This window comes from Chlamydotis macqueenii, chromosome 3, assembly GCF_036417535.1.
Source record: "Chlamydotis macqueenii isolate bChlMac1 chromosome 3, bChlMac1.mat, whole genome shotgun sequence".
NCBI classification, from domain to species: Eukaryota; Metazoa; Chordata; class Aves; order Otidiformes; family Otididae; genus Chlamydotis; species Chlamydotis macqueenii.
In genome coordinates this window covers 114,087,381-114,230,375 of record NC_141558.1, presented here as the reverse complement: position 1 = coordinate 114,230,375, position 142,995 = coordinate 114,087,381, and the positions used below count along the sequence as shown (strand labels likewise).

General features: G+C 44.7%; 3 protein-coding genes and 1 long non-coding RNA gene across 8 annotated transcripts; 3 read left to right on the top strand and 1 right to left on the bottom strand.

Moving 5' to 3' along the window:
- Window positions 1–9,875: 9,875 nt before the first annotated feature.
- LOC147601441 (maestro heat-like repeat-containing protein family member 7) lies at window positions 9,876–23,764 on the top strand. The gene is made up of 9 exons (XM_086744668.1): window positions 9,876–9,962; window positions 10,168–10,344; window positions 10,945–11,100; window positions 11,269–11,370; window positions 11,676–11,778; window positions 12,097–12,156; window positions 12,244–12,356; window positions 14,731–14,820; window positions 23,600–23,764. Exons 1-9 carry the CDS (start codon window positions 9,909–9,911, stop codon window positions 23,762–23,764), a joined length of 1,020 nt encoding a protein of 339 aa, XP_086600794.1. The 5' UTR covers window positions 9,876–9,908.
- A 1,274-nt stretch (window positions 23,765–25,038) lies between these two features.
- Window positions 25,039–26,682, top strand: LOC147601440 (uncharacterized). Its single transcript, XR_015258259.1, has 2 exons — window positions 25,039–25,157; window positions 25,881–26,682. It is a non-coding gene; the product is annotated as an uncharacterized LOC147601440 (long non-coding RNA).
- A 17,169-nt stretch (window positions 26,683–43,851) lies between these two features.
- Window positions 43,852–70,189, top strand: UGP2 (UDP-glucose pyrophosphorylase 2). Of its 2 annotated transcripts, none has more exons than XM_086743491.1 (10): window positions 43,852–43,961; window positions 50,310–50,437; window positions 50,984–51,091; window positions 63,169–63,354; window positions 64,765–64,898; window positions 65,573–65,870; window positions 66,951–67,148; window positions 67,336–67,578; window positions 68,057–68,161; window positions 69,105–70,189. In XM_086743491.1, the coding sequence occupies exons 2-10, from the start codon at window positions 50,324–50,326 to the stop codon at window positions 69,210–69,212; spliced, it is 1,494 nt and encodes a 497-aa protein (XP_086599617.1). In that variant the 5' UTR covers window positions 43,852–43,961; window positions 50,310–50,323; the 3' UTR covers window positions 69,213–70,189. The 2 variants fall into 2 exon arrangements, with proteins under 2 accessions (XP_086599617.1, XP_010117430.1); XM_010119128.2 differs by lacking the exon at window positions 43,852–43,961 and adding an exon at window positions 44,325–44,595.
- Window position 70,190: 1 nt separating this feature from the next.
- On the bottom strand, window positions 70,191–124,056 carry VPS54 (VPS54 subunit of GARP complex). Of its 4 annotated transcripts, none has more exons than XM_086743487.1 (24): window positions 123,927–124,056; window positions 123,333–123,442; window positions 112,571–112,732; window positions 111,504–111,745; window positions 108,633–108,711; window positions 105,632–105,666; window positions 104,161–104,292; window positions 101,130–101,515; window positions 98,113–98,239; window positions 96,997–97,104; window positions 93,697–93,752; window positions 91,769–91,865; window positions 90,943–91,280; window positions 88,847–88,976; window positions 88,236–88,417; window positions 87,269–87,381; window positions 86,432–86,495; window positions 84,533–84,638; window positions 81,114–81,201; window positions 79,394–79,515; window positions 79,203–79,283; window positions 74,507–74,614; window positions 73,506–73,600; window positions 70,191–71,498 (listed from the first exon to the last, which is right to left on the bottom strand). In XM_086743487.1, exons 3-24 carry the CDS (start codon window positions 112,704–112,706, stop codon window positions 71,393–71,395), a joined length of 2,931 nt encoding a protein of 976 aa, XP_086599613.1. In that variant the 5' UTR covers window positions 112,707–112,732; window positions 123,333–123,442; window positions 123,927–124,056; the 3' UTR covers window positions 70,191–71,392. The 4 variants fall into 4 exon arrangements, with proteins under 4 accessions (XP_086599613.1, XP_086599614.1, XP_086599615.1 ...); XM_086743488.1 differs by lacking the exon at window positions 105,632–105,666 and having other exon boundaries at window positions 111,504–111,548; window positions 111,640–111,745; XM_086743489.1 differs by lacking the exons at window positions 105,632–105,666; window positions 112,571–112,732; window positions 123,333–123,442; window positions 123,927–124,056 and adding an exon at window positions 110,919–110,991 and having other exon boundaries at window positions 111,504–111,548; window positions 111,640–111,727.
- Between the last annotated feature and the right edge of the window lie 18,939 nt (window positions 124,057–142,995).

The following is a 142,995-nucleotide window of genomic DNA, read 5'->3' as shown; positions in this document are numbered from 1 at the left end:
AGGATGCCTGACTGAAGAGAGCACAGTGTGAGCCGCTTACGCCAGCGGGCTTGAATGCAAACCCCAGAGGTAAACTTGCTGTTCAGCAGTTAAAAAGAGGATGTGTCACTTCCTCGGCACCATGAACATGGGCACACTGTGCTAATTCCCACTTAGATCTCCAGTTCTGGGGGAAAAAAAAGTCCACTTTCTCAAAGGCAGGTTCTTCCGAAAAGAGCTTCCTGAAGCTAAACTCAGAGGGAGTCCAAAAAGGTGAAGAGCCAAGAAAGATGGGGAAGAATGAGGCTTATTTCTCAGCAAAGAGGTTGCAGGAGAGAATTAACCCCTCAAAGGATCTCTATGCTTTCTAAGTTAAAAACCAAAACTTCCTAAAAGGCAGTGTGTTAACATTTCTTTCTGATATTAAAAGGGAGATTGACTCCAAACTAAACATAAGCCATGATGGGTATGGCTGTGTTGTGCATGCATCGCACAGGGACATGGGGATGTGTGTTAGCAATGCCTGTCGCTCCCAGATGAACCGAGGATGGAGAAGGGCAGCATACATGAGACGAGTGAAAATACAGAGGTCTACTGGGCTGAAAACCCAGGGAAGACAGCTCAGTAGGAGCCAGAGGTGAGAGTCTGAAAAGTTTCTACTTTATCCGTCAGAAGGTGCTCATCTCATGGGTACATGCGTATCCCAGTGATTTCTGTGTACTTGAGGCGAGGGTCCCAAGAGGGGAGCACATCTTTGCCACTTCATAGGGAAAGATAAGGAAGGCAGCTTTGGATGATGGGATTTTGCCACGTCCAAATTTTGCCAGCGGGCCTTTCATGTGTTTCATGACTGAAAAAGGGCAGATTGTTTCCTAAAATAGTTTAACCTGACAGACGTGTCACCGCCCAGCTGTTTGCAGACTTGGAGTTCAAGAGCAGCAGCTCGATTTGACAAGAGCTTCCCAGCGTGGGCTTGTTATCAGTCAGAGGAGGAAAAAATAGACCTGGCAACGTCCTGCCTTCACGCTGCACGGACATCAGGCAGGACGACATCTGACTTCAGAGCACCCTGGGTACATTAAATAGCACTCTGGTGCTGCTCTGGCTGGGAAGTCACATCCAGCTTTTGGGACAATTATCTAATTAAGACTTGTTATTCTTTGTCAGGAGCTCCCTTTCTTATTCTCTGTTTTTATCACTCTCTCTAGACCATCATTGGCCAACAATCATGACGCATCTTCAGCCTGCAAATGACATTGCTAGTGCCAATGTAGCTTTACCTGGGACGTCTGTTAGTGGAGAAGCAATTGCCGCTTCCTGGGATGGCTGTCTCACCACGGGAGGCAAACAGGAAGCAAAGAGTGGGAAGGACAACTCCAAGGGCTGTGGGTCTTTGTGCAGGTTGTTCCTAAGCAGGAAAACCTTGGAGAAATGGAGAATCGTGGAGAGGCTTTAGTTTCCACTCTCCTCTGGTCTGGCATGTCCCCTTCTCTCTGCACTTAGTGATTATCAGGAGCAAGAAGATTTGGAGAGGCTTTCTTCATCTTGAGCTGTCAAGTGTGCACATCAGGGTTGTCCTATGTAACTCCTCCTTTGGAAGAGGGCAGTGTATGTATCCCTGATGGGATTTTACTATAAGAATAACCTGATATTTATCCCAGGACACTGCCAAGTGACGTATTTTTCACATGAATCCTTGAGCTGAATGACAAATGGTGCTTCTGGCTCAGCTTAGTGAGTGGGACCGCAGCAGAGACAGCTTTCTGCAGCTGTCTGGGTGCCTGGGTGCTTTTTGGCATCAATTGTTTTCAATGCCAAGACAGCCTTAAATCGTAAATAAACAGATAAATTAAAAAAAAAAAAATTACTTTACAACGCAAGTTTTTTTCAGAGCCTCCAGGTGGAGCTAGTGGAGAGGGAGTCACACTGGGAGGATTTTTTTCCCCTCAGCTGGTGAGCCTGGAGAATTTAAATGACTTGACCAAGAGAAAACTGACAAATCTTCTTCCAATTCTGCAGCTACAAGGCTAGGGGCCCAGAAAATTCTTGGAGAGGAGGGGGACGGTATCAGCTAGCCCTCGTCCCCACTGGGGTGGACACCTGCCTCCACCTAAGGGAGGACATGTCTACATGAAAAGTAGAGGAGAATAAACTCCAGACACGTTTGGTAAGACAATTGGCGCTACCCCTGCTGGTGACCCTCTCTTCCATTCCCATGCAGGAACAGCACTTGAGATCAAGTTATAAATTCAGGAAATGAGATCTACTGCCAGCTTGGCAGGAGACATCCTGGCCAATGGCAGCCACATAACCCATTTTTGCCCCTTGGCTTCTTTTGGTTGATATTTGCAAAATGAGTTAAGCATGGAGGATGCTATTAAGGGCAGGGTCAGAGTTTCCTTCCAAGCACTTTGGAGAAGACAGGGTGGCTGTGCACCAGTTGACATTGGCATGGGAGGCGAGCAAAGCAGGAAAGCTCAACCAGCTCTTCATCAACGAGCAAACCACAAAACAAGTAATCCTGACCTATTAATTTCTCCTCTCCCAACCAGTGAAGTTAAATGCAGGTGAGGGTGGCTATGCTACTTTTGTGGGCTTTTAAGGCAAAATCTTAAAAGGCTAGCAATGCTCCTGGTTGTGAAATACCTTATCACAAGAAAGCCAAATGCTGTTTGGTAACATCTCTTTAGTGTGGACGGGTGGTGGTGCCAGTGTTGATGCTTGCAGAGCCGAGCACTCTGCTCCACGATAAACATCTGCCTCCACTGAGAAACAGCCAAAGCCTCCCTCAAAGCTCTGCCTTCCTGTGGGCAGACGAAGGAGATGAGCCACATGGAGACTGACCAGAGGCCACCTCTGTGGGTTTTGGGCTCCTGGACATTGCAGAGTGGAAATACCTGGAGGATGGGGGGAGCCTGCCAGAGCATGACCAGCCATTCCCATTTCTCTCTGCAAGGCCACAGGAGATGAGGTTGGCTTTTTTTTTGGCAAGTGCTGGGCAATTCATCTGCGTGTTGCACAAGTAGAGAAATAATTAATACAGGCTCCATGTAAACCATACTTCTTTCGAGCTGCATTGCTGCAAAACTGGATGTGGGATAAATTAAGTTTCTCTTTAGTACTCAGGCTAGTAACCGTAAAATCTGAGGAACCGTTCGGTCTCAGCTGCTACAAACCAACTCCCCATAACTGAATGCCTGGGAGCACTTCCCCAGTGTCATCCCAGCCTCCTCCTGTGGGGCTGAACTGCTTTTAATGGGAATCACTGGTCCTGGCTGGTAAGAGGGGGCAGTGGCCAAGTGCTGCTGTTTGAGGGCATGGTGGAGCACCTGAAAGTTTTGGGGTTTCTAACTCTGCCGCTTACAGTTTCCTTAGGAAGGCTTCTGTCACATATGCATCCTGTATTTATTCTGATTTAAACCCTGTATCTGATGTCCATACAGAATCCATCTGAAATTTATGTGCTCCCTACAGCAAATCCATGTGAATACCAAGACAAAAAAAAAAAAAAATTAGGATCTTATTCTGCCAGATTATCACAAATTTCCTGAAGGGGAAAGAGCCCTGTAGCAATATTTTTGAATTTTTGCATGAGTTTTCTATTACAAAAATACAACAAGGCTTTGTCATCTTGCTTGTCAGCAGCCGGTTGTTCACTCAAATGTGTAACCCGAGCGTGTTTGTTTCTATTTCTGTCTCTCCATTTCTGTCCAGCACAGTGTCTGTGGGTACCTTCCCAGCACTCCTGCCGTTGTGTGCTGTGCCGTGAAGAGGACATTGTCCTTCTGTAGAACAGAACCGACGTCTGCCTCTGCTGTCTTTCCACCTACAGTGGGACCTTTACAAAATGCCATCCCTTCCTTCCTTTTCTATATCCTCCTTTCCCACGGTGGGGCAAAAGAAGGAAGCTTGTTTCACCATCTCCCAGGCACACGTGCCGTGAAGCTGAATTAGCTGAGCTGCTCCAGTTTACGCCTGCCAGCAGAATTTAGGCAAGCTTGTTGCCACCATTGCAGGGACACTGATGCTTAAAGGTCTCCAAGGGTTTGACAGCTGATCCGTGAGTAAATGGACCACATTATACTTCTCCTGGTGATCAGCATCACACTGGGCACAGCAGGTGAGGGTTAAATAGAGGTCTGAGGTACCAAACACAGGATGGTGGGGCTGGATGATGATATCTGAGGGTGTTTTGCCACTCCTGTCCTTGCCCTGCCAATCTGCCTGCTTTCGCAGCCATGGCTAGTGCTGAGGCCAGGCTGGTGGGCTAAGCTTTGCCCCTTCAGATCTTATCCCCTCTCTTTTCATGTTTCCTGCTTGGGTTGGAGATTCCCACTCTGGCCAATTAAGGAAGGTTTGTACTAAAATGCAGACCGTGAACTGCAGTGGCCGACGTGTAAACGGAGCTGGCCGCCCTTGAAGGAGGTGTGGGACAGACACCAAAACCCTTCAGGGCTTCCTGGGCTCAGCTGTCAGTGCTGGGAGAGCTTTGGGTGTACACTAATTGCTGAATAATCAATTACCTGCTCATTTCTTCCTCCCACTCTGGCTCCTTGGGCTGCCTACCAGCAACACTGCTGGGATTGTCTGGTGAAAATAAGATGTGCAAGCGCATGAGCAGACGTGTGTGTATGTATAAGTATCTGTGCATCAGATGAGTTTCAGCAGCATCCAAGCAAGATCATCACTGTGAGTCCTGTCTGATGGAGCTGGTTCGTAGTTGCCTGAAAGAACATTTTCACCGCAACTGCAGCACGCAAAGTTTCCCCTATTTTCTAGTCTGTAGCATCTTGTAATGAATGAGAAGCACCTACTCACCTGCAAATAGTGGTAGAAGTCCACACATTTTGCTCACATTCAGCTTTTCCACTTGGGAAAATAAAAAATGTTGCACAAAGTATCACTTGCTGGGGTTGCCTTTGTCTCTCCTCTTGGGAGGGGAATGCTTTCCTGGTGTGCCATTAGTGTGTTTGCTGTGAGGAGCTGGCTGTCCACTGGGCCTCCTTCTGCTGAGAAGATTTGATTTCATTTGCAGCCCCTTGGGAAAGCAGCACATCAGGACGGCTGTTTCAAGGCTTTCTTGTCTCCCTCCACAGCCTCCCATCCCTTTGCTCTCAATCAGATTCCCAAAGTCTCGCTCTCAGAGTTTTGTTTGCTTTAATAGCAGGGTGCTGTCTCTCTGTTTGTCTTTCAGTCATCCCACACACACTCCTGGCTCTGTTTCTACACTCCTTACCACATACGTGGGTCTGGCACTCAGGTCTTCTGCATTGTACATCAGTGCAGTTATCTGAGTCAACAAAGACCAAGTTTCTCCCCTTAGATCCTTGCTGGCTCACTTGGGTTGTGTCACTCCTTGCTCTTTGCTTCCGAGTAATCTTGAGGGCTTTGCCACTTGAACAGTGTCTCTCTGGCCAGCGTGCCTAGATCCAGGTCCTTCCACATTTCCTTCACTTTCTAGGTGACACATTCTCTTGTGAGAAGGTGGGCTTATAAGAAAAAAACTGCACCCCTCTTTTGGTTCCTCCATCCCTCTTCAGATTCCCTGCTTTCAGCTGGTGAGCAGTAGGTCAGAAGAAATCATGTCCTCTACTGATCCCATGGAGGTTTCTTATCTTGCTGGCAATTTTTGGCAACTTTGCAGGGCTGCGAGGGGCCCTAACGGTCTGCAGGACATGGGAGGAAGGACCATCGTGGTTTCCAGCTGTGTGTCTGTGCTGATGTGGTGCACATGTCACTCTGTTCGAATGTGCATGGAGACAGTTATACAAGCACCGTGATGATTTATTTAACCAAGCTAGAAATGCTGGAAGTTGCTTTGAGTGGAGAAGACACGGGTTGGATGTGATGGAAAAATGCTTGAAATCTATGGTTTTCAGCCGCACCATGCTGTTGACCTCCAGGTCCTCACAGTGGGTGTACCTCTACCACAAAAGCATCGTGCTCATGATGACAGCTGAAAAGCCAATTTGCTTGAAGAGTTTCTAGGCACAAAACAGGAGGAAAACAGGAAAGCACCCAGATGCTGAGGTCGGATAGCAAGCACCTCCACCACTGGGGTGCACGGGGAGCACAGTACCGCATGGTCCAGCCATGGTGAAACACCTGCCCTCTCTGCAGTGGTGATACACCGGCATGAGTGTGTTGCCACCTGGTCTCTGCACTGAACATGGTGATCTGTCTTGTTGTCATGCCCACAACGAAAGTGTCAAAAAGCAAGGGTAGCACGGGGAGGTGGTGAGGCCCAAGCAGACAAGCTCCTTGTCCTTTTGCCATCAATGGTATCTGCTGGAGGTTGTCTTCACTGAGCAGAAAAGACACAAGGTGCTTTACAGCATGGGAGGGTAGCTAGTCCTCATCACACCCTGCTTTTGCCTTTTTTGAGCCTTTCTTGCTGCGAGGCCACCTGGTCACTTTGGTGAGGAGGTCATTTCTGGATGTTCCTGTAGAAGCACTCAGTGAAATTATTTATGCATTACAAACATGCATAAGAACCAAAGTAAACAATGACAGAAATAGTTGCTATTTTTCTATTTGGATGTCCATGTGTCCAGGCAGTGTCTAAGTCTGTAGCTGAAGCAAAATCTGCAAGGAGGGAGAGCTCTTTTATTATACACACTGATGCATTTGGAAAAGTCAGACTCTGTTAGGCATGCAGGTCTTCACAGAATGAAGAAATTTTTGCTATTTCCAAATAAATAACTTGCTTTAATTAAAAACAAAGTACATCTTTGTGGAAGAAACAACAAGAACAGAAAGATGTTGAGGTTGTGCAGAGGGAAAGCAACCTCCACTGCAAAGGCTGAGTTTACACGTACATCACCTGGCTGGGCCACCTCCTTGACTAGCGCTGATGCTCTTGACTTGTACAACAGATCAACTGTGGACGTGTGGGTGGACCACTCTGGTCCTCATCATCAGAAGGTTAGTCTATGATCATGATGGTTCCTTGGATGATCACAGACTGCACTTCTAGTTGACTCAGGCCAAGGTCCATCAGACACCTGGGATCTGCCTTGGACCTATCTGTCCTCTCTGAAGCCAGTGAGGAGCTTCATACTGTGCCTATCTTGATCATGTAATGTTATGCCCATGAGAAAAATGCCTGTGAAGGCTTTGTGGTTAAAGAGGTTTTGTGCAGGGAGCAGAGACATCTCATAAAAACAACGTGTGGTCCCAGATGACTAGTGTCTCTCATACTAAAGAAAGCAGCGAGAAGAGTCTGAGGGATTGTCCACTCTTGAGTTGACGGTCCACACCTTTGCTCGAGAGCAGAGGAAGCCGCCATGGACTGTGCGAGTCCAGCTCAGGAGCTGAGCCGCGCTGCTTGTGCTGGAGCGGGTGTCTGCTGCCAGGGCTCACCAGCAGCTTCTCTCCTCTCGCCCCAGATGCTTCTGTTCTTCATGGACTGCGAGAGACCAGAGGTGCGGGAGAGGGCCGTGGAGAGGATTAGGAAGCTGGGCCATTTGCTGGCCAACTGTTCCTCACTGGAGGTAAGGACCAGGCACCTGCCAGTCAGACCGTCTTCCGTGCCCGCACAGCGGTGCAGCCTGCAGCTCCCAGGTGCCCGCAAGGCAAGCCTGGGCACAGGTTTGGGTGCTCCGCCTCCTCTGCGCTGAAGCGGGGGTCTTGCTCCCTCCGTTCCCCACGGGCTTCTCTCCCCAGCCCCCTCTCTGCCAGGAGCCAGCTCTGCCCCCCAGGCCAGTGTCGCACGAGAACGCCCAAGGAGCGTGGTGCAAGCGCAGGCCCGGCAGCTCTCCCTGCGTGGGGCTGCCGCCCAGCTAGCTGCTTTGGGAGCTGGGCCCGTGGGGCCCTGCAAAGCTCTGACGCGCCTGCACCCAGCTCTGAGCACACTCTTGGCTTCCGGGCTCTGACCTCAGCAATTCTGCTCTTCTGCCTCCCTTGCCCAGGCTGCTCAAGATGAGGACAGATGTGCCTCCTACGGAGACATCCAGATTCCAGTCCTCGGACAGCTGCTGGGACACCTCCTCCTGCTTTCCTGCCAGGAAGGAAAGACCAGCCGTCTCGCTTTGGAGGCTCTTTGTTCCCTCCTCGTGTTCAAGCGTCAGCAACAATGTAAGAGAAGCTGTGGCAGCAGCATCCCTGTGCACACTGACATCACCCGAGACGTCTGCTTCTCTTCCTGGCCATTGCCACGGACTGCTCTTGCGCTTGCTGGAGGCACCACCACGTCACCAGCACTGCCTCTCCTCTGCTCCCGACCCACACGCTCTCTCCCACACTGCTCATCGTCCCGTGGAGCTGAGCTGCTCCTTCAGCCAGGAGGCAGCCCCAATCCACGTCTTCCCCATCTCTCCTGAAGAGCTTGTAGCCCTGCCTCGCAACGCGCCCGCCACGCGGGCCGCCCCTCCTGTCATGGCACCATTATTCCAACCATGCTTTAATTGTGGGACTCCTGCAGAGCTCTAGGTCCTTGGAGTTTCCCAGGCTAGGAGCCTTCGCATAGGTACACTGGAGGCAGGTCAACCTTCAGTTTACACCGCTATCCAGCACCTCCTCCGCGACTGTGGATCATAACCTGTCTCCTCAGCCGTTCCTAGTTCCAAGCTCTTTTCCGGATTTGGGAAGCTTGCTGCCTAAGCTGCTGTGTCTTGCCGACTCTTCTGTCTTTGCCCTGCTCTTTAGGCACGACACTGCCAGAGGATCGTGCACAGCTCCAAAGGGACTGGGAAGCTGAGATCACCTCCTTGTGCTCTTCACCCGACGCCAGGCACATTACCAAGGTAGTGAGCTTCCCCCTTGCTGGAACACTTCTCCGTGGCATCAGCACGGCACTCGTGTGAGCAAAGGCACCCAGACTGGAGGTGGCATGTCTTCACTCCCTGCCTCCCACCCACAGGCCTTTGGAAAATACCTCCAGCCCGAAGAGAGGGCAGACATCGTCCTCACAATCATTGAGGCCATGAGAGACTACAGCACCTTTGACAGGGAGCTGGCCGGCAGCATGATGGATGTGGTTACGGGAGACCCTGACTTCTGGCTGACGGATGTAAGTGGCCGCTGGCTGGATTGCCCTGCCCTTGAGCCCTGTCAGGCCTTCTTGCTTCCTCCCTCCCTCCCTCCCTCCCCAACCCAGCTGTCTCGGGCACCAGAAGGCACCTGAAGGCAGCAGAGAGGGATGGGAAGGGCAGCTGAGGAAATGGCTGCACCCCAGTGGCAGCACCATCCTCACCTGTGTCCCCTCCAGGTGCCAAAGATCCTGAGCTGCATCCACAGAAACCTGACAGGCATCAGCACGGCACCAGCCCGGCAGAGCGTGGAGTCGCTGCTCCTCCTGATGGCTAACAGGGACCCTGGGGAGGCAGTCAGGACCATGCTGGAGATGCGAGGAGACAGGTGCTGGCCCTGACAAGCCCCCTGAGGGCTTGTTCCCTGTGGGCAGAGAGGCCCGGGGACTCTCTGGCTGACAGCCCCACCGGGAACACCACCACCTCAGCCCTCTCCTGCTGCCCGGGGCGTCCCAACCCAGGAGCAGGGTCTGCGTCCCGCCCGGCTGTCCCAGGCCATGCTGCTGTGGCCGAGGCAGCCTGGCTGACAGAGCGCTCTGGCTTGCAGCACTGCCCGGGCCATGTGGGAGCTCATGTTCTCCACACCCCAGACGCTGGATAACATCTTGAAGGAGCTGTTCATCCAACTCCAGCACGCCCAGAACAGCCTCTTTGACACTTCCTCAGAGCAAACCTGCCTCCTTTGCTTGGCTGTGAGTTACCAGAAAAAGCCTTGGTGCCCTTTGTCCTCACTTGACGCTGGGAACCAGGAGCTGCACGCTGTGGGGAGCCTCAGCGGCTCTGCTGGCCGCTGACTTTCTGCCGGGGTTCTTTCAGCTGCTGGCCTCCGATGATTTGGAAGGCCAGGACTTGCAGACAATGCACAAAGTCTGGAGGTTTCTGAGGCATTCCAGGCTGGGGATGATCTCACTGGTGCTCACAGGCGTCATCACATTGTCGGAGAGAGCTGACATGGTGAGCAGGGCGTCATCAAGGGGAGCCATGTTGGCAGCCGGGGGCTGGGGCAGGGGGTGAGGCGGTGGTTGGCCTTGCCTGGCAGTCAGGCAGTGGGGTGACTGCTCCAAAGGCCCTCCCTGCCGCGGTGGGGCCTGGTGACAGCCTGGGGAACTTTCCAGGCACAGACGTGTTCACAGGAATGGTGACTCTCTTTTTCACACAGGCAAGAAGAATTCAGGTCATCCTGCCAGACATGCTGGAGGTTCTGCAGGATGCCCATGAAGATATCAAGAGGAAGGCCCTGGTGGTCTTCCAAAATGTGATGGGTCAGCTGAAGAAGGAGGAGGCCAGCCGCATCGCTTTGCAGCTGGCGGAGAAGCTCCTGCCCCTCTTTGACCACGTAAGGCTGATGCGGGAGCCTGAGCCCCAGAGAGGGGCACGGGGCAATGACAGCTGCCCTGCAGCCCAGCCCTGCGGGCAGCACTCCAAGCAGGGTCTCCTTCTCCTTTCTGCCCCTGGCTTTTGTGGGATGGCTTCTGGGTTCTGCAGCCCAGCCCAGCTTCTCCCTCACAGCTGCCCCCAGAGCCCCCAGGGCTCCCCGAGCTGCGCTGCCGGGCAGGACACCACATGTTGTCCGCAGACACCGCGGCAAAGGGGCTGAGGCTGAGCCAGCGGTGCATGCCGCGGAGGTATTGCCCAGGACCTCCTCCTGAGCCCGGCTGCGGGGAGCTCTTCCCTAGCATGGCTGGTGCAGCTGCTGGGGAACGCTGGGTGGCTGGGGGGAGCACGTGGAGGCACAGCCGCTGCCTGAGGGAACTCTCTTGAGAGGCCTTTCACGGGCCAGGGGCCATTCAGCCGCAGCTGCAGGTTTGGCGCACAATTCCAGCGTGCAGAAGCCGACCCCAAAGCATCTCCCCTCACATCAGCCATGCTAACGCTTCTCCTCACCGTGGGCAGAGCGCTCGTGTTGCTGAAGTGCTACTGTGCTTCTCCCTCCCAGGAGTTCATGCAGCTGAGAGAGCTCTCCATCAGCCTCTTTGGAAAGCTCATGCAGATTGTGCTGAGGAAGAACAGGAGACAGATGAAGACGACAGCACGAATGGGCCTGCTCCCACTCTTCTTTCACATGCGTGACCAAGTGCAGAGCGTGGCCAAGGTACAGATTTCCAAGCTACGCAGAGATGAGATCCCCAGGTGTTTTAGCCAGGGTACGGCCCAGCTTCCTAAGGGCGGGATCAGCCCAGGAACAAAGCCAAGGGGAGGGGGACAGCAGGTCTCCTTCCCCAGGCCATGGTGCCATCTCGCAGCTTCTGCTGCTCTGCAGGTCTCCAGGGAAGCCCTCCTTGCTGCAGCAGAGCTGCTCAAGTGGCAGGAGCTCAGACAGCTGCTGCAGACCCAGCAGACGTGGAGGATTGGAGAGTGCTTGGTGAGCACAACCCCCAAGCCCCTGGGCCCAGGCTGCACGAGGGCTGCCCCCCGCGTCTGGGCTGCGGGCTCTGCAGCTGTGCGTCGCCTGCCTGGCTCCAGCCCGGAGTCCACAGCCTGCAGCCACATCCTTGATCCCTGTCCTGAAGAGCAGAGGCCCCAGGGGCTCTTCTCCGGGCTCCTCTCCCCTCCCTGCAAAACGCGGGATGGAGGGGTCTCAGCAATGCTTGGGGGTGCGGGAGGAGGCACTGCTGTGGCCGAGTGGGGAGGGGCCGTGACATGCCCGTACCCTTGCGCTCTCTGCAGCTGGCGCGGGACAGGAGCAGGGCTGAAGACTACTGTCGTCAGAGCCTGCCGTACCTGAAGGACACTCAGGCCAGCTTGCGGGAGACGGCCGTCAGGTTCTTGGGTGAGCCACTGCCCCCGGGGTGCCTCTTTTGGCAGCCTGGCCCCAGTCCCTGCTGCTGCACTGGCAGCAAGGAGCAGCCCTGTGTCTGCCAGAGCCCCGGCGGCCCCGTGCAGCCCCTTGGCCTCCCTCTCCCAGCCCTGCCCACGCAGGTGGGCTTGGTGGCCGCCTTGCTCGCTCCAGGCCCCCTTGGGTAGTGGTCTTCCCTGGGGTCAGCCCTGACGAGGGGGAGGAGGCCGTGCAGCCCAGCTGGCAGGGCTGGGGACTGTGCTGCGGGGAGCACGCTGGGGAGCGGGAGCTCTGACGAAATTCTGTGCCTAGGGCTTGCCGCTCGCACCCTGAGGGACCAAAGCCGGGAGAAGGTGTCGGAGATCTGCAGGGGTGAGTAGAGAGCACGGTCTGGAGGGGATGCCTGGGGGTCTCTGCAGACGCAGGGGTTCATCTCAGCTCTGTGTCTCTCTGTCGCAGCCCTTCACACCTTGAAGAATGACAGTGAAATCTCCGTCTTTTCCCTGGCAACTCAGACCATCCTCATCCTGAGCTCCCAAAGCGTGCAGCAAACATCAGGACGCACTCCGCAAGTGCTCTGCTGCTGGCGCTGCTAAGCCGGGCAGTGCTGCCTCTTTCTCAGAAGAGAAATCAAACTTCTGAATAAAACTGGAAGAAGCAGCCCAAACCCACGGTGTCCTTCCAATGCGTAGCGCCCTGAGCGTGCTGAGCAGACAGTGTCATTCCTGGCCTCTCCCGCTGCCTGCAGCACAGCTTCCCTCTGAGCACACCCTGGCCCCAGGCTTGGTTTCCAAGTTTACCCCTTGCTGAGGTTTTCCCCTGATGAAGCTGTGTTTGTTCGTCCCCTGGGGAGGCCTTTTCCTTAGCGAGGCAGAGGGCAAAGGGGAAATGGCAGCCTCCATGAGGATTGCCCGGAGAGCTGCCCGATGCCCAGGTTTTCCAGCAGCCCATGGCAGAGACTAGAGTGATCCAAAGACAGCTACGGCGCGAAGAGAGGGCTCCTGTGCTTGGGCTGTGCGTGAGAGCCCTCCACCGGCCCCAGTGAAGGCCAACGGAGCCCCTGCAGAAAAGAGGAAAAGTAAAATGAAACTTCTTCCACAGGGTTTCTCCTCTGAGGATTTGGAAGCTCCCAGAAATGGAGATGCTTTTCTCACTGGTTTTCTTCTCCGTCCGGTTTGTGACCAGTCACATCCTAAGCAGGATGCTCAGATATCAGATTGTCCTGTTGCAACAAGATGATATTGAATTGAAAACAACTACGACAATAAATCCTGCTGCCTTTTTAAAATCGGTAACAGAAGAGTGAGCCTATACCTGACCCAGAATTCGAGATATTGACTGACGGAAGCAGCTTCATGCAAGGTGGAAAAAGATTGGCTGGATATGCAAAAGCAATGACAAACTCAGTTATTGATGCAAGGCCGCTTCCGGCGAATACCTTGGCACAAAAGCCTGAACTGAGAGCCCTCACAGAAGCCCCACAATGGGCAGAAGAAAAAAAGTGAATATACAGACTGATTCTAAGTATGCTCTTGGAATAGTGCATGCTCATGGAGCCACATGGAAAGAGAGAAGAACGCGACAGCACAAAGAACATCCATCAAACACCGAGAAGAAATTTTGCAATTGCTTCAAGTGGTGCAGAAACTGAAAGAAGTTGCAATAATGCATTGCAGAGCCCAGCAATTTGAGAATTCCCCCGTGACCACTGGAAATAGATTAGCCGATCAAGCGGCTAAGGAGGTAGCAGAAAAAGGCATCACAGCAATACTAGCAGTTAAAGAAATGAGATTGGAACTACAAACCCCAAATTACAGTAAGGTTGATGTGGAATTAGCTAAATCACTTAGTTCAAGACGAAAAATCAGATGAAAAAGGATGGATGATTACTGCTAAAAATCAAGTTGTGGTCTCAGCACAGTTGATGCTCAGGATAACTGAAGAAAAACAGAGAAACTCATTGGGGAATAGAGGTAATGATGAGTGATTTAAGGAGACAGGTGATTAGTGCCTGGAGGACAAAGTTAGTAAAATCAGTACTAGAAAGGTGTGGGATTTGTTTAAAGAATAACCCTACAAATATGAAATGAGCACCCCCAGGAACCACATAGAGAGGAAACTCGCCTGGAGATTATTGGCAGATTGATTTTTCAGAATTGTCACAACAAAATGGGTTTAGGTATCGATTGGTACCAGTAGATATGGCCAAAGGCTTTTCCCTGTTGCACCAAGAAGGCAAGAGAGGTGGCTAAAAATCTGTTGAAAGAAATAATACCATGGTTTGGAGTCCCCAAAGCAATGTCATCAGACAGAGGTCCTCATTTTGTAACTGAGATTATTCAACTAGTGAGTAAAATTCTGGGAATTCAATGGGATTTACACACTCCTTGGAGGCCACAATCTCGTGGACAAGACTTAAGAGACAGAGGAGGCAAATCTGTCAGGGAACATCTTTAAAATGGCCTCATGTTCTTCCTTTAGCGCTTTTCAGAATCGAGATTCAACCCAGATCTAAGACTAAAGTTAGTCCATAGGAGTTCATGTGTAGACTCCCACCCTTGTTCAAAAGCTGACTGTTCCTGGGGATAATGAAATGAAATTGTATTTGATATCCCTCAGAAGAACTCCAAATGCTTTAAAAAGATAGGTAACTGTCACACAGGCTCTTTCTTTAGATTCCCCAGTTCACCGTTTTCAACCAGGAGATCCCAGGTATCTGAAAACCTGCAACTCAGAACCTCTTCAACAAGAATGGAAAGACCCATATCAGGTGCTTCTAGACCTACAGCCCTTAAATTTGAAGGTATTGATTCTTGGATTCATTATCCAAGAGTCAAGGAAGCACCATCTCCAGAACAGAAACAAGGGACTTCTAAAGAAATAGGATCTTTAGAGTTAACACTCTCATTGTTAATAAATGATACAAACTCTTTGTCTTCCTTGCAGACCCTGTGTGCCATGGACGAGATGCTGGAGGCATTGGTGCTCAGTGCTCCCGCCTACAGAGTCAACAAGGAGCTGCCAAATATCTTTGAGGTTTGGCACGTGCAAAGAGCAAGGCTGTTCCTCACCCTGCACAGCATGACAAACGCACTGGAAATGAACAGCACATCACCTCTCTCCAGTATAAAAAAAAAACAGGTTTTCTTTCCTGTACGTCATCCCAGCCTTTTCTTCATACTCTGCATGAAAACATCAAGTCTTGCACAGGTCTTCACCCTGATCGTATCATACCCCTGCCCACCGCCAGCCAGCAGCAAACACTTGTGCCATTGCTATCGGGTATTTTACAGAGACAGGACATTGCTGCAGAACATGGCTCCCGTTGCTGCTACCATCTCAGGAAATTGAGAGTCTGCTGTTAGGAGCAGGACCTTTCTGTGTTAGAGGCCAGCTTTTTTTTCACAAACACGTGGCAGGCACAGCTCCGGGAGAGGAGAATGTCTATAGACACACACAGGCATCACTGGTGCCTCCTGTAAACCCTTGAAGAAAAGGAATGTGTTTTGCAGGAAAAGTATCAAGGGCTGTTCTTCCAGAAGGATGAAATGAGCACTGGGACAGCTTCAAGCTGAGCAGGACTTTTAAACACATGCAGCAAGGGGAAAAGAAAGCAAAAATAACATTTTCCCCCCAGTGACCAATAGTCAAGTGTTGTAGTAATTAACTTCAAGTTTCCATCAGTGAAGAGTCCACATCCTGGTCTGGTTTTGATTCTCTCTGGCCTAAGTGTCCATTTCTCAAAGATATGTGTTTTAAAACCTCAGGAATTTGAAAATAATAGATTCATGGCCTTGTTATCCAGCACTGGGCCCATTTGCCATGTAGCTGTAGAATCACCCATGTTGGAAGGGACCTTAGGAGGTCCCTTGCCTGAACTCAGCTCAGAGCAAGCCTGACAGCAAGATCAGACCAGGTTACTCAAGGCTTTATCCTGTCAGGTCTTGAAACCAAGGATGGACACTGGAAAGCCTTTCTCGGCAACCTGCTCTGGTACTTAACCTCATTGTGATTTTTTTTTCCTCTAATACCTAGTGAGAAACTCCTGTCTTTCAATTAATGTTTGTAATCTCTCATCTGCTATGCACCAGTGTGAAGAGCTTGCCTCTGCTTCTCAGCAACCTCCTTGTAGGTGTTGGGAGACCACATTTAGGCTTCCCTGAAGCCTTCTCTTCTCCAAGCTGAACAAGCCTCAGACCATCTCATCCATCGTATACACCATCTTGGTGGTCTCCTCTGAGCTCTTTCCAGTTTATCGACATTGCTGTTGTACTGGGTGCACCCAAACTGGATGCAGTATCCAGGTATGGGCTAATGAGTGCCAAGTAAAGGGGAATCATTGCTTCCTCAATCTACTGACTGTTGGTTTGATCTAAAAGTGATGAATACTTGGGGAGACCAAATTTCTCATGCAACATTTTGGGTTTTGTCTGAAACAGGCACTAGCTGCTAAAAAAATCATTAGAAGTATTTGATGGAAAATACTTTCAATATTTTCTGTATTTGATGGAAATTATAGATTAGACTTGTCCCCTTTTGCTACCACCTCCAAATTTGACTTCATGATTCACCTCCCAGCTGGCACAATGGCAGTTAAAATATTTTGCAGAGATTATCATGCCAATGAAGAGGTGCGGTTTCCCTAAGCCAGCCACCACCACCCTAGCCAAAGGTGCCACTTGAGCCACGAGATGTCCCCACAGGGCAGCTGCAGGGGCTTGGGGACGACTTGGAGGGAAGCCACAGGAGAAGACACAACCCTGCAGTGCTGGGCATGAAGATCTGCCTCTTGATATTTCATACTTCCTTTTGTTTTTTTAAATGGTGAATGTTTACTTTTTGGTTTATGGCAGAAACAGTGCTCCCCTTTCAATTGGAGAGAAAAAGACCTACTCTTTCCCAGTTTCTCTAACTGGACTAGGTGCAACGTTGGTGCAGGAGAAATCAGAAGTGCCGTTTACCTTGTCCTCCCCTGTTCCAACTGCCCTGGTGTCCCAGGGTGCCTGCCAGGTAGAGGCAGAGAAGCGATACAGAGAAATGATGCTTCTTGGCCAAACACTAACTTCACAAAAGTAATCATTTTGTTGCAGAAATTTTCCATCCTAGTTGCTAGTCTTTTGATGCAGAGAGTAAAAGGGTGGTGTAAGGCTATTTAACTCCTCATGAAGATTACAGCAAATAAGCCTTGAGAGTATCAGTTCTTGCTGCTGTATTTCTACAGGGTAAGATTAGGAGAAGTTCCCTTTATGTCAAGGCCAGGTTGGATGGGGCTTTGAGAGACCTGGTCTACTGGAAGGTGTCCCTGCCATGGCAGGAGGGTTGGAACTAGATGATCTTTAAAGTCCCATCCAACCCAAACCATTCTATGATTCTGTGATTCTATGGTTGTGTCCCAAAATATTTAGGAGTCTGGGTATTCTCCTGAGCAGTTCAAATCCTCTTAGGCAAATAGGACAGCAGAAGCAATAGCTCTTTGTGAAGCTCTGAGCTATTTTATAGACACAACTGAAAGCACTACCGTGATGTGAAACTACCCTTTCCCTCTTCACCTGAGCGCAGAAACAAAAAAGCTTCATTTTGGGTCACAGAGAAACCTTTGAAAAACCCCAGAGATTTCATTTTGGTGAGTGAGGGAAAAAAAGGTGACTCAGAGTTTCTACATTTACATTTCTACACTTCTACACTTCATTATCAGGTCTTCCACCCTTTCTGCTATTCATTGAATGAGGCTGTTATTCTAAAATATAATATAGGGTTGTCTGATGTTGATGCTCTTCAGCACTGATTGTTTTCTCTTCCAGACTACAGAAGTCAAAAGAAGGAAAGACCTGACCAAAAAATATCTCCTGAAGGGTCTCTCCAAACCTACAAGCTAGCTGCCTTGAGACATGCCTCAGAGTAACCCACACTGAAAGTCCTTGGTCTTTCAACCAGATCTTTTAACGTGGTTAATGACCTTGCCATGTGATGAGTGGGAAGTAACCTCTTTTCTTGGGTTTTGGCATGAAAATTGATGACCATGTGTTCAGTGAATGCAAGCAGCTGGACAGTGTACACACGGTAATTGCCTTCCCGTGTCGGCTGTAGGGAGGGCAGGGGGACTCCACAGCCGAAGGGTTACTGCAGCTCCCATTCCAAATCCCAGGCTGTCTTGCTGTAAGCTATCAATGACACCATCAAAACTCTAGGAGCTGACACTTGTCCCTCTTGAAACACCCAAGAAATACCCTTCGTTGACACATCCATCAACACAGATGATCTTGGAAAAGCTGCTTGAATTCTGTGGGGGAAAAAAAGTCAGAAATATTGCCTAGAAAGTTTACCTTACTATGTGTCTGCAGTCCCAGGCACAAATACAGGCTGGGCAGAGAATTGACAGCAGCCTGAGAAGAAGGACTTGGGTGTGCTAGTGGACAAGAAGCTCAACATGAGCTGACAATGCACACTTGCAGTCCAGCAAGCCAACCGCATCCTGGGCTGCATCAAAAGAAGCGTGGCCAGCAGGTCGAGGGAGGTGATTCTTCCCCTCTCTCTGCTCTGGTGAGACCCCACCTGGAGTACTGTGTCCAGCTCTGGAGCCTCCAACATAAGAAGGACATGGACCAGTTGGAAAGGGTCCAGAGGAGGGCCACAGAGATGATCACAGATCTGAAACACCTCTCCTATGAGGACAAGCTGACTTGGGGCTGGTCAGCTTGGAGAAGAGGAGGCTCCAGGGACACCTTAGAGTGGCCTTCCAGGACCTAATGAGGGCTTACAGGAAAGATGGGGAGAAACTCTTTAGCAGGGCCTGTTGCAATAGGACAAGGGGTAATGGTTTTAAAATAGAGGGAAGCAGATTCAGATTAGATATTGGGAAATTTTTTTTTACGCTGAGGGTGACGGAACACTGGAACAGGTTGCCCAGAGAGGTAGTGGATGTCCCATCCCTGGAAACATTCAAGGCCAGGTTGGACAGGGCTCTGAGCAACCTGATCTGGTTAGAGATGTCCCTGCTCCTTGCAGGGGGGTTGGACTAGATGGCCTTTAAAGGTCTCTTCCAACCCTAACTATTCTATGATTCTATGATCAAAAATACCAATCATGAAATCCCCAAATACTTCATCAGTGAGGTAAGGGCTGCCATGTTCTGGACCCTCATTGCACACATCGTGGCCTTTCTCAATGTCATGAGCCATCTGGTTTCTGGTAGGTAATTCTTCCTGTCCACAAAGGAGGTGATGAGGCCCACACCTACCTAGGGGTAAAATTGCTCTTGGCAATGGGAGTGATACCTGAGCAAATAAATTGTTGCCTGACTCACAGTGCACCTACGTGGTGCTCCTCCACCCATGACGTGGGCAGCACTGCTGGGCTGCAGAGGCAGGAGGGAAAGGTCAGGGAAGTGACTGCAGAAGAGCCATTCATCCATATGTTGTGCCATATATCCTCCGGCACAACAGTTAGACAAACGGAAGAGTGGTAAAAGAAGTAATAAAGCATTGCTCAAAGTTTACCTCACTTTTTTTTTTTCCCCTCTGGAAATGTAAACTTTAGAGTCCATCATGGCACAAAGGGGCTCCTGGATATTTTTTTAAGCAGGTTGAACTGAAAAAGGTCAAGAAACACAGTTTCAGTGACCTCAAACTGAAAAGAAAAGCCACAGAGATGCAATCTGATCAAAGCCGTCTTGTGGTTTCACAACCACTTCGATAAAAGCAAGGCCAGGCACAAAATCAATGCTGCTTCTCACCCTTATTTTCAGTCCATTATATGCTATTGATAGCACCAGATATTTTTCATCATGACAAGTTTTTCGTTCAGGAGCTTCATCTTAAGATATCTTTTGCCTGTCCAGTAGGTAAACACTGTACTGTCCAGACGACTTATCTGTAATGAGATCCCTCATTTTCAGTTTTAGCATCCTTCCTTTTCTTTTTGCATCATGTGCCATTATCTTCCCTTTACTTCAGACGAAAGATCTGTTCTTTTTTTTTTCCATTTTAGAATGGATTGCGAATAATCTCTCTCTTTTTTTTTTTTTTTTGGTGTGCTTAGTAACAAAAATAGCTTTTCTGGTTTTTTTTTTGCTCTCAATAGACGGTGTGTTTTTGACTCTAGCATAGGTTAACCTACTTTTGGAAAGAGAAGTGAAGGGAGAACTTCCAGTACCTAAAGCGGGCTTATAAGAAAGATGGGGAGAAACTCTTTAGCAGGGCCTGTTGCAATAGGACAAAGAGTAACAATTTTAAACCAGAAGGAGATAGATTCAGACTGGACATCAGGAAAAAAATTTTACACTGAGGGTGGCGGAACACTGGCACAGGTTGCCCAGAGAGGTGGTGGATGCCCCGTCCCTGGAAACATTCAAGGCCAGGTTGGATGGGGCTCTGAGCAACCTGATCTGGTTAGAGATGTCCCTGCTCCTTGCAGGGGGGTTGGACTAGAAGGCCTTTAAAGGTCCCTTCCAACTCAAACTATTCTATGATTCTAAGATAGTCAGGAACAGTGATTAGCAGTATGAATTTCAAGACAGGAGAAAATGAGCAGATGAGTCAAAGGAACCAGTAGTCTGAAGCTAACAAAACCAGTGGCTGAACCCTAAATAGAGAGGACATAAAAAGGAAACATGTGACTCTGGTAGAAAGACAACCTGGCCGGGAGGACAACGAAGTCACCTCAATTTAGGAGGAGCTGATTAAGTGGAAATGAGAGGGCTGGGAAGAGAGCCAGGCTAGTCTGAGGGACAATCACAAAAGCTACTGAGTATGGGAGAAGGGGAATATGGGCAGAATGAGAGAATTTAGGGCAATGAAGAAGGAAGGATGAATTAGCCCTGCGGTAAGGAGAAAGCAGTCGAGGACATGAGACAGAAGGTGCAGGTGGGAGGTGGAAGTAGGACAGAGACGAGGTTGGCGTGTGGAGATGTTGGGTGGATGGTATCCATCTTACGACTTGACCCACTGCTTGGGCAGGTGTGAGATGAGTGGCGGCACCGATACGCCTTGCGTGTCTTGGGAGGCAGCTGGCAGGCCACCAACCTCCAGCAAAGGCCACAAGAAGACAGCTGCGAGAGCATGTGGCAGAAGCGTCTGTGAGGCATGGGGCCTCTGCTGTGTTTGCTTTGGCGTTGGTGAAGCAAACGAGATTAACTGGAAAAAAAGGCAGAGTACAGACGGCAGCCAGCGTGGCTGGGGAGGCATGGGGGGTGAGTTACTTGCCCCACTGGAGTCACAGTGTGGGAACAGAGACTGAGGGAAAAATATTGCTCCAGCAACTCTGATTGTTACTGCCATGAAGAAGTCTGGGCAAAAGCTAGCAATTGAGGTTGTAGGAAAGGCTTAGGAGGAAATCATGCAGGTCAAAAATCAAGACAGAGGCAGTGAGAGCCGGAGAGCCTGTGCTTGGAAATGACCCTGGGTGCAGGGCTTACAAAAGATTTCAAAAAATGAGAGGATGCTCCTCTCATCACCACCGAGACAACTCTTATGGTTCAGTCAAGAGCACGTGGGGTCTGTAGGGCTCCTGTCCCCATCCCCACCCAGATCTTGCCCCAGTGGGACCCCTCTCTGAACCTACAGGGATCCAGCACGGCTCAAGGTGAGGGTCTGGAGAGGCAGAGGACAGTCATTTCTTCCATTTCTGGGCACAGTTTCAACAGTCAGCCAGCTGTAACTAACGGCCAGTTTCATCCGGGTGTGCAGCGGTGCCAGAGGCGAGCAGCAGCCAGCCGGCTCCTTCTCTGAGGAGCGGATGCATGGTGTGTCCTGTGGCAACCCCTGGAGCTGTGGCTTGCTTGGAAATTCAGACGAAACCCCCACCCGCAGCAAAAAGACCGCGCAAGGACAGGCAAGAGTCCAAGCCAGAGAAAAGAGCACCAGGCTACCCATGCTGCTCCCACACCATTTTCTACCAGTGCTTTTCTAAGACAGCTCATGTCCTTCAACACCTTGGAGCAATCAGGACACGCGTCACCTTTTCTCCTGGCTCTGCTGTGCAACTGGGTACGCAAAAGCAAAAGGTTGTGATATTTTTCAGGCCACTGTCATTTAAACAGTTTCACCTGAGCCCATGAGCTGGCCTGCCAGAAGTCTGGAAAGCGGGCGGCTCCCAGGGCACCACGTTTCCCAAAAACGCATGCTCGTTATGTCAAATGGAGGCAGCACTTTGGTACTTAGACTTAAAGGCTTTTCTTCCGTTCATGCCGGTTTGACGGAATCAATATCATAAAGATTAATTGTTTGGCCAAACTACTGTTTCCCTTTCAGACTCTCTGGGCTGAACACATTTGTGTTAGCTTTTGTACACAAGCACAGGTTTTTCAGAGATTTATTATATTTATGTGAGGGGTGGGGGGGCAAATCATTAATCCACACTGTAGCCACCTCTGCCTAGCTGGGCCACAGAAGATATGATGGGGCTGAGAGGTGAATTTGCACAATCCTGTTCTGTTTGTTCTCTCTCAGTAAATAGTTTAACATCCTACCTGTGTAGCTGTGTAATCGCCACTAAATTTGAGCTCTTGAAGTGGTCATCAATTTTCAACAGAGCACAGAAATATAAAGAGGACAGAAAGGCCTTTGCTATGATTGCATCCAGTATCTATCACTGCTGCACATTGTCAGTGCAGCCCTCCCTCTTTAAGTATTTCTTTCTCCTCTGTTTTTTATGACTTGATTCCAAATTCGCTTCATTTCAGAAGTGGCTGTCTCACAGGTGGTCCAAGATTTTCTTTGCTACACATAAAACTGCAAGGGATGCGTTGGTGAAGCACATTGTAAGTGCTGTAAGGGAAACCATGCCAGCCAGGGGAACAGGAATGGTTTGGGTTCTATCTCCCTGGAGAATTTGATTCAAAGACACATAAAAACTTCTCCTAGGCAGTTGTAGAGCAGAGAGAAAAGAAGAACTGTAATTAAAAAAAGCATACAAATCAATCTCAAAGTGTTGAATCAGAGCTGGAAGGATAGATTCGATGTTCTTATGTTATTTATGTAGCTATTCACCCTACCCAAAATGGGAGTATGGCATCAGCTTAACTGCAGGCTTTATTCACTACCAGTACTGTGCATAATAACTGAGCTCCCACGTTGCTCAGCTTACCATAACCACCGCATTCCTGGGAGAAAGAGCTGGCATTGGCTCTAGAGCAAAGTGGAGGCACTGCAATAAATGTTAATATTTAATCACCTGGAGTTTGCCAGCCCTCTGGCACATGCAATGGCAGAGGTTGGAGCCCGGGAGAAAGTCCTCCACTCACAGTGCGCACACACTGCTCTGCTCATACCAAGGACAAAACCTTAAAACTATCAAAGTCCTTTTGATAAGATGAACCGAGTCAACCCTAGGCGCTGTTGTCACAAAAAAAAAAAAAAGCATTTTAAAAGTGCATTTCTCTTTTTCTGCAATAGCCCCACTTGGTATTGAGCTGGACTCAAAGACAAACCAAAGATTTTCCTGGTTACAAAGAGCAGAAAACCTACTATCTTAACTACCTAATGTATTTCTAAAGCAATATTTAAGCTGCTTTGTCTTTATTTCATCTGGCCTTTCACTCTACATGGCTGCCAGGTGATGGGCAGACGTGGTCATCCGTGGCCGTCTGGGAAAAGCGGATCAGCTCGGGCTGAGCCGGCCTTGGTTTCCAGCGCTGGCACTTGCCCAGCCCTCATCAGCTCTCACCTTCAGAGGAGAAGTGCCACCAAGTCACGGGTCTTGTCTGCTGGCACTCCAGCCAAAAATACTGTGCCTGACTTTTGAGGATTTAGAGAAGGAGGGGTGGAAGATGTCTTGTTAGAAGGCAGAGGGTATTTTTATCACTTGTTCCTTTTTCAAGGAAGCTGTTGAACCAGCTAGGATACACGACGAGATAAAAATGAGGAGATCTGAGACGCTTCGACAACTACAGGCTAATGAGCTCCAGGTCATGGGAGCTATCACACTCCTACAAGGGGGCTGCCAAAGCCAGTGTCAGATTCAGTGTAAAGGCATGTCTGGATGAAAGCGGCAATGAAGTCTGTGTTTCAAGCTTACTGTCCAGGAACAAGCCACTCCACAGCGTGGGACACAAGCAGTTGCATCCTGGGTTGTTTCTTTTAGAGGATTTAGGCTGTTTTGCTAGGTTTCATTGTGCAAATAGCTGCTGGAGTTTCTTAAAGGGCTTTTTCAAGAAGATGGTGAATTGGCAAACAATTTTATTGTTCCACTTTCCCGGCAAAGCTCCCGTCTTTTCTGCTTTGCCTCTACCAACATGTGAGCATCTTTCAAGGTCTCGGTGTCTAACAACACACACAGCCACAGCTGCTTCCCCTTATCCCTTTTGCTCCATTTGAGAAAGTAATGTCAGAAAATGGTTTCTCTTCCAGCATTAGCTCTGGAAGCCCACCCTGGCAGGGCAGCTTTGCATGTCTGTCTCGCCCAGGAGCCAGTGATTAGCAGGTGTTCCATTAGAGCTGCTTACGTGGGCTCAGCCGCACTGGCTCAGTCCTATTTTTAGCCAGGGCTGAGTTCACTGCCAGGGCTGCGGGGCTGTGTGAAGTGATGGACATACTATGGGCCATCAACCCCTGAGGGGCACCGGTTTCCTACAAATCCTTGTGATCCCCCAGAAGTCACTAAACCGCGTAAGCACAAGCAAATGCAGCCTTAGGACCTCAAATTACTGCTTTTGGCCCTCCCGCAAAATCCCCGTGCTTTGCCTTAGGTGGTACCAGGAGATGTTTGGATTTGCTCCCTGGTAGGTGGAAGGGCTCTGCCAACCCATCTGAGGCTCCTGCACACAGCCTGGTTGTCCTCACACCTGCATGACCATGGAGAAGTGCTCAGAGGCAACAACTAGCCCATCTAGGATGGGTGCAAGCCAGAGCAGGTTCAGAGCTGTCGGCATCCATCGGGATGTTACGTGGGCATCCATCTGGGGCATATCTTATTTTGGGAGAGATGGCAGGGCTTGCTGCCGCATCTCCTGGGAGTCGAGTAAAAGTCATGCCCACAAACAAGGATCTATTTTAATCACAGCCCTGACAACTGTCCGTCCTCTACGGGGGTTTGAAATGTCATCTTAAAGACAGGGGGCTTGGTACATGCTGTACAGCTTAATGAAAAAAGTCACGTGGAGCCTCGTGGATAGAAGTTTGCTAAGGAAAATTAAACACCAGTCACGCTCCAACCGGGTTTTGCATCACTATATTGCCCATACTAAATTCGTTTTTCATGTGATGGTAGTGGAAGGCCAAATTGTGTCTTTGCATGCCCAAACACACGTGCTGTCATTGAACTGGGTCCCAGGACACCATGGATGGGTTCACTTACCTCTGAGGGAATTCCTGCTCCTCAGTAGCAGAGCATAGTTCTTCAATACAAGCTGGACATGCCCCTCTGAGGAGCAAATTTAGGTCAGTGTCTCTTGCAGTCTTCTCTGGGTGCGTCCAAATCTGGCCAGGCTTAGCCTCCTAATTTCCCACAGAAAGGGCAAATCTCTCAGTGGGTCTCATCATAGTCTGGATTTACAAGCCAGTCTTGGAAAAAAAAAATATATTTAACAGGAAAAATTCCTGGTAGAATCATTGGTAGGAAACATACAATTCAGAGAGTCAAAGAAGAGTTTTACAATGACAGCATTTTAAAACTTAAATTCCTTTTGGTGTTCACAGGGTTTTTCCTTGTGTTATGCCATTTAACACTTAGATGGCAAATGCTTACTGACAGAATTAATTATAAAGGATTCACTTTTACAGCAGGACATAAGTTCAGTCCTAGGAGTTGCTCATATGAGTAAAGTTGCCTGCTTATACCCTCCTAATTGGAGGATTAGGAAATGAAATCTATTTAACCGAATATCACCGGCTATCTGATTTTCATTTCTCAAGTAAGACATCACAAAAAGTTGACAACAACTGCTGAATATCAAAAGAATAATTTATGGCAAGAATTAGTAACATATATTTAGCATCTGCTCCCAAGAAAATATTTGAGGAACAGACAACTGGATAAGAAACGAGGACAGGGGCCGCACATAAGCATAGTGCTTCTTAAGGACCGATGGCAATAGATGCTTTGTCTCCTGTACTAGGAAAATGTACTGGTATTTTATTGCCATGTTTATTATTTAACTGCAGGACGACTCACAGCCACTGAAAATATTCCGCTGAAGTCCTAGCATGCTGCTGAGTCCAACAAGGATGCATTTTTAAGGGGAAAAAAGCACAGAATTAGCTTCTCCTCCCCATCTGAATTGGGTACAAGAAGACCAAAGCCGGTGGACCAGTGGGACCAGGATGAGGTGACCCTCCCCCATCTCTCTCCACTGCAGTGAGCGATGAAAAGTGCACTCAGCGTGTGCTACCATCAATACAAGGATTGTAATATGACTTTCCCTCCCTTCCCGAGGTCCGTCTGCAGCCTTCCCAGCACAGAGCTGCCTTTTCTACAGCCTCTGCTATTTTCGGTGCCTTTTAACCATCTTGCCATGTGACCAGCTCTGCCTCAAAATGCCACAGGGGGCACGGCCAGTGTCTGCTCCAGGAGAGCAAAATGGGAGCACTGGATCGACCTGGAAGACACAGAAAGCCCCGTGTGAGAAATTGCAAACCATTACCTTACTGCAGGCTTGAGAAAAGGTGCAGAGAAGTTCAGCTAGCCAGAACCCCCCAAAACACAGACGGGAAAGATTTAATGGGAGCAATGCACTGCCAAATTCCTCCCTAGCCAGCATCCCTCCTCCCCAGCCCCATTTTTCTAACAACAGGGCATTAACCTCCCTTCCCACCAAGCATTACTGCCTTGCCTGGCATTTAGCTCTTAAGCATCTCGTGCCCCTGTAAAGGCTGCAGTCCCTTGTGTGCACCCTGAGCTAATTTATATTTGCTGTTTATGCTGGCACATTAATTTGCTTAGCAACCATAAATATTTTTTTCTGTGCTGGTTTACTATTATTTACGTGCATTCACAGTAGCAGCTCTGCTATACACTGGGTTTATCAGGGCAGCGTTTTCCTTGGTTTTCCTCCACACTGGCTCCTTGGTGGCGGCTCAGCCGGGTGCTGGTGCACTTGTGGGAGCAGATGCAAACGTACAACGCCAAGCCACCTGTAAGCTCAGCACCCTGTTTGCAGTAACGAGCTATTTGTCTCTAAAATATCAGGCAGGCAGGAGGAGTTTGTTTGGCTGTAAATATCTGCTCTGGGCTGTAGCCCAGGTAAAAGGGTTTCTTGGAGGCATCCTGCTGGCATCCCACTGGCTCCTGGTGCGTATGAGATGTGTGACCCAATTCCCCTTGAAGCTTTGCCAATGAGACAGGGAGAAAAAAGCCTCCTTTCTCACTCTGCTTCTGCTCCACCTTGGCACTTGCAGGTGGGTATTTTTACAGCATGTTTCTCTCTCCATGGCAGTTCTGGTCAGGTCTGCCTTTCTCTTTAGGTGCCCCCACCAAAGGCAGAGAAGACCTTTTCTGCATGCAAGATGCCCACTCTGCTCAAGCACCTCTTTGCCCATCGCAGAGCTGGAAGTGGTGCTGGGGAATGGTTTGGGACAGGGCTGGCTGGCTTGGCCAAAACTGTTGGGGATGTCTATGCTAACAATTTACCCACAGAGGGGACCAAGATCCCACACTTGGTGATCCTGGCCACCTGTGCAGTGCACATGCTAGTGTAAAACCAAGCTGGGAATCCAGGGTAGAAGGTTTTTGACCTCCTTGGATTTTAGGTCCAAACTGGGCTGACGGAGCGGTTTCTCCTGCAAACACATTTTCTTGGCAAGGGAGCTGGCAGCCTACATCTCCTCCCCTTAGGAAACATGAAGCTGGTGGAATATTTCTGTAGCTCTTTTTCTTAAGGCTTTTGTTAGATACAGCTTCGCAATCATCCTGTCCGAGCTGGGAACATGCATTTGAGATGGGTTTTGGCACTGTGGGCCAACTGGCAAAGAACACATTATATCCACACTCTTAAACTCTCTTACCCCTGACTGTGTTAAAGCTGCCTCAGAAGAATGTCACCAGCCAAGTGTGGACTGGGACATAAAGGTTGGGATGAAGTCATTGGGGATCCATGTCCTGTGCTGTTGATAAAATCACAGCAGCACTGCAAGATTTACAGCAGTGGCAGATACAGCCCTGGTATTTTAAACTCTGTTTCCAACATGGCTGGCGTTGAAAGCAAAGCACACTGCTGCTCATAAAGCAGAGGAGCAGATCTACTGAGCTGAGGTCCATCTTGCTAGTGACAGCCTTTGTAGCAAAGCTACAGCGTGTCTGGAAGCACCTCCTGAGCTGCTCATGGTCCAAAATGCTCCTCTTGCATCTGGGACAAGGGATGGGTTCAGGACTCTCCTCCTTCTGCTGGTCCAGAGGAAGCAGAGAGGGAAGAGGTGTTGCAGCTGAAAAGGCAGGAGCTACCTAGGGGAGACAGAGAAGGAAAATGAGGTGGGGAAAAACGTCATGGCAGAAGATAGCGGTTGGGGAAAAAGCAGAGGAAGACTGGGAAATGTCTGCAGAGGGAAGTCCTAGAAGGAAAAGTGAGGAAAGAATGAGAGAAAGTAGGAAACTGCGTGCCACTGAAATGATTGCAGGAAGGTCTGTCAATGTGCACTTTTTTATACCAGCTGGGATCCAAAAGTGTTTTGAGCTCCAGCTGTGCCAGTCCTTTGCCCTACTCTGCCTCTCTGCATCCTGACACAGCATCTCTTCTGGATCAGACATTTAGGCAGCAGGAAGGTTTTAGGACATGAAGAAATCTTTACATCTTTTTATTTGTTTTAATATGAGATCACAGAGCCATGCAGAAATGATTTTTTCTTTAAATCAGACAATGCTTTTATAAATACATGTTTGTTTATATACAAGCATCTTTTTCCCATGCAGAAACAAGTTGCTTCTCAGTTCTTCATCCTACTTAACCCATAATTTCTCCTAAAAGAGCCATGGCAGCAACCCAAGCTCTAGTTTTGTTGACGGAGGGATCCAGGCTGATCCCATTCCCTCCACTAACCCAAGAGGTATGGGGCTGCCACCATTATCCCACAGCTCGTACCTGTTCCCCAGCAAAACCTCCCATGGCAGGAGAAAGATCCTTCTGAAGATCTCTAATCTGCCAACAAGCAAAGGTGGCTGCAGAGGTTTTCTGCACTCCTCCTTTCTCAAAGCTGCCTGGGCTGAAGGAGATGGAGTCCTGGTTTCCACCACCCAGGGTCGAGCTGTTCCCCCTGATAACACTGGCTAGGCATACTGGTTTGTCTGGATTTTCATGTTCTTTTACGTATCACAGGTTACCATCATACAGCAGTGCTGCCTCTGCATATGAGAGGGCTGATCTGCCCTGGGAAGTGAGTGGGAGGGAACCTGTAGTATTTTGGCTTCTCCACATAAACTCCCGTGCACACCCTGATGCTGGTACCTGGGACCTTGTGGTGCCTATGGTGAATAGAGGTGTCACTCCTGTGAGCTCAAGCGCATGAGCAACATCCTTTCCTCTCTGCCCCGCAGGCTTGAGGAGCTGCTGGGCTTGGATGGAGTGCACTTGCCTGCAAAATGCTTTTCCTGAATTATTTTACTCACAGGGAAACCTAAACTCTTGGCTGTGCCTATTTGCTGACTCAAAACCATGACAGATGATGCTGTAATCCAAATGTCACCGCGGCAGTAACCTTAAACTGGGTGACTGGGTTGCAGGTCTCATGACTATTGTCATATTTTTGGAACTCTACTTAGCCCAGAGATAAGACTTCCCTTTGCAACTTTCTTCTTCTGCCAAGATTATTGCTGTACATGCGCTGTCCTCTGCCCTGGAGCACACCGCCATCGGCTTCTGCGGGGACGCTATGGGTGGGCACAGAGCAGCTCTTGTGCTGCTGGGGCTGGCGTGGTGCTCTCCGTTTTGGGGAGGGTGGTTCTTCCTCAGCTGGTGGAAGCACTGGCACCTTGTCCCAAAATGGTCACCTCCAGGCCATGAGACCATAATGCGTCCCAGGCATTGTCGGTTCAAAAGCTGATCTGTGGACAGTGAGCTGATATCTATTGGTATTGGGCTGCATCAAAAGAAGCATGGCCAGCAGGTCGAGGGAGGTGATTCTGCCTCTCTACTCTGCTCTCATGAGACCTCACCTGCAGTCCTACATCCAGCTATGGAGCCCCCAGCATAAGAAGGACATGGACCAGTTGGAGAGGGTCCAGAGGAGGGCCGCGAAGACGATCTGAGGGCTGGAGCACCTCTCCAGCTGAGGACAGGCTGAGAGAGCTGGGGCTGTTCAGCCTGGAGAAGAGGAGGCTCCGGGGAGACCCTAGAGTGGCCTACCAGTACCTAAAGGGGGCCTACAGGAAAGACGAGGAGAAACTCTTTAGCAGGGCCTGTTGCAATAGGACAAGAGATAATGGTTTTAAAATAGAGGGAGGTAGATTCAGACTGGACATCAGGAAAAAAAAATTTACAATGAGGGTGGTGGAACACTGGAACAGGTTGCCCAGAGAGGTGGTGGATGCCTCATCCCTGGAAACATTCAAGGCCAGGCTGGACGGGGCTCTGGGCAACCTTATCTAGTTGGGGATGTCCCTGCTTCTTGCAGGGGGTGTTGGACTAGATGACCTTTAAAGGTCCCTTCCAGCCCAAACCATTCTATGATTCTATTGCTTTCAGTTATTTTAAAACAACATAGGAAGCTCTTTTCCTTTCTCTTTATCACTCATATGGAAAAGTTGAGCTCTTCTTTGAGTTTGTATCGAGTTTAAAATACACCTGAAGTTTAGGGTGAGTCCATCCATGGAAGTGCTGGCAGAATTGACCCAGAGGGGAAGTTTACTGACTTGTTAAGGTCTTAAGATATCCCGAGAGGAACCCACAAATGGACTCTGCAAGGTTTTGTTCTGCTTTTATTGGATCAATATCGGTCAGCTCTTCAGGTAGTTGCCTGAATATTTATTTTTAAAAATTTTATTTGTTGTGAAAGACCTGTCTCTCTGTGACCAGAACGATGCTTTCATCTCACCTGGGGGCAGATGGGGCTTTTGAGAGTCCCATCAGCCTCGGTTGCCGGTGGTCTGTGATGTGTGCCAGTCCCTCCAAATGCAGATGGGCTCACCCCATTTGCTCTAAGAGCACTTTACATCATCCCAGGGTATTTTAAGGCCAGGTCAGTGTAAAGTGGCTTTTGTATTAAGGACTATTAGGCCCAGCGATTTTATAATTCCACTTATTGCAATCCTCATAATCAGCTTGAAGTCTCTAATTAGCTGCAGTAATGACTCAGCCCTGTAGACAAAGCTTGAAGGCAAAGGGTGACATGCTAGAGTTGCTTTTTTATCTGGGAAAGGCCGAGACATATTGTGCCTTTTTTTTTTTTTTAAGAAGAGCGGAGCAGCTAAGAAACGTACCTTCTCCACAGGTTTCATTAACAGCATTAAAAAGCCATTTGATATGTTCAAAAGCCATATCCACCTCTCTTCTGATCAGATTGGGAGACTCTCTAAATCATCTTTAAAAGATCCAATTGCCGAGTGGTTGGGCTTTCTGAAGGCCATCTGTTACGTGACCCTTTGAGACACACCAGGTGAGGTCTCATTTTGCTGAGGATTGTGGTTTTCTCCAGGGAATCATGATGCCTGCTGCCCAGCAGGTGATCCAAGCTCCCTGCCCAGCTGAATCCAGCTCCGGGCTGGTCCATGGAGAAGTGGCTTGGGAAGGAAAATATGCCCATCCTGGGCAAATTTAATTAAAACCTGACAAGAGAGAGGAGGAAGTTCTTGACAACGAGGATTATGAAATTTGAAGGGAAGGCTGCTTTGGCAGCTCTCGTTGAGTGAATAGCTGCTGGAGTTGCTTGAGTCCCCATAAATGGCTATAATTTGCTTTTCAACAGCTTCTACTAATGGTTTTGCAGAAGTATCTCATTAAAGTTTATGGGAGTTTCCAATCTTCCAGGCCTCTAAAAGAGGCAAAAGTCACTCTATGCCTTCAGCTCAACTCACAAGCTGATCTCACAAACTTCTGCCTCCAGGAAAAAAGTCCTGTGCTTATTTCTTGACAAGCTGTTGCTTTCCCAGCTGTTTGGCTTTTGTGAAATCTCTCAATTCACATTGCTATAATAACTACAGTCCTCATGGGAGACGCCTAAAAGAGGGACCTCATCTGAAGTGGAGCTCGGGCTGGTGCTCCAGTAGCTCTGCAGGTTGCTTTGTCCAGCTCTTGATTTGCCATGCCGCCTTTCAGGACCTCTCTCCCTCAGGGGTAAGCTCTCTGTGGATCCTGGCAGGGCTGGGGACCAAAGCACCCTGCTGCATTCTCCTGTAGTCAGAGCCAGCAAAGGGTGACGAGGTGATGAGGCAGGGTGGTGGCTCTGCAGGTAGAGGCAGGGTTTGGCCATGGCTGCTCCAGGCTCGGCAGGAACAGCACCGAGTAAAAATGGCACATCCTCTGGAGAGGCAGCACCTGCCAGTTAAATCTCTTGCATGTCCATGTGGCTTTCTAGTCTTGATTTTTCAGCCTATTTCCCTTCAAATGAAAAAATGCCTTTTTAAAAAAAAAAAAAAAAACAACAACTTTTTTTCAGTCCAAATCTTCCTGAAGGGGCAGAATGGCAAGCCCTGCCGTAAAGCCCAGTGTGGCGATGCATGGACACAAGATCCCAAAGATCAGGCTAGCTTGCTCGTACTATGCCTATAGCCCGTATAGAGCACTCTCAGCTGCTGCCTGGCCCAGTGCTGGGCCAAATCTGTGAGGCTGACAAAGACGACAGCATCGTCCCCTCACCATTAACACAGGAATGTGGCCCAGAACGTTCACCATTGCAGTAAATCAACTTGTTGCTTTCCTTATTCGAGGCTTCCAGCTGGCAACCCCGCAAACCCCGTGGTTTGCCCTTCCTAATGAATTGGTTTCCAAGCTTTTTTTACTGAAAGCTGCAGGATTTGGCTCCTCTGTGCAATCTGTATTCAGTGAGAGCCTCTCGCTCCTGCCTGCTCCTCGCTGCCCTGCAATGTGGCAGTCTGGTCGCAGTCTCTCTGGAGCCTGGTCTTGGTGGAATGTGAGGTCATTTCCCACAGCTCCAGATAAAATTCAGGGACCCAGAAGGGAGAAACTGCTTGGGTTGTAAAGCTAGTCCTCCACCAGCACAGCCAAACTCCAGTAAAAGCTTCCTCACTCGAGCAGAGGACATTTATTGCCCTTGGTAAGCCTGTAAAATATTTCTGGTTGTTCCCGGATTTATCTGGCAAAGTTATGTAGTAGGAGATTAAACTCGCTCATGTTTCACCACAAGGCTTAAGGAAACCAGGGAAAAAAAAAATTGCTCTCGGACAGATCAGGTGTGGTCAAGATGGGAAGCCTGGCTTCAAAGCAGCTGCTTTCATATGATCAGGGCCCAACTGCAGAACAGCAAATGTTGTTGGCTTTTAGCAGCCTTTGATGGGGTAAAATACAGCTCTTGGAGCACATCGCATTACATGCTCTGAGTAATAAGCACAGCCCAAAGCAGAGGAGACACCCAAGGTCTCCTCTCCTTCAGTAGCTCTGGCTCCCTCGGATGCCCGGTATAAGGTTGTTCGCTCAGGCTGCTCACTGGCCCCATGTTTTCCAGAAGTCACGTTCAGAGACCTGGTTTCCAGTCCTGCCCTCTATTACTGAAGTCCTGAGCCATGATGCTTAGCAATCATTGATTTCACTTACCTTGACAAGGGGCTTTTTGGGGCAAGGAATACTTTTTCCAGGCGTCTTGTGTGCCTACACCAGAAGAGGTTTAGATTGGATATTAGGAAAAATTCTTCCCTGAAAGCGTTGTCAACCATTGGAACAGGCTGCCCAGGGAGGTGGTGGAGTCACCGTTCCTGGAGGTATTTAAAAGACGTGTAGATGTGGCTCTTAGGGACATGGTTTAGTGGTGGACTTGGTAGTGTTCAGTTAACAGTTGGACTTGATGGTCTTTTCCAATCTAAATGATTTTATGATTCTACCCCAATAGCAAATTGATCAGGATTGGAAATTTTAGGAGTCTCCATGAAAATGTACCAGGGACAGAAATGTCTAGTTTATGTTTGTGATGTTTCATTCTTCACACCTGCAATCAAAGCACAATTTCACTGCTGAGTAAGAAGCTTAGCCAAGACACTGCAAATAGAGCCTCTGTAAGGACTTCCTCATGGATGCCCACTCCCTAATTTGGGCCACAGACATGTGGATGGCTTTGGAAAGGATACTTGCAATGCTTCCTACAAGCTGCCAGAGGTCTGCTGCAGCCAGATGAGGAAGATCTGCCTGAAACAGGCTTCCTCCACCAAGGAGGACGCAGACTGGAGCACAAACCTAATCTGCGCCTGGCTGTGTTCTAGTGCCTCTTACTCACACACTACACTAGGCAGCAAATCCCTCAGGAGTCTCGTGGAAAACCAAAATATGTATGCACTGGGATCATCCACTTCTGCTGAAGAAAACATCACCGTGTGGCAAATGATTAATGGGAGAAATATCGCACCGCTCCCCTCTCAGCCTCCTCCAGCAGTGCTGATGCCCTCCCAGACATGACGTTGCTCGGCAAACGGAGCACAGATGTGGTCTCCTCCCTTGCTGCCCAGCATGCAGGCAGCCCAGACAAGCAGGGGAGGGACTCACAAGCCTTGGAATCACTATTTCCAATCAAAAAATGGAAAATCCCTTCTCTGGGGAGGTGCCATCATGTCTTGTCAAGATGTTTCGAGGTGCAACTACGTCTCGGTCTCACCCATTTTTGCTGGAGACCTCCTGTATGGCTTTGGTTCAGAGAAGAGACTCCCTCTGGGGCGTGAAGCTGCTCACTGGCCCCTCTGCCGTCCTTTTCTCCGCCGATCCTGTGTCCCACCAGGAGGGACCACAGTTGCCCTCAGGAAGCCTTTAGGACCTCATTGAAGGCATGGGTTGTACTTCAGTAAGCATCTCCTTGAAAATCACATAGACTAAACCACAGTAAATGTGATTTATAATCAACAGACAGATTTATCATCCAACGGATTTATCATCCAACATTTAAAGAACACTACTGCAGGCAAATTTTAACCCACTCCACCCTGAGCTTGGGTGGAAAGGACAGCTGCTGATGGTGCTGCAGGACGATTTGTGCTGCCACCAGCAAAACCTGAGCAGCTGTGACGTCATCCAAAGGCATCTGAGACTTCACGTTTGCCACCAAAATGAGATTATGGTGGCCATATGCAGTGTGGGCACTAGAAATAAATTGTTTGCTGACTTTTTGTCTGGCTTCTCCATGACTATTTAGTACCGTGAAGAAAACATTTTAGCAGGGGTTGCAGCTGAAGTCTTTTGTTCCTCTGTAGCTAAGGGATGCAAACATGTCCTTAATTAAAAGGATTTACTAAGTGCTCTTTCTAGGGAGAGTCTGTGAAACAGGACTGTTTCAGTGGAAACAGAGCAGGGAAGTTTTGTGTGGAGCATGTGAGGACTAAAGGGATGACATCCACTGATTTCCATCAGAAAAGTGGCAAAAGGCCAGGGCAGGCTCTGTGGGGAGTCACTGTCCCACCACAAAAATACTCGTGAGCATGTCTGAGGGGCTCCGGGGAGCCTGCCTGGCGATGGACAACTTGGCTAAAAATGTAAGACATGGAAGAGATGAGAAACATGCTCACTTGTAGCAAGAAATACATGATCTTCTCCTTTCTATTGTAGACTTCATATTCAGAAAAGGCACCCAAACCAAGTAAATCTAAAATTAAAAAAAAACCAAACCAAAACAAAAGCCATAAGACAATGATAACAATGCTATTGCTTGAAATGGGTTAGCAGCTGGCATTTCTTGCCTTCCTCCTGCATCTCCTTAAATATAAGCACCCGAAGGGACATTGGGGACCCAAAGGGACCGCACGTCCTTGCAGATTTCTCCCATCCTCATTGAGCCATGGCTCCAGGCTTCAGGCCGTCCTGACTTTTGGTCCCGCAAGAGCCTGCCAAATCTCCGTGAGGACGCCTCATTCCTCTGCTATGAAATTACTGCAGCGTGACCTCACAAAGGTGGTATTTACACCACGTGTTATGTCTATGAGAAGCAGCTGTGGAGTGGCGTTCAGCTGCCGGGAAGCCTCATGTTGCTGATGAAGTTTAGAGATGCAGCAGCTTTGGTCGTGTCTTTCCGTCAGATCTTCCCGATCCTGTCACCCCAACCCACAGCCCACTAATACAAAGCAAACCCATGGGTCCAGGGTTTCCCAGCTGGCTCCATCAAATGCAGCACTGGACACGGCACAGCTAAAAATGTGGAGTTCACCACTGGCCCTCTGGGCTGCTCCATCCTCTGGGTGCTTGGCAGCACCACTGCCATGAGATACGCTTCCTTCAGTCACACCACAGGGGCCTAGGAAACTTACCAGGTGGCCTGGATAAATTATTTCATGCTTGAGCATGGGTGATAATTTGGTTCCTTACCCCAACCGTGGTGTCTATACTCCTGCACCTGCCAAGGAAGGAGGGTGGTGATCTGTCAGTGGCTTGGCACAATCTCTGCAAGAAATTAAATGCAAATGGATTTATTTCATGCATTTCAGGAGAAAAGGGGTCACTTGGACACACTGGGGCTGGTCTTCTGGTTGGTTTTGCAGCGTTGCAGGATTAGGAGTTGGCTGAAGAGCACCATTCGCTCTCTGGGACAAACTCTATCATGCTGCTGCTCATGGGCTTGTGAGGACAGGCTTCGTTTTTCCTCAGAAACCAGCTGCTTAGCTAAGAATGAAAAAAAAAAAAAAAACAAACAAAAAAACCCTGTGCAGATCTGGGGAAAAAAGATCACCTCTCTGTAAGGGACATTTGGTGGGAAGCCAGTTGTGCAGAGCCAGGACTGGTGCAGAAGCCCAGGGCACGGACCCACGTATGCTGGAGGGCAGGGCTGCTGCGCAAGTTTGGGCTGCTAGACAAACACATTGCTAAAAGGTGCGAGTAGGTCCTGCCCGTGTACTTCTTTTCCTTATTTAACTTGAGGATTATTGTGTGGGTTACAAAACCTGGCAGCAGTTAGAAGGAGGCTAAGATCTTGTTCTGTTTTATTTTGTTTTTTCCTCTTTGGACTTGACAGCGTGTGGTTAATACGGTATTTCAGATGGAAGAAATAGATACAGAGGTGGTTGTTAAGTATAGAGCCAAATTATTTTTTTGTGATAGGTGGGGATAGGAGGTGAATGTTTTTAGCATAGGTAAATTTACTGGTTTAATTAGTGCTTAAATTTCCCTGTGATTAAGGATTATCCTTCTCTTTCACCTCAAGCCTCTGCTTCTGTCCAACTCCATAAGAATACTGTGTGTTCCCCTTCTCATTCAGATTCTAATGTTGCCTTAAATTAAACTTACCTTTAAAACAAATACCAAAAACTTCACTGCAACTTCATTGCATGAAGCAATGTATTTACTCTAGTTAGGCATGTATCTCTTGATATACTTATCTCAAGTATATGTATCTCGCTTCCTGTTGTCATAATCTGGGATTTTATATTAAAATGTGTCAGTAGTTTCAGTAACTCCCGCATGAAGAAGAACAGGAGAGATCCAGAGAGGAGAACAGACAACTTCAGCCCTAGGAACGGTCCAGCAGGAACCTCACAAAGCCCAGCAAAGGCAAATGCCATAGCAGAGATGGAGACGGAGCCAAGGTCCTCTCAGAGGTTGCACAGGGGAAGGATGAGGGGTAATGGGCACAAAGTAGATGATGAGAAATGCCAGTTGGATATGAGGAAAAAACATCTTCTCCATGAGAGTGATCCAGCACTAGAGCCCAGCAAGGCTGTGGGATCTCTGTTCTGGGAGATGCAAACCTTGGCCTTCAGCAACCTGATCTAGCAGGGGTTGGAGGAGGAAACTTCGAGGTCCAAGCTCCAGAGGCCCCCACCAGCCTCTGTTCTTCTGCAATCCATGACTCATCAGGAAAACCCCATGGTCTACTGGTGGAGAAACTGTAGAGTTATAATCACTCCTTTAGTCTTGTCCTTAAGCAACATGTTTGCTTTTTCATTGCCAGGTTCACCATGCCCCAGTGCATGTCCATTCTTTCTGCAGGTCGAACATTTAAGACCTAATTACTTGCCAGTCAAACATCTCTTCATGTTCCGCTTGGCCAGGTGGACCAAGAGAGGACTGGGTAACCTTCTCTCTCCCCTTGCCTCCAGCTGCTGGTCAGTCAACAAAATCCTCCTGAGATGTTTCACCAAACCCACAGGAGTCACCAGCAGGGCTAGTCCTAGTCCTCTGGGCTAGGACTTTAATCAAAGTTTCTATGCTGACCTGACTGAGTCAATGGGCCTTGGGCTGGGTCAGGCCACCTGAGGCTCCAGGGTGAGCTGTGCTTGGTAGCACAGCTGTGTAATTTCCCACCCTGGAAATTACAGGTGCTGAGGTTTGTGCTCCTTGATGTACTTCCTGTGCCCCTGGAGTGTGTCTGCTGGTGTGGAGGGAAGAAGCTACAGCCATCAAGTGTGGACACAGGGTGAGGAGGTTGCTGCCTCCTCCGCTTCTCCCCATCCTGATGCTTGAAGGGTTCATGACATATCTGTTTAGCTTCCCTGATGGTTGCATCTCTCTTGCTGGCATGGAAATACCAACAGGCCAGCCTTGGTGCCTCTTGACATTGCCTTCTGGGCCACCTGGCTTCACTAACAACCCCAGAGCAGGACATTTTGGTGTTAGCATCCCTAGCTAACTTCAACAGGGCAGCTAGGGATCATTGGAGAGACTCACCATTCAGTGGCTCAGCCCCATCCCTTACAGACAGAAAGTGATACTCTCACTTCCAGACCTACAGTCCCTGCAGAGCCAACATGAGGTCCACACATCAGGGTCCACCATGCCCCTGGTTGCAGGGGACTTGCCTGATTGTAAGCACAGACACAGGGAGGTGGGTGAGCCTGGCACGGCACTGTGAGGCTCTCCCCACCTGGGATCTCTGGGTGGGCACACAGCTGTCCAACCACAGCCACCTAGTCTGAGCTAGGTCCTGGGTCCAGCCTTGGGGAAAATGGAGAAGAGTCTCACCCCGCCGTGGCCGTAACGAGCTGTTACAAGCTCTCATCTCTCCAGCGCTTGGCTTCCAGCCCTGAAGGGAAGAGCACCATGCCAAGAGTTCCTATGGCTGTGTCCAATGGAGCGAGCTGACACCTTATTTGCCCTTAATTACAGCGGTGAGAATGAGCCCAGGGGCAAATGTAAAAGAGTGACGACTGGGTGGCGATAAGGACAAGGCTCTTCTGTCGTTTGCCATAAGGGCTTGTCCTAAGGGCTTTATTTCCTATGAAAAATCAGCAGCGACTTCCAGTCCATGGACAAGCAGCTCACAGGACAGGACATACAGAAACGCTGCCTTCCTCTCTGCCGCCCCATCTCCGGACCAGAAATGTCTGGAGACAGCCTTGCATCGGGAGCGACATGCATGCCGTTTGCATGCCAACGTGCCACAAGGCGCCGGGTTATGCAAAGTTACTGCAAGAAGGGAGTCAAAAATAGAGGCTGAATTATTCCAGAGCTTTTGTCCGGCCTATTTTTGGATCAAAGAACCCCCATTACCTTGTGACGCCTGAGCAGCTCCAGCCGTTCCCACCACCGCTGAACCCTCCCCAAACCAGGAGGCCGTGCCTCTGCTGCCTCTGTTGTGTTCCCGGGTTGCTACGTTACAAAAACACTTGTAAAGAGTGCTGCAGCTCCGAGCGGGAGCACCCCGAACCTCCGGACAGCCCCTGTTGAGGTTGTTAATGGGGGATTTCTAGGTGTGACTGGGCTCGTTTCCAATCCAGTGGCCTTCCACTCTTGCCCCAAAGGTGTGCTGCAATTCCTTGCTTTAAGCATGTAAAAGAGAGAGAGAAAACCATAGGATTTACAAAAAAAAAAAAATATTTTTAATTTTACTATTTAATTGTATTTCATTTTCCTTTATTTTTTTTTAAAAATTGGAAGAGCCCACATAATGATCAGCTGAAGCACCTCAACAGTTTGCCTGGGATGCTCAGCCCTGCTAACCAGGGGGGGGGGCTGCTCACACAGCCCTCGCTCAACTCCACCTTGTTCAATGCTGGAGCAGCCTTATGCCGCTGGCCACAGATTGTAGTTTTTTATACATTTTAAACAGTTAGGAAAGACTTCAGAAGAACGTAGTCGCAGGTTTCTGCACCCCGTGTCAGAGTCCTGAGGTATCATGGACCAGTGCCCGAGAACGATATTTTTTTAAATGATGCAACTTGAAAGTTTTGATCTGTTTGGGGCTATTAAATTTGTTAATGCAACTCTTTACATCCTCCTGGGCTTACGCCTGAGCGTGCGTTCTTTTAACTTGGCTGCCCCCCAGGCCAGGAGAGGCAGCTGAAGTGCAAACTGGAGTGGGACCGCTGGCGCTAGCTGATGAACCTCTTCTTGTTGTGAAATATTGCGACTGGGTGTTGGCCACAGGAAACGAGTCTCCGGAGCAACCCAGGAATCCGTCAGGCGGCTGTTTGCATGTGTTGGACAAACAGGAGTGCCCCACGCGCCCCAGCCAAGGGGGCTGAGAGGTGGATTGTTACTGTTTCCCAGCCACTCACTGTCTCTTCCCGCCAAACCTCTAATTTAAAATTAAATTAAATATATTACTATATATAATTATATATACTATACATTTTATTGAATTTTAGATGTTAAGTATTTACATATGTGCATTATAGGTATATTTATATAATATAAAGTTATTAAATATATAAATATATAATGATATATAGTAATAGCTATTTATATGATAAAGATATAAATATATGTTTATATTAAAAATATATACACACATCTTTGGGGATCCATGTGTGTTGCATGTCTGCTTTGCTTGGTGCCGTGACTCATCTCCTGGGATTATATGTATATAATATAAATATACATATATAAATTCCTGAATTTATATATGTATATTTATATTATAGCTAAATAAGTAAATATATATTTATATAATATAGAAAATACATCATATATATTATATATATATGTTTTTTTTTTAATATACACACACATACTTATTCAGAAATATTAAACTGTGTTTTTATTAAGACCCAGGGGAAACAAAACTGAGAGTAGACCATTTCAGGAGAAGGACAGATCCATAAAACAAGGAAAAATATTAAATGCTGCAACCTTCACCCCTCTTTTCTCTGTCTCAGGTGCACAACAGGTCCTGCCAGGGTGGCCAGGACTTTCTCTCGTCAGAGCTAAGCCCTTGGGTTGCTCCTGCTGTACCCTTACACCATGAATCAGGCTCAAGCCCTTGCCCTGAAATGGCCTGGGGGGGAGGCGTTCCTGCGGAAAAGCTTAACAGAGAAATGGCTGTAAAGCATCTGTGTTACAACTTATATTATTTGGAGAACAAAAAAAAAAAAACAAACCAGAATAAAATAAAATCGGGGTTTTGTATTATTCTCTAGTCAGTAAATTAAAACGTTCACACCTTGGCTTTCCCAGCGCCTCCCAGCCACGTTTCCCTGGCATTTGCGGTGTATCTTTTCCCCCATAAACGCCCACGTTGACATTAGCTGCAGATCCTGCTCAGCTCGGGCAAGCCAGGTAATTGGCAATAAATGAAGCTGCTGAAAAACAGTCAGAGGATAGAGGAAAAATAAATGCCCTCGGTGGGAAACTTAACAGGGAGACCTAAGAAAGAAATAAATGAGAAGAAGGGATGATGGCGGGTATTCAGAAAGGCATCTTCACCTCCCCTTGCCACCACCCGCTTGTGTGCCTGCCATAGTTCAGCCCCGATCAGGACCAGACTACGCAGTCTCTCTCTCACTTCCCCGCTCCCCACCCCCCCTCCAGTGGGACAGAAGTGAGAATTGGTAAACAAAAAAAAACAGCAAAAACAAGTGGGTTCAGACAGAACAAAAAAATTAAGAGTAATAACAGAAGAAAACAAAACAGTAATGGAATACAAATACAGTATAACGGCTTACAACAAATCTCCACACCTAGTTTCTTCCAAGTAGCAGGAGGATCCCTTCAGCACCCTCCTCACTTATATACTGAGCATGCTGTCAGATGGGATGGAACAGCCCTTTGGCTAATTTGGGTAAATTAACCCCAGCTGTTAGCTAATTAGTTAACTATCCCAGCTGGGTGCCCCAGCCATAGGGGCCACCAGCTCCAGTTCTTCACCCAGCTCAGGTGAATATTAACTCTATCCTAGCCAGAACCAGGACAGTGCCAGAAAAGAGCCCATCCAAAAGGTGACTGTCCCAGCCAAAAACCACCGGCACTGAGCCAAAAGCAGGATAGTGAGAAGGGCCGGAGTAAGGGGGGGATGGGACCAGCTCTCCTGGCAGCATCACGTATTGGCATTGGCTTCTTGGGTGATGAAACCACTATTAATTTATTTATTTATTTTATTTATGAGGTGTACTTAAGAAGTGTTTTAGTTATGAGGCAAAAAAAAAACCCAAACAGGCAGCAATTTGGGTTCAGTGCCTTTTTCTCATTGCTGCTTACTCTTACGTGTGCAAAGAAGTCCAGCTCGACGTTCCTGGAAGATGCTGAACCCCCTGGGTAAGGCGGTGACATCAGCCACAGTGAGACCAAAAGCTTATTTTTTAATTCGAGCCATTTCAACCTCCTGTTGTCAGCATTGCTACGGCCACTTAACCCAAAAGTCAGCGCAGACAGGCTGCCAGTACATTGCTCCCTGCACATCCCTGGTTGGTGTGTGCTGGAGCAGTGGCTGTATGCATCAGCTTGCACACATACTGCAAGAAAAACCTCTTGCATTTTAATCTAACTCTTGAGCAACTAAGTTTTTAAAAATAAGGCCAGGCACATGTGCTTTGCATCCTCTCCTCCATCAATCCTTCAGCTGATGCTTGCCAAAGGAATCGGGAAGAATTGCTGGGGGCAGGGAGACAGAGAGACCTTACCAGCCCCTCAGCTTCATTTCCTTCATCTACCTAAAGTGATGCTGTCAGAGCTCTGGGCACCCAGAGATTTAGCAAAATTTGCTGTTTTCGGGTGGGTTGATTCTGGTTACCTCCATCCTAAGTGACAAGGTGACCTGACCAACACCATCAATACTCAGCCTTGATTTTCCCCTCACTTCCATAAAACTCAGTGGAGGGAGGGTTTTCTCCTGGTTCCACTACAGTGAGTCACGTGACTGAAATTAGTTTTATTGCAGGGAGATAAAAAGTTATACCTGTTTGTTACCCTGTAAGTTAGGCCTGTGATTATCCTTGTAAAAGAATGGCTGTAGAAGAGTTGTTTCAGGACTATCTGGAGACCACCCAGTCTGCATTTTCGGCTTGCAGGTGTTGGACGCGGGATCATAGCCAAGCTGTAGGAACGGAGCACCAGGTTCAAAGCAAAGCATTCTCACTAACAGTGCACGGACAGGAGTGAGGCTTCTCTTGCATTTAAGGTAACGGCAAGCTCCCACCGATGGCTGGAGAGAAAGATCAGGATTTCTGCTGGTGGGACCTTCCCCGGTGCGGAGAAAGCAAAGGGATGCTCCCAGGTGAAGTGGATCGGGATAGAAAATTCATGGAGTGCTTTAGGTCTCTGCATTTTTGGTTTTCTTTAAAGCCAAGAGGTAGAAATGGGCCGATCCAGATGGGACCCCAAATCGATCCGAGCCCTGAGAGTTGCCTGTTTTCCTCCAACTCTCCAGGGACCCTCAAGGCCCTGGCTGAGCCTCGCTGCCCACAGTCAGGAGGGATGAGGCCCTCCCTACGCGTTTCGGGCAAGGCTGCCCGTGTCTCCCACCCACCTCTTAAAACCGGGGTCCAGCAGCGCCCCGCCAACTCCCAGGCTCCGTGGGGCTGTCGGCCCTCAGGGGAGCAGGGGGGCGGATCAGGAAGGGCTTTTGGAGCAGAGGTCCCGCGCTCCGTCGGAGAGACCCCGCACCCTGCGTGGGGGCTGAATTTGCCCGGGAGGAGGGGGTGGGGGGGGCCGCCGCCATCGCACCCCTGTACGCGCCCCCGGACAAGCGCAGGCCCGCAGCCCAAGCGCATGCGCACCCGCGCGGCCTGCCCGCCACCTGCGGGGCGGGGCGCCCGGCCCCCCCCACTTCCGCCGCACGCCGCGAGGGGCCCGCCGGGAAGGCGCCGGGACCCCGCCTCCGCCGGAGGGGGAGGGAACGCGGGGGGGGGGAGGGTGTGGGGGGGAGTGGGCGGGGGCGCGCGCGCGGCGCGCGGGTCTCCGCGCCGCCGCCCCGCCCCTCCTCCCCACCCCGCCCCCCGCCGCCTGCGGTGCCGGTAGCGACGAGGTGGGTACGGGACCGCCGACTCCCCTCCCCCTCCCCAATCTCCTCACCGGGGTGGTGGGGGCGGCCGCGGCGAAGCCCCTCACGGCCTCCCCCCGCACCCCTCCGCCGCTTGAGGGAGAGGCGGGGCCGCCCTCAGGCCTAACGGTCGCGCCGGCCCGGCCTCTCCCGTCCCGTCCCGTCCCGTCCGGGAGCGGGGAGGAGCCGTGCGGGGAGCCCCGGGGAGGCAGGCAGGCGGGCGGGCGGTCGGGCGGCCCAGCCCGGCGGGGAGGGGAGAGGGGGGGAGGTGTTGGGGGTGGTGAAACCCGGGGCGCGGCGGGTCCGCCTCTTTCATTGATGAAATTTAAATTCCTCGGGGTTTGCCTCCCGCCCGCCGGCCCGGGAGGGACTGCTCGGCTGAGGGGCCAGCGCGGCGGGCGGGCTGCTCCCAGCGGGACCGGCACCGGCACCGGCACCGCGGCCGGGACCACCTGGACCGCCGCCTCTCCCGCTTCCCCGCCGCCCCCCGCGGGCGCTAGCGCCGGCAGCCTGCCCTCCCCACCCTTGGGGTAAAAATACCCCAACCCAACTCAGTTTATGTTTGTGAGAGCAAAGTGTTTATTTCATTAAAGAGCGAAAATGTCGTCTTTTGTGAAAGGTAAGCTGACGTGCTTTGTAATTTTTTCTTTCTGACTCTTCAGATCTCTGCTTTTTTTTTTTTTTTCCTTTTTAAAATTTTCCCTCCCCTCCTTTCCAGCAGCCCGGTAGAGTGCAGGCAGTGGTAGGTGCAGCAGAGCAGCCGAGTTGCGATGAGCGAAGGCTTCCTCAAAAGTGTTTTTGTGATTTGGCACGGGGGCCTCCACCGGTGCTGCTCGCCTCGGGTCGCTTGCCTCCGTGGATGCGTGGCTGTCGGGCACACGCTGAAACCGGGCAGTTGTAGCGGCAGGGCTCCTGTCCACGACAGCTGGACAAGGCAGGATCTGGAGTATACCGGAGGATCTTGCAGCTCTCCCCTTTTCGCTAAGATCTCTGTTAAAGTTGGGGGAGAAAGAGCACTGAGGTTGAGTGTCTACACTTTTTTTTCAGAGGCTTGAGTGTATTTTGTCATTTTCTAATCCCGGTAGGCTCTGGCGCTCTCCTTGACTCTCTGCGTGTGCGAGTGTGTGTGTACGTGGTCTGAGTTTCAGATTCCTTTATTGTGAAACAGCCAACCAGCCCACAAGAGGTCATTTCAGGAAGAAAAATGATTTTGGTGCATTGCTGTGGCAGTTTTCTTTTCCTCCTCTCTGATATTCCTAATGGTGCGTGTGTGCTTTTTGTAATTAAATTGGTGCCTGTAGGTTTCCTTAACATAAATCCACGCAGACCTATCAACAAATGTAGCTGCCTGTAGAAAGCACACGAGTAGGTCTTGTGCCATACAAACTTGGACGTTGCAGGCAACCGAGGGCCTTCGCGGGCTTTAGGAAATCGCTGTTGCTCACCCAGTGGATGTCTAGGACTGTGCAACACTTGCTGTGTAAGTGCATCAGCTGTCTGCAAACGTCTCGTGGCACCTGGGCAAAACGCAGGGAGCTGAAGGGGGGAAAGGTTATGGCCGTACCGCTCAACCGGCCGCTCTGGAAGTTATCAAGATAAACTCCTTCTTGCTGTGAAATACATTACGAAAATAGGTTCTGAATTGTTCTTTTGAAATAGAATTGGCTTATCTCAGCCTACTGCTGAAGGTAGCCATCTTGCAGGCAAGTGATATTACTTGTGAAACTGAAAGCTGGAGAAACCTATGTAAAGATCGTAACCAGTTTGTAAAATATGACCAAGGATTTGAGAATCCGAAAAGCTTTTAAAAAAGTAACCGCCATTTAAGTGCTCTTTTATCACGCCAGTAGTACTAGAACGTGTTGCCAGAGTCAAGTGATATTTTTAGCATGAGGATCAGCTGCTAGACTGAGAAATCCAGCTGTGTCTGACCGTAACACCTAAACTCTTGGAGGACACAGCTGGCAAAAGCAGCTTCCTAGGTTGCAAACTTCTGAGTTAGCTCAGGCTAACGTGCTCATCCGTTAAGGAGAGAGAGACCGTATACATTTCACTTCATGTATGCCTCAGTCCAATGTGTGTTGACAAATTTTGCCTCTAGTAGTAGGAAAAGAAAAATGTTTGTAAAGGCTGAGTGGGTATGTTCAGTTCTAAAAATCAAACAAAGTAATATTTATTAGCATTGTGCATTATAGTGTGGGTATTTAAAGATACTTTTGTCCTTGTCAGGGATAAAAATTGCCTTGAACTTTCAACAGAGTTGCTGGAAGTTAAGGCATTCACTCTGTACCCTCAGCACAGAGCTCAAGGATAGCGCATTTAAAGTTCAGCTGCACGTTTTAACTCACTAGCCACTCTTCTTGATCTTTACGCAAGTACTCTGGCTCCAGGGAGACCTAAATAATTTTCTGCTGTAGGTCTTTCTGTATACTTACTTGGATGGCAAAAGTAACTACGACTTATAATCCTCAGCCCAAGAGATTCCCAGTATTTTCATAGGAGAAGGGACTTCTTGCTTGACTTGCCCCACGACTCTCTCCTGTGCTGGATCCTTGTATACTGAGACCAAGGCAGTGAAGTTCTCTTCTGAGTGAATTAGTGAACAAAAATAATAAATCTTAATGCATGCTCTGCTTTTAGTGTAGAATAAGAGGGAGGGATGGCAGAAAGGAAATAGGTGCAAGCCTCTAAGTAAGAGGTCACCGCTGTTCTGTTCTTGAGCAACCTGATCTGGTTGGGGATGTCCCTGCTCCTTGCAGGGGGGTTGGACTAGATGACCTTTGAAGGTCCCTTCCAACTCAAACCATTCTATGATTCTCCGGAGGACATCTATCCCTTATTTTGTTTCTGATAGTGTACAAAGACTGCCTTTTTATTAGCTGGATGTGATTTATCATGTTTCATTTTTTCATATGTCAGCTGTAAAGTTACGTATCGTAAACTTGCAAATACTCTGCCATATGCTCTAGCTCATGCTGTGAGGGCAGGGGGCAGGTTAGCAGTGAGAGCAGAGCACAAAAGCGTGCTAGAAATAACAGTGGGGGCAGGAGGGTTTGCGTGAAACTCTCCACGTGTCAAACACCATCACAAACTTGATTAAAGAGCGGTCCTTTCTCTACTACTTGAGGGAGCGCTTTCTACTGAAGCCGTTACAATAAGATATCCTGGGTGGTCATTTGTGCGAAGCCTGCTGTTTTCTGAAGCCTCAACTATTTAGTCATGCTCTTGCGTTCTGTGCTAATTTCCTGCGTGGGCTGGTCCCCTGAGAGTCTTCCACTACCTTATCCCAGCCTTTTTCTTCCTTCAGATGAGTGTTCAAGAACACTGATCCCATTAAAGTGGGCTCAGGCTGAAATCTGAGGCATTGGTTGCAAAATATCTTGGAAGAGGCATTTCTTTTTAAAGATAATTTGGGAGTTTATGGCTACATGTACCCTTGGAAATATTTTTCTGCAATTATCCAGCACCCTGGCCTCCCATGTGATTTTTTAGAGTCACAATAACTACTTTTCATTATAGCTTAGGAAATTTTACTTGCCTATAGGAAATAACTGCTTTCAGATATGCAGTTGCGCTAGCCTTTCTATTTCCTCATTGCTGCTAGGGTGAAAAGGGAAATCAGCGTTCACCCAGGCTGTTAGATTTAACAGTAGCTTCTGTTAAAAGGCTGCGGTTGTCTTTCTATTAGCAGTAGGCTGAGGTGCATAAATACCAGGTTCTTCCCAAAATCTCTGAGAGGTGGGAACACAGGAACAACTAGTACTGAATTTGTTTGTTTGGAGCGGGTGCACTGATGCTGCTGTTGTGGTCTTGCTTTGGGAGGCCTTTAGGGAGTGCTGTAGATCCCCATCCAGTCCAAATCCTGGTGGACGTCTCTTAAGAGAAGTGCTTAAAAGCCTCTGCCTTGCAATGGCATGTTAAAAGCAGAAAAGCTTTGAGTTGCTATTTCTCTTGGCTGCTTGGTTACGATATTCAAATTCTTACATAAGCAGACTAGACACTTCTCCTGCACCAGGCAAACACATGTTTTTATGGACTCCAGCCATGTCCTTCCTCTCTCTTTCCCCATAATAATAATAACAATACTAATACCACTAATAATGCTCTCCCCAAGTAACTGTGCACTGGTGTGTTGAATCTGGAGGAGACCACATGGTTGCAGTAGTTGTTAAATGGTCAACGTAAAGCCCAAATATTCTCTGGTGCCAGGGGAGGATGCTGGTAGCTTTGGGGGTCTGGGTTTCAGTAAGAAATGTCCCAGCTATCTGGCTGGTCTGCACACTTGGCACTTGGTATCAGGAAGAAGCAACAGGTTTGCTTTGCGTCTCTGCGACGACATTGGTGATGAAATGCGTTTAGCATTTGCTCATTAAGTTGTGGAGAATTTATAGTATTATAAAAAAAAAAAACAAAAAAAACCAAAAAAAACCCAAAAAACCAAAAACAATCAACAACCAAGGACATTGTCACACATTTATAGTGCCTTTTTCTTTTGATTTGCTTGGGATGTTACTTGATCTCTAAATGCATTTATCTGGCTAATATGAGTGAACAAGATTTTCCTAGTGGCATGGCAGCGTGGGAAGGCTGCTAGCTGGCTCTGCCGTAGCCTTAATGTGTTTAACAGCACGAATGGCAGTCTCTGTTGAATACTTGATATTTGCAGAGTTTCTTCTGAGATGTGTTGCATCATAATGGGAGGCTCACATATTTTACGGGCTGATGAACTGTGAGAAATGGCCACTGTTGTTGCTGTAACAGGAGTCCTGCATTACAACATGTTGAAGGGAGGATTACAAACATAGGAAAGTATTGCCTCGCAGTTGTTTCTCTGGAAGTTTAAAGAGTGTTTCAGTACACATCAACCCAAAATGTATGAATGAAGAGGCCGTACTTGTAGCAGTTCGGTGTGAAAGTATTAAGCTGGTATAGACCTCCTTTCTGTAGGAGGATGTGCTTCCTAACGAAGAGCTGTCCGTGTTTTTACACAGCTAACCTGGAAAGATACGCCTAACAGGCTTTCAGCTTTTACCTGGTTCTACTACTAAATGAAGCATTTGATTAAAAAAAGAATCCATTGTTCATTGTACTGTTCATCTTGAGCTGGCATTTCCCCTGTGTTGCACCACACATAGTATGTGCACTGCAGCACTTGTCTGTCTTTTTTTTTTTTTTTTTTTTTTTTTTTCTCTCCTCCCCTACCTGCAAAACAGTGCAGTCAGGAAAATGGCTTCTGTGGGCTTCAAAGCAAGGATTAGATACTGTCACTGAGTTGGAGGCCATGGAATACTTTGCTTAAAAAAATAAAATAAAATAAAAATTGTATTAAAATGAACTGCCTCTGGCTTTCTTAAACATTCTCAATAGAACAGCCTTTTAATGCATCTTCTAAATAAGTAAACTTTAAACTCAGGTTCCTCTTCTAACAATATTTTCTGGCAGTATCACTGCTCAACTTGCAAAGTTTCCTCTTGTCCCTTTTTGCACTAGTATTCAGGGTGTTTCTGAAATCCAGCTATATTTGGCAATACATCACTCTCTGTGTTACAGAGAAGTGATTACTCAAGGGATTTGGCAGAAATTAAATTAACTGAGGTCTTTAGAGAACATACTCAGAATGTCTTTTGAGAATGCACTGGCTTCAAATGCTTTCTGTTAGAAAATAAAGTCATATCTCTCGTTCCTCTCTGCAATGTGGACTGTATAGACATTTTTTTATTTGCACAAAAGCAAAACAAATGCTGAAGTGATAGACAGACTAATTTTCTAGGTTGCTTAGTAACTGTAATGCATGCTGTAGTGTGAAAATACTAATACGATAAAGTAAGGGACTATTTACTGGAACAAACTGAAGATCGTGTGGAAGTGCACAATCTAAATAATTAAAGCATGTGTTTTTATTTGCTTGTGTGAACAGAAGGATACCCTCCATCGTAATGTTCTATGTGAAAGAATTTTTTAGTGAAAAGCTTTTTCCACACTTTTATGTGCTAAAGCATGTTGATGTGGTAGGATATGAATTCTTTGGCTCTCTGGCAAAAAAAAAGTGTACTGCTGTGGATTTTTGGATGGTTCTTGAGATGGATCGTTGGTCTTTTGGGACGTTTTGGAGTTTTGAGAGAAGGGTTGTTTTTCTGTGGCCTCAATTTAAGGTCTGTTCTCCAAGTTACTAAGAACAAAAACTTTAGATTCCTGGATTGCTAGCACAGTAATAAAATGAGACTAGACTATGAGACTTCATTAATTTTTAAAAGAAAATTGAAGGCTATTTGTAGTCTAAATGAGCTAGTTTTCTTCTTTTTCCTTTAACCCATGTTTTTATTTTTATTTAAGATTTCAGCAAAGCAATGTCTCAAGCTGGCACTTCACAGTTTCAGGAAGTCATTCGGCAAGAGCTGGAGTATTCAATGAAAGTAGAACTTGATAAGATACTTGCCACCGCATCTTCAAATGAGCTAGAGGTAAGGAGCATGATGTGGGCACAACTCAAAGCATGAGAAATTAGATGTAGGAAATTGAGGCAAATATTATACAGGGAGACAAATCACAGAATAGCACGATCCTTCTTTTTAGGACATGCTCTGATCCTGTGTGGAAGAGTAGCCTGGATACAGTGTCAGCAGGAGACTTTCAGTTCCATGTACACCGGGCGACAGAGTTATTATTAAGTGTTTAATCATCTTTAGTTATTAAAGGTTCTATGTAATCTTGAATGGATTACAGAAAGGGAGGGTAAAGCTCTTGTCCTAAAGATTGAGCCCAATTCTAGTGGTTACGGTTTTGACTAAAGACTTGTCTTCTAGGTATACAGGTTGGTTTTGTACCTTGAGTTTTAGTGGAGTTTTGGTACCTTTTAGAATTTTACTTAAATTTTAGCATATCTCTACTTCAGTGCTGATAAAATTACTTTTGTGAACAGATTGTACATCAAGTTTGTAGAAATGCTTCCATGACTGAATAGGTATGCATTAAATACCAGCATTAACTGATGCATTTCTTCTTTGTAGCACACTAAAAAGGACCTGGAAGGATTTAAGAAGCTGTTTCATAGATTCCTACAAGAAAAGGGACCATCTGTGGACTGGGGGAAGATTCAGAGACCTCCAGAAGATTCTGTGAGTTGCAATGAAGTGGCAGTCTGTAGGGAACATAAAACTGATAATTGCTACTTGTAGCAAGTGATGTAGTCTCCTGTAGAATGGATACAACTGCCGTGGTTCTGTAAAATTACATAGGGCAACACTTTGGGTTCTAACTGGAAAAGAATTATTTATTGACATATGTTGTATGTGTTCCCAAACATCAGGTCCTTCTTAACATATGCATCAAGTTTTTTGGTGTTATTTTTTTTAGCTGTTCTTTGAGCAGAACAAAACGGGACAGATGCCGTTTGATACTGTCTCTGGAGTAAATGGTAACTTGTGGTAGGGAGGACCTAGGTAGGACCCTTGTTGTTCCCCTTTCCCTCCTGCCTGTGAAAGAAGGTTGTACGTCTCGGATGAGATCGTTTCCAGCAATCCATTCTGCTAAATAATTTGAAAGGGATATATGGCAAGTGGGCTGGGTTACATAGCTCATTTAGCAACTTCTGCAATCCACAGCAGCTCAGTAAAAGCAAAGAATCTGAAACAAGTAGTTGATTGTGGAGTTTTTGAGTGTAATTTTCTAATGTCAGCTATGTTGTTATAACTTATAACCTGCCATTTGAGCTGCTGCTGAAAATGCACTAGATGGTTTTTTTTGTTGTTTTTTTTTTTTTTTCAGCACGGTTTAGTACTGAAATAAACACTTCCTATTAAACCTAGTCTTGTTTTATTGATTCATAGCCCTAGGCTATCTTTTGGCTCTTGCATAACTAACAGTGTAGCTGTGCTACGAATTCTTGCTTTTCTCAGCATAGAGATCTTGGCATATTGCAGGATTTCTGTATCCTCACACGTTTGTGGTTTCTCTTAGCCTCTCTGTGGCGATTCAATTGAGGCTCTGTTTGCAACTGAAAGGCGGGCTGTCCCATTACTTCCAGAAGAGATGCAGTGCTGCTCTCTAAAGTGTTGAAGAGTGATGCTGTTTTAGAGAAAGTCTAGGGTTTTTCCAAGGTTGAGTGTTTTCTTTTAACTTCCAAAAACATGTGATGTCTCTCTTCTCTACTGTAACACTGAATGAAGTGTTGCTTTGGGGAGAAAAAATCCATCTTTAATAAAGAGGCCGAGGTGAGAAATTTGACTTCTAGATAATACGATTTACAAGGAAGGGTGAAGAAAGAGGGGTTGCTTTTAGTCTAGAGGGGGTGAGACTCTGGGAGTGATAAGTCTTTTAAATATGTATGTAAAAAAGTAGTTGCAACAATGAAAGGAATAAACTGTTCTGTGTCAAGGTAAGGCCTGGGATTAAATGATAGCAATTTGATGCGAGTGAATGGGCTGCTTTGTGGAGAGGGAGAGCTATTGTCTATTTTTAAAATTTTGCACACTTTCAGCAGAAAAATTTTCAATTTCTGTAAAGGACTGAAAATTACCAGGTAGGACATTGAGAGCAAATGTCAAACAGGAGGGTTATGATAAGACACTGAAATAGACTGATGGGGGATTCCCAGGCAAGGCAAAAGGCAAGCTGTTTAAAAAAAAAAAAAACAAAAAAAAAACAACCAAAAAAAAAGCTAGACAAAGATCTAACTTAAGGTCACGGAGAGCTAGATTAGAAAGAGTATTTCTCTTCTTCCTTATGGCCTGCACTGCCTCATTCTCGTCTGTGTCACTTAGCTATGTAGCAACTTGTGACCAAAAAGGAAAAAAACAAACCCAAAATGGTAAGACTCCTGGAAAATTGGGTCACTTCGGCTTAGGTGAGGTGCGTGCACGATCTTGGAGGAAATTTGCTTCCTAGCACAAACTCCAAATCAAATAGTCATACCTGCTAAATGTCATAAATGAAAGCTAGGGAAAAATACCTGCAAACAAACATCCTTCCATGCCTTCTTCACTTCATAATAAATATCTCTTGTTTTAGGATTCCTTGGATAAGTTGATAAGTTGGAAGGAAACACTCAACCTCAAATGTTGAAGTCAAGAGACTTCCTGATCTGACAGGATGCAAGTTGAGTGCTCTTAGAAACTGAGAGCAAACTTAACATTCTAGAGTATTTTTTCTTTTCTTTTTTTTTTTTTTTCCTGACCATGAGAGTTTAATTTTCCATATGCAGATTTTCTCTGAGTGCTTTTGTTCAACACTAGTTGAGTTTTTTTTCTTTTCCCAACTATAAAAACTCGTAGTGCGCTCTCCTCCTGGTCTTGTTAGGACAGCACAGAGGATGGTACACACAAGACTCATTTGGAAAGTGCTGTATAATTGCCTGTTTGGACAGCCTTGCTTTGTGAGGTGGTGGAGTGCTTGGCTGCTTTTGAGAATCTTGCACTACAAGTATCATGGCCTAGAAAGCAGTGACCTGCTCTGCCCAGTGTGAATTTGTTTGCCTGTGATTGTTCTGGAGAATTGGTTTGCTGCTTGGTCGGTCCAAAGCACTGAGAATTCTGGCACGTGTCATCTCCAGCTGATACCTAGTAGAGCTCAATCTGTTTAGGTATACGTATTCATGCGTGTATGTCTGCATATGTATACATACAGACATACACACGTGTGTGTGTGTGTATATATAAAATAAAAGCACCCAAACGCTGTGCCAAAGTTGATTGTGGTTTTTCTTCCTAACAGCTTAAAGAAGTTCATTAATAGTTTACTGCATTTATAGGCTTTTTCTTTTAAGTTTCCATTTTGTGTAAGGTGCTTCTGAGTTTTAGGTTAGGTGGGAAAGGTGGTTCAGGCTTTTGCCCAGTGCCATGGGACTGTGCTCTGCAGGAGCAGAATTTCTGATCCGACTTCTGTGGGTCATCTAATGTGCTATCCTTTGTACTTGTTCACTGAATGTAGTTTTCTCATCTTTTCTTGAAGCATCCACTGACAATAAAGGCCCCTGTCAGTAAATTGAAACGGAAATTATTGTCTTGTAATATTCCTCCATTTTTCTCAGCAATGGGAGATTCCATCCCTGACCTCCATGTTTTCAGTGTAACAACTAGTTCCGATGGGCAAGCAAATTGTAAGCTCCAGACAATGCCAACAGAAGATTGAAAACATTATATTGGTAAACTTCTAATTTGTCTTTTCCTTCCAGATGCTTTGCTTCCATGTATCCAAAGGCTTACAATGATAGCTGGCATAGTTAGAACCTGTTACTCTTACAGTCTTCCGAGAAGAAAGTATACTTAGAGTGCTGGTGAATGAGGAGATGAGGTAAAGAATGTGGACATGGCAAGTGTAATCTAATCCTGTTGCTGTAGGTTGCAGTGATCTGTTTGTTTGAGTTGGAAGCAATAGCAAAGTCTCGCTGGGAGGCCTCTGAATGAACTGCAGTGATTGAGTTAACCTCAAAAGACCAATGCAAAACCTCATATAGGATGTAGGGAGAGCATCTGAAGCAATGTGAGTGAGAAAGGAGCTTGGCTGTTAGAGGTTTTGTTTCCCCAGTGGTCAGATTCTTGTCTGCAGCTCAAGTTGTCATCTCAACAAACTATATCATGAAGGAAAATGAATGTCGTGCTCTTACTCAAAAGCAAAATGTTTTCCTAATATTTGACTCTGGAAACAGGTTTTAGAGTTCACGTGGTGCTGTTTCTAAAACTGTTACTTGGTGCTGAGTGAGTATTTCCTTGTTGTTCCATAAGCACATACTGACTAATATGGGTGTATTGCTTTCCAGTCTACCCATGGCAACAGCCCTGATATTCATTTTCTCTGTCTCTGACAAACTCTTCCAAACCTCCTTGCAGTAGGGAGTGTGCTTGTGAAATCTGTTATTCGAACTCCCAACATTGCCTCATGCTAACTGTTCTGAAAATCACTGCTGTGGCATTACCTGCAAAACCAAAAGAAGCTAGATATGTCGCCTTAGAATAATCCCAAACCACAGGTTTGAGACATGTCTCAAGTGAGAAACACTGTAGCGAGGCATCTGTGAGCCATGTCATTCCTGCCCGTTTTTGTTCCTGAAGTATTTCCCCATCAGCACTTCTCAAGTTCACTGTTCTGAACCTTTAGAGCAAGAATTGTTTTTTGTTACTGTGCAGTACTTCTTATGCTTGTGTATATGTTCATAGGTGATGAGGTAGTTCTGCATATTCGTGCCTACACATCACTGGAACTGCTACATGATAGCACTGGCATGCAGCAGTCCTGATGCTGCAGGGATCCTGTTTGAATTTGAGTTCTTGACATTTGTTTTTCTCTGAATTAAAGACCCTTCAGGATCCAGGGTTTCATTGCCAAGTTGTCATTTCCAATGCCTGTGCCAGAAGAAACCGAAACGTTTAGTGAGGCTGAGTTATAAATTTTGTTTTGTAGCTGATGCAACATCCAATGAACTAAATCCTTGATGGAGGGCCTGGATGGAACTGTTAACTTCATCAGGATTTTACTCTGAGCTTTCTGCATAAGCTAGTTTCAGGCATGAAAGTGAAGGCATAAAAGGGTGGTTGGCAGTTTAGCAAAAGCAGAAGATTTTAAGGCAGGCTGGCCCTGAACTGACTGGCAGGCTTTCTTCTTTTTGGAGAGCTATATTGTGAGTGATGCAAGAAGAACATAACGAGGCTTGCAAGTTGAAATAATTTTTTTGGCTCTTCAGGCAGTGTCTGAACATCGTGGGTATGACTTGCATCCCACCCAGCTAAAGCTCATTCTAAATGGTCTAATATGGAGTGGTATTGACCTTAGAGTGGATGGGACGTGATGGCAGGGAGTGAAGATCTAGTCACATTTCTTTCTCAAACTGCCTACCACTGAGTGTGAATCTCTGTAGATCCTGCTGGTAGTGAATCGTTCCTTAAGCTTTCTGATGTACCTTCAGTGCATTAAAATCCCTGTTTATCATCTCTTCATTAATGAGAAGGACGGTTGTTTTTCAAGGTGTCTACCCAGCCTGAACACCCTCTCTGTGGTTGACAGAACACAAGAAGATTCTGCTTTTTGCACACCTCTGTTCCTGAGAAGTTCTAGGAACTTCAGAATGATGTTCCTGTGTATGTCCTCTGTGAAATGGCAGTACTGTGTGATTGGGGGGGTGAGGGGGGCAATCTTATATTGTAGCTACCCTGACCCTTGAGTAACTAATTTCAGTATTGACCTTTGGTAGGTAAGGTCTGTGGGTACGGGGTTTGTAAGGATCAGTGTAGTTACAGGGTCAAAAAAGCACTTAGTAGTTTGGGCAACAGTCTCTTCAGATAAGAACTGAGAGAATGCGTGCATGTTTGTTAATTCCTCTCAGTGCGCACTTGGAATTGGATATCTGCCATCAGTTCCTACGTTTGTGATCTCTCGTGCTGTATCAGCTGTCCCTGCCTTTCTGACAAATCCGTGCTGGTAACCTTCAGGATCTTTTACCTTCTGTAGTTTGTTCAGATGCATCCTGCAACACTGAAATGCTGTATCCATGTCGTGCCTCTCTCATTTATTCTACATATTTCCTTTTGAAAATACAGCAGAATAAATGAACTGTGGATAGAATAAACTAACGATGAACAGATGGTATTCCTGAACGGATATGCATTTGAAATAAGAGAGGGATTGCACTACATCAAAAAGCTCCAGCTCTGTTTAATTTTTGGGTATTAACATTCTGCAAACATGCTTATATCAAAGATCCTTGGATAGTATCTGGAAGATTGCTGAAGGATTTTCTTGTGTGTAGTCTTCTTCTTAATGGAAAGGAAGGAAAGGGATGCATGAGATGCAGAGGACTTTGAGTTCTCCTGAATGAAAATAATTTTATGTCAAGCTTATAGAATATGCCTCTGTTATTCTTGTCTAGCATGGCTGTAGCTATTGTAAGGTAGCGCTTAAGGTTTACATTCTCTTTGTAAGAGCTTGTCATGACTGATGAAAATGGTGAGTTTCCAGTTGAACCTGGAATAGTGCAGTTCTTTGTATCCTTCCTTTCTCCGTCTTCCCCCTGCTTCCACTTGGCAATAAATCTCAGATGAAAAAAGTCCTGTTCTGTTAAAGGTTCCTTTGACTTGTTCTGTCCTCTGGATCTGCAATGAGTAGACGGCCAGATCTGACATGCAACCTGTTGCCACAGCTCAGCTTGAAGGTGTGGTTTTCATCCAGGCTTTACTGGCCTCCATGACCTTCAGATTCTCTCCCTCGCACCTGCTGAATTCCCAGTAGCCTCAGGAAATGTTGGTGGCAGTCAGTGAGCATGCGTGGTGGTGTAGTGCCAATGCAGCAACCATGCTGCTCTGGACTGCTGGAGGGAATGATCTGTGGGAACAGATGAAGTGATCTTCTTTGCCACACGGTCCGGTTCGGGAGTGCTGAAGTCTTCACACAGGAAGTGTGGTGGATGCTGTTTTAATAGATGAGTTTCTGATAGATGCAGGCAGTGCTGCTGACCTAACTTTGTTTTGTGTTATTTCAGTCATGCTGATGTGCTCTGTTGCATGAACAGACACATCTGGGGATGCTAAGGCATCACTGATGCAAGACCAATCTATCATGTGCTGCTTTTTGGTTACAGAACTACTTGCTGATAACTAATTGCTAGAGCTGTTGTTGCTGCTGTCTTTGCACAGTGTTTTGCTTAAGTCAGTTGCTTCTGTTTTATGGAGGGCATACCGTGCAGGAACTTTGGGTTTATTGGTGACAGGCTCCATAAACCTCCAGTGTTTAGTGATATTTTCAGGTCAGCTGTAGCTGATTTGCAGTCCCTTGGGGCATGATTACATGAGTGATAAAGTTTTTATTTGTTTGCCATGAAGATTGCCATGCAAGCTTCCATTTGAGCAGACTCCATAACCTGGCCTTTTTGTCCAACGAAGGAAAGATACTTTATAATGTGTATAATCTGATTTCTCACTTCCTCATACCCATACTTTTGTGGTTGTTATTTACTGTCATCTCGTAATATTTTCAAGAAAGCCTTCTCTTGTTCAAAGAGTGTGCTTGTGTCTGTACACACAGCACATGTGTATATGGCAAGACCTGTATATATATATATATATATGTTCTGTTTGTTTTCTTTTTTCTTCCCCCCCCCCCAATACGAGTCTCCTAGTTCTCTGCATCTCCCTTCCTGGAAGAAATGAGCTTGTCAGCTAAGTTATAAATAAAACAACTCCACAAACTGAAAGCTTTCTCTGTCTTAATTTAGCTGAATAACTCTATTGCCAGTCAGAAGTTTCCTGATGAAGGGCTGTAGTGTTCCTCTAACATAAAGTGCTTGTGTGGGCAATTTGAGACCGTCCTTTTTGAGATCATGTGAGTATTTAGGAAGTGGCTTCGACACAATGTTTATCTAGGTTGCTACGGCTGGCCCAACTTAGTAACCTTCTCATCCTGGAATTCTTTCAACAGTTGTTTCTGCGTGTGGCAGAATTATGTTGGAAACCAAGATAGATGCAAGTGGCAAGTATTAGTAGCTTAGTAACCTTTGGATGATGTGAACACAGCTCAGGGCTGTGGAGAGCAAGCTTCACTGGCAGAGGAAAAAGAACAGTATTTGGGAATGCCTGGAGAAATGTGGGCTCCTGCTGTTCCTACATGGAGAAGAGCTGTGAGGGATATTTCCTTCAGACCTCACAGGTGGATAGGTCCAGTTTCTCACCTTGCAGCTAGGCTTCCTTATTAAGCTGCTGTTGTTGATTTGACTTTTCCAGTTGTCCATCTCCCACCACTTCTGGTAGGGGAGAAGGAAGAGCACAAGTAGAAATAGTGTAACCATTAGTAGATTAGTCCTAATTCTGTTTCCTCTTCACCCCTTTAAGGAGCAGGAAACATCAAGGCCAGTGTGTTGTGCATCTTTGATCTGGAGAATGTGCAACTTCAAAACCAAGCAAATCGGCAGCCACTGGTTTGTTTCAAGATGTCTTACATCTTCCCTGTGTAACGTTACTTCATATGAGTGCAGATGTTGCTGATTATTTACTAAAAGTCTGAGTACAGTTAAACTTTTAAACAATATTTTCAGGGTTGTTTAGACTTTATGAATGAATCTTCTGCATTAAGAAGAGGCACAACAACAGATTGCTGCCTAGACACCCACCGAACTCATTTTGTAGCTCTCCCAGAATGCTGAGCTCCCAACTTTACAGGCACAAACCCAAATAAATAAAAAGAAAACCAACAAACGTGAAGAGCCTTGCCTCAAAGAGGGCAGATGCTGCTGGAGGAGCTCGTGGTTAGGAACTGGTGCTTGCTCCCCCGGGTGCCACACTGTGGTGCAGGGCAGGCTTGGCATGGGGCAGACCTGGGTGTAGGGCCGGATCCCACCACAGCCCTCCTGGGAGCTGCTGCCAGACTGATCCCTTCTAGGAAGGCTAGGCATTTGGGCTGCACCGTGATAGGGCTTTTATCCCAGGGCTTAGTCACACCTGAACTGCTCTGGAGCCGTGTTTGGCTGCTCCCAGTTTTGCTTATCCTGGGTTACGCATCTTTTAAGCCTTTGCTAAAGCAGACTGAGGAGATGCTTCCAGAATGCTATTGTTAAATTTAAAATGTGAAGAGGAGTGTTTTGATAAGGTGTACCGGTTTGACGTTTGTGTTACTGGGCATCGCTGTTATCTTCTGCAAAGTCTCATGCCCAAGCCCAGTGGTAGAGTTTTGTACTGGAAAACTGACAGTTTGCTTGGTGTGTTATTTCCTGTTATTTCAGGTCTGGTTTAGGCTCTTTTGCCCCTCTGCACTGGGACTCCATTCATTTCTAGCTGTCACCTTATCTTCCACCTTCTTCCCTCTTATCAAACTCAGCTGTCTCTTTCTTTACTTATTTCAACTTTCTGTCATCTTTGGATGATGCAGTTGAGCAGAATTTATAACCTGGAGGCAGGAGGCTGCAGTTTGGGGTAGAAAAGGGAGAACGGGAAAACACTGCAGCTGGCCAGAAGTCGTAACCAGCAAATCTGAGAGCCATGGAGAGAAAAAAGTAAGGCAAAAATGGATGAGAATTTCCATTCTGATCACAAAATTTCATAGCCTGCCTCTGTTTCTTAGTATATGGCGCAATCCTGTTATCTATAGGCACTGTGTGACTAACTGAAGATACGTTTGTGATTAGAACAGTTGTTTAATTTCTTGATACTGCTAGATAAAGAACCTTTTTGCCTAAAATGAATGTTGTCACACCCTTGCATGAGAAAGCTCCAATGGGAAGACTTTACCGTATTGCTTCCCTAGCAAAGCGGTCCCACTGAGATACCTTTCAGTAACATATTTGGTCTATAATGGGAATTTGCCTAAATTATTCGTAATGAGTTGTGAAGTTATTTAAGCCACGCAGTCAAAGCTGTCAGCCTTTTTAATGAAGGGATCTTGGAGAGCTGTTAACCAGATAGTTAACAGGGAAGGAGACTCTTTTTAGTTCTCAGTTCAAGGTAGCAGAAATCCAGCGGAATCATTTTGATTTAGTATACTTTTAATGTGGGTCATCTGAGGAATGCATTATGGTCTAAGTGCTGTGTTTTATTTCATAATCTTATGATACAAAGTCAAAACTGACACGCTGTCTGTCAAAATGCTGGGACCTCCTGAAACCTTGTTTGAAAACTCTCTCTCTTGGATGTGTGAATCAAATTGTGGTGACATACGTAAATTTCTAGGGATCAAAGTTCTGGTTGTCTGAAGGTTAGCATTCAAGTTAAAGCCTTGGCTGGCAAATTTCCACTCCCTTGTCCTTTATTGATCCATGCTGATTTTAGTGACAAATCTGTGTGCTTGTCAATGATTAAAATGGCTTGTTGTTTCTGTGGCTAGCATTCTTTGCAGATTAAATGGGAAATAACATGCCAACATCACCTGCTTTGTTTAATCAGTTCATTTCTTTCTCTAAGGAGAACTTACTATTAGCAGATGACTGCAGCAGTGATTGTGTTACTGCTTGCTGCCTGAGCCATGATAACTCCATGTTTACCTTCTAGTCTGCTGAAAGAGGGAAATAAAAACTGTTAAACAACCATGTCTGCAACTGTGACTTAGCTGGAAAGTGGTAGCTTAAATACATAAGATTTTCCTTGTAATTCTTACTCATACAAGCTAAATTGTATTTATCTTGAATGTGACGATAACTTTACACTTAGGATAGTCTGTGTGTTACTCCTAAAGCCCCTGACCTGTCTCAGGGTGTTTTGGCATAGGGAACTTCTACTGCAATTGAAAACATGAGAAGTACAGTGAAGTCTGACCTTACTTGGTAGATAGGAGTGCAAGAACTTGGTTAAGAGCATGCAGACAGAAACATTTCTATCTTTAATGTGTTGGTTAAATCTTAGTATAGAGTCACAAGCAAGTCTGGATATTACCTCTTCTCCTGGGAGTGGTATAGTGTGGGCATACCTGTACTCCCAGTACCTGCTAGAAACAAGCAGCAAAGTTCCTGGCATTTTTGCAGAATGTAGCTTTAAAAAAAATTGCATTAAAATAAAGTAATTACTAGGCTTACTCGTCGAGCCTCATTACCTTATAGCTTTGTTTTGATGGGTAGATATCACAAAACTATCAAAATTTGTCTTGTTCCCCAGTAACACTGCCCACTGAGACAAAAATTAAGTCACAACATTGACATATATTTTTCATGTTCAACAGCTAGAGTGTTTCAACAAGGAATCTGTTGCTATTCTGGCATTTAATGTTTTCATATTAGTTAAAAATATTTTAGCGAGAAAGTAGGGCTTTCAAATTAAGTTAATTGTGTGCTTTTTTGGAGTACGTATCTTACACATTGGGAAATTTTTCTATACGGAATGAGTTAAGCAGTTGCATCAAGATGTTCCTCCTGGGCCAGTTTCCACTGTTTGAGTAATGAGAGTTTAGTTAGTCATTATGCTGTAACTTACGGAGTGAGCTTATCTTTAAATATGTACCATAAGCGTTCCAGATCCTGAGTAAGGCAGAATTTCCCTAATGTGAGTGATCTGCTCTAAGCTGACGCCTGTGGTGTACTGGAATGCTGAAATTGCGCAAACTCTCCTCTCTACCCCGGCACATCTGAGGAAGAAATACGACTCTTGTTCCAGCGCAATGTGAATTTCCATTTGAACCCCAGCCTGACTTGCCCAAAGCAAACAGAGTTCTGAAAACTACTCTGTATGTATTTGGTTTTGGAAATCAGCTGTGGATCTTACGCACACCTTATCAGAACTAAAATCATTTTCTTGCTGCTAGAATACACACAGCACTGAAACACCAAGGCTTTTCTTCAAAAGAAAATCTCTAGAAGGGCAGGCTAAAGGATAATTGTATTGATTTTGCTCTAACAGTTTTGGCATGATACTTATCGTTGCATTGTTACCTCTGTTTCTTTGACTTAGGTGCTTTGGATTAGGACACAAGCAATGCCTAATGCAAGGCATGCTGTCATAACAAGCCTGATTTTGCTCTCCATCGCTAGCCCCAAATGTAGCCCGTACTCTGTTTTTAAACCTGTAGGATATAGCTGTCAGCAAGGTAGAAGACTTTCTGCAAGGTGAAAACAGCATCCTGGAAACAGCAGGATAAGAACTAGGAACTCTTCCACTTTGTAGCACACTGTTGGGAGAGATGAATTATTATATTGGACTGGATAAATTGGAATAAAAATTGGTTTAGTCTGAGTCAAAGAACCATCCTTTTGCCAAGAAGCTTCTGACAGCTTCAGTGCAAAGTATATTAAAAAAAATATGTGGGTTTAAGCTGCTCAGGGAAGAAAAGTTTTATGTCCTGCATGTAGGGCATGTGTTCTTAAATATTGGTCTGGGAGGAAGGAGAGCATCTTACTTGCGAAGTGGGTTAGATGGCTGCAAGGAGACCCCTCTCTGCCTGCAAGGCAAGAGGAAGATGGTAAGTGGCATAACTGGCCTGACTTCTTCCTCACTATTAAGTTTGCTCTGCCTGGAAGAGCAGACAGACATCTTTTAATCTGAGTGAAGCTAATTGTGACTGGTGTCATGAAGTCTGTAGAACTTCTCAAGAGGTTATTGTAGTAACAAATCAGGTTGGTTGTATTGTAGCAAGTCGGGTTATGGTAGACACATCTTGCAAATATTCTTTAGTGTCATAAATCATATAAGTAAATGTGGATATTATTGCCAAATTTTAAGCTTTGAAAATTTTTAGGAGAAAGCAATTTCCTTCCAAATGTCTGACTTCTGGGGTTTTTATTTGTTTGTCTTTACAGATCCAGCCCTATGAGAAGATAAAGGCCAGAGGACTGCCAGATAACATTGCTTCTGTCTTGAACAAGCTGGTGGTGGTGAAGCTAAATGGCGGCTTGGGCACAAGCATGGGTTGCAAAGGCCCAAAAAGTCTTATCGGGGTGCGGAATGAGAACACCTTCTTGGATCTGACAGTTCAGCAGATTGAGGTAACTTTTCATGGGCTTTTCTTTCTGTGTTGGAGGAAACAAGACACACTGAGCTTGAGTACGTTTGGCAGTGGAGCCTTGTCAGAAGGAAGAGGAGAGGGTAATGAGGTCTGGTCACAGTGCTAGCTGTGAAGTGGAGAATTGCTTTGGAAAGAGTAGGCATGAAAGGGATGGAGCAATCTGAGATTGAGCTCTGTCCACTCCACAAATTAGTACAAGTGTAATTCAGCCTGTGCACACCAACCCAGGCAGTGATGTGTCCAGAACTACAGACAATCCCAGTTGCAGAGCTGGCCTGGCATGGCTAACTCCTGGGCTTGTTTCTGACTCCTCCAGGTGCAAGTCTAAGTTTAGCTTTCTAAAAGCTTTTTTATGTGCATTAGAACAAAGCTCTTCACAGCAGCTCTGAGTTCCTTGTCGAATTAAAACTCTCATGCTGAAGTGATTGCTGGCATTTTTGTCTGAAGAAAGAAAAGTAAAAGAAAATAACAGCTGTTGGTGTTGAGAGAGGACATTTCAGGTTACGTTTTTAATGCAGAATATTCCCCTTAGAGCAGATAATTAAGACAGTCATTAGTGTAGGAAATCAGGTGTGCCTGTTCCAGAGTTTCTGGAGCTCCAACAATTTTGGCCTCAGTATGGTGTTTGTTTGAAGCAGCTCTCCCAGGTATGTTAGACAGTTCTACAGCGGACTGAAATTTAGATCCAACTTGTGTAGTCCTAATCCTTTGGTGCTGCCGGTGCTTTCTGAAAAGGGTCATTGTGGAAGTCTCCATCGCCACCAGAGATCCCAAACGCTCCCCAGCAGACGAGGGTGATCTGATACACAGCGTATCTTTTTTTCCTGCACACTCTTATTTTTGATGGAAGGCTGTCATGTTTTCAGGTTTTTGCCTTTGCTGTTCTGTCCACGTGAAAATGCTCTTGTGTACTTCAGCTCCACTTTACAGATGCCCATATAATTAACATTGTCACATTTCAGTGTGTACTCTTCATACTATTGTCCATCTCGTAGCATGCCAGAAATGCTCAAAAGTGCTTGCTGTGCAGAGAAGGTTTCGAAACCTTAGCCTGACAGACTTTAGTAATTCGGGGAAAAACATGTCTTTTGTAATCAAAAATTAAAATAATGCTTCTCTGGTGTTGTGCTTTTCAAATTTTGAATCTCAATGTGGATTTAAAAACAAAGATTAATTATGTATTAATTAATGTGGGCCTTATCTTTACTACTTAGAAGGATTTGTTTTCCTTTACCTGATTTATTATCTGTTCTGTTGGCATAAGCATCTCTCTCTTTTATCCCATGCATTTATTATTTCCACTCTGTTTTAGCTAAATTTATTTCTCACAAAGTTTTAGATGTCAGAGTTAATCATACATGCTGAATTTACCATTTCTTTTCCATCTCAGCATTTAAACAAATCCTACAACACTGATGTTCCTCTTGTTCTTATGAATTCCTTCAACACTGATGACGACACAAAGAAAATCTTGCAGAAGTACAGTCACAGCCGTGTGAAGATATATACTTTTAATCAAAGCAGGTATCAAAAAAACTTCTCCACTTTGGGCAAAAGGAAACACTAGCTTGCATTTCTCTATATTCCAAATGGTGTGGGTTTTTAGTTCAAGATGCTGAGGTAGCCATAGCGTCTTCTGTTCTTATGTTCAGTCTCTATTTGGGACCTCTTTGAAAGACTGAAACGTCAGGGTGTTAAGCGGAGTCAAAGGCAATGTGCTAAAATTAGGGAGAGGGGTATAGGGAGGACACAGTTTCTAAGAAGTGTGTGGATAACGCTGTAGTGGATGCTGGCCACTTGATAGCTCAGTCTGCTGTTAGGGTACCTGGGCCCTGGAAGGAGACAGGACACGGCTTCCTTCTCCACAACAAACTCTGATCTGAAGTGGCTGATGATGTCAGAGGCACGCTTGGCATGCTCTGAACCTGCGTGCCAGAGGAGAGCTGTTGTACAGCGTGGTCGCAGAACTGTGCCTTTATTTGCTTGAATGAGAGATTGCATTCTGCAGCTTCTCAGCGATAGCTCAGTGTTTGGATGGGCTTTCCGTTCAGAGTACTTCCACTAGCCTGGAAAGCAGAGCTTCAGAAGCTGTACAAGAAAGCCCATGTAGTTGCACCTTTACTCTTGCATTTTGTTTTTCTTTACTTTATGCTAGTCTGACATTAATGAGAACTTAATAGAACCCATTGTTTTCCCAGGTATCCTAGAATTAACAAGGAAACTCTGCTGCCAATAGCCAAGGATGTATCTTACTCAGGGGAGAATACGGAGTGCTGGTATCCCCCAGGCCATGGAGATATCTACGCCAGTTTCTATAACTCTGGTCTGCTGGACAACCTCATCGGAGAGGGGAAGGAATATATTTTTGTATCCAATATAGATAACTTGGGTGCCACTGTGGACCTTTACATTCTTAATCATCTTATGAACCCACCCAATGGAAAACGCTGCGAATTTGTTATGGAAGTCACAAACAAAACCAGGGCGGATGTGAAGGTAAAGGGACAGCGTTGTGCAAGCCAGTCCGAATGCCTGGCATGTTGGGGAGAACCTCAGCCTCTTGTCTCTTGCGTATGCATGAATTCAGACATACATTATATCTTCTTCTAGCTATTTCAGGCACCATTTAACACATCAGCTGTGATCTAATTTGAGATGCACAAAATCAGCAAGTTTATGAAGTTCTAATTCATGGAACAAATTTGGTCTAGGTTCTGGGCAACAGCAGACAAGGACAGACTGGACTTGACTGACTACTGAAAGCAGTCAGTGACTGCTGCAGGGTGCAGGTCACCACCTCCATACCTTCTCCAGACTGTCACTTACACAAGGGAGAAGTTTGGGGGTGGTAAAAGTAGAGCACTGCGGGGTGGGATACAGCAGTTGTAGCTCCACTGACTGAAAACCGCGTAAGCCACTTACCCAGCTGCACAGCTCAGCTCGGCGTGGCTGCCAGGCTGCTCCTGCCCTGACCACTTGACTTTGTACAAAGTCCAGGTTTGATAACTTGCCAGACGCTTATGGCATGTATCAAATATTTCTAGTATGTTAATTTGTCACTTAACTGTACTTTGCCTCTGTTCTTTTAAATTTGAGGATGGGGAGGAAATGTGATTTTCTCTGTATTCAGTAGATAGTAAGAAAGCTCAGACTTAGTCCTATAAAACCACAGAAATGTACTGTCAGGATGCAGTTCAGGCCACTGAAGTACCACTTCTTTCTCCACTAAATGCCACAAATACGGAACTATTAGATTTAATTCAAGTTTTGCTCTGTAATCTACCAAAGTACTGCTGAAGGTGATTTTTGACAACAGCAGCACTTGCAAAAGATTCTCAACAACTTTCATTACAAGAATTTACTGTCTTGGAGTGCTGAAACATGATCGTTTGACAGTTCTGACTGTACTTTAAACATACGCTATAATTAGTAACCTGGTAGCTGAACACAAGCAACATGTTTTCGCTGAGGTTCAACTTTAAATGCCAACAAAACACTGTGTCTGTTTGGGGCGAGGGGAGGGTTTCTCTGGCGTCTCATGAACAGGACTTAAAACTTCTTCTCTGACTCTTGCAGGGTGGCACGCTTACGCAATATGAAAACAAATTGAGGCTGGTGGAGATAGCTCAGGTCCCAAAAGCACACGTGGATGAATTCAAGTCCGTGTCAAAATTCAAAATATTCAATACCAACAATTTGTGGATTGCTCTGTCTGCGATCAAAAGGCTGCAGGAAAAAAACGCTATTGACATGGAGATCATTGTTAACCCAAAGGTAATCAGCTAGGAAGATTTCAGAGGAAACGGACTCAAAAGAACTGTTCATTTCTAGGTAACTAAACGGACTGCTGCCTTCGAAAAGGAGCCAGTCTGTTGGTAAAATGCAGCACTCTGACATACGCTCATCTCTGGTTCTGAGTGCCATTACCTGCTGTTGTGCTTACCTGAGTTTTCTCTTCCAGACGCTGGACGGAGGCTTGAATGTTATCCAGCTGGAGACTGCAGTTGGTGCTGCTATTAAGAGTTTTGAGAACTCTCTGGGGATAAACGTACCTCGTAGTCGTTTTCTGCCTGTTAAGACCACGTCAGATCTCTTGCTTGTGATGTCTAATTTGTACAGCCTTAATGCTGGATCTCTAACGATGAGCGAGAAGCGTGAATTTCCAACAGTGCCTCTTGTCAAACTGGGAAGTTCTTTCACAAAGGTAAACTCCCATAATTTGTTTTTATCTCTTTGAATAAAAATACAGTCCAGAGCAAGAAATAAGTTACAAGTGAGGTTTACTTTATCGACCTCTGCCCATCTGGGCATTGCCTTCTGGTCTTTGTAAAGAACTGTTAGGCTGTTAGAATACAAAATATTTAACAAACGTGTGCATAATGACATACAGCTGTTGGGTGCTCCTTTACCCTGTCAGCTGAGGAAACTGAAAGCAAATTGGGTTGTGTGTGCTCTCTAGAGCTCACCCAACTTTGGTGGGATACTGCCCGTACTGTTTCTTATAGTTATTTCTCATGGTTGACAGAAGTGACAATATCATGTTGCTTTCAGAGTAGCAACTCTTATATCTGTCAGATGTAGGTTCTAGAAAGGTCCCTGAAAGGAGTTTTCTGGAAGCTCCCACGCTTGTCTTAACCCACAGATGGATTTAAAACTCTTTTATTCTTTCCTCTCTCCAAAAGGTTCAAGATTACCTGCGGCGGTTTGAAAGTATTCCAGATATGCTGGAGCTGGATCATCTCACTGTTTCAGGTGATGTTACATTTGGGAAGAATGTTTCTTTAAAGGTGAGTGTGTAATTGGGATGCTCCTGCCTAAAGGTGACTGCTCTCTGCTCCTTGGTAATCGATCCTGCCCAAGTCAATGCCTTTACCCACAGTCTGTGGAAGCGCTCCCAGGAATTAACTGGCCCAAGGATTGCAGAGGCCCAGACTGAACAGTGAACCCTCATGAATGACTGCAAGGTGTTACTGCTCTAGCTGCTTCCCTGTACAGTCCCAGGGAGAGCTGAGGTTTGAAAAAAAAAACAACCTCAAAACACCACAGACCTCACAACTCTGTTCGAAACAATGCTTACATCTTTGTCCTTTAGCTCTACAAGGCACCTACCACCTTGCCTCCTGAGCTGGCTTTACAGCCGCAGGCTCCTTCTCATCGTGACTTATTAGTAAGCACTGGAGCTGAGCAAATTAGTTTCTTTCTGTGATGTGGCCAGTCCTTGCAGAACACTGTCATGGTGCTGTAACAGTCTAGGCCAGTTCAGCTACTGAGACAGATCAGTGCAAGGTGGGGCTGCAAAAACCAGCACCTGAACCAGCTTAGGCTGTTACCAGACCGCACGCTCATACACATCTCTGTGCCCAGCTCTTTGTGTATTTGCCTCATAGCCACAGGGCTGAGCTGTGCCATGACATCCTGATGTGGGAAACATTTTTGCACCTAAAGCATGATAAGAGTGCTTACAGCAAGCCTGTGTCTTCAAAGAAGGCATCAACTCTGCTTGTAAGCTGATAGTATCTACTATGCTGGTAATTACAGTGCTTCCAGTATTGCTTGTTTAAAACCTTTTGGGGGGAAGTCTATGCAGAAAGAATACAACTAAATGCCTCCAGGATCTGGCTGTGTTACAGCTGACACCTACCTCATCCTCTAGACAACACTACTTGCGCTTCTTCCAAATCCACAAGTAACAAAGTTTCTAATCACCTGTCTTCTTTTCCGCAAATCCAGGGAACAGTTATCATCATTGCAAATCACGGCGACAGAATTGACATCCCAGCTGGAGCTCTACTAGAGAACAAAATCGTATCTGGCAATCTTCGGATCCTGGACCACTGAGTCAGCGAAAGGGCACGGCCGGTTCTGTAGACTGCTGTGATGGAAGAACCTTTTAAGCATTAGAAATAGAAGTACACAGAGGGCCTATGCTTTGTCATCTTCACCGTACCCTGCAGTATTAATTTTAAATTAATTTCTCTTGCTTATCTTTTTAAGCAGACACATAGCGCAATGGATGTGCGTAAGTAATGCTTCAGTCCTTAAAGAGATTCTGTAACTCAGTTAATATGACCTTGAAGTGCAATACTGTTTGTCTTGAGGTAAGATGGACAGATCTTCTTTGATAAGAAGTTAAGAGGCTTGCCTCTAACATTTAGTAGTTTGAATTGCTTGTAACTGCAGAAGTAAAGCTGTGAAGCAATACATGTGAGACAACACAGTTAGCTACTCATGTGACTTTTTATGAAGTATAAGTGGCAGGCACAATCGAAAAACCAAAAGTTTCACTACTGCTAAACGGGCTGTTAAAAACCCTGTATTTCATGTGCTCACAAACATCCCAACCTCTAGCCCTCTATAACCCCACAGCCTACAAGTGGGATGTCCTGTCCCAGTTCTACGCCGAGATACTGGGGTAAGGCTGTCAATACCTCCATTTCTGTATTGTGAGACTGGGAAGCGTCGTTCCAAACTCACCCAAAGAATCTACTACTTGAGAAAAATGCCTCAGTATCCACGTGTGGTGTTTGCTTTTTCACATCCCATTTAAGACTGGATCTCCTGTTAATCCTTGATCTGCCCTCTTTTTTTCAATAAATGGATCATGTTGACTACACCCATGTTCATATTGTCACAGCCATGTATGTTAATTTATCTTCTCTTGAGTCATTTCTAAATTTGTACAGGAACTGAAATCTCTGTCCTGATCACTATTGATTTCTTAATGTTTCTCTTGTATTTACATGCAGACAACTTTATTTTATAAGGTTAGTATAACACTGGTATGTATCATTAAAGAAGTTGGTCTTTAAAAACAACTGTGAGTTTACAGCTTTATTTTGACTGACAATGAATGACATCTGTTATGCTAACAGATAAGCATGCCTGTCTGAAGAAACCATAGGTGCACACACACACTGTAGACCATTCCATCACACGTAATCATCACAGGGTTAGGCACTCGGACTAGGGTTAGGTAAAGAGGTGTGAGGTGAAATACACAGGCACTTTCATGTAGTACTGGCAGCATCCAGTCTTAAAAGGTAGTATTAAAAACTCTTAAATAAATTAATTTTCAGCTGCACCTTCCTATTAAGGTGCAACCTTTTATATAAGCAGCCTAAAGACTTTTAAATTCTTCCTGGCCTCTTTTCTGTATCCTCCTCTGTCTTTACACACACTGCTTTGTGTCTTTAAACCAGCGGAGCAACTGGCAAAGCCCCAAAACACTCCCTGTCCTTACCCTGCTCTCAGTGGCCGTGCCCTGTCTGGGGTTGAGTTGCTGCAGAAAACCATCCCCACACCAGCCTTCTTACTACCTTCAAATTCCACCAGAAGCCATCTATGGCGTTGTCACAGCTAACAATGATCATTTCACAACTCTGTCCTGTAGGTAATGGCTTCTGTGAACTGACACTTTGTTAGAAAATCGTACGTTCGGAGGGCAGTTTGGAGCCCAGCTGTGAGAAATGCCCTCAACCAGGACTGCTCCCTAACAAATCTGAATCCTATATGAAAGCAATCAAAAGACATTTATTTATATAAAGTTCTGTAAAAAAATAAATTTTAGAACAGCATAGTTTCATAGAGAAAAAACATTTTCTACAGCGTTCCAACTGCGAGATTTTTATATTGTACTGTCATTAAATAAGGTGGGACACCGTGTGAATTTCATTGCACTAGAAGAAATGCAAAGCATCTTTTTAATATAAAGATATACAGAGCATTCTAGACAACTACAGCTGTGTTACAGCTATGTGTTCTTTTGGATTTGGTCCAAAGAAACCTGAGTCTGTTTCCAGAGAGAATGAAAAAACATTGCACAGACAGCTGATCACTTGTTTCTTGCTGAAGGACACTGAAAAGATTGCTCCCTGCAGCTCACTCTGAGCCTAGTTTCCCCGACTATCAATAGTGTCCTTTCTTGGACGCCGGTCTTAAGTATTCACCTCACAGTTGTCACGCTGCTTAGAAGAAAGTCGGTCTGTTGTCAGAGCCAAGTGACTGCTCCCAGTGGATTATCACCTCTTCTGCTCCCAAATTTCAGCCATGTTTAGGTCTAAGTTGTTAAGGCCTTTCAGAGCTTGAAGGTTTCCAGTGTAAAAAGCTACATCTGAAGTAACCAGTCTGCAGTGAAACACAGAACAAGGTTAGCGCTTGCACCTATCAACATCCACCTGGAGCATTCAGAAAAACAGCCAGGGTTTGGTTCTGACTTGGGCACACAATTACAACAGATGTTCAAATACTACACCTGGATTAGGTATTTTAAGTACCAGTTCAAAACTCAATGCTACGGCCGTGCTTTATTTTACAGCAGTGATCGTACACAACAATTACTGCCAGGTGTAAAACTCGTCATGGGGAAGGGAGATCAAACAAGTTCGGAGAACTCAGCAGGAATTGAGCATCTAAAATTTCTATTTTCGCTGTAATCCCAGGCTTATCTAGACTTAAACACCTGATTCCACTGCCACTTAGAATAACTAATCATTGCAATATTAACTTCTGTATTCTGGAAGGTTAATGTAAAAGCAAGGAAACAGCAAAAGTTACATGGTTTCTAACAGTCTATACAGGATTAAAATCCCTCAGACATTGTTGGAATGTATCAGGGGATGACAGAAACATGCTCATGGTGTTTCCAGTTAGAAAGCAGCAAGTTGTAGGCATAAAAATTGTACTTTCATACTAAAAAATTAACCAGGATTCACAGACCTGGATTTTTACTATTATTACAGAAACAAGCAGTTTAAAATAGGATGAGGATCAGAAAAGCATGTTAAAAACTAGGCCAGCGAAGACTGCTGGAACAGCAGCAAGTGAAATTCTGTGTTTGATGTTTCCCTTCTCAAATAGCCCCGATGACACACTCCCAGAGAGCGGTGTCCTAAAGTCAGTAACTGCTGCCACGAAAGAAACAGCCTCGGGGCACAACTGTTTCCAGGTGCAGCTTAGAGACCCTTCTGACAGCAATACACCACCAGGACAGCACCAGAAACACCTGCCCGGACCCTCCATTTAGGCCATCCAACCGCCCAGACCCTCCATTTAGGCCATCCAACCACAAGCATCGAACAAAACCAACAGAGCAGGATGAAGCCAGCACAGCACCCTCTGTAGAGCTGGAAACCCAGGTGTGAAACACTCGGAGACATGCTCCAGGTGTTCTCATTTCAGCTGTGGCTGCTGTGGCCTCACTCCTCTTCAGTCAGCTTATGGGCTTACAAACACCTCTTATTTTTCAGATATAACTCTTTCACAGAGTACAAGGCTGAATAAGCTTAAGCAGGACAAGAATGAGCTGGGACAGGAACAAAACTCTTCTTCATTCCAGCAATATTTGAAACGTTTATAAACTTCCTTCTCTGGCTTCTTCAACCCAAGACAACGCATTCTTGCATGTGGGTACGCTGACTGAATTTCACCCTTACCACACCACACACAAACACCCCAGGTCATCAGGAACAATTACAAACCCCACTGTTTCAGGGGAAAATCCCTGAATTCCATAGGATTCAGCCTGTGAGAGGCTGTACGCTTTCCTGAGAGGTGTGGGATGCCAGGCATGACCAGCCACACCCCCTCAGGAGGGGTACCACTGACTGTTGTGGTGATGGAGGGTTGGGCGAGGGCAGGAAAGGGGAAAAGCTCTGTGAGCATAATCTCTGTTTCAGATCTAGTTCTGCTGTAAAAACAATTTCCGCATAGAAGCTGCTCATCGCACAAATGAAATACCAGTTTTTCCTATTTTTACTTTGCTAGCGCCGTTAGTCATCATCCACGTTTCAAAACTGCTTCATGAATCTCACAATTCTTGTAAATTAAACTCTGGGCTACTGCTGTCACACAAAAGGAGAAAAAGGAAACCACAAACTGAGGAAACCTACAGCAGGTTTCCAGTAGGACAACGCCCAAATCCCCGTCTATTATCAAGCTGACTGCATTCCTAGTTACTATGGAAAGTCATTAAAAGTCATGTCCTTACTGTAAGAAAGCTCCAAATGGGACATAATAAAACACAGAGCACGGCGGCACTCTGCAATCACTACTTTCTTGCACAAGACACAGTCTGCTTATTTAAATTAAGGAGTTTAAAAAAAAAAAAAAAAAAGAAAAAGTGCCCAAACATACCCATTCAGAGGTCCTCCATCATTGACTACGTTTAGGTGGGCCAGCTGCCTCTTCAGGTGAAGTTTGTAGCTTGCGTTAATTCGTAAGAACAACATCTAGAAGAAACCACAGTACCAGAGTGAGGAACCATCCCCAGGCTTGCATCATTGCCTACAGAGAGGAAATACCTCGCTAACTTTTGGGTTTGGTTTTGCAGCTCATGTGATTTTCCCTTCTGACAGTCCTTCCGCCTCCTAACCTTTCTGGCCACACACAATTTATAACATACGAGAGGTGTGTAATATACACCCTCACTTATTTGTTACGTTGGGCACTTAGAGGACACGTTCTTTGTAGCACGAATTTTTCTTCCCTGTTGTCTGAAGCATCTAGCAACTTGTATTAAGGCCAGAAGATAACAAATCTCTTTCCTGTACTATAACCACTTAAAGTTTTTTTTTCAAGAGAAAGCATGAAAAACAGTTTGAAGGAACCATTTAATTTAGTGCAAAAGATAAACTACAACTTACTGCATTCAGTGACTGCATCAGTCCTTCCTGTCCTTGGATTTACAACTCTGCAGCAAAATACTGAAAAAGCACATCTGGTACAACTTGGCTGCATAATACACTTGGGGACCTTCAGAAGCCACTAAGTTTGAGCAGTATTACAGAAGAATTCCCTAGAAGGGCTGTACTCGAGCCCCAAAGTGTTGCCATTTGTGTAGAATTTCAGCATTAACTCCCGAACTGAAGATCCAGCTCTCTAGACATTAAAATGCAGCTCAAAATGCTGGAGTCAGTCAGTTGTTCTTGTGTGCCTCATCGCTCTCCCTGCACATCCAAACACTTCAGTTCAGACCGAGCTGTCTACGTGACTGCTGTGAACCCCTTTAATGTGTGGGTTTCGCAAAGACTCAAAAAAGAATTTCCCCCCCCAAATAAAGCAAAAGTCTCTCCTTTTACCAAGTTCATGTGCATTTGCAAGGGAGATGTCACATGAATCTCAAAAATAACATTCACCTGAGTTTGCTCCTCAGGAAGGAGATCATATATAGCTTCATGCATCTTTGCCATTTGCTTGCAGATATTCCTGAAGCATGCTGAAGGAACAGGAGCTTTCACTTCATACTGGAAATAAAAACAAAACCAGTTACTCCTTTCTGCCACCTTAAAACAGTTTATAAAGGAAAATTTCCACAGCCATCTGAAGCCCTGTGTTACTAACGATGTCATGAATCAAGGTTCATTCAGAGTATCACAAATTAAAACCGTCGCTGGATATGATCTGAGCCAAGGACTCACATCATACAATTGTTTAGCACTTCCTGCTTCACAGACAAACAGTAACATTCAAATCAGTATGAAACCTGAGGATTTCCCAACTTCATCTATTCAACTTTGTTAGTCTGAGTCGCTTCTCTTGCTCACTACTGTTTGTTGGTTTCCATTACCGTATGAACTACAGACGCAGAGAGAATAATCACCGTGCCAGCTACACAGATGCCCGCCACGTGGCCTGCTAGCTTCTCCTTCGATTTGTGTGAGTCAATGGCAGACAAATCCTACCTCTGATGAATATGGCCCTCAAGTACTTCATGAGAAAAAAACCTACTTCTCTAAGATCACATACACCCATATTTCTCAAGAAACAAGTAAAGGGAAGCATAAAGAAATGGAAGCTCCTGAAAACTCAATATTGGCCACTAAAAAAGAAAAAAAAAAAACCAAAACACAAAAATGTTGCAGAAATACCTTGGAAAACAAAGTAGAAAACACCTCTTCTCCCAGTCACTGAGATCCAAGAAACAAGACACTGGAAACCACCAGACCGCAAGAGATTTGCTACAAAAGGAACAAAATTCTTACGTTCCCACCCTGGATAGGGAAGATCTGATTGTGATTTCAGAAGCACTTAGAAGAACTGTCCCAGGAACAGCAAAGCCAGCTCTTCAATTCCTGGCAGAGAGGCCGTGCTAGCGCGGGCCGAGGTTCAACACTGGTCGCCTTTGGTAGGGTGGCACTTCCCCACAAAGCCTTGCACAATTCAATGGAAGAGCTGAATCACTATAACTGAATTATTTACACACACATGGGAGCAGATGCTCTCTCTCATGCTAGCCTGAATTGTGAAAGAGAACAAAGCTTGCCTGAGTGCAAGAGGAAAAAAAGAAACGGGAAGTTTTGAGAAAGTCTATGGAAAAGCCAAACGAATGACCTAATTCTAACAGAAGTGGCAGAAAAATAGTGCTTTCTGGCCCAGGAGCCCTGCTCCCTGCGTGGGACAACTGCACAGCGTACAGGATTGTGCCTCAAGATATGAGAGTCAGGCCACAAACAATTTACAATTTACCAGTCTGCTGTAAAGCCAAAGGGAACTGGCAAGCTGCAGCGATGGCTCTTGCACGACTACAGACAAATCAAACTCACTACTGGGATGGGGGAAAAGCAACAGCACCAGAAAGAAATACGAGTTCCAGCCCTGCAAGGTGCTGGCCATTTTGATCTCCAGCTAAGGTCAGCAGCGTGTAATACCATGAGGGGTCAGACAAAAATTTACTGCTCTTCTGTCCAAACAGTCACAAGACAGTAAGCTCCAAGAGAAGCTAAGAACTCACACTGAATTTTTTCCACGAACATTCATCCCTTTTTTAAAACCCATGCCTTTTTCACTCGTTATTTACAGCTGTTATTCCTGTTTTATCGCCCTGCCAAAGTTAATAGACAGATGCTGCGAACTGCCTGTGATGCTGTGAAACGCCTCGTGGAGCGCACGGCCTCATCGTGGCGGCGCTGTGTGAAGATTGCTCGTGTTCCACAGATCTCCCAGAGGGAAACAGAGCCTGGAAATGCGAAAGTAACTTGTCCGTGTTACTGTTTGTCTCCTACAAAGCAGGTTTCTAGACCGTGCAGTACTTGTTTGTAAAGCATGCTGGACACGCACTGCTATGAAACTTGCTGGCCTACTCATTCAGATTTACACACTTTCAAGGAGGAGACCACTTTATCCACACGGCACTGAAATATCTGGACTCTCACAAAAACAGACAAAACAAAGAACATACTGACATGCCCATTTCCAAATTTCCTGTTTTCATGTTCTTCACAGCCTTCAGTGCCAAGATTTCATTATTGCAGGAACAAAATGAGACCAATTACAGGGTATGTCAGGAATGGAGGGAAATCAACACATGGTCTCCTTTTCTCCCTGTGTGGGTTGCATTCACGTGTGCCAGGCACCCTCACTCAAGCCTTTAAGAGCACTAAAGGACAGCAATATTCTCAGTTTGTATCTTGTGCCAGCTCTCAAGAGAAGAACGGGCTGTAAAGATGAAAGGACAATAAGGGATGGATACTTACTACCTACCATCTACGTGCACTTGTGCAAGGCATTTGACACTGTCCTGCACATTGTCCTTGTCTCTAAACTGGAGAGACATGGATCTGGTGGACGGACCACTTGGTGGATAAGGAATTGGCTGGACAGCCACACTCAGAGAGTGGTGGTCAATGGCTCCAAGTGGAAGCCGGTGACGAGTGGCGTTCCTTGGGGTCAGTACTGGGACCGGCCCTGTTTAACATCTTTGTCAGCGACATGGACAGTGGGATAGAGTGCACCCTCAGCAAGTTCACTGACGACCCAAGCTATGTGGTGCTGTCGACACGCTGGAGGGGAGGGATGCCATCCAGAGGGACCTTGACAGGCTGGAGAGGTGGGCCCGTGCCAACCTCATGAAGTTCAACCAGGCCAAGTGCAAGGTCCTGCACCTGGGTTGTGGCAACCCCAGGCACAAATACAGGCTGGGTGGAGAACGAATTGAGAGCAGCCCTGAGGAGAAGGACTTGGGAGTGCTGGTGGATGAGAAGCTCAACACGAGCCAATAATGTGCGCTTGCAGCCCAGAAGGCCAACCGCACCCTGGGCTGCATTGAAAGAAGTGTGGCCAGCAGGTCGAGGGAGGTGATTCTGCCCCTCTACTCTGCTCTTGTGAGATTCCACCTGGAGTAGCGCGCCCAGTTCTGGAGCCCCCAACACAAGACGGATGTGGATCTGCTGGAGAGGGTCCAGAGGAGGGCCATAAAGATGATCAGAGGGCTAGAGCACCTCTCCTATGAGGACAGGCTGAGGGAGTTGGGGCTGTTCAGCCTGGAGAAGAGAAGGCTCTGGGGAGCAGCCTTCCAGGACCTAAAGGGAGTTTATAGGAAAGACAGGGAGAAACTCTTCAGCAGGGTCTGTTGTGAAGGGAGATGTGCCCACTCCTTGCAGGGGAGTTGGCCTAGATGGCCTTTAAAGGTCCCTTCCCACCCAAACTGTTCTATGATCCTATGATTCTAAGAACATAAACCATGTTACTGGTTTGTTGTGGGCTAACTTGTTTAGTTATCAGTAATCTAAACTCTTGCATTTGTCCTTTATTTTATCCTTTAGATAAGAGGTAAAGTGACCAAAAAATCCCTGTTACTTCAAAGACCAGGTATTTTTATATGGGGAAAAAAAACCCCAAAAAAGCAGCAAATCACTATCTGGATTTTTAGAAAAGGGCATAAACATGTTTTAAAAAGTGTAAACACAACAGGGGGCGGGGAATCTTAATTTAAGTGCTTTGGGGTTTTTTTCCCCACTAAGTTTAGGTAACGCTATTTGATAGCCCAAAGAAACACATGAAAAGAAAAAGCACAACATAAAATAAACAACAAAATAATAGGATATAACAAAATAATAGAAACAGCAAGGAAGACAGAAATGCTGCCTGTTAGAGCTGCCTCACTGCAGCCCCCACCAGCCGGTCCCCAAGCCATGCTCCACCAGGGAGATCCTGTGCTTCTCACGAGCTCCTACAAGGACGAGGTTGGCACAGGTTGATCAATCAAATTAGTCAGTAAAGAACTGTATTCTTTTCTCTCATGAAACAGCTTCTTATTTTTCTTAAGAGCATAAGATTCAAAGCAAAACATTGAGCTTTAAAAGCTCATGTACTTTATCTATCAGATCTGTGGGCCCAGGAGGTGCCACCTGGGAGCAGTCTCTCCGAGTGCCATCTGCCTCGAGATGAGTCCAAGTGAGTGGATCCAGCCCAGGACCAACATGTTCCACTGACAAGTGTTCAGCCCCCTAAAAAACACTAAGAGCACTTCATGGGACAGCTATTAGCACTGCTACGCAGCAGGAACTGCTAAGCACAGACCTCTAGTCCCCAGGCCTGCAGCCCAATAGATGGGCTGGTCCTTCGCCTCAAAAAAAAAAAAAACCAAACAAACCAGTTTCTTCCTTCTCAGCAGTTTTTTGCTTTTTCCTCAGCTGCAGGAAATTACATGCTCCCCACTTCCAAAGAGGCACAACGGGAAAAGGAGGAAATGGGAACTGGCTCAGCCTGACTGCAGACAAGAGCTGCCGGTGGATAAAACTGCTGAGGGTAGGAGAGCACTTCAGCTTCTAAACACCAGAGCATCTGCGCCAGCCAAAGCATTTCTGTCACTGCTGAAGGAGTAAACAATTTTTTTTTTTTGGTGGAGTTGAAGGCAAATGACACCCAGGTGGCAAATGTTAAGACAAAACACATTCCCAAGTCCAGCAGAGAGCTTTGTGTTTATACAGTTTAAAGAAGTTCAAACAATTCCTCATAAGGAAAGTTTAAGACTCCATTTGAAACATCCAGACTGTACACAATGAGACCTCCAATTGCAATTTAGAGTGTATAATTATTTCCATAAATCATTACCTTGGATAATAGTTTGTCAAATAAGCTATCCATTATGGCAACGAGCTTTGCTGAAATTTCAGCTATGTGGTCGTGATAATCCTGTAATGGAAGAAAGCAGGTTTTATTTACTATCTGATGGCATTCATATTCTTAAGAGTACAGCAAAAAGCAGAACTTTGTGTTTAATTAGGAAATGCCAAAAGAATTACCTTTGTAATGTGGTCAAAATGCCTGAGCATGCTAAACTGCTTTGGCTGCAGTCGAGCTTCAAAATGAGCCCTGATAATAGGAATGTAGTGTACGATTAGCTGTAGGCAACGTGAAGAAAGGGCTGTAAATCCAGATGTGAGAGAGGGAAAGAAAAATAACATAATTATTACAGAACAGTAATTTTATACAGACTGTATCTCCTTTAACATAAATAAGAGAACTGACACCAAAAAAAAAAGAAAAAAAAAGAAAAAAAGAAAAAAGGTAAGCATTTGTTTCTACTTTCCACTGGGAAACCCCACCCAGTGAAGACGCCAGACTCGTACCTGGCTATTCACACCCAGCTTCTGTAAGATAAGGGATAAGGGACTAATTTTACAAGAGGCTTTAAGTGTCTACTTGACATTTTGAGCCCCAAGCACATGCAGACATCACAAGGACCTCAAAAGACCCGACTCATCAGTTACCTAACCTCAGCAGCCATATTCTCAAGGCATCAAATGTTTCTTCTGTGGGAGGTGTAGATAAACACTCTGCCCTGCCAGTGCTTGGCTGCCCAGAGCCAGCTCCCGCCTGCAGTGCCGGCAGGATTCCCAAGACTGAGCTTCTCCTGTGCCCATCAGGGCCTGAGCCAGCAGCAGGACAAACGGTGGTCACCACATTGGCCAAGCCTTCTGGAGCAAAGACCTGACCGAGCTTTTCTCTGCTCATTTGTGTCTGCTCCAACACCATGGCCTGTGACCCCTTGGGAGGAAGCCTCTCAACCCATCCTCCTCAAGCTACTTCCTTTTAAAAAGGGAAATGCAGACTGGTAATCAGGACACCTAGAAACATGGGAACTGCAAGTTCAAACACCTGCTTCAACCCATCAACCAAAGGCTCTTAATTTCAGGAGACAGTTTAAACTGGGAGTCTTGAGTAGCACCTCAGACTTTTCTGTAGCATGGAACTGGGCGCCTAGTTCTCCCCAGCTTTTCAGTGCAGGTGTGTAACTTGGGTCTGGTAATTCAGCTAAATAGCTGCACACTGAAAATGAGAAACTCTTAAAGCCCAAATCACAGTTTAGATTCAGCACACAGAGTCTTAAGTTACCTGACTGCACAGGGACACTCAGCCCCATAAAGACTATCTAAATTCAGAGCAACCCACAGAAATCATTTCGCGCGTTACTGACACGCGGTTATAACCCGCAGGAGCTGTATGCGGACATGGCGTTACAGAATACAGCACCACGGGGCAGAGGGGACAGCACAGCTCAGCAAAACGCAGGAAGAAACAGAGGTTTGGCTGCATTCCTCTACCTACATACCTCCAATCTCAAGATCTGAACACTAAGCAGCGCCCAAGCATGCCAAAGCCACAGCTGAAAAAGTAATTACACCTTTCCATAGTCAAAATATTTTCATGGAACACTGAGTATTTGCCTGTATATTTGTTCTTATGCTTCCTTCACGTAACACAGTGAAGCTTTACGTTTGAAGTTATCCAGTAGACAGCAAAGGAATTCGATGGATTTTACTGCACCCCTTAATCAGACAATTCACCAGCTTTTACAAATACGTTTTACTCTCTAACCAGCAAGGTCTCATCATCCTCTGTTTTCCATGCATGGCACCACAACACAAACATAGCTTATCATAAATGTTTAGGGGGGGTTTGTGTTTGTTTGTTTTTAACAAGCAGAGCAAGCTTTGACATTTTAAATACAGAAATCCTTACCCAGGTTTTTTGTAGTGATTGTTTTCAAACCAACAACTTGTAATGCACCAGCTCCAAGCACTAGTTGGCAACTTCTAGAGTTGAAATACTGTGAGAAAGAAAAAGATAGCGAAAATGCATGCTAACTCTTTAACAACTGCAAACAACCACAGTTTAGAAATATCACCAACAGAATTCTGCAAGATTAAACACGTTATTACGAAGGCCAGTACCAGAGTTTCACATACTTCTTACTACAGGAGCCCACAACTGTTAACCAGCAAGACAAAAGGAACTTCTTCACCACTCTCAGTACTTATTGGCCCATAGTATTTTTTTTACTCAGCTTATGCTAAAGCACTCAAGGCAGCATTTCAGCAAAGGGAAGTAGAAATACTGTTATTAAAAACAAAAGTTAGCCACTCAGTGACTTCAATTCAGGGACTAATTTCTGCTTCTCTATGAGACCTTTGGGTGAGGCTTCTCTCAGTGTGAAAGAAAAGCAGCAAGTCAGACTTGCTGCAGTCTCGCTATGTTCAGCCTTACTTTGAAAGCTGTACACAAGAACACCTTTGTACTAGAAATCTATAAAATGTACTTATCAAATCAGGGCCTTGGATGGAGTGAAGGATAAGGATCTCACTAGTTTTGCTAAGCAGAGTACATAAGTGGAGTATCAGAATGGAAAATATCACAAGAACAAGCTCCTGCTCTGGCTCTAGACCTTCCCCACTGCTGATGTTAAAGAAGACTTGAAAGCACTGAAATTCACTGCTGCTGAGATGGCTGAATCTGTTTGCAAACCTATAAAACACCAAGATTAAGAAATCACGCACAGATGATGTTAAGCCATGTCAAAAACCATTTCTGTAGGAATTCTAGGTATAGTGGACAACTCATGACTTCACTTTCCTAACTTAGTTCCAGGAGAAAAGTTACAAAATGCACACAGGTCAGCAAGGTCTCTGGACAGAAAGACACTTCCTGTTAATATATTCTGCCTTATTTTTGAATCCTGCTCCACCACTCAGCTTGAGACACCAGATATTCTAGATTGGCTTGGGTGACACAGCAGAGATGAAGGAGCCATTGCTGTTGTCCCTGATTCCTGCTCTGAATGGAGAGCAGAAGTCCCAGGGCTCATGTTTGAACAGAACTGTCCTGTTCACACTGGGGTGGAAACTGGGAGGCAAAACCTACAGAGAGAGCTGGCCCTTTCTCCTGCACCTGAAGAAAGATTCACAAGGAATTGTGACAAGTTTGCCCTACAGCTCATCTCTGCAACGCAGAGGATATCCCTCCCACAGGGCTTTTTTTTTTTTCGACCACAATTCTGCTCCACAGGTCTTGCTTCATGACAATGCGAGAACAAATCCAAAAGTTTCAACCCTCCTTCAGTAAAAACAGGAAAGAATTTTTCTGGTTATTGTCCAGCATCAGTCACAAATCTCAGGACCACCGTGGTGGAGGAGAGGATACGCTGTGAACACCACACATCTGCTTCTGGGCTGCCAGAGTAGTGTATCCAGGCCCAGAAAAGCAACTGAGACCTAGTGCCGCAACTGAACCTGAACTACACATGGCCCCTGACCTGAGATGCATGATCTACTCTGCTCTCAGACAGAAGTCAGCATCTGAAATTGTCTGACATTCACTTCATCTCCTCCTCCTGAAAAGCAAAACCTTTTCTTATGCCTCCTGGTGGACTTTAGAAGTAGATCCACTGAGCCAAAGTCAGATATATCCTACACAGCCAAAGCTGCTCTGAGGTATTTAGCTCAGGTTAGCGCCAACTCGTTGACTGTGTGGCAGATTAAAAACATGCTCTATAAAGGATGACAGACACTGATTCTCTCCCCCTGCCTTTCGCAGATACGACTGTTACCGCTAGCCTGTTGCAGGCAAAGCAGTAAGGAAGCAGCATACCTGAAACATCAAAAGAGCAACACCCCCTCCTTGTGACTGCTAGGAGGAAAGCATGTCTGCATTCCAGCACCACGCCTGCCAACCTTCTCTTATCTGCACCAGCTAAATGACTCCAGTAATTACGATCATGTTCATACACAGATGCCATTTCACTCTGGTTGCAGCCAAATGTTCCAGAATTTCATTACCTGGGAACACTTTGCAGCTTCCATTACAATAAAGACTAGCTCTCACTACTTTCAAAATTTGCTAGCTCTGACAGTTGTCAAATAAAAAGTATAGCGATCTGCAAGGACACCTTGAGTGGCTCTTACATTGTTCAAAGAGTAATAAATGACCTTTTGATTTTTCTAGCTGTTCTTGTCATCTCTCTAACTGATGGCACCTTGCTGCCAGACAGGAAATACAATAATTAAACTACACATGATGTTTCAATACCAAGGAATAAAAAACACAAATGACTTAGAGCTAGAATAAGATATGGTAGGGATAGAGAAGTAACACAGAGATGCAAATCTGGTCAAGTTTGAGGCACGTACTGCTGTTCTGCCTGCCGAGAAAAAGGTGCTGCAAGTCTCAGGTGAAGTAGCAGCTATAGAAAAGAGGTGAAGAGAGGTATCCCCAGTCCCAGACTGATTTGATTCATCTTGGATGGTGCTTTCAAAGGGGAAGGTTTGTGGATGAACCCAAGTAATGACTACAGAGAGGACTGTTCCTGCACCTGGTTATTCGGCTAAGAACTACCAACAGGAAGATTACTTAAAGGTCCATTTCCTTGGATGTGCTGCCTGCCTGCCTGCCACCCACCCCTCCCTCCCCAACTTATGTAAAATACACTCTTACAGAGTAGAATCTGTTGATCTTTTACCTGCTCAGCTTTGGAAAAAATATATATATATAGAGATATAGATATATAGATATAAAACCAAAGTTTTAAGGTGCTTCAGGCACTCCTATTATTATTATTTATTCATATTACCTTGCAGTATCTGTTCTTTACCAGCTTTCCTCTTCTCTAGAGAGAAATAAATGATAAAACAGTCCTGGTTTTTCATCATCTTTACATTTTACAACAGAAGCTTCATCTAGTATTTATTTTTTTTATGCTTCTACTGAATATACCTCTACTGACTTGTAAAAACCAAGGAACTCGTTTCCTTCCTGAATATAGATATATCTCTGTGACATCTGAGATCAAATTGCTTCTTCTTCAGCAGCACTACTCCTACATCCAGCCTGAAGGACAGGCAGCAATGACAAACACTACTAGATGGGATTTCCAATATCCCAGGTGAACAAGAGGAAAGACAGCCTTCCCAAAATTAATTCACACAACAAATTGCATCTTTAATGCCCTTACCTTAAAATGCTACCTTATGGCACAGTAACAAATGCAATAATTTTTAGACAATTTATATCTTTTACATGAAATCATAAAAGCATGGGAACCATTTCAGAGAGCAAGACACGTTCTCTGCCCTGAACAGCCTTGATTAGCATAGATGGAGCCATACCTTCAGTAAATCAGACAGGCGGGTAAGCATGTCAGTAGTGATGGAAGGAATGTTATCCACACACTGGCAGTACTCCAGGATTATTCTTATTAACAGCAATACTGTCCTACAAGAGAGGAAACAGCCAAATATGTCATCTCAGTGCACAGGAGATGCTGAAAAAATCAAACACAGGCCAGTCGTGTTGATAGAAACCTACCTAATGCTAGAGATTCAAGCATTAAATAAACCCACTAACTTATATGAATTTGAAGTAGAATATAAAAGAAAATATGCATGAAGATGGTTATAAAGAATACACATTCCACAGAGTGGCATGTAGAAAAAGGACTTAACATATATGAGAGAAAAATCTCTGAGGTTTACTGGCATAACTTTTTAATTTCCAAAAAAGCTACTGTGGAAAAAGAAGTCTCCAAGCAGATGTTGGCAGGGGACAGAAAATCCAAAGCTCCTTTCTTACACCACTGCATCATTCTGATCAACTTTGAGCAAGTATATAAAATCCACAGAATGTAGACAACAATCACTATTGAAAATAACGTAATGAATACACTAAGGAGTCCCAAAGACAGAAGGCAGCTGTGAAGAAACAGCACCAAATATTCAAAGATGCTCAACACTTGTAATTTCCTCTGAATTCAGGAGGGACTGGAGAATTTGGGAGCTACTGGATGGAATTAGGAAGGCTCCACAAAGAGCAGGTACACTCCTTTGAATTCAAATACACAAAAGGCAAGAAAACTAAGGCAAGATCAAATGTTCAGGGTAGATATTTTAACATTTCAAAAAATAAAATATATCTTTCTTCCTTTAGGTAGTAGAGTGCAGAAAGATGATGAACAATCAACTGAAAATAAACACCTGAAAAATTTTGGTGGAACATCTTGGCTTTTTTTGGTGGATGCATTTTATTTTATTAAATACAACATAACTGTATGTAGAAGTGTGCAGAACTAAACAAATATTTGCACCAACATGAAGCTGAGCATTGCTTCATGGAGCTAAATATAACAAGCTTCAAATGAGCAGATACAGATTAATCAAACACATCGTCTATTAAGTAAACTTTGTCCTTTAAAGTATGTTGAAATGCTCCTACTTGACCTGAAATGCTCTTTCGCAGTGATATCAGCTGGCTGGCACGGAAGTTCTGAGCCATCAGCTTGCTCATAATTGAACAACGACTCATCGCCATGAAGCAACTCATAAAGTGACAACTGGTCAAAGACATTATGTAAATCAGAACTTTTAAGTTTAGGGTAAATTGACATTGGGCCTCTGGGGAGCGAGATCTCCAGATTTTACTCCCTCCTCAAGCACACTCTCATATATATTTAATGCTTAAGTCTCACAGTCTTTGGAAATACAGCATGCTTTTAAATGAATGAAGCACACGAGTATTATATATTTTAAAATGTGTTTGATACAACCAGCTTTAAGAAACTACTTTCCAATCCAAAGCAATCAGGACAACAAGAAACAGTGTATGCAGCTTCTGAGATAGCCCATATCCTATTTCTTATTCTGAATAAAGAGGTAATAATTTGGTAGTGGACTCATGTATTTTGCCAGAGATAACCTATACTGCAAGAAATAACAACAGCATGCTATGAAGACAAATTTGTATTTTCATGACTGTGTTTTCATGAAATAATTGGAAAAAAACATATTCAAGTGAAACCATAAATTTCAGCCTAGTCATTCACAGAAGAAACAGCTTCTTCATGTACAGAAGAGCTTGCAATGTTTTACAACTGAGAACTAAATAGAAACTAGCCTGTGGAAGAAGTGTTTTATTATTTAAATAAGATTGCTAAAGCTATTAGCATTCATCGCAGTTCTACTCAAAAGTTCTTGCCAACTAACCCACTGCTAATAGAAAAGAGTGCACCTTACCCAACTGTTGCATATTTTTGTCCTTCAACAATAAGGAATTCAGCTGGCTTTCTTTCTTCAGTAGCTAGACATTTTAACAAGAAAGGAAAAGGGAGGAGATGAAATAAAAACAAGCACAAAAAATGCTATTTTCTAAAAATTCAGTGTTCAATTTCTTCCTGTTCTAGCTCTTCACACACATTCATCACTGCAATATTGGCCGACAATCCTCACAAGGTAAGAATGCATTATGCATTCGCATTTTGCACACGGGGAAATAGGGCATGAGGAGAAAAAAGTGACTTGTTTGAGGTCAAATGAGGTTTCTGTGGCAAGGTAAATAATTGAATGTACATGAGTTTTCACTTCCATAAGCAGCCACATAGCATGCTGCCTTTCATTTGAGGAACTGGCAGATGAAGTAGTGGGAAGGAGCAAGCTTTAACACAAGGTGGGCTGAGCACACACACATGCTCCTTGGTCCCTCGCAATACTTCAGTGGTATGTTCTGGGGAAAAACTGAATTTGTGCAAAGGCTGTTAAGCCTCTACACTGGGAATACTTGTATAAAAAAGTAACTCCCTCCCTGTGCTAACACCTAAGTAGGTTAAAAAGAAATAAAGAAAGAATCTATTATGGTCAGCACAAGAAGTTTCAACACTGGTAATGGAAAAAAAGAAAAAAAAAAAAAAAGAAAGAAAGAAAGAAAAAACGGTATCAACTTCCTTCTGATCCCCCCAGACAGAAGACAATGAGCAAACACAGGCCAAGAGTGACAACAGAATATGTCCAGCAACATTCAATAGCAGCATTTGCTGTTAATGAATTCAGTTAGCAGTCGGACTGCAAGATACATACCTGGTGGTTTCTTTTCAGGGAGAGAAATTCTGCCGTCTGACACCGAATCGACAAGATCCTGAAACTCGGCCGGAACTTCAGCTTGCTTCCAGCGCTCATTGTCCAACAGCAGGCTAGTTATAAACACAAGAGAGAGGAGGCTGAGCAAATGAAATGCCTTGTCTTGATACTTCTCATGCCTGTAATGCTGTAGAATCAAAACTACAGTAATTTTTAAAAAGTCAATGGCCCAAATTATTATATTATTCATCCTAATTAGAAAGAGGTGCTCAACAATTGTCAGTAGCAAAACAGAAAAACACCGTGCTGTGTTCGTCTGGAGATCTTACAATTTGTTCATTCAATCTATCACAGAGGACAAAAGACTACACTAGTCAATAAAGATCCTTATGATATCACTGCCAGTGAAGTAACGTGTAAATACTGGAATTTTAAGAGCTTTTGATGGACAAGAGCAAAAACACTTGATATATGTTACTAGGAAGGCTATGCCCCAAGTGGTTTGGTTTGGGTTTGTTTTTTTTTTTAATTTTGTTTTTTTGTTTGTTTTTTTAATTCTTTTTTTTGTTGTTGGAGGTTTTTTGAGTTGGGTTTTGTTGGTTTCGGGTTTGGTTATGTTTGATTGTTTCTCGATTTTTTTTTTTTAAACAGTTGGAAGTGAATTATCCTGAAGTTACTTAACCCCGGAAACAGAGCAATCCTGCCCTTCAATGCCAGTCCTGAGTACTTCCTGTAGCTATTACTGTCCTTATTTAGATAACTGTAGAACAATCCAGTCTGTAAGCTACGAAAACAGTAAACGTCTAAACCAATTGAAAATAATTGGGTTTTAATACAGTTTCTTGCCCCCTGCTCTTAAGTACAACTGGCTTACTAGTGTTCTAGGCAACAAAAGATTGTGTTTGCCTGGCATATGATTGGTAAGATTATTCATGAATGAACAGAAATATCTTCTACCCAGAGATACCTTAGTTTCGTCTTCCTCTCCTCATGGAATCTATTCACAAATCTATTGGCTTGACTCTGAAGCGCTCCTCGCAAGGACATACTTTTCCTGCCGCATATCTGCTCAGTATCTAAAATAAAGCCTTCCATCAAGCGGGAAAGAGCAACAAACTCGTTGGAATTCAGCTTCTCTAGGAAGCCATCCTATATGCAAAGAAAACCACTGTAAGGAGACATAACACCACAAAAATTCAGAGATGTAAAGAAATAACTAGGCAGCATGTCTGACAGCTACTAGTATTTTAAGAGGCACATTATTTAACCCTACACGGGACAGAGAAGGCAGATTACAGCGCAAGCAGTATTCTCTGCATGGAGCTTCACAGACAGCAAGTCGGAATATTAAAAAGGGAAAAAAAAAAGTAGCAGAAACCTACGCTGCCTTACAATGACATGATATGTTAATGTTTGTGTGCTCTGGGCATTAATAACAAGCGCCTCTGGCAGCAGGAATAGTTACTTAATTTCAATTGAGAATGCTATTTCAGAACTCTTGCTCATTAAACCAGTAACTCTGGAGTAAATTCTCATCAAGAATGAGACACCAACAACAGTCTGACCCAAGCTCCTTACCTTTGCTCTTGCCATGAGAAACTTGACTGAACGATCGTGGCAGATATCAGAGGCATTATAAAGCAACTCCTGAATATTGTTTGCCAGCCTGACCAGCTCCAGGTCAGTCAGCTTCATGTCATCACCGATCCTACAAATGACAGAACCAGTTGGTTGAGCATCAATTTATAAAAACCAATATTTCTTCTCACAGGCTGAAGGAGGAAAGAACCTTGCAGCAACTGTCAAATGCAGAGTGTCAGTTAATCAGCAAAGTCACTTGCTACAGACGGGATCTTCTAAGCTGCTGTCAATGTAATGTCAATCCCTGTAACAAGGACACGCACAACTGCACACCCTTATATTGTTTTAAATCCACATTTTAATTGATATTAATGGTCTAAAAGAAAACATTTACTGAGCTAAAATTTACCCAGCTCCTGTAAATACTTGAGCATCACAAGTATATGACAGATAAAACACAGCATTTTTCTTCCAAGGCAAGTGTAAGGCCTAAAATATACTCTGCACTCCTCACCACCTTCATCTAGGGGCTGTCATTCTATTAGCTCTTAAAACTTCAGTCTAAGTTGGTGTTTTTTAATAAATCTTTTCTGATTTGTCTGCTGTTTTGAGGCTAGCATGTAGCACAGCTCTGCTGTTCACATAATTAGTTAAGATAACAACCTTTTTTTTGGTCCAGTGTGGCTGACAGTATGGGAGCAGACAGAAAACCCAGGATGCTACAGAGCAGCAACTGGGTTAACATTGTCGTAACTGTGTCATTTTAAAAACAGAACAGGTTGCCCAGAGAGGTGGTGGATGCCCCATCCCTGGAAACATTCAAGGCCAGGTTGGACTAGGCTCTGAGCAACCTGATCTGGTTGGAGATGTCCAACCCCCCTGCAAGGAGCAGGGACTAGATGGCCTTTAAAGGTCCCTTCTAACCCTAACTGTTCTATGAATTTTATCAGCCTGCTCCAGACACAGAGCAGAGGTGCAAAGAAAACCAAAAGAGGGATGAAGCATGTTCATTTTAGAACAAAGTTATGCAACCACTCTCAGAAACGTTATTGCTCGAAAGCTCTGAGTGGTATATTTTCAGCTAACTTGGCAAAGTGCTCCAGATCAGTTGGGATCCAACCCTCTTCTTTCCTGCTCTTCACTGTAACCCTGGACTCCACATTGCATTTATCTTCCAGCATACAGATGTTTGGACATACAGAGGCCTGAATTTGTTTTATGCACAAGGTATTTATTTTAAATCTATCTCCTTCAGCCAGCACTGTGATTTGAGGGGGAAGGTCTCTATCAAAACTGACAGCTGATTAAACACACAAGCATAGACACTTGAGTACCTATCAGCTAGAGTGAGCAAGCACTTGCTATCTTCCATATTTCAGCAGGGTAGCAAAGTGGTATTTCAAATTTGCTTCATAAAACTCTGTATCCAGACATGCTGGCTTTTGAAGGGGCTCATGGCTGAGTCCCAAACACTCTATGTCTGGTTGTTTTAAAAAGGCAGCTCTGACTTCCAGTCATAAATAAGGTATGCATAAAAAGGTTGCCAAAAAACTCATAAGTCTGGAGCACCACAGGGCAACAGTCAACCAAAGCACTGAGGTGGATTTGTTTAACCATGCAAGTCAAATAGCTGGCAACGAACAGCAGATTTTTCTCTAGAATTTATTAAGGTGTGTTCCATGAAGCCAGCTTAAAAAACCCATGAAAAAAATAGTCATAGGGAATATGGACAGGGAACAGAGATGCTTCTGCCTGCTTCGGTCTTTCATGTACACTAGATAGCATCTCTCCTGCTCTCTGAAGAAGGCTCCCCAGTAGAACAGATGGAGAAGGGACCTTTTTCTTAAGAACTGACATAATCAGTACCCATACCACTACACACAGAGGTGGATGCAAGGCAAATAAATGAAACAAAGGTGAGCTGGGAACAGCACAGTCTGGGGGCAGTCTCTAGGGGCAATGGTAGAGAGCCATTCCACTTCACTTACCTATAAAAGTACATTCCTCCAAAGTAATTTTTGTACAGCGTCACCAGAAACAACTGCCTTAACACCTTGTTTCTGACACATTGCAGAGTTGAGACATTTACTTACATCATCTCTACTGCCCCTGGAGTAACAGAGGACGACGTTTGCTCTTTGCTGGATGAGGAATCAGTAGTGCACTCTGGTTCGGAGACCGAATCACTGCTACAGGGCTCACTGTTTGGGGAAGCGTTTCTTTGAGAGGTAGTATCAGCTGCTACAGGCGGGAGGTCCCCTTCACTGAACGCGTCACTTATAAACATGCCTTCATGAGTCAGGTAAGCCACTTCTGTGTCCACCGCACTGTCTTTAGCAGAGTTCTTCTGTAAGGTGTCCTCCAGGTCTCTGTTTTTTTGGTTCTTGTCTAGAACCAAGAAAACCACGCTACGGATAGTATTTAACGTTGCCTAGAATCAAATACAGCTTTTATTACAAAAAAAAAAAAAAAAAATCAAAACTCTGTGCCACAAGCTTGCACTAGAAAGAGATTTTATTTTACCCACGAAATAAAACTAAATCCTGGCTTTATTTTCTATTGTATAATTACCATTCAGAGGCAGACTCGTTCGTCTTTGACAGTAACCAGTATCAGATGCTTCTGAGAGTGGTGAAAGAAACCTCATTTGGAGCAATCTAACACATACAAAAGTTCTGTCCTAATCCCTAGCAGCCTGAAATTGATGTAATCATGCAACAAGAGGTATTATCTCTGCTCTCACTGCTCTCTTTGTTAGCAATAATCATTTTTGCCCTGGATGCCGATATTCACGTAACCTTTCAATCAGAAGTTTGAACTCTATAAGCAAAACCAACACCTTAAGACTTCAAATGGAAAGTAACTTCATTCCATTTCATGCCTGAACCATGTGAAGCTCTTGGTAAATTAGTGTCATACCTTTATTCTCTTGAGGAAGATGGTAAACTTAGAAAAAATATTCTTCAGTAAATCAAACCACTGAGGAAAATTCATCATCCTCATCTGGTCTGCAAGCCTAAGAAAAGAGCAGCATTCAGTAAACAGCAAATTGTTACTGGCCACTAGCACATAAAGGAAAAAAAACATGCTTTAAACTGAATTCTAAATATAAGGAAAACTGTGGAGACTTTTCTCTGGTGGAACGACAGCACCTGAAGAACAGTTATGATGAACACAATGTATGCAAGTGGAATGGGGAAGGAGGTATATAAAACTAGATTATATTAAAAAAATGAAAGCCTCACATTTACTGTTTAGTTTTTTTCCAGGACATAATGCTCTTTTCCCTGGGATAAGTACGTATTTCCAACAAAGGAGGGAGGTTAATAACATTTTTAGAAATCATATAAAAAACCAAACATTACAAAAAAACTAAATGAAAATATTTTGCAAGTGTTACAAAAGCCACGTTATTAAGCCCATTTTGGTGCACTGCAGTGAGACCACTTCTGCTATTAAAGTGCAAGTCAGCTGTTCGTGGCAAAGGGCAGAAAAGTCATTGACAGAACAAAAGTTAAACTCTGTAACACACAGTTAGGACCCAATTGCAGAATAGTAAGCATTGGAGAATGGTGACCAAATACCCAATGTTTAAAAATGACCCTGTGCCCAGTCTTTTCCCAGTCTGGGTATGAATCCCATGTAGATTCTGCCACTCACTTTGCTTTATCAACTGGTCTGCTTTTATTATCTTGGGGTAATCTTTTCCTGAGGCAAACGAATCGTAGAGCTATAGAAAAACAGAAGCTGGCACTGGTCTGTGGAGCCGGGACCTCTGAAGGTGCCTTGTCCAACCCCAGCTCAATGCAGATCCAACTAGATGAAGTTGCTTAGGGCCCTGACCAGTCAAGGCCTGACTATGTTCCAGGACAGAGATCCCACAGCCTCTCTGGGCCCTTGTTGCAGTGTTTGACCATCCTCACAGTGAGCACATTTCTCCTAAGATTCAATTAGCATTTCCCATCTTCCACCTTGTGCCCATTGTCCCTTGTCCTTCCCTTGCAGGCCTCCAAGGAGTCTGAGTGTGTCTACAGTTCCACTATAACCCTCTCATGGGCTACAGCTGTGGACAGTTCTCCCTCTGTTTTCCCCTCCCTACGCTGGAGAGGGACCCAGCTCCCTTGGCTGCTCCTCCTACACTCCATGCTTCAGCCCTCAACCAACCCCCCTCATCCAGCCTCTGCTGGATCTCAATGTCTTTCTTGTTCCTTGACCTGTTGGCTATGCTAACATGGCCCAGGCTGCAGCTGCAAGGATACGCTGCTGGCCCATGGCCAACCAGTTCTCCACCAGGACCCCCAGGTGCTACGCTGCAAAGCTGCTCTGAAGCCAGCCAACCCCTGTCTCTCCTCTTGCAAGGGGTTGCTCCTTCCAAGACACACGACTTTGCCTTTGTTGGGCTTTGTGAGGTTCCTGCCGGACCATTCCTAGGGCTGAAGTTGTCTGATCTCCTCTCTGGATCGCTCCTATTCTCGTTCATGCAGGAGGTACTGAACTACTGACACGTTTTAATACAAAATCCCAGATTATAACAGTAGGGAACGTCTTCAAGCAATTAAGAGATATATGCCTATAGTTTAAGCTCCATGCGGTAAGATTCACAGAATTTTAATATTTATTTCAAAGCTAAGTTTAAGGCAATATTAGAATCTGAATGAGAAGGGGAACACACAATATTCTCATGCAGTTGGACACAAGCAGAGGCTTAATATGAAAGAGAAGGATAATCCTTACTTACAGGGAAATTTAAGCGCAAATTAGAACAGTAAATAAATCTATGCTAAGATGTATCCATATCCTAATCCCCACCCACCACAAAAAAAAAAAAAATCTGGCTGTATACTTACTTAACAACCACTTCTGTATCTATTTCTTCTATCTGCGATACCGTATTAACCACACACTGTCAAATTTAAAGGGGAAAAAACAAAACAAAAAAAGATCTTAGCTTCCTTCTAAGTGCTGCTGAGTTTCATAACATACACAATAATCCTCAAGTTAAATAAAAGGAAAAGTAAAACAATAACTGAAAGACACATTTGTATCATTTAACACTTGTTTCTCTAAAAACAAACAAAAAACCCAAAAGAAACCCCCAAAACCAACCCCCCCAAACATCTATTTGCAAAATACAGATGGTCAAAATGTTCCCAAGTGTTTACGAAGCACTGGCTCCATCTCAAAGGGACCTGCTTTTCTGAGCAGGAATGCTAAGCATCATTTCAGAAATGCCTCTCGAATCAGGTACTTAAGAACAGAAGTCATATTCTTCTCCTTTCCAAAGTGACTGAGTTTGGAAAATGTTGGTTGACTTCTTTTTCTCCTTTAAATACAGGACTCGGGAACTAACCTAAACCAGAAGGAACAGCACCAGGGAAGCATGGAAGCATACCCCTACAGTCCTGTGCTTTCAACCGTTTAGGCAGACCTGGCTTCAACAGCCCTCCTAGCAGACATACTATTTGCTGTCTGTCTGTCCTCCTCTTCACCTCCAGGACACTGCCTGCCTCTGTCCCCAGATTTCTTCACATCTTTATTGATACGCTGTGGCCTTTCCTCAAAGGACATTTGCTCTTCAACTGGTGCACACAAAACTGGCCAGTTTCTTCAGGTCTCCAAAGCAGTCAGTCTTCATTCCAAACATATCTATTGTTTTATAGCAATTTGTTCACTCATCTCTTTTTGCATTACTTGTAAGCCCTAGGTACAAACCAACTCCATGTAGACTGAATTGGAGGTTTTCTCCCAAATGTCAATCAATAACCTGACTAAATGAGTCAGTAGCATACTAACTCATCTTGCCTTTAAGTGAATATGTACAATCCAAATGGTGACTGATGGATACCACCTCAAGCTACATGGATTTTACCCGCATTTTGAGTAACGGTGGTCAATACAGAAGTTTCTTAAAAACACATGTTGTTATTGAACTAGACAGTGTGTTCAGTGCTTACAAAACATCTGCTCTTCCACCTGCCTGACACTAAAGAGCTACGAAAGTACTGACCAGAACAGCCTAGCAATGTATTTGACCAGGAAGCACAATTGAGACAAGGGAAGGAAACGCTTTTCTTTATTAAGGAAAATTATCTTTAAGAGTTGAGACAATAGGCCACAATGCAAACATGTTCTACAAACCACACAGAAATACTCTGATCCTCTTTTCCCTATTTAATAGAAACTTACACTGGAAGTTGATTAAACTTCGTCTATTACTGTGCAGAGGTAACACCTGAAAAATCACAGCATAGAGACAAATATTCCCAGCAGAATGGAAAAAGCACTTTATGACCAAAAATGAACAGAAAACAGGGAGCACTACCTGCCTATTATCTGATTAAGCAGACAACCTGAAGGAAAAAAAAAAGCCTCCTCATAAGTGCTGAGACAGGCAAGTGAAAAGTCAATGAAGACTGACAAGCAGATGAACAATTTTAACCTGGTGTTATTCATTCATGGGTGTTTTGGTTTGGTTTTGGTTTTTTTTTGTTTTGGGGTGGGATTTTTTTTTTGTGTTAAGCCTTATGCCAAGGCCCAGAGCAGCTGCACACAGTTGTATACCCTTGTTTTTCCAGGCTTACAGTAATGCAGCATGACTAGAACATAGTGCTCACTCCCACCCTCCACTGAGCTTTCAGTGAGCATGGTAAACACGCAGCCCGCCATCCCACCACTTTCAGACTTGGAGAGAACAAGCAGCCAGAGGTGCCTAACACAATTTAAACTGTATTGAGGTCAAGTGAGAAAGGTCTCACACCATAGCCAAGTCCTTACAAGCAAGAAGTGGTGGGGTAGTAGCAAATATCACTGTCTGCCTTCTATTCTGCCACAATATCTACCAGCAACATCGCCCGTGTTATCTATACCCACCCTGCACAACCAGACCAACAGAACTGTGACGCTGCAATGTGAAGTGGATTTGGGGAGCCAACCTGGCTTAAAACAAAATCCGTAAAAAAAAAATAAAAAAAATAAAAAATCGAGACTTGTAAAGGCTGGCTTCCCAATCTGGTTCACAACACAGCTCTGAACAACATGCCGTACTACAAGGATTGGAGAGGCTGTCTTCATCTCATGGCAAACCCACCACCTGACTATCTCCCAGCCTTTGAGATGCAGATCAGAGGTGGCTCTTAACACATCAGAACATGACTCTTGAAATAATCACGTATCTTCAGGGGAGAAAAACATCTCTTACACAATATTCTTACCTATGCACGCAAACAAACAAGATGAGGAAAATTAAAAATACTAAACACACACCCAAAGTTCAGTCTAGTTTTTCTCTGTAAACACAAACCATCGTGTCACTGCCCAAAGTATTCCATGCATTTTTCCCTAAGTCATCTGAACTGTGGTCATCGGTTTGTTTTAGCTGGTTTTATCTACAAAGCTTTTGAGTTTGCAAAAAGACAGATACACTACCCTAAGTGGCAAACAACCACAGCACTGCAGACAAGCATTAATTTTTAAGATATTTTTCTACAGGCAAGTACTTCTACCTTCTTCATTACTTTTACTTTTCCTGTTAGAAAAGGATGAGGATTTTTCCAGTTTTTTATCAGTGCCTATACTATGTCAGTGCTAACATTTAGGCAAGTAGTATTTTCTTCCAGCATTTGCTGAGGATTTGTTTGTTTCAGTTGGGAAGCTTTTTGATTCTCTTTTACATATTTATGCAAAGAACTTGTTGGGTTTTTTGTTTGGGGGGAGCTGTGGGGTTTTTTCCTGTTTTGTTTGTGTTTGGTGTTTTGGTTTTTTTTTTGTTTGGTGGTTTGGGTTTTTTTGTTTTTTGGGGTTTTTTAAAGTTTGAAACAGAGTGCTAGGACACAACTATACTATTCAGGAAAGCTGTGTGTTAAGAGAAAGAAAAAAAACTAAGCTAAAATCAGAGGATACAGAACAATGATAATTATACAGAGAAAGCTGTGATCTGGTGTACTTGTGCCACCTACTCCTTCCAGAAGGTCTTTTCTGCAAACAGACCTCTGTGCTTCAGGAAGTCCTTAGTGCCTGCAAGCCCAGCTATTCTAAATGAGAGACCATCAGCACCAAAAATCTTCATCAGAGTTATTCTTACTACTTAAAAAATAATTTGTAATGGGTTGAGGCAACCTTGTCAGATACGTTGGAAGTGTTTGGCTTACCTGTTTAATTATGTTCTTTGCAGTAATAATCATTTCATCTCCATATATTTCATAAAAATTTAGCTTTCTTTGTTTTAAAAGTCCAAATACTAGTGATACAAGTCTCTCCTATTGAGAAGAAAATAAAAAAGACACACTAAAAATATCACAGTGAGGACAATAAAACATTTTAAAAAAATGCACAGCAGTAAAAGTTCAGCACCTTGAGACTAATGCCACAATTCAACTACATGAAGTTTCCTGTGGGAACACCAGCTAACAGAGTCCTTTCCTCCCAGCCTCTTTCATGCCTGTTCCTTGTGCTCATCTACTTATGCTTAAAAACATGGATATTTCTAAAATTAGTGAGTTTCCTTACCCTGAGCAAAAATAACACTAAATACAACTGCACTAGCACAAGTGAGAAGCTGTCACATTGGAGCACGGACCTGGGAAGAAACTACAGGGCAGAAATGGGAATATTTAAGTTCTATCGCCATTCGCTATATTTCATGAAACCTATGGATGAAACAAGACTAAACAGTTAATGGGGTCCAGCAATTACTGAAGAATAGCACAGGCAAAATCCAGAAAAATCTTTTCCTGGCTAGAAAACAATCACAATAACTTAATCTTCAGATGTTTATGCTCTTCAGAGGAACAAGGAATATATATACATACAAACATAACGATGCATGTATTCAGGGCAACCATACGCTTGATATAAGCGCCCATAAATGCATAGGGAGACTGAGAACAACATACGACTACCAGCTTTCACTGCAAAATTGAAATTTTAAAGTCAAGTAGGAATGAGAATCCATGTTCTTTCCCACTTACATGTTAAGGTTCATGAAGAGAACTCAGTATACATTTCATCAGAGAAAAGAGAACTGATTATTTTGAAAAAATAGCAGGACTGGATTGCAGTTCCATAAGTTTACAATGATTTAATTTTATCAAGGAAAAAAAAAAAAAAAAAAAAAAAGAAGAGCGAGGGGAAGTCTGGATGAGAAAAGAAATAATATAAAATTATAATGTTGCTACTAGGGACCTGAGTGAATTAGTTCGTGCTAATTAAGTATGTTAAAGATGCAAACATATTCATCAGACAATTTATTTCAATAACAGACATACCTCTTCTACAATTTGGCAATCATCTTCTAGGGGTCTATTTAAGTCATTGCGAGCATAAGTTGAAAACTCTGCAATCATCATTTTATCTATCAGCTTTTCCAGTTCACAAAGCTGTGAGCCAAGATGCCTAAGAAAAACAGCCATTGAGAGATGAGCCAAATAATCAACCTGAAAATGAATCATTAGTTCACAGTTGAAGAAAATAACCACCCAGCAGGTAATTTCCATGCAATCAATGCTGGCTTAATGGGAGGCTAAAATCTTTCACTCCTTGGAGCATTTTTCAGATGCACTGTCACCTTGCAGTAAAACATGGACTTGAATACTGATGGAGGGCTTTTTTTTTTTGGAAGGTGCCGAGTAACTCTCTTCCCAATGAAGTGAGCCAGAACCAGAACTGAGGAATACTCAGTCCTTTTGATGTGGCCACAGATTTAATTCACATGATTAAGATACAGTAATAGCTTTACATTACAAGAGTTTTCAAATTTGCCATTTTTATGCTACTCTAAATTAAAAATATTTTTCCATGTCTTGCAGATTTTAAACCATATTTTGCAGACTGTTGTCACATAGAACCACAACTCACGTCAGAAACGTCGACCAGTCTTGAAAAGTTGTGCAGCTAGAGAAACTTTGTCAACATACTTGTGCAAAAAAAATCACCAGATCTCCATCATCCCAACAAGCATTGTGAAAACAATCTAAAATCTGTCAGTACAGATATGTAATTTAGTTAACAAGTCAGTATTTTTTGTAAAGTTAAAAAGATTAACTTGGAAAGGTTAAAGAGTGCTAAAACTTTAATTCTATCCCATAGCAGCAGCAAGCAACAATAATACAGTTATGACTGATACATTGATCACTGGGGATCCTAACTTAGATTAAAGACACCAATTTATTACTTCACAGCATCATTAAGGTGCTTTCATTTTTTGCTACAACTAGAATCAAATTACATTTTTTCTGCATATAGCATGAGAAGAAGAGAATAATTTTTGTATACTGATGACCTGAATAGGTTTCTTACTGCTTTACGTTGAATGACTCCGTGACATAACTCAGTTTAAAGCTGTCTGTTCAAAAGCAAATTCTAAAGCACATTATTTCTCCAGACAACATCGGCCACTGTGAGACTTGGGAACAACTGTGCCGGGCTTTTCAACTGCACTTGCATCGCTGGTGGGGGTGATGACTTTGGTTGCATTTAACTTACCTTTCTGAACCTTTAATATCCAAATCAGAGGCGACATTGCCCACTCCCATCACTATTTTTAACTCTATTAAACCAACCAACCAGCGTTATTCACAGAAATCACTTTTTACAGACAAGATCAATATTTGCCTGCAAATATGTTCCACATCTGAGCGTAATTTTAAAATAAAGACACATTTGTGGGACATCATATATACTAATCACAACGACAGCAGAACTACACTCTGCTGATGTAGCACGAAGGGTACTTGACTGCAAAACACAACTAATTCTGACTGATGTTGTCATGGGGTTGTAGAACTCACTGTCATCAAGGTAAACACAAATGTGACTCAGTCAAGGGCTGGGCACCATCATCAAGCGGTCGAGAGAAGGAATAGTAAAGAGGAAAGAAATGGCACTGTGGAGCCTAAAGATGGACTATCTAAGCTAAAAGAAAAAGATTAACAGCTTCTAATAACTTTCCTCCCAATAGTTTATTAGCTCTTTAAAAATATTTTATGTATTTGTTTTTTAAAAAGACTTTTTGAGATGTTTTCTACACAAAATTTGAGTCTTTTTACAAACAAGCCAGAAGGGGTGTTAGAAGAGGGGCTCATCTGAACAGACGGACAAAAGCAGTAACTGTATAAAGTCCTGAACATTCATATTACAGTTATTGAGCAAGAACCATGGTTTTTATTATGCAAACTGGGAACCACCAGGTTGCAGGAACCACATAACCTCTAAACAAAACAAAAAGACCTCCAGTATCAACTTACAAAACTAAGTGTACGGCTCCTCAACTGGCTGATGCAAGTCTCGGAGCTGATATAACATACACTGCTTCTGCTAGTGTCATACCACAGGGGCAGCTTTGCATGCAACACTTTTAAACTGTATATGACAGTTACGACAGTTTATTTTATATCAGCTGAAAGGATTCTGCTGTATTGATACTCCTGCATATCACAAAGGATCTCGCCCAGCACAGTGGCATCTCCCAACTGCAACTCTTAAGTATCTGCTGTTAATAGAAGCAGCCGGCACAGAACCTTGGACTCGCTAATTCCCATCACTGCAGCAAACACTGGTGAAAAAAAAAAAAATCAATCCAAACAGTAGAAACAGCAGCTTGGGCAGCACCTTTGCTCTGATTCTTCCCTTCACCACTTCAGCAGCTCACAGAACTGGATTCCTCAGTTCAATGGAGCAAGAGAAAGCAGCCCCTGGCCACTGCAAATACAGCTTCCACAAGAGCAGACACGGCTGAACATGTCCCATCTGACCAGCTGTCAACCTCAGGCCACATTTTGAGCCCTGGTTTGATAGCTTTGCAGTGGCTTTTGCTTGCAAAGCTTCTTCCACCACAAGCACAGGCTAGAGGCCAACCTACTCAACACACACATATTCCTGTAAAACCACATGCCTAGGTCAGTGGCCCTCGGTGGAGCTGTGTAGGACAAATTGTCTCTCTCAGGTGCTGCATGCATGGGGATTGCAAATCACCACCTGGAAAACATCTCTCAGCTGTGGGCTACAAGCCCTGCAAGATGAAGGTCCAGCCACTGCCTGGCTTTCATCTCTGCACCCCTAAACCACCTGTAGACAAGAACGGAGTACAAAGTACCTAGATGTTAAAAGTTCATCCCCCTCCCCTACATTATCTCTGGCACACTGCTTATGCCACACTCACATTTTGTACCTTTACTACATTCTCCAAATATGAACAAAGGTAAAACAAATCCCTTCACCTAACATTATGTGCTCAACACATTCTAGCTTTTCTTGCATTTTATTAATTTCCTAGGTGGTTACTTACCGGAAACTGTGAATTCCTTGAAGCTCTTGCTGTAACACCTCCTGTGTTGTTGCTATTAAGTCCAAAGCTCCAACAAACTCAGAAGTAGATAGCAGCAACTGTACTGTGGGCTGTGTTTGGTGTACAGTAGCCATTAACTTCAGTTTATTGTATGCTTTTACACAGTTATTTCTGGTGAGTGACAGTCTTAAAACTCGAAGCGATCCTTCACACATTACTTTATCAATTTTGGAGATTTTCTCTCTAAGTAATTTTACAGCCTGGGAGGTTTTCCTGAGGTAGTCCTGCAACTCATGCTGAGAGGTCATTGCATGAAAAAATGCTTCTGAGCGCAGAGAAATCTGATGAGCAATATTGACTTCCACAATGTCCAGATAATGGCTCAGCTAGAAAGAGGATGAAGGAGGAAAAACAAACAGCATTGTTATGACTTGATAAGTTTATCACCATGCAAATCTACTTTAAGGGTATTTGTCTCGTATCATGAGGAAATTTTGCTAATAAAAATTAAAACCTTTTGTCAGATTAGCAAGCAAATAACTACTAATTGTGGTTTGATCCCAAATCACTTTGGGAAGGCCAACTTGACACCTTTCCTGCTTGAAAATTACATGGCAGAAAAGCAAATAATTTTCAAGTACCCAAGCTTTTGTACCACACGGTTGCACACCGGCACTGTCACAACATGGCCACTGACCAGGAGACAGCTCTGGATACTGGCTTGCAAGTAAGACCAGTATACGCATGCAAATACGCTATGTACTTTGGATCATTGAAGCTGCAGCCTGATCATACTTGATGAGACGGCTTTGGAATGGCTCTGTCATTTAAAAGGCTGTAGTATCTCCTTTGTAGAAAAATCCTCAGTATATCTCTGGCTGCAGTTTTTTTTTTGCCAACCAGCTGGAGTTCCTATTATGCGTATTTCATGTACACTGGCACTGTGGGATTCCCAGAGACAGAGTACGTCTACACGTTTAGAACCTGAACTTCAAATTCTTTATGTCGAACAGTTAACAGACAGGGTTGGCCTGGTTATTTGAGCTGTAAAAGCTCTGTGTTCTGGCTTATGCTGAATATGCAAACTCAAAGGACTGAGGTATTAGGATGCTCATCTGAATGCTAATACTCAGATGACCTGGTTTCTAGGAGGTGCCGAGCACTCAAACCTCATGCTGAATTTCAAAAGGCCCATCCAGGGACAGAAAGAAAATCAGCTGGAGAACATTTCCTTCTTACAGTTATTTTCATCCTGCATGTATTTAACACTGGGGATTTACACAACATGCAAATCCATCTTTATGCAATACGTTCAATCAAAAACATCCTCCACCAAACAGCTGTGACACACCTAGCCTACAGGAAAAGCTGAGACAGGCTGTGACACAGGGATCAGAGAAAGGGTTATTATGATCATTTATTTATGTGATTGTACCAACCAGATGCCCCAGGTCCCTTCACTATGCTAAGCAAAGTAGAACAAACAGAACAAAATGATAGTACCTGCCTCAAAGAGCTTACAGTTCCACTGTAGGGTAAGACATGGAAGGAGGTAAGGAGGAAAAAACTGTCAGGAGGAAATTGTTCAAGTAGATCAGCAGCAGTCCAAAAGCACTAACAGCCTAAGTACATGTGCTTAAGGTAGAATTTTCCAAATTCTGTTGAAAAATAGTGCCTGGAGCTAAGGATAATTGTGGTAGCAGGGTGCCTATTTACACATGGTAAGCGGAAACCCCGTGGAGTTCAGAGCCTTTAAAAAGTAAAACAAAAAAATTCAGCCAGTTTCAGTAACAAGAAGCAGCGTAATAATTTGTTTATCAGGCATGTGGCTTTGGAGGCAACAGAACTGTTTTATACTCTTCAGGCATTTCTATCACCTCTCCAAAGAAGCGCAGCTCTCAGCTATCCAAAGCCTTATTTTCACTCCACTGCATCAGAAAGCGCTCTCCTTCGCTCAAAGTCCATGTTGAGTGTCCATCCTGCTGCTGCCAGGCTTACTTTGCGAGTCTAAAGCACATGCCAGTCACTGCTTTGTCATCTTCACAAAGTAACTGCCACAAGAAACTCCAAAGAAGTATTCCTCCAACTTTAGATATGGAAGACAATCTAATGAAGGATCAAGTTAGCCTCCAGCAGAGCCTGTCTCTTCCTCCTGACTGCAGGGAGAGCAGGAAGACTAACTCCAAGAAATTTGGAAACATCTTCCAGATTTCATGTTATTTTTTCCTTAAGGCACTTCATTACTTCCCCCCTACCCGCTCAGCTACAAGAAGCTTTAGTAGGTTACACAGGAGGGAAAATTAAAGTTAGAAAACAGACTCCAAAATTACACAGATTTTCTGTAAGCATTTTGCACCATAAAAATGATTCAATATGGGATTCTCTAAACTATAACTAACAACAACAACAAAAAAAAGACCAGGTAAAGACTTCTGTTTCCAGTATGACAGAAACAGTTCTGCTTTCCTGCTCTCCAATGCACTCAAGTCCGTTCTGCAAAAATGGTTCAGTGCAGATGACATGACAACAAAAGATAAGAGGACATATAAGACGACAATTCCTGACATACAAAACCTTAGGATTTAGTATTTCTTTTAGCACAGAAACCACAGTGCCTTGAATCCTGATTTTTTCTGAGATGTAAGAAAACAGCAGTGTTAACAGACAGTGTACAAGTTCTAGCCTCCCTTCTCATGGAATCACTCTTCCTTCTTACCAAACAGCTCCACATCTCTGACGTTCCCAATAAATACCTGCTTCACTATGTTTTAGCGGTCATGAAGAGCAAATTATTACGCCATATACAGATTTTTTTTTTCCAGATTTGACAGACAGATTTAGCAGGGGAAAAAATTTCTCTTTCAGTAAGATGCTTCCCACGTTGTTTACTAACAATCTGCAACCTGATGTAAAATAAGAGTAACAAAGCCCACAACAGTGATGTCACAAGCAGCATGACAGAACAGCAGCAATGGAGTTTCTCTGTAGTAACAGCTGTGATGGATAATGATATCTTGTATCAAAGTTGTACCTTTTCTTGAAGTAACCTGGAGGAAGCTGCATCACGATTTCCTTTTCCACCAGCAGTACTAAAATGAGACCATGGTAAAACGGCATTAAATGTTAAAGAATCTTCCAAGGCAAAATCTGGTTTCATAAAAATCTGAAACAGAAAAACAAAATAAATAAATGCATCTCGCTCATCCCTACATTTTCCTCCCCAGTTTAACACACACTTCCTGTCTCATGAAGCTAACAGGGACCCTATTTGTTTTTCAAAAATCAAATTTTCATTTATCCAGGCAAACAAATTCATTCCAGACCTTACAACCGATTTACTTTACATCTTAAAAGCTTGTGTGATCTAACAAAGTCTTATATTCCTGAAAGTGGAAGTGACAGCTCCAAAATTACAAAGGTTTTCAACCACCCAAGATGATCTAAATATCCTGAGGATGAAAATGTAGGTAGCATTAAACTGCAAGTGGATCCTCTAAAGGATCAGAGGAAATGTTCTCCAATAGCAGGTGCATACTACTGCTGATGTGGCCATTTCTGGGGCCATGGCTTCTACCAGACTGAGGATCCAGACAGCTGTCAGGGTGCAGCAAGTGTTACCTGGGAGGGAAGAGGGCCTCAAGCTGATTTCCTTCAGCACAGTGCAGCAAATGTGCTGATCACAGAAAGAGCTGGTAACAAGTAACACCTACTCCACTCATCTCGAAGAACTATTAATCTAAAATTCCCTCTGATAATGTCATTTTTACTTGACAAAACTGGTACAAACCTTGAGCTTCCAGGCAGACAGTAATACCCTTTTCCCTGTATTTATGAAGTGTAATTTTAAAAGGTTCAACATAGACTATAGCATCACATCACACTCAAACATCCTTGTTTCCTGGACTTTAAACACTGCAGTGACAACTATTCAATTAACAATCTACATGACTGCCACAGATATGCTGACCCATATTAACACTCTGACTTTTTAATGTACCTATAAAAAAAATTTCAGACTGAAATGGAATCTAGAGTTGAGTCTTTTGTCAATCTGTCGCAAAAAAAACCCCACACCATATATGCTGCAAGCACATACGCAAGAGGGCTTTGCTCAAGGATTCAAGGAGTTAAACCTAACGCTAAGTTGTACATTCAGCAATGTTCAAGCTTCTACCAAACTCTTCAGTTTCCTTTTCCTCTTAGAACACAGAGTGGCTGATTTTTCCCAGCTCTGAAGTTTAGACTATTAAAGATGAAAGAATGAATGGTATTTGTATTCAACTTTAAGGAAGAGAAAAATCAAGACCACAGGAAACAATGCCACCAACAAAAAGAAAGAAAAAGCAGATTGTTCTTAGCTGTTGTAAATTCTGATGCTCTTGAGAATCAGCTGAAGTAATCAACTAGGACAAAATTTTTATTAAAAAAACCCAGTACATTCATATATTCAAGACTACATGTGAGAAAACCTTATAAAAGCTTAGAGTGCACAGGAACCATACCTTAGGTACTTGTTCCAGATCTGTCCTGGATTTATCTAAAATTAAACAAAATACAAGTAGTCATTCATGAGCAAACAATGGAAAACAATTACCTTGAGCACTATGATACCCGATGAGGAAGTTTTCAAGACAACGGTGCCAGGTTCCTCACAGGGAGTGGATAGGGAACAGTGGTTATAAATTAAAATGAAAGGTTCTGACTGAACACGAGGAAAACCTTTTTCACCATGAGGACAATCAAGCATTGGAGCAGGCTGCCCAGAGAGGGTAGATAGTCTCCATCCTTGGAGGTTTTCAAGGCCTGTCTGGATAAAGCCCTGAATAGCTTGGCCTGACCTCACAGCTGATCTGGCTTTGAGATGGCAGTTGCAGCAGAGGCCTTCTGAAGTCCCTTCTAACCCGAAATATTCTGATTTTTTGAAACACTCTGTTGTCCTTTGTAGTTCAGGTCTCATGCTCAGCACTCGGCTGTTTTGACAGCGAAAATGTTGGTCATACAAAGCAGTCTACTCAGCACCTCACATTCCTTAACACACTGTTCAATGAACTGGTAAGGGTCAGTAAAAGATCCTTCTATCACCACCTCAATTTTAATGATCCAGATTGAAGCTGCCCATATAATCACCTCTGCAAAGCACTTGGAGGATGGATGCAAAGGGCTGGCAAGAAGAACGAATGAGGACTCAAGACAGAGTCCTGAGTGCATTGAGCAAGTAGCACAGAAGTAGCCCTTCCCTTGAAATAAGCTGACCTGACAATTGCAGAGGGTAAGATAGTTGAGCTGGGAAAAGAGGTGCATTTATGTACACCAGTAGAACTTGAAGAAAAAGCGAATTCAGACTTCTGAGGTAGAGGCATAAGCCCCTTTTCCTCTCCTACTCATTAAGTTAGTGTGCATCGTGAAGAGGTGGTACACTGGAGGTCAAAAAAGGTGGAGAACTTAAAAACAACAAGCCTACACCTCAGCTGGAGGGTCTACCTGTCCCTGACAAACATGGTAAGTGCTACATAAGCATGACCTTCCATATTTCTCTCACTTCTTGGGTTCTTACTTTATTTGTACTGAAATACAAAAGGCAACCTAGGAATCATCCTGCTGTCCTCAATCTTTGGACAGATCAAGTCTCATGGAAGTGAAAGGCCAAGTCTTGTGGCCTGAAGTTAGAGGAAGACAGGCAGCGCTAACAAAAACTATAGAAAATACAGAGTTTCAGGTTACCAAATGATGCTTCTGCTAGGAACTGGCCATCTACCCAAGAAGCTCCCAGTTACTTTGGTGACACAGTAATTTTCTCTTTTTAAAAACAAAAGCCTCTTTAAAAATGGCTTAAGCTAAGCCTGAAGAAGGAACTTTTATTTCGCAGTATATGCCACAAACAGACTAATTCAGGAACAGCTATTCCAAAATGACACCAAGCACAGAGAAACTCTACAGAAGGGCTTCCTTTTGCATGGAAAAGGAGGAAGAAAGTAGATTGAAGGAAATGGATCAAAAGGAGTAAACTACTGAATGCTTCTTGCTGTAGACATTGATATAGACAAGCCTGATCAAGCAGTGATTGGCAAATGAGCCCTTTTATGCTAACATTTTTGGAAAAATAAGTTAAAATATATTAAATATTAAAAGATTGTTCCACATTGAGTGTTTCTTTTCCTTTTGCTTATCTTTTCTTTTTCATTTTGCCTCTTGCCTTCCTTTGTCCAGTTTCATATTAGCTGAACTACTTGAAATTCAGCCTTGCTACAGCTGCAGACACCAAAAAAAAGTCTGCCAGGTAGTATTTGCTAACAGTAATCAGAGAAATACTAAGCAGAGAACTGGCCAGAACGGAACTTCATGAACTTCAACACAGGGAAAGGCACAGTCCTGCACCTGGAGAGGAAAAATCTCAGGCACCAGTACACACTAGGGTCTAGTGGCTAGAAAGCATCCCTGTAGAGAGGGACCTAGGGTTCTGGCAGGAAACAAATTGACCACGAGCCAGCAGTGCACTCTTGCGGCAAAGAAGCCTGGGTTGCACTAGGCAGAGCACTGCCAGCAAGTTGAGGGAAGGTGATCCTCCCTCTCCACTCAGCACTGGTGAGATATCTGGAGCAGTGGGCCCAGTTCTGAGCTCCCCAGTACAAGACAGACCTAGACATACTGGAGCAAGTCCAGTGAAGGGCTACAAAGATCAGTAAGAGACCAGGGCACTTCTATGAGCAAAGGCTAAGAAAGATGAGACTGTTTAGCTTAGAAAAGCTCAGGGGAGATCTTATGAATGTTTCTAAAATACCTGATGAGAGGGTGTAAAGAAGACAGAGGCTCTTCTCAGCAGTGCCCAGTAACAGGACAAGAGGCAATGGGCGAAACTGATGCATGAAAAATTTCATCTGCACATAAGGAAACACTTCCACTGTGAGGGTGGTCAAACACTGAAACATTGTGCCCAGAGAGGTTGTGTAATCTCCTTCTGTGGAAAAATTCAAAACCAGACCGGACACTGTCCCCTCATAAGTGACCCTGCTCGAACAGGTGGGTTGGACTAGACCATCTTGAGACGTCACTTCCAATCTCAGCCATTCCGTGATCCTCACGGCAGACAGACAGGAATGGCCCAGCGCTGCCACTCTTCATTGCAAAGTTAACAGCTGCTAGAAATCTGATGCAATAGTCTCAACGGATCTTAAACAGAAGGAAGTGAAAGAAAACACTGTCAGGGATAAAACAACCTGCCAGGAACACAACCACGCCAAGGAAAAGTTTAAAGGCAGGTATCACAAGCATTTTGGCCTGTAAAATACCAGTAGTCATGAACACTTCTAGTCAACCCATGTCTGGGATTTCAGTTACAAAGTTTCTTTGTTACAAAGAAATCAGCAGCAGCTATCATTGCACATGAAGCCCTTGAGCAAGTAAAGGTCATGATCAGTATGTCACAGCATTCATTACTGGATGCTATAACATACTGACAGAAAAAGAAATTACTTTTTCACAACTAAAGGAAGTCTTTCACTATACCGTGGGTGTGTAATAGAGTCCCGTCGAAGGTATCTTTAGGAGTATAAATATTCTTGCATCTTTCATGAACCTTCTCTCTCTGTAGAAGAGAAAAAATACATTAAAGAATTATTCTGAGGCTTAAAAAAATATTTTATTTGAAACAAAATATTCAGAACATTTTCAGCGAAACATAACAGTGTTATGCCAACCAATTCTGACAAATTCACAATAGTATTTTTTCCTCCAACATCACCTCAGATGATGTTTGTCCAGGTGAAAGGTACTAAAAATTTTAACCTGTAGTTGATATGTTGCTTTTTCTGTGTCTTTACATCTCAAGAGAAAATGAACACAAAAGTTATTGAAGAGGTATAATAACTTCTCTACATAATGATATATAACCATAGATCAATTGTAATTACTTATCTGAACATTTATTTGCTCTCTAATCCAGAAATCACACTAACACCCAATGAATGCTTTCTCATTGCTAAATTAAATCAGATCAAAGTAGAAATTGCTTCCACATCTTACTAATGAGTACTTTGCTGAAACCACGTATTTTATTTCATCATGCTGAGCTTCACATTTTATCTACAGATGTAAACAACACCAGAGACCACAGTGGTGAGAAACTGCATTTCTAAAGAACATCAATGTTAGCTAAATCTCTGCTAGAAGCTACATCACACGTCAGTTCCCACTTCCCAAAAATCTTTCATTTAGCAGTCACTCCATTACATGTTAATTTTAATGGATGAGCTCTGTGCCTGGCAAGGTCATAGAGCAGATTCTCCTGGAAACCATGCTGAGGCACACGGAATAAAAGGAGATGACCGGTGACAGTCAACACAGCTTCACTAAAGGCAAATAGTGCCTGACCAATTTGGTGGCCTTCTATGATGGGGTTACAGCATCGGTGGATAAGGGATGAGCAACTGATGCCATCTACCTGGACTTATGCAAGGCATTTGATACGGTCCTGCACAACATCCTTGTCTCTAAACTGGAGAGACATGGATTTGAAGGATGGACCACTCGGTGGATAAGGAATTGGCTGGACAGCCACACTCAAAGAGTGGAGGCCGGTGAAGAGTGGTGTTTCTCAGTGGTTCATATTGGGATCAACCCTGTTCAACATCTTTGTCAGCAATGGGGACAGTGGGATAGAGTGCACCCTCAGCAAGTTCACCAATGATACCAAGCTGTGTGGTGCGACTGACACGCTGGAAGACAGGGATGTAATCCAGAGGGACCTTCACAGGCTGGAGAGGTGAACCCGTCCAAACCTCATGAAGTTCAACCAGGCCAAGTGCAAGGTCCTGCACCTGGGTCGTGGCAATCCCAGGCACACAGGCTGGGCGGGGAATGGATTGAGAGCAGCCCTGAGGAGAAGGACTTGGGAGTGCTGGTGGATGAGAAACTCCACACAAGCCAATAATGTGCGCTTGCAGCCCAGAAAGCCAACTGCATCCTGGCTGCACCAAAAAAAGTGTGGCCAGCAGGTCGAGGGAGGTGACTCTGTCCCTCTACTCCACTCTCATGAGATCCCAGCTGGAGTACTGCGTCCAGCTATGGAGCCCCCAATGTAAGGAGGACGTGGACCTGTTGGAGAAGGTCCAGAGGAAGGCCACAAAGATGATCAGAGGGCTGGAGCACCTCTCCTATGAGGACAGGCTGAGGGAGTTGGGGCTGTTCAGCCTGGAGGAGAGGCGGCTCCGGGAAGACCTTAGAGAGGCCTTCCAGGACCTAACAGGGGCCTACAGGAAAGACAGGGAGAAACTCTTCAGCAGGGCCTGTTGAGAAAGGAGGAGGGGTAATGGTTTTAAAACAGAAGGAGGTAGATTCAGACTGGACGTCAGGAAAAAATTTTTTACACTGAGGGTGGTAGAACACTGTAACAAGTTGCCCAGAGAGGTGGCAGATGCCCTATCCCTGGAAACATTCAAGGCCAGGTTGGACGAGGCTCTGAGCAACCTGATCTGGTTGGAGATGTCCCTGCTCCTTGCAGGGGGGTTGGACTAGATAGCCTTTAAAGGTCCCTTCCAATCCTAACCATTCTGTGATTCTATAAACATTTTAAATGTTGAATGTGTGAATTAATGGCGATAGTTCAGTTACGGACAATTCCCTTTCACATACTTTAACTGTGATTTACGTAAGTAACACCCTCTGCAGCCAATTCTGTAACAGGAAAAAAAAATAAAGTTACAAACCAAGGAAGCAGAAAACAGTGGGAGACTTCTACATGTTCTTTCAATTAAAAAAAAAAAAAAAAAAAAAAAAAGAATACTACATACTTACTGACACCTGTATTTTAAGAGTTTGTAGAAGTCTCCTACTGGTCCTGGTGTCCTTAGATGTAGCTTAAACTTTCCTGTTACAAGAGAAATAATTGAGATAATAGGCCTGTTTATAGTTTAAGAACTTAATGTATAAATGTTTAAATTAGAGCCTTTTAGAAAATATCTTCAATCCTTGCAGTACATAGTCACGTTCTCTATTTGATTCAAAGGTCTGAAAAATACCCTGTTGCACTGTAAAGACCAATCACTAAACAATCCTTACAGAAAAAGGATTAATAATCAGAAAGAATAAACATGAACTGTAAGCCTTGGTGCAGAGCTCAATATTCAGAAATACAAATTAAAAAAAAAAAAAAAAGAGAGAAATCGTCTAGAGAGAATTTAGACAGCATTTTCCACACTATGAATACTAGGATTACAAAACAAGAAATACCTAATGCAGAGTCAACAAGCACTGAAGAGCAAATTAACTATCAGCTAACTGTATGATGGACTACAAGCAGGAACAATCTCTAATTAGAAGAAGGATCTTGAATCTCCTTCTAGCCCCTAGTACTATGTGCATCTAATTTGGAGTTCTTACCGGAGTGATTTCCTGTTGGTATAATGCAAAATGTTCCTTGGTGATCTGTGGGAGGTAGAATGAAGGCGTGACTTCAGTGTCCACAAAGTCCACTCCCCATGTTTTTGTAAAGAAATCAGATTCCCTTTTTGCTAACCTAGGATCATTTAGTGCTGCTGGGAGATTGACTTTGGAATGATAAATAGTCCATCTGTGCTGATCCACAACTAGAGATGGGCTGTCACATAAATTACTGGGATCGCCTGCAGCACAAAAGAGAAGACAGTTTGTTAAGGTGAGAAACTGAAAGTTGTACTTTTGGTAAAATGCAGTTCTTAAGAAAACTACGTTTTCACAATGCATCAGAATTATCTATGCAAAAGACCCATGATATCCTCCTGCTGCAACACTTCAGCTTGCATTTCTTCTATCAGATTAACCAACACCAGTTTTGAACACAGTGGTGTATTCACACTCTTTGAATATATTTAGCTCGACTGGACAGAAAAAAATTACAACCAAAATCACATTTTTATCATCTGAACTTGATCAGAATGACAGTTGAAATTCTTTAGCGCTCTATTTTGTAATTCTTAAGATCCTACCCCACCTACTCCTTTTTATAAGCTAAGCTTCAGTATACCATAGCAGCTATAGCTGTAACTAAATCCTGGTTTTACAATAGTGCTAGAGACTTATGACAGGGCTAAAGACAGGTCTTGGGCTCTTGCTTCCCACTGTAAGAGGGCTGAGGTGTTTCACAGAAGTAATGCAGCTAGACTCCAAGCACAAGGGTCAGGTTTTTTACAGGTTCTGACCTCTTCTTGCCTGTACTATGGATCAGAGCTGTACTGTGAAATCGCACAGGCAAAATCCAGGCTATAACGCGGACATATGAAAACAAGCTGCAAATAGGAAGGCTCTCCCATTGCTTCAAAGGGACTCTGGGAGGTATAAAGTAGAATTACAGCACACTTTGAAATAAGACTATGGCTTAGTACACTACACCCAGTACACAAGAAAATTTGACTGAACAAATGTAAGTGGATTAGCAAATTTAACTGCATTTTCACTCTCCTTGACATTACCTGTAGGTTCCTTGGGACACACATCAGGCAGTGACTGCACAGGTCGAAAGCGTTTCGTGGCATCCATTTCCTTTTTAAAGAAAGCATCACTGCTGTTTGACTGAGGCACTGGTGAAGAACTGTGGCTTGATGCCATTGCATAAAATCACCACTTGATAAAATCTAAATAACAAACAATAAACACGAAGGCTTTAATAAAGTTCTGGTTACAGATTGTATCAAAAAGAAAGACACTCCATCAGCTATTTTTTTTTTCAATTGCACTGTTTTAACTGACACATTTCAACAGCAACAGGGAAAAGTTTATTGCTGTAACTATTACAGCCAGAGTAGACACATTCAATGGAACTTCCTTACAGCTATCAGGAAGCTCGGGTAGACAGACATATAGCCTTCCACCTCCTTTTCCCTCCTACCTACTGTCCTCAGTGACCACAGGCAGTGATCACCTTTTGCACATGCAGAGGCATGCCACCCTCAGTGAGGTTTAACCACACTGCATTACTTGCTCAGTGAAAAAGGTAACGGGTGCAGGTGGGATATCCTGTACCCTCACTTTGTTGTGCTGCCTTAGTGTTAGGACCCCAGCAACAGGAGGTGCACAGTTTTCTCCAATCATGCACCTGTGTGCATGATTCAGCCAAGCCCAGCAACAGCCACCTACAGATACAATATATCGTTAATTATCTATAGTAATTGAAATCATTATCACGTCAGATGAATCAAAATCTGAAGAACACGAGCACACCATGTACATCAGAAAAGCACAAGCATATACTACGCATAGAACATAAACATCTTTTATCATTTGAATCAGGAAAATTGGCAAGTCAACTTTCCACGGCTGTCTAGTAAACTAAACTATACTTTATTTCATCGTAAAAAGCATTTGCAGAGAGCAGACACTCAAAACAGATGAAAAAGCTCTTAAGTAAGGAAAGTCCCGCTAATTTTCAGTTTAATTTTAAGGCTTAAGAATTTTACACCAGGGCTGAATAACACAATGTGTTCTTTCCACCTGTAAACAAAGCTGTATTTCCATCACAGCATCAGCTGAGTCAGTAATAAACTGCAGAACTATTAGCGGTTTGAGACTTTATTACAACATCCCCACAATGTACAGCTCAATGAGTGCCTGTTCAAAGGGACTGTGGATCCTCACCTTTAAGGAGAAATAAACGCATCTAGCAAGATCTTAATGTTTAACTACCAACCCTTAAGGGACACCCAAATTACTTACTACCCTGTGAAGGAGCACAAAAAGATAAAAGGCCTATTTTACCTTCAGTCGCTGAAGGAGGCACCAAGGGATGACTGTACGTTACCATGTCAACTTCTAACAGCATCACATATATTACAGCAAATATCATTTGGAAAATAAAAAAAAAAGTTCTACTTTCTAAACAAGGTTGGAAGTGTCCTACAAAACAATTCTAAAGACAACCCAAGACAGGTATGGCTATAATAGAGCAACCTGATGAACGGGTCCATAATGACTAACAAACACGTATTCTGGCCAAAACTCTGTCCACTGGATACCATTCCTGATCGCTTCCCTTTCTCCCCTTCTATCCAACAACACAGCAAGACAAGGAGGATAACATACATCCACTGTAATTTTAAAAAGTGACTTTTAAAAGGGGTGAAAACAGACCAGCAGAATCCTCTCTAAAAATGCTGCACAAGGACTGAAAAATTGTCTGCCAGGTTTTCTTGGCAGTGGATTCCCTTCTTTCTTGTACTATAAAAACTTACTAGTCAAGATAGAGAATGAGAGCACTAATGGAAATCTGGAAGTAGTCAGAAAGGGAAAAAGCCTTTCCAGACATCTGATAGACCTTCCTTAAATATATAAAACACCAGTCTCTCTCCCAAAAAGCCCCAAAGAAAACTTTTTCTTTACTGCTTTTGTTGCTTGTTCATACTCTTACATTCTTTCCTCGACATTTCCAAAGCAACTTCTTTCTTCATGAAGCTCTTCCCTAATGTTTTGGGGTGTTTTTGGGAAAAATCTAGTTTTTGATAATGACAAAACACTATCATTTTAGCATTCTTAAAAAAACATATCCAGTATTAAGTTACAATGATCACGTCTCCTAAAGTTTATTGCTGTAACTATTACAGCCACAGTAGACACATTCAGTGGAACTTCCTTACAGCTATCAGGAAGCTCGGGTAGACAGACATATAGCCTTCCACCTCCTTTTCCCTCCTACCTACTGTCCTCAGTGACTGCAGGGAGCAGATCACCTTTTGCACATGCAGAGGCATGCCACCCTCAGTGAGGTTTAACCACACTGCATTACTTGCTCAGTGAAAAAGGTAACGGGTGCAGGTTACGAGGTGGGATATCCTGTACCCTCACTTTGTTGTGCTGCCTTAGGGTTAGGACCCCAGCAACAGGAGGTGCACAGTTTTCTCCAGTCATGCACCTGTGTGCATGATTCAGCCAAGCCCAGCAACAGCCACCTACAGATACAACATATCGTTAATTATCTATAGTAATTGAAATCCTTATCCTGGCCAAGATTCCCCTGCAGCCTGTGGTGACGACCATGGTGGAGCAGGTTGTCCCCCTGCAGCCCATGGAGGTCCACGGAGGAGCAGAGATCCACCTGCAGCCCGTGAAGGACCATGTACGGGGGGAGGTGGAAGCCTGAAGGAGGCTGTGGCCCACGGAGGGCCCGCTGGGACAGCCGTTCCAGAGAGACTGCACCCCATGGAAGAGATGACCCACGCCGGAGCAGTTTCAGGAAGGACTGTGGCCCATGGGAGGGACCCCACAACAGAGCAGGGGAGGAATGTGAGGAGTTCTTCCCCCGACCATGAAGCAGTGGCGTGAAACAACATATGATGAACTGACTGCAACCCCCATTCCCTCTTCCCCCCTGTGCTGCTCAGGAGGGGAAGGTAGTAGAGATATGTTAAGTTTGGGAAGAGGGAGGGGTGGATGGAGGTTATCTTGTTTTCTGTCTCATTATCCTGCTGTTTGTAGTAATAAATGAAGTCGAGTCTGTTTTGCCTGTGACGGTAACTTTAAGGATTTCTCCCTGTCCTTATCTCAAACCTTGGGCCGTTTTTCCTTATATTTTCTCTCCCTGCTCTCTCGGAGGGTGGGGGGAGTGAGAGAGAGACTGCGTAGTCTGGTCCCGATCGGGGCTGAACTACTACAGGCATATAGCAAATTTATCTGCACTTGGAACTGCTTCAAAGTTCTGTATTTGCCACTTTTCTCCTGAAAAAAAAGCCTCTGTAATACGACACACAGTCTGCTCTAGCCAGATGCACGAGCAGCTAAGACAATTTGTAGAAAGCACTGAAATCTTGTACTCTTGCTAGCAAGTCTTTCATTAAGCCTATTTCCTTCCCCCATAACGAGGTATTGTCTAAAAGTATATTCTAAGATGTGAATTGTCTCAACTACATAAATCTCAGTGAAGAAAATACTAACTGCATTAGAACAGTGTAAGATTTAAAATAAATATAAAAGACAATTTAACACTGAAGACTGGTACAATACCCCAACCTTTCAGAAACAAGTTATATCTACTTTTGCACAGGTATTTTTATTACTTATCACCATAAAATATTCACATTGCCTTTCTACCCTGACAAATCTTAAAATAGAATAAAGAGAGTATAATAAAATGTCAATGCAAGCAGTAACCTTCATACTACTGAGTAGATTTCAAGAAGATATAAGGATTCACAGGCAGAGGCCTTCTTAAAGGCCCGCAATATGATGCTGTACTAAATTATTCATAGTTAACAGCTATTCTAGTAGCCTCATAAGTCAGGACCTTAGGGATAATTAACCTCAATGAACAGCCACATCTGCACAGGAATAAACCCATCTGCGCTGCCTCAAACCAGGCATTCTTCAAACTGCAGTCTTTAAATTAGCCAAGTAAGTATAGCTTCAGAGAGAGAAAGAAAACTGGACATTACCTGAATTAAATGTGAATTACAAAAGAATGTGACAAATCTAGCCGAAGACAAAAATCCTGCCCTAAACCTGAGCCCTTCTGTGTACGCGAACCTTGCACACAACTGAAAAACAGTTTCATTCGTTCACCAACAGAACAGTCGTTCCTTGTGCTACACTAGTAAACATTTTATAGACAAATGAATCTATAACCAGCCGTCCCAACCAGCATTTTAAAATATGCAACAATATATACATTTGCTGATTTAAACAGACAGAACAAATGAAACTCAGTGTTAACATAGAACAAAACTGCTGCAGAGTATTTTAACTCATTCAACTTTAAATGCAAGTGAAGCACAGGTAAATGTAGGTAACTGCAGAGGCCATCCAGAATGAATTATGACACGGTGAGTCCCCTGAGCCTCCTACTTAGAAGAGCATATCTGCAGCAATAAGAATATGCAACTGTGTAGCTTAATGATATCAATATTTAAATTATATACAATTAAAACTGGGCTAGATTAACTCAACTTACTCAAATTTTGTCTAGCAATGTATATTAAACTAACAAAACAAAAAAACCTTTAGTAGTTAGATACAAGAGGATTACAGCTCTTTTTCCAACATGTCTTCAATATGTTAAATCTGTTCTGTACACATTGTATTATTATCCTTAGTTTAAAAAAGTGACATTAAATTACACTGTCACTGTAATGATTTAATATCACTGAAGTTAAACATTAAATTAAAAAAAAAAAATAAACCACTGCAACAATGAAAATAGCTTTGATTATTTCAATTTATGGTATTCTTACAGTCTGAACACATGAAGATCAATAGTTCACAATCAACAACCTTACAGCTTCCGCTTTAAAAAAAATTCTTGTTCAATAACATGCTCAGCAACTACGATATGACACACCTGTACAACGTACAGCACGGAACAAAATTATTATTGATGACAAATGTAATAACCACATGCTTCGATACTGTACAGTCAGCAAAGTAGAAGATCCGTGCAGTTAGCAATCTACTAATCACATGAATTTTACGGAGTTATTTCTGTGATGACTACTCTCTGACTCTTGAGTTTCACACCCAAGGTTTCAGCAGGTAGAAGGGCAGCACAACAGACAACAAAGCGTATTACTCAGAAGTAATTGCACAAGACGGTTATAACTCTTGAACATGTGCTTGTTTTTGTAAGTATTAAGACTTGCACAAAGTTCTTCAGAAAGTGCCTTTCCATATTATGAGTGTTATTTGCACACTTTGTTTTTCAGATGGTAAGTCTTCGCTACTGAAACATCCAGTATTATCTCTATAGAAACACGATATTAGAGAACGTGCAAAATAAACCTCTCCAATTCAGGGATATTAACTTCGTATTTCCTCATTTTAGGGCAGTTTTCTGTTAGCGTTATCAACCAATTTCTATTTCCTACTTAAGGTAAGAGCTTTACATGAGTTAATAATTTTTACTACGAATTTCCACACGTGCACTCTTTGATTTGTAAGGCTGTTAATTTGTATTAGTAATACAAATCAGAATTTATGAAGCCAGCACAATTCCTGCAAGGTGCCTGAAGTAAGTCTCAATTTATGCACTAAATAAACCCATGTTTCTCCTTTCTCTGTGCTCTCCCTCCCAAATAAAAATAAATCTACAACCTACTAGTAACACCTTCAACTTAAATTGGTAGTTTTGGTAAATTAGCTGGTACTACAAGGTGCACCCAGGAACATGAAGCTTATTAGCTCCCGCCCCTCATACAATTCACAGAATCTGCTCTCCAAACTTGTTTTTGGCTTCAAAAACAGTGACATCTGAGAAGCGGCACTAAGCATCCAGAGGAAAGACCCCAGGGCTTCCACCCGACCACACAACACTGTGCAAGTTCTCCTTTAAGTATTCCACATTGTCCACGACGAGTCACGCTTGGACACCACTAGGTACTTTTCAAGAGGTACACTCTGCATCACAAACTTAAGGCAAGAAGTTTCTCCGTGAACACCAATGGTATGCTAAAGTCCCTGCTGCTTTTCATGGCTTTGTCTGGCAACAACAGAGTGAAATCAAAATATTTTAAAGTACTGTTCTGGTTAGCCAAGACCCTTCAGAATAGAAAACCATCAGAAGCCACCCACAGTCCACACTAAAGCAAGATATTTCACTATTTCTAGAAGAAGTGATAAATACCAAAGCTACTTATTAAGGAAAAGGATACCCGAAACATACCTAAAAGAGAAAAATGCACAAGGGATTCCTTCCAGAACCTCAATGTGCCTGTTATTGGTCTAATATATTAACTCTGTGCCGTGGTTTGACCTCAACCAGCAACTAAGTACCATGCAGCTGCTTGCTCATCCCCAAAAGTTTAGGTTTCCCACTCTATTATTGTGCAGCTCTTTTTGCTAAATCATCAGGATTTAATGCTGTAACAAGGAAACGATGGTATGACCAAAGTACAGACCACCTTTGCAAGACAACGTGAACCAGCCCAGACTAATGGAAGCTTTCAACTTCTTTCAACCAGCTAATTCCTCAGGCTGAAATTTCCATACTTGCCCCTGCGCCGCAAGACAGACACCCCTCTTTCAGCAGGGGAGCCAGGAAGGTTAGCTTTCAGCAGAAATGTTTAGGCAGTTTCAGAGAACGAGGTTAAGGTTGCGGAAGCTGTTCTGCTAACTCAAGCTCTTTCTGAACACCTATTTCCATCCTGGGGTTTTCGAGCAGGAAGCAGATGATTGTCAGGGGGACGATGAGGCTACAGTCACAAGCTGTGACTGGTCCTCATGGCAAACCATCTACATTTTGTGCACACTCCAACACCAAACCTCCTTACACAACTTGGAGAGGAGTCTGTGTCAGCTCAGCCTTTCTGAAAGCCTAATAAATATAAGTATGTTTGTATTCATAAACACACGTACATTTTAGTGCATTCTGCACATCTTTTAACAGCACCCCAAATCTCATGTTCCCACACTGAGGGTATACCTTCTCTGCAAAACTAGCATGAGTGATGACCATCCAGATCAGCCTTGCTGGGATGAAAGCAACCTGAGAAGGAAGCTACATATAAGTTACCTGTGTTTCTCATCAGCCCTGCTAAGCCACATGGGCTGTTACGATCCAGCATATTCTGTAATTCCTTGGACAGCGCTGAGCTGAGCCAGACTGTGCTACTTTCTCAGAAAACTGCATAATGGGGATTGTGGAAAAGTAAGAGCACTTGAATAGCTTAAACAGCAATGCCACCAGCCTCCCCTTAAATCTCCTCTTTCGTAACGCCATCTCAAAATACTCTCCTCAAATGGGGAAACAGGCAAGAAAAAAAGTAATGTGACTACAAAGAAAGAACAGGACAGCTGCACCTCACTGCAAAGCACTGTGTAGACTACAAGGCCAGGGTAAAACAGCATCTGATTTTCATATTATTATATTTTGTACCAGTTTCTTTTGCCCTTCCCAGCTGAAGTCACCTGAATAGTAGAGGTTTGTTTTTTTTTTTTTTTTTTAAAAAGCAGCTTTAGTTGAGCTTCACTTCTTTAAATAAAAGAATAAGATCCTCTTACTCCAAAAAGCCACATCACTGAACAACCTATTATTTGAATGCATGTACACACAAGTTATTTAGAATAAAATACAACTGTAAACATTTTGTCAAAAACTGGAAAGTAATTTATCTCCCTACAGACCAACTATCTTAAAAGTAATATTTCACTTTTATTCAGGTACTGAACAAAACAATTAAATGAAACATCTGTGATATACCCAATGTACCAAATACACTTCCTCTCATCCGGAAACCTCCCTTCCTAATGCTGAACATTAATTTGAAATCAGAAGGCAGCTTCTGTGCTGGAGGAACAGACCTTCCTACAGCTACTTGGGTCATTACATGTCAAGTTCTTCCATGCCAGGGGTGGTAGAATCATTCAGAAACAATTGACAAAACAGTAAAAAGATATGTCAGAAAAGAAAAGGCCTTGTAGTTATTTGCCCGCACTATAATATGAGACTGAAATCCCTCTGTACTTTTTTTTTTTTTTTCCTTTTTCAGGCATCAGCATTACAGTGTGCATTATCCCCTTGGAAAATGGTGAAATATGAGCATCTCATATAGCTACACAGAGGTACACGCAGCCGAACAAAGATCAAGAAGCCCCAACAGGCATTCCAGCTAGAAGTCTATCAAAGGCAGAGACCACGGAGCAATGACATTTTCAGGAAAGGCAGAACTGTACCAGCCATAGCAGAAATCCTAACACTAAGGTCCTGACTTTACAAAGAGTTTGACGGAAGCTGACAGCAATACGTGTCAACAGCAAGTTTCCCTGAGCAGACTCTCCACTTGCTGTCTTCAGTGGGGTGAGGCTCAATTTGTTAATTTGAAACCAACTTTCTAAAAATGTGATTTTTCATGAGAATCACGTCTTTCTGAAGCCTTACCAAAGCCCCGAACAACTGCAAGTAACTATGAAAGTCTCAAAAATATTTAATAGCTTTGATATTATGCAAAAAGCTGAGAGCAGGGATTATACAAAAGCAGGCACAGCACACCTCACAGCAAGTCTTACTGAGTGGCCTTGACATAGGATGTCAGTTCACTAGCGGGAGGCAGTAAGTCACTCCGTAGGGCAAGTACTCAGCAAACAAGACCACCCAAACTTCACCTTAGTGAGCACCAGAGACCTCCACCCATGTTTGCTGATAGTTCTTGTGGTGTTAAAACCTGCCCAACAGAGATCAAATGAAACGGATCACCTCTATTCACATCACTTCCTTTTCATCCCTCAAATAGCTTCCATTTACATTAATAAATATTTCCATAAATGTAAAAAACAGTACAGTTATGCTACATTTAGAATGCGAAAAATTAAAAGGAAGGTCTTACACCACTGCTTACAGTAAGTGTGTAAAACTGATCAGAACTCTCTGCCTTACTGCAAAGCACCAGATATGCTACTCCAACTCTAATAACCCATCTTAAACACATACTCCCGCATGTCCAAAGCAGCTCGTTTCTTTAGGAACCAGATTGATCATTGAAATATCCTAGCTTTTTCGCTATCCAAAGATGATTATTTTTGAACATCTGATCTGTAAATAGAACCATGACATTCATAGAATCATAGAATGGATTCTTTACCTTTTGAAAAGAATACTCAGGTCTTTTTTAAAAACCTAGGTGAGGTGGGTGCAAAAAGTTAAAAATGTGGGGAAGAAAAGTCTTAGTTGTGCTGCTAAATATTTCTTTGGACTAATCATATGATGCCCCAGAAATAGATACGTAGAACATCAGTTCATGATCACCCTTTCTCTCTTTATGCTATATTCATTAAAAAACCCAAGGAATAAACAAAATAAAGTGTTTTAAAAAAAAAAAAGAAAGAAAAAATAAACAAAAACCAAAAGAAAACTGAGCCTCCCAACCAGAAGGACATTAAGATGTCCTTGGCCCTTCACTCTTCCTCTTAAGAAACTCGCAGCTCCTCATTTCCCCAGAAGTCTGAAGAAGGAAAGCAGAAGTTGCTTCTACATAGAGCTGCTGCCCCAAAAGAAGAAATGACAGCTACATGATTCCATTTCCCAACTTCTTCCCACTCAAACTGCCAAAGAGCAAGTCTGCGGTCTGCTTTCTACACTCTCTCTAGTGGCTTCTGACACTTCTCAGGCAAATGATATTCCTGCTCAAGCTTGGAAATGTATGTCCCCTTCTCCTCCCCTAAAGTTTGTGCTGTCAAGAGGAAGGCAAAATTCCTCCACACATGTGTTAGACTCCTACTACGGAGAAAGACAGTACTGAAGACCCAGGGACAGATCCTACTACTGGAAAATGGGATGGGAGAGGTAGAGCTGCTTCTCAGTGTGCAGCCTTCAGACCTCACTAGTGAAGCTGCCCACATGATGCACAGCAGCTTAGACAGCCGTAGATCTCCTCTCAATTAGTTCATTTTAGGCATTGTTTTTCTGCCCAACAGAAGCACCATCCTATGCCCAGAGGATTTCAAGGGAACTATAGCTTTTGTCTATACTACAGTTTGGGAAAGAGTCACACTGGGTCTCAGGCTAAAGTGGCAATTACTGCAGCCACTACAATAACTAACATACTGCAGTCAGGGTTTTTAGTAAGAGCATTTTTTCACAGGGCTGCAAAGCAGCTGTGGTTGCACAGGGCCACAGCTGCACAGAAGTTCATAGGACTTCTTGCTCAGGACTCCATCAGATAGGTAAGATGGCAAAGTCAATATACCACCTGTGCTTTAAAACTCTCAAAAACATACATGCAGATCTGCAACCAAGTAAATATTTTTCTGTACTTTAAAACAGGCACTTTACATGTTTGGGATCACTCGACAGTCTGCAACAGAAATTCTAAGTACTCAGAAATTCTTAGAAGAAGAATGGAGAAGGAAAGGAGAATCAATAAAATACTAAGGCCAAAAGTGGACAGTCAGAGAGAGAGAAAGTTAATTATTAGTCCAAAGTGCAGGAGGTCAGTGTTTTACAAGCACATATAGATATTTCTCTCAACAGGACATGCTGTGTTCGAAAAATTACAGTAAGGAAAGGTAAGAAATTATGTTTGTCTACATAGACAATTTTAGGATCATCTATAAACCCAGAAACCTTTGCAATCCTAAATGGTTTTTGGAACCAACAAACCCTTTAGCTCTCCACATTCCAGTCCATCCTGGTTGCCATTAACATGGGTGTCCTGCCAGCGTTACAGAGAAAAACCCCGAACACTTGCTCCAAACGTGACTTTCCTGCACCAGCGCCAACTGCTTATAAAAGCCGTGCCTGGCGACGCAAGGAACCGGCCGTACCTCAGCGAGAACACGCCGGGAGTATCTCAGGGAGGCCGTCGTCATATCTCTCCTCACATCGTACGGCAAACTGCCCAGCTCTCAGAGCTCGGGGTCGGTGCGTCGGTGACCTGCAGGAGAGAAGCCCACATGAGAGAGGGCCACAACGACCACACTCTGGGCGGCCTAGGGAAGCCTGGCTGAAGGCTCACACTTCCACACGCTCAACGCCTCCCTGCTAGGAACGGGCACCGATTTCAGACACCACGCGTTTCCTACCGGGGTGGGGGGAGGGTTACTATGGAAACACAAAACGTAAATTTGCAGAAAAAGGGGAGAACCGAGAGGCACCTCCCGCGCTTCAAAGAGGGCGCCCCTTCCCTCACACCCTCCTCTCCCTCCACACGGCCCCAGGCCGCCCCCTCGCCCCGCAGAAGGCCCGGCCCGCAAAAACAAAGGGTACGCGGGAAAATTCAACTTTCCCGGCCGCTCCCCGGGCTGAGCCCCCCCGGCCGCGGGCGGAGGCGGGGAGGCACCTGCGCCGGCGGCCTAGAGACGTGCGGCCGGGCCTGGCTTGGCCTGGCCACGCCGGGCCGGGAGCCCCCCGCTGCCTACCTGCGGCGCTGGGCGGGCGGGCGGCGCGGCCTAGCGCGGCGCCTCTGCGGCGACACGTCGCTCCCCTCCCACCCCCCGCGCAGGGCGGCACAGGAAGCAGCCCGGGCGGCGACGGCAGCGGCGGCGGCGGCGGCGGGAGGGGCCGAGGCACCGCCTCACCCCACCGCCCAGGGGAGGAGCCGCCGCCGCGGCCGGCGGAAGGGGCTGCCCTGCCCGCCCGCGCTGGGGGTTGCGGTTCCGTCGCCGTGCGTGCGGGGTGCGCCTCCGAGGGAGGCTGTTGGGCTGCGGTGGTCCCGTCCCGACTCGGGTTGGGAGGGGAACCCGCAGTGCCTGTCGCCATCCCGCGAGGCAAGAGGCTGCGCAGTGCCCCACGGCCGGGGCGCTGCCATTTGAGAGGCCCCGCAAGTGCCCCATGGCTGAGATGCCACCATTTGGAGGTCCCCACAAGTCCCCCGCAGTTACAGCACCGCCATTTGAGAGGCCCCACAAGTGCCTCATGGCTGAGATGCCACCGTTTGAGAGGCCGCACAAGTGCCCCACAGCTACAGCACCACCATCTCAAGCTGTGAGAGGCCGCATGGTCAAGGCACCACCATTTGAGAGGCCCCACAGATACGGTGCTGCCATTTGAGGGTCTCCAAAAGTGCCCCATGGCTGGAGTGCTGCCATTTGAGAGGCGTCACAAGTTCCCCACAGCTACAGCGCTGCCATTCTGCCATGTGAGAGGCCCCGTGAGCGCTCCACGGCCAAGCCACTGCCGTCTGAGAGAGTCCACATGTACCCCATTGCTGAGGCGCTGCCATTTGAGAGTCCCCACAACCACCCTGTGGCCAAGCTACCACCATTTGAGAGGCCCCATGGCTATAGCACTGCCATCCTGGGGTGTGAAAGTCCCTGTGAATGCCCCACAGCTGAGGCACCACCATCCTGGGGTGCAAAGGGTCCCAAAAATGTGCCCCAGCACTTGCCCCTGCTGAGGGAAGAAGGGTCTCCTCGGCACCTTGGAGGCCTCTTGGCTTCCCTCTGAGCAGGGGAGGGGAGCCACAGCAGCCAGGCTCTGTGACAGCAGCTGCTCCTGCATGGGTCTCGGCCATGGCCACCATGCTGCACAGCATTGAGGAAATCATGCCAGGTGGCCACGGTCACGCTCAGAGACTTTAATCAGGCATCTTACCCAGCAATCCCCTGGCTGGTAACGTCTCATTCAGACTTATATTTTAGGCTGTAATTCTTCATCAGGCCACATCAGGCCTGAAATACGAGGACATGTTAGGTCCCAATTAAGGAATAGCAGCCTTACGCCTGATAGTGCCTTAAACACACTCAAATTCTTAGCCATAGTCCTGCAGCAGTCAGCAAAAGGTATCAAAACACAGGGAGGCTCTGATTAATTAATAGCAGTAATTCCATGTGTGTTAATGAGCAGAGGCACATGAGCATGTGGCTATAGGCTGCATAAATGCACGTATGTGGAAATCCATGGGTTCACACCCTGGCTTGCCACTCACTAACTCTTTTCTGTGTCTGCCCCTGCGCTGACACCAGACAGATGGGTGTCATCCCAGCTGGGATGAAGATGGTTTTTTGCTCTTCATAGTCGATGTTGACAGACCTTTATCGGGTACAATTTGTTTTGCGGACTCAGGACCGATAAATCCCAAATGGCCGTCACCAGGATCAGGTGCCTGGGAATCACAGGGAGTCTTCAGTGTCTTCCTTGAGAGATGTATCTGACCTGACCCATGTTCAACCCTTTGGCTCGGGACGCTCCTCTGTAGGTAGCAGGCTCCTGTCTTCAGCTTTTCTCTTGTCACTAATGTAGTAATGGCAACAGAAAGCTGCTAACACCCGTAACGACCCCGTGCCAGTCGCTGGTGCAGCAGGCTGGGCTTTTTGCAAGAGAAGGAATAAGTTGTAGGAGGATAAGAGAGAAATATATTCATACACACACAAGAAAAACAAATAGCAGGAAGAAAATACAAGAGAATTGTGGAGACACTTTGTTCCCCACACAACCCTGCATTAAGGACATTATTTTCTTTGTTTCAGACACTGTCTTGGGGAGGCTGCATATTGTGATTGCAGTGTCCCATTTCATTCCTCCCATCAGACTTAGGCTGCATCAGGCTAAAGATACGCACTAGCATCCCTACTGCAGGCTCTGAAAGGCTTACCCCAAAGGATAAGCAGATTCAGTACATTTAAAGCACAGACCCATCAGCAAGCAAGCCGTTGTACATCCTGCGGTTTCAGGTGCGTGGATGGCGCGCTCACAGGGCAAACTGCATGCCTCTGTGTCATTTCAAGGCTGTGTTTTGCTACTGTTTTGCCTCCAGCAGCAAGACTGGCACAGGTAGTCACACCAGCTGGTATCACACACCTGGGCTGCCATTTCCAGTAGGACTGCTCTCCTACCTCGAATTAGCATGGGCTTGAGTGCAGGGCTGAGCCACGGCTTTTGGACCCAGACATGGAACCCATGGGTCACAACTATTTGTGGGATCTGCTGTCTCACTCAGCCCACAGTGATCTTCCTGTGGGGTTGTGGAGCTCAAGTCAGCTGTTAACTCTGCAGACCTTAGAACACGTCAAAAAGGAACACCCGAGAGAAGAAGGTGGAAGGACTTCATTAGTGTTTACCCACAGAGGCCAATATTTGGCTGCAGTTTTCCTGCTTTCGCTGCTTAATTTCACTTTCTCAGGCCACCACACATCTGGATGCACCCATGAGTCCCCTGGTTTCAGATTATGAAATACTGAGTAATGCCATAGAGCACCAATAAGGATCTTAAGGTGCCTACCTTGCAGTTACTTCCCTCTCACTTCCCTATCTACAAGGCCCTAGATGGCCTGGTGCTACAAAGCCAAACTGACTCATCCACAGTTCACATGGAAGCGTGTGAACGTGGTGGAGATCAGTCCAGGACCCTTCCCTGAGATAATCGCAGCCTCAGCCCACACGTCTTGCAGCTCTAGTTGTGCCACATCACAATTTATTGAGGGCACAGGGAGCACCTTTGAGTCCCTTTTGATGACAGTATGAGTATGGCTGTTTTCCAACAAGCAAAACATTCCTGCCCTGTTTGGAAGTGGTCATTTCATGCCCAGATGGAGCTTTGGGTGTTTTTGTTGTTGTTGATATCGTTGATTCATGTTAACACACTAAAGCCGCAATGACTGGAGAGGGAAAACTGCTGCTGTGGGTCCCAAGCTTTTTGCATCAGAATATTCCTGGCAGGTTTTATGACATCTTTGTGGCTCACAGCTCACGCAGCACCAAAGTTTTCGTTGCAAAGCTTGTGGAAAGCACAGCTTAACATGTTTCTATGTGGACTGAAGTGCTGGCTACTCTACCTGATCTGCTGATTGCCATGCATGTGTGTGTGACAGTCTGGGAGGCAGTGACGTAGGCTGAAATAACACCATTTGCTGCTCTGCATGTGAACTGCAATGAAATCTGATCTCCTCTCTGTCCTTGCAAGAGGTAAATGGTTCATACAATGAGTTTAAAGAGCAGAAAATGTGACACTACCAGAAAGAAACACTAGTTCAATGTTACTATTACTTCATCACTGTTGGCTTCAGTGTCAGTGGTCATCATCACCCTTGCTGCACTCTTTACACCCATTATACCTTTCCTAGACATGCTTTAGAAAATAAAGATGTACCTTCTAATGCTTCAAAATACCATCCTTGGCTTTCTGGTGCTGCGATTAATATCAGCTCAGCATACCTCAAACAGGTTTTATTGGAAGCTGGAACAGCAACGGCAGTAAAAAAAAAATATGTAAGATACTAAATGTTTGTTAGGAAGCCAAAGGGAATTTCCCTCCAGCAACTTGCAAACGTCACTCACAATATTTTCTTAGCATCTTTTCCTTTTCCACTACCTGGCAGAAATTTCTTTGTCTCTAACAGCTTCCGCCGTGTTCAGACTGCAGGCACACATTCGACACGCTGCTTATGGGGAGAACGTGGGGTATTTCTTTTGTTTGGGGATCAGATTAGTTGGAGTCTATCTGTTTTCTAATCTCCAAAACACAATATAGTTGCAATAAAGTGAGAGATGATGAGCATAAGGTAAAACTGATCAATGTATATAGATGCAGACTGCAGAAAAACTGAGTTTGCAGAATTTACTCAGGTGGAAAAAGTAAATGAAAACAGAGAGGCTCTGGGAGGGATAGAGGCCGTGTTAGCCTTGTCCTCCATTGCAGTTCTGCTTTGTGTTACTTACTGTTGTCTCAGAACAACGTCCTCAGCCGTGTGGGTTGAGGATGGCATTCCTTCCTCCTTGCCTTGTCATTGCTCATGCGGGGTATCCCTGTGGCTCCTTCAAGCACTCGCAAGTGAGATGGAAAGTTTGTGTTTGCCTAAAGCCTATTAATTGTTTGCTTTCAGTAGCCTGATCTTCTGGAAAGGGACCTGGGAGTATGTACATAACCACTTTCCACTGGCAAAGAGACAGATGGGAGGGGATGGGAAGGGAGGGGAAAGGCAAAAAGAAAGGGAATTTTCAGCAGAAGAGCAACTGTGGGTGGTTAATAATTACGGCTGCTCTTCGCAAAGGGAAAGCCCTTCCCACAGCCTCAGTGGTAAACCGAGTTTCCCCTCTCCAGCCCAATGGGTCAGCTTGAGGCTGAAGGTGAGTGCCGCAGCGTGGATACCATTTTCTGTGCCTCCCTTGGATGAATCATGGGCTGATACACTCGCTGCTGCAATGTGTCCGGTCCTGGTTCGCAAACTGAGCCAGAGCCAAGTCCAGCTGTGCAGAACTGGCCTCAGTGCTCAGCTGGTGAGGTTCAGACCTTCAATCTTGAAGCATTTTCACCCTCATCAGGGAGACGTCCTGCCAGGTTAATCTCAGTCAATCGCTCCAAGTGACTTTAAAAAGAAATTTAGCATCATTCGCTTAGCAGGACATGACCTTTATGCGGAGCTGGACCTACCCCTCAGTTGACATTTGCCCAGGAAGTACTGATCTGGCTGGAAACCTCAGGTCTCTGTTTCTCTTTCACCAGAGAGGTACATTCAAATCCACAGTGATTAATTGTGGCAGACACAGAGGAAAGCCAGACCCTCAAAGTGATCTTTTAGCCAGGCGCCCTCTCATGACCTTTAATATTTTTCAGTTGGCAATGAAGAGAGTCTTGTTATCTGCTTACACAGGGAAAGTAACAAATTGTTTGATTTTTTACCTTAATTGTTTTATCTTCTACCTTATGTTTCATTGACATTGTCACTGAATTAAATGTTATTACTGTTCTGCTTCATTTTCTATTAACAGCAAAGCCCTGTTCCCCTTAGGAAGAATAAAATAATGCTGCATAATATTTGTGGACCAGAAGGAAAAGGTGACAGACATGCAGATACCTCCTGCTGCTTTGCTTTTCTGACTGTCATCTAAACACCACGGTGGCAGTAACGCCAGTCCGGTCCAAGATACTTAGAATCATAGAATGGTTTAGGTTGGAAGTGACCTTTAAAGGTCATCCAGTCCGACCCCCCTCAAGGAGCAGGAACATCTCCAATCAGATGAGGTTGCTCAGAGCCTCATCAACCTGGCCTTGAATGTTTCCAGGGATGGGGCATCCACCACCTCTCTTCTTCTCCCTGGCCTGTAGGATACTCAGTGGGTGGTTTCTAGTGACTTTGAGAAGAAAGGCTAGTTTAAACCATAACAAACTTCCCCAGGGCACGCAGCATGGCTGATCTTGTGAACTCTCCTATTGGCAGCCTGAACATGCTGATGGTTCGCTGTGGGTAAGAAGAGCCATTGCTTTACCAGCAGAGTTTGGTGAGGAAATTGTGAGTCAGTCAACCATCACTCACTTGATCTCTACCTCTTCAAGTACAACTTATGTCCGTAAAGTATGCTTTTACGGTAAGTCTTCTGACTGTAGCATTTCAGTTATCTCTGCTTCCTGTTGATTGCCAAGGGCCACGTTGGCTTTACAGGAGAGCGTGAGTCAGCACTGGCAGTGTGTTACAGTGCCCCGGTGATACACAACGACAAACATCCTTATTCCTGTACATGTGGGACATAGTCCTACAAAGAGTCTCCTAGGTAAAAGTCCAATCCCTAGTGGTTTTAGCCAGGAAAATTTTTCTACCACTACATTTCCAGATACGTGAGTTAAATTGACATTCTTTAAAAAACAACAGAAATACAACAGGGTTTTTTCCTACACGCACTCTGGTTCAGGAGTCTTCTGCGGAGTCTTCCTGGAAAAGAAAGAGAGGAAACAGTGGGTTTTATGATGTAGAAAATAAACAGTAAAAATAGCAAAGTAGCTTGATGTTTTTCCCAGATACAAGAGAGTGCAAGAGACAATAAAAAGAAAGGAAATGCGCATTACTGCTCGGTGGCAGAACTGGTAGCCAACTATTGTAAAAGCTGGGTTATCTCTAGGAATATCTGGGCTCCTTTCTTTGGATGGTATAGTTTTAGAAGGTCCTTGCTTGCAGGGTCCTGGTAGCGCTAGTTTTCAGAAATTTTGACAGGAAACCTTTGCTCAGCTTGTATTGCAAGTGAAAAAAATGAACAAGGTATTGGGATCCATAAGGAATATGAGGGAAAATAATGATTAAATGTAATTAGAGATGCATGTCCCCCAGGAACCCTGAGTGTAGTGGGTAATCTTGTCTCTAAAAGAGCAGCATTAAACAATGATAGGAACAACCAAACATCAAGGAAAAGCTCTCCTAGGAGGAAGCAAGGGATATAAAAGAAATATGTAAAACAACGAACACTGCAGAGAAAGCAAATGGGGAGTTTCTGCTCTTCTTGTCTTCAGTGGTGTGAAGGGATATTAAGACTGAATTTTTCATGCCAATAGCGGGGAAAGCATTTCTGTGCCTTGTGTAAGTGGAGCATGGTGCTCAATGCCACAAGAAACCTTTCAAGACAGGAGCTTAGAAAGATGCAGAACAGGATGACAGTTTTATAGTGGCTTTCAAAATTAACACCTGTGACATTATTTTTATCATGTCAACCAAATTCTGACTCTAAGAGCTCAGGATGAGAGCCATGTAGAAAAGACAGATGACTGGCCCCCCTCTGAGCTCACAGGCCACCACCTGACATGCTGTATCCTTGCTAGAGGCAAGATACAGGGCAGCATGGGTGCCTGGACTGGCCCTGGAGGACAATACCCACATTTTCCTTCAGCGATGAGAATGAGCTGGGCCACTACTGCTTGTCAGAGTACACAAAGTATGAGAAAAATGTCCCTGCTCCTTGCAGGGGTGTTGGACTAGATGACCTTTGAAGGTCCCTTCCAACACAAACCATTCTGTGATTGTAAGAAGGTGCCTGAAGGAAGGAAAAGTGGCTGGATCAGGGTAGTGGAGGTGCATGGCTCTGTCTAGGAGAGTTTTTTAATAGACTCCATCAAGACACTGTCACAAAATAAGGACAGCTCATGAAACCGGGATGCCAAACCTCTCCCTTCGCTCCTAAAAGATACGGCATTTATTCCTCCATGTCTGCAATGGTAGCAGAGCTCCTCCTGGCTCTAAGTCATTCCTCAGCACATGCTGCAAATGTCTCTGCATTTAACCTAGTTTTTCTTGGTACTATCAGCCTCCAGTACAGAGGCTGTGTAAAATTAAAAGCTCTTGCTTCTGTATCTGGACTGAGCACATTTTATCAGATAGCAGCTTATTCTGATGAAGTGGAGTACATTAATACCTGAGTCATCAGGGGCTCTGGCTTTTTTTAATGTCAGCTTTCTAGGCTAGCTTTGTTATGTGCAGTGCTCCCTTTGAATGCGGCCACTGCCACCCTGACATTACAAAAGGAGGGATTCTAGTGGGATGCTTTTAGGGAAGTGTAATGGGAAACAGTCTGGTCTGAGCAGCAACTCCAGTATCATCAATCATGGACTCAACAGGGCTTTGCTTTTAAACTAGATGGTGACACGGGAAGTCATTGAAAAATACAACGGGAGATTGTCCTGTTTGGCAACAAGGCATCACTGTGCAAAGACCAAGTGTGCCTGATGCATATGGAATTCACCTATAGTATTTACTTACATCGTCCATGGGGACTAAGATGCCTTATCAAGCCCTTCAGCTTTGCTAGGTATAAGTAAGACTTCTCCTTTTGCAGCCTGTAGACTCTTTCTCTAATCCTGCTTCTCTTCAAGATACTTCTGAAGAAGTTCCTCTCTCTTTCGTTTTTGCCTGTCTGCATCTCAGATCTTGACATTACTGGATTTTAGTAGACATTTAGTAGATATTAGGCACTGTCTGGCAGAGGGACGGACATGTACCTACAACCCGGCAGACAATACGCAACCCAAATGTTTTAAAAAGTACATCTCCTTAGTGCATCCTTTTCGTCTGAGCATGTGTGAAAAGAGGTGTCTGACTTCTAAAGAACCCTAGGAACACACATCTGGCAGAGTTGCCACCCCACAGCCATGCAGTAGATTTGTTTTTACAAAACAAGCAAGGTGACAGGAGCTCCTGTCCTTTATTCCCACCTTTTTCCATGCTAACTCCATTTGGAACAACTATTTTTGGCCTTTCAGTCTGTCTTTACTCAGGCAATCTAAAACCTCTTGTTTCTGAGATTACTTGTGAGACAAAATATGCATTTTCAAAGCAAGTGATGCTGTGGAGTGAGAAAAAAGTACAGAAAAAGCAGATGAAGTTGGTGATGTCCAAAGAAGGTACCAAGCAAGCAGGGCTGGGATCTGGGGGACTTCCAGAGATATGAATTAAATTCTAGTTTTACCACAGGGTTCAGTACAGATTTGATTTTAAACATCAGAGATAAAGGCCTTGAGTCATCGATGTTTTTAGGCTTTGCTCTACTCTAAGTTGCAAGGTCCACCAGTAAAGGGTACAGCCACAGGAATCCCAACCAAGTAATGCAGAAGCAGGCAAGCTAACTTGTTGCTATCTTAGATACCACACACATACCACCGAGAGGAAAAACACACACTCTTGTGCATTTTTAATTTCTACAGCTGAGAGGCTGTAGAAGTACCATGAGCACCTAGATTAAATTGAGGGAACAGCACACTTGTCTCCTCCAGCCCGAACAGTGCATCGCTGCCTCAGTCCCCCTCTGCCCATCTCTGACCTCGACTGGAAATACCAGGGATTAAAGCAGATGGAGACCACAAGGATGGTTATTTTCCTCTAAGGACATGATTTTGTAGGGAGAGGTAACAGCTGTCATTAGGAGAGCGATCTGTGTGGAAAGCATCACCATGCCTTTGAGCGCACAGTTTGTCTTCGCTTGTCTTACTTTGCTTCTATCCTAAGCTCATCACAGCTTCAACGAGACTTATGGTTTGATTTAGGTCAGATTTATTTCCAGCAACTGCTTTGTATTACAGCAGATGGCAGCCTTTCCCCAAATTTCCAGAAATGAAGTGTACCTGGATTTCAGACAATACATGTCTTTTCTTGTCTCCTGGTGTCTGCTTGCCACCAGCAGAAGTCTCCGTAGGAACTGAGTGACTGGATCTAAAAACCTAGAGATAGAAACAAGACTGAAATCACCTCCTTGCATTTTTGCAGGTGTTGGCTCTTCACCAGAGGTCTGATCAGCTGTTGCACCACCTCCTTACTCATCTAGAACGATGTTTCCCTTCCAACTTATATCAGAGTTCAAGATCAAAGTAATTAAAGATCCACGCTAATTCATTTCTTCACCTTGACAACACCACATAACAGAAAATACATCATAGTTTGTGGGTAGCATGCAAAAATCAAAGTGACATTTTTCAGGGCTTGATTTAAAAAGATGTTCGTGCCACATTAAAAAGCACCTCTGTTAAACGACCTACAGCAGCTGGGTGAATAAATTGTGGTGTGGGCGAGGCCTCAAATTACTTCATCTACTGGTGACTGTTCAAAGAGCCTCAAATATGCTCTGTGGATTCACTCAGCCCTAAAAAGCAGGACTGAAGAAAAGTGATCAGCATTCTTCTGTCCTGCCCCTTTTTTGTTCCCTGCTCTAGGAGCCAGAACAGGAATGCTTTTTGGGACAGGGTTTTTTGAGACGGCCACAGACACACCAAGCTCTTTCTAATACCCTCTAGACCCTGTGGAAGCATTTCTTACCACATGGCAACTCCCTTGCCCATACTGTGTTTTTATACCTACTTGACTAGTATTAATCATTCCTAGTGGGGTGTTTCACAAGCACAAGAGAGGTGCAAAGATGTCTTCTTCTGGGGGGTTGTTTCTGACACAAAAGAACACAGATTTACTTCTATGTAGGCTCTGCCTTAAATTTCTACTTTTTATCCTGCTTCTGTTCTCACAAAATATGTTAATGGCATCCAGATGCTTATTAACACGTTTCATACTAACAACCAGAGACAGGAAATACAGGCCAGATGAGGAGGAGAACAGCTTAAACAATAGTTAAGAGAGATGAGAGGAATTCAGAGTCAGCAGGGCCAAGTAAAATTTATTCTGGAGCCTTCAAGAAACTAACCCAATGGTTGTCGGTGAATGACTTTATAAACTCTGGAGACAGGAAAGGTCCCACAAGACTGGAGAACCTATTATCCATATCTAGGGGGACATGCAAATACAGCATTAATTAATCTTAAAGATCCACGTGATCCTAAAGCAAGTGCTACAGGCTTACAAAACCAGGTTGTTTCTAACCAACTCCCCTTCTCTGCTTGGTAAGACAGCTGGCCTGGCAGCTAGGAAAGGGAAGTCACAGATGTGTATCTTCGCTTGAATAGCACTGGCTCATACAGGCACCAAAGGAAATGGTCTAGACAATCCTACTATGAGGTGAACAGGCGAGTTGGTTACGCTGAAGGTGTAACACTCATCACATCCCTTGGTGTGTCCCTGACAGCCACCACCATGGGAACATCAGCTCCTGAAATCTGGCCAGTGAGTCAGGAGGCTGTATTTCTATGCACATACTGCAAGGGATGGGAGATGTGGAGAGAAAGAGTTAATTTCACACAGGAAATCACTGTCAGCAAGGAAATGACCCCAATTCCCTATGTTATACTCAAGGTCTCAGCATTCACGATCATCTTTTCCTTACAAGACATGTGCGCCATGCGCCCCCGGTTCAGCTTTTAATGAAAGAAACACTTAAAATACTCTTCCACCAACCAATCTACCCGGCCCGCAGAGACTGTTGGAGGCGGCTGCTTACATCTGTCCCTCAGAGGAGCCTTTTCATCCTTTTGAAAGCTACCCTCTTCTTTCCCAGCTCTGTAGAGAAATCCGGATAACTAGAAATCTCGAGGCCATTATACTGCAGTTCTCCCATCTTCCTGGCTGCATTCATTATTAATAGCTCATCATTAAATTTTAATAAATTGAGTATCAGAGGTTTAAGGCTTGTTAGGCACCTTTTCTCTCTTTTTGTCTTCTAGGTCCATTTGTTGGACAAGTTCATTCAGTGTCATGCAGGGGAAGCTGTCGATTGGTAACAGGCATACCTTTTGCAGAAAGTTGTAATATTTTGATTTCCAAACTCTGCACAAGTGCTAGGAATACAAAATCTTTTGCTTTGGGTTGCTTTTTTCTTTAAGAAAAAGAAACCAAACCCAAACTGTAAGTAAATCTTTGGTCGCCATTTGCTCTTCAGTTTGGTTTATCAGGGTCGGAGTTGATGAGTTCTAGCTTCGTTCATTAGTGAGTTGGTTTCCCAGGGAAGATGGGAGCAGCCTGGCTAAGGCTGTTGGTCTGTGTAGGACTGATCCTTCTGCACCATCTGTCCCCCAAAGAGTGGTGAATTGGGCATTCTCTAGAAGCACAACGCCCATGGCAGGGAGGGAACTCCTCCATCATGATTTTCAGGGTGGAAGTTGCTCTACCTCCTGGTCCTAGGGGTGCAGAGCCCCTCTCCCAGGTCCAGCAGAACAAATATATACTTGCATAGGGTTGTTTTGGTGTAGATAATACCCCTCACCTTGCAGTTAAAACCTGAAAGGACTCTGTAGAAGATCTGAATTGCTCAGCATTCAGGGCTCAGGCACCCAAAACTGAAATGCTTCTCAATAGGCAGAAGTGTACTGAAACAAAGGAGTGTCAGGATATTTTTCCCCACTGGAGGAGATGGGTAAAGAGACTTTGGAGGGACATACAGCATGCAGGACATGGGCAGGGACCTTCTCACTTCACTCAGCGAGCGGAGGGCCTCAGGAAGGACGTGGTGAAGACAGAGCTCAGGAAACAGAAGCAAGAACCCCAGCAATCTGGTAAGCACAACCTATGAAGAAAGATCAAAAGGACTGCTTCAGCATAGAGAAGAAAAGGCCGAGAAGAGACATACTCACAGCCTTCCCGTATGTAAAAGGCTGCTAGAAGGAGAGAGAAAAAGCTATTGCTTCCACATCCTCTGGGTTGTGGAGGCAATAACAAGAAGTCATGTGCTAAAGCTTTCCTTCTGGGGGGCCTAAAGTTCAAGGTGGGGAGCAACCTAGGTTCCTAGTTGGACCGAGGAGCAGGCTGCCTGGAGAGGTGGTGGAGTCTCCATTAATCTGCAGGTTTTGAAAGGGTGAGATGAATGCTCACAAGCAAAATTTGGGTAGAGCTGACCCTGTCACGGGGCAGACATGCAGGAGAGGACCTTCCATGGATCCATGGTTACATTATGAACAATATATTTTAAAATGAGCTGATGCAAAGAAGCTTGCATCTAAAACTCATGAAAAATTCGTTTGATGCAATCTGAGAACCCTTATTGGTTTATTTATTTTTTTTTTCCCCCTTGAGATAGTAGGGAAATTCCAGAGATATTAAGATCTGGTACTCAAAAGAAGGCCAGAACTACAATTTTAGACTAGCTCATCTGACATCCATCCTGAGCAAAATAAAGAGAAAGCTGATCAGAGCTCACACATAAAGGACAATAACATCATTCCAATCAACGTGGGTTTTGTTGGAAGAAAAGCTCACATTGGCAAGCCTGCTTTCCTGCTTTGAGACAACAAGTTTGGCAGCTAAAAGGCAGTTGTAAGGGAGTTTTGTAAGACATTTGACTCAGTATGGAAATTAGCACTCTCCACTATCAGAAAAGCCCATGTTAAATGCATTAGCTGACATCTCCCCCGTGGAGGCTCTGCCACGGACAGGACAGAATCGCCCAGGAAATGCCTGGATCTGATGATACTTTGCCTGCTGCTCAGGATCTGGGAGCAAACGTAAGGTGGTGGCTGACAGGATCAGCCAGGTGGCAAGCTGGGCTGAGAAAAGTAATTTAGAAATGGCTGCTACAGAGAATATGCTGCATGCATTGCTATTTTATTGAGTACCAAGAGCAAAGGTGGGTTAAATACCTCCACCCTGGGGACTCCCACAGCTGCTCTTCTCTTCATCTGCTGTGTCCTGGGGAAGCCAACCTCTGACATCCCACCCTTATGCTTCTGTCATGTGAATCATAGAATCATAGAATGGTTAGGGTTGGAAGGGACCTTCAAAGGTCATCTAGTCCAACACCCCTGCAAGGAGCAGGGACATCTCCAACCAGATCAGGTTGCTCAGAGCCTCATCCAGCCTGGCCTTGAACGTCTCCAGGGATGGGGCATCCACCACCTTTCTGGGCAACCTGTTCCAGTGTTCTATAACTCGCATCGTAAAAAATTAGCCCCTAAATTACAGTCTGAAAGATGGTGTGGGGCCAGCAGAGCCTAGGCTTCTTGCGTGATACCATTCAACATATTTGTTGCTGCAGAAATATAAATACAGCCTGGCTTTGTTAACCATTAGCCATCTTTATAAGATAAAAATATAACAAAATGCAGACACACATAGTCTATAAATATATTTATGCTGTAGTGAGGAACGCTAATTCCAGGCCTCCATGGTATGAAAAACACTCCAACTGTATAAATACTGTGCATTTGGCAACATTGTTTTAAGAACAGGGGGCTGGGGTGTTTTTTTCCTTTAGGACTGGCACCATCTTTAGTCGAGCCCCCTTTTTGCAAAGACACTTGCCCTGGCTCCGGCGATGGCCTCCCCCGGCAGGCAGCTGCCCAGAACTGCCAAGGAGTGTGACATGAGCGCTGATTCATCGACGCCCAAAGGCGCTTGCACACACCTTCTGCTGCTCCTGCTCAAGAACAGGCAGAGTGAGATTTCCAAGTGATGAAGAGTGACGCTGGCAGAAATGCTGAGTAACACTGAGAACACCCGGAGGTGCTGGGCCGAGGTCTTGGGCGTCGCTCACCCTGCCTCTCAGGAAAGCTGCTCTGAATCCACTTTTAATGCGAATTAGTGAAAAAGCATTAAATATTCACACTCTGTGCTGTTACACGACATTTAAATGATCTTCTGTTTGATTTAGCTCCCCTTTAGAAGTGAAGCAACCTAATTAAATGAACTGAGGCCCTGGCAGCTTTGCTTTGCAGAGCCTGGAACTGGCTTTGCCCAGCCGACCGCAGGGAAAGGGCAGCAGATGGGAGAGGTGCCCACATCCCTGCGACCCATCTCGGACAGCGTTTATCCTCCAGCAATGATGGAGCATGGCACCACAGGTTCATCCCATGGACATGTCCCCAGGACAGGGAAACACTCCACAGAAAGGCAAGCTGGGCAGGTGAGACCATGAGTTCTCAATCCACTGCAATTTGGAGCCTTTCATCCCCTTTAAAAAGTCACATTTTAGATGATTGTCCAGGCAAAATGGAAGCGGGCACACGCCTGTATCTCAGTCCTACGGAGGCTTTTGAAAAAGTCAGCCACTGTGCCAACTGCAGGCACAGACCAGAGAGAAAAAAGAGGCCAATTAAAGAGCCAAGTTGTCTCTGTGTTGCTCAGGGCTAACAGAACAGATGATGGCATCGCTGGAAGCTGCATTTGCTTTTAATTGTCCTCGTTCCACTGAATAACTAATTCTCTCCTCCTCCCACACGACAGAAAAAAAAAAAAGGCAGCACGGGTTTTTTGGAAAGTATGAGTTGACTCAATTCCTTTCCTACAGCGCATGACAGCAAGCTGCAGTTTTTAGCTTTGCATCCAGGCAAGTTTAGAATATCACTGCATGCATTTGTTTGGCTTCAAATCTTCTGGGATCAGCTAAAAATAATATTTTGGAGAGAAGAGGATATGGAAGCACTTAAAGGCTTTGTGTTCATCCAGCTCTTCAACTGCAGCCAACCAAAGGGAATAGCATAGGTAGAGCCCATCTGTAAGGTAGTCGTATCAAAAAGTTATTTTACAGGTGCCAGAGAGCTGGGATGTGGGAGGTGCTGAGTGTGATCCAGGGAAAGAAGTGGATTCCCTCAGCCCAGAGAGGAAAAGCTGGGCTTACCACAAGACTCATCCTTCATGTGGCTGTTTCCCAGGAAAGCCGTCCCTTATCCTTTACCAGCTCCCATTTCCAGCATTTCAACCCTAGGCTGAAGAATAGGTAACCAAAAAAAACACCAAAACACATTTTGCATGGCCTGAGTCCAGCCAACATGGTTCCATGCATTAAAAGTCACATATCAATAGAAATACTTTAAAAAAATAATCATAACCTCAGCAAACATGACTGAGAAACTGTCAGATAAAACAACTGCCAACTGCAGAGGGAAAGTGAATCTGCTTTTTTTTTTTTTTTAAGCAGAAACAAATACAAGGACAATGACAATGAGCTATAAGACAACAGGATGATCTTGGGAATTATTAGTAAAGAATACACGTATGGAAGCTTCTCCCCATGCCAAGTGAGTTAACTGTGTACTGCACCTTCATCTACTGTCTCAAAACATGAACTATCATTTCCTACCCTCGCCGCGCCGCTCATGCTTCGTGCGGCGCACTCATAGGGAATCCTTAGGGGTCCATCATGTGCTGTGCAAGTGCTGTGGAGGGGAAGCCTTTTAATGAGACCTTTCCACTAGAAAGAGGAAAAATAGACAATCCTGGCGTGAGTTATAACTCCCAAGGACTCTACCCTCATCATATTTCTGAAAGGCTGATCTCCAGTAGCGATCTCAGTGCAGAGCTGTTATTATGTAGGTAGACAGGGTAGAGGAAGGAAGTCAGAGCAGATTAATAATTTACTCCTGCCTCAGAGCTGTTTAGTGACACTAAATCAGAAAGAGCATTAAAAAAGAAAATTAAAAAAAATCACTAAATTGCAGATGTTGCCAAATTACAAAGGAGCTGCCTCTGCCAGCAGGAAAGTGCTTCTCTAAGTTGATCTGTGAGGTCATTTGCACCCACACAGATGCTGTGAGATGTCTCAACCCCCTGCACGTTAGCGCTGGACGCTCAGCAGGGATGGCAGAACCAAGTATTTGCTGGTGCCTTTGCTGCTGGCACAAGCACATCCTCGCCAGCAGAGCCAGGCAGACATCACGGGGCAGAAAATAGGGGGATGTTGGTGCTGGTTCCTATTACCTCCCACCAGCCCTGCAAGAGGGGCAGTAGGATAAGGATGGAGAGCTGGGCGCACTGGCAGCAAAATTGAGAGTGGCAGGGAGTGGGCACAGAGCTCCCGACTGCCAGAGCTGGCACTTCGCCTCGGTTACTCATCTTCCCTGGAGCTCAGCCTCAGGGGATGCAGCCCCAGCCGATGCCTCACCTGATCCCACACAAGCTTGTGGGAAGATGGGCAGCAGCTCGCAGGGGGACCAAGGCAGGAACATGCATTCAGGCACTGGGGCTTACAGCTAACATTTCCCTAATGCTGCACTGATGCACATCTTATGCATGTCCCAAGCCACTGGCCCCGCTGCAGGCTTTGCAGTGCCCCAAGGCTGTGTTTGGGATGGCTGCTCTCACAGGGGCAGCTTAGGCTTGACAGAATAAAAGCACTTTTTTTCCTGCTCTTTAAATCTGCCACCTTTTTGCTTTCAGGAAGGAGGACAACCAGACCAAGAACCAGTAGCACCCAGCCCAGCTGATGCAGCCGGCTGTTTCTTGTGCAATACCACAATATCGGTGCTTCCCCAGCTCAGCTTGTGTCACCAGGTACGTTACCATGGGAAACCGCATCCAAACAGCGCAGTTTGAGACAGTGCTGTTCTCTGCAAGAAAACAGGGTCCTCAGCTCTTGCTGCTGCCCTGGAAGCAGCACCTGGGAAGGGGCAGGCTTGCTGCTGCCCATGCAGAGGCCACACTTGCCAAAGACCCCCTGACACAACACACAGGAACCATCACAGCTCCCGTAGAGATGCTTTCCCGGATCTTTTTCACAGGATGCAAGACAGCACATGTACAAGTGATCTCCTATGGTTACAAAAGACCTTAGAAACTGCACTTCCACGATGATCACAGCCCTTATGTTAAAGCCAAGTCCAGTGTTTTTACAGAAAAGGAAGCAGGGATTGCACGAGCCAAGACTAGGACCAGGAAATCTGGTCTAACTCAACAGCAACCAGGCCTAATCCAGGCTGAAAGACAGCATGCAGGTAGGTAGCTGTAGGCATCATGATAGATTATATTGCAAAACTGGAAATGTATTTTTAGAATTGGGCCTGGAAAATTATCTCTTTGTCTCTTCAGAGAGATCAAGCATGCCACAGCAGGGTCATTATGGAATTTGCAGATCACCTTCAAGTACAGGAGGACTGCTGGGGTGACTTCATCATGTCATTAAACCTTTCAGGACACCAGCCTCATTCTTACAGGTGTAACAAGCCTAGCACAGATGTGATTAGAAAACCTCATCCCCAGCCTGCGCCACACATCTCAGCCGTGCTACGCACTCATGGTATTGCTTGAACCCAATGGTTGAGTCAGCAAAGGGAACAGACTGCTCCACCAGTGCTGGGTTATCCACCGTCGCCAGGGAAAGCCCCCAGCAACCTTGTCAACACACTCCTTGCCCTGCTGTGAGTCAACACACCACACTGCCCCACTTCTGCTTCAGAGGGAAAGACAAAAAAAAAAAAAAAGGAGCTTCATTAGCCAGCTGCTGTGCCACACTGCTGCCTTTTACCAGTGTTAGATCCATGCAATTTCCTACAGCTGGAAAGCAAATTAGCTCATTAAATCACCTGCATTTCACATCACACAAAGAACTGCACAGAACAGAGCAGCCACGCACAAACCAACTGCAGAAAGCTAGCTGCTGCTTTCCAGAGGCACTGCTGCACATCTTCAAAACTTTTAAGGCTAGAAAAGGGCCTGTCCTTACCTCACTTCCACATGCAGTCCCTCATCTGTTCCACATACCTGTGGTGATCTCCCAGGGCACAGTCCAGTCCCAGCTGCTGGCTGCATCACTCTTTCCATTTGAGCAAACCTCTGAAAGCAGGTTAAGGCCACAGATCTCATTTGGGGCTGTTTTTTCAAAGGTACAAGGGGCTGATTTAGGCTGCACCTGAGTGGAGCTGCAATAGTTTCAAAACCAGCACGCTGCAACTTCTTGCACTTCTCCCAGCTCCCAAATTTGTTCAGAAGCAAAGGCCTTAAAGTTCAGAGTGTTTCAGTCAGCTGGTTGAGTCAAAGGGATCATTTCACTTTTAATCTGACATTCATTTTACAGTTTACAGAGTACGAGACCTTTTATTTAAATTGTTTATTAAAGAACAGAAGCCCAGGGGGAACTCAAATACGGAACCGCAGTCAAAGCTACTGCGTTTAGTTAGCTTGCATGTTGTATGGAAATTGTTCCTCAAACTACTCAACCGCTGCTATCCTGCTTTTGACAGCGGGATTTCCATGTCTCAGCCATTTGAATGCTCATGTTCTGCCCTTTTAAAAGTGGGATTAACAAGCCCAGCTTGGGTCAAGAAAAGTGTACAACAAGCAGACAGCATGTGGCACACTCTGAAGGGTTATCTTAGCTTAACACTACCCAGAAAAACAGGCAGTTCTGCCAAGACTACACCTTCTCCTGTAGTGTTTGTTTTTTGGGCAGGGGATGCGGGGGGGTGGCAAGGGTAGAAAATATAATGAAAGCCTAACATACCATCTTAATGGGGCAGAGGCTTAATGATGGTTGTGTGTTGGGCATGAACCTCTCCTTCCCTGCTAGCCAGATATGCATGTACCCAACCGCACTATTGGCTCCACACCAGCACCCAGCTGTGCCTCCACCACGGGGCAAGTACACCGCTTTCCGTATGTCTGCCACCATCCAGTTCTCAATCTGTATTCACAGTTCCTCTTTATCTTGCTCATA

What these genes read in the sequence shown, in the direction of transcription:
- UGP2 (XM_010119128.2), top strand. An exon ending in TGACAGTTCAGCAGATTGAG is followed by an intron (nt 63,355 to 64,764) that starts GTAACTTTTCAT and finishes TTTCCATCTCAG; the next exon opens with CATTTAAACAAATCCTACAA. An exon ending in TATACTTTTAATCAAAGCAG is followed by an intron (nt 64,899 to 65,572) that starts GTATCAAAAAAA and finishes TTGTTTTCCCAG; the next exon opens with GTATCCTAGAATTAACAAGG.
- VPS54 (XM_086743487.1), bottom strand. Translation starts at nt 112,706, where the DNA reads ATGGCATCAAGCCACAGTTCTTCACCAGTGCCTCAGTCAAACAGCAGT. An exon ending in ATTGCCAAATTGTAGAAGAG is followed by an intron (nt 97,105 to 98,112) that starts GTATGTCTGTTA and finishes TCTTCTCAATAG; the next exon opens with GAGAGACTTGTATCACTAGT. An exon ending in AATCACTACAAAAAACCTGG is followed by an intron (nt 79,516 to 81,113) that starts GTAAGGATTTCT and finishes CTGGATTTACAG; the next exon opens with CCCTTTCTTCACGTTGCCTA.
- LOC147601441 (XM_086744668.1), top strand. Translation starts at nt 9,909, where the DNA reads ATGATCTCACTGGTGCTCACAGGCGTCATCACATTGTCGGAGAGAGCT. An exon ending in AAGTGCAGAGCGTGGCCAAG is followed by an intron (nt 11,101 to 11,268) that starts GTACAGATTTCC and finishes GCTGCTCTGCAG; the next exon opens with GTCTCCAGGGAAGCCCTCCT. An exon ending in GACGGCCGTCAGGTTCTTGG is followed by an intron (nt 11,779 to 12,096) that starts GTGAGCCACTGC and finishes TTCTGTGCCTAG; the next exon opens with GGCTTGCCGCTCGCACCCTG.